The 144,179-nt window shown below is 36.6% G+C and overlaps 1 protein-coding gene and 1 pseudogene across 2 annotated transcripts; both read left to right on the plus strand.

Moving 5' to 3' along the window:
- Positions 1-2,920: 2,920 nt before the first annotated feature.
- LOC149807779 (3'-5' exoribonuclease HELZ2-like) lies at positions 2,921-86,798 on the plus strand (annotated as a pseudogene). Its single transcript, XR_016421417.1, has 11 exons — positions 2,921-2,987; positions 58,402-61,085; positions 62,290-62,375; positions 63,193-63,330; positions 63,925-64,050; positions 66,862-67,227; positions 67,848-68,107; positions 70,465-70,692; positions 72,474-72,630; positions 80,375-80,542; positions 83,736-86,798. The product of XR_016421417.1 is annotated as a 3'-5' exoribonuclease HELZ2-like (transcript).
- Positions 86,799-113,907: 27,109 nt separating this feature from the next.
- LOC149807780 (3'-5' exoribonuclease HELZ2-like) lies at positions 113,908-138,057 on the plus strand. The gene is made up of 10 exons (XM_089970538.1): positions 113,908-117,208; positions 118,219-118,304; positions 125,678-125,815; positions 126,393-126,518; positions 127,250-127,615; positions 128,230-128,489; positions 130,120-130,347; positions 131,776-131,932; positions 133,636-133,803; positions 135,726-138,057. Exons 1-10 carry the CDS (start codon positions 113,931-113,933, stop codon positions 135,857-135,859), a joined length of 4,941 nt encoding a protein of 1,646 aa, XP_089826664.1. The 5' UTR covers positions 113,908-113,930; the 3' UTR covers positions 135,860-138,057.
- The last annotated feature ends 6,122 nt before the right edge of the window (positions 138,058-144,179 follow it).

Here is a 144,179-nt window from a genome sequence, read left to right on the forward strand (position 1 = left end):
ATATTTGACAGAACCTTCCCGCTACTTCCAGATGATTCACAACAAAACCAAATACATGAAACACGTGGACGTCGTTCGAGAGAATTTGATCTTGGTCAATTACGAAGAAGATCTGGACTTTGTACAAGACGACCCTTTTGGAAATGTCATCATTGCGGCTTACGTGACAGCTCATGCTCGCTTAAAATTGTACGAAGCTTTAGAACTGTTAGGGGATCGCGTCCTGTACTTTGACACGGACAGCTGCATCTACATCGATCGACCGGGTCAGCAACACCCTAACATCGAAGGAGACCGTTTAGGAGCCTGGACAGACGAACATCCTGACGACAAGATTCTAAGTTTCGCGAGTGGCGGTCCTAAAAATTACGGCTACGAATACCGGGACAAACAAGGAGAAGTGCACACAGAGTGTAAAGCGAAAGGATTGACTCTGAATTATCGTACCAGTCGTGTGGTCAACTTTGGCGTATTGAAAGAAGCATTGCAGTCTGGAGAGGATGCAAACTTTAAAGTGACCACCTACCAGCCGAACAAGATTGTACGTTTACCCACTCACCACATCGTCAGTCGACCCTTGGAAAAACTCTATCAAATCGTGTACCAGAAGCGAGTGCGACTTCCCAACCACTTTACTTTGCCGTACGGTCACATCAATATTGGTCAGCATATAAAAAAGGACAACGTCCAAGACCAACAGTTCATTGTCACTACTAAGACCAATTGAGAAAAAATGAATCCCTTCAAACAGCAAGTATAGAGCGTAAGACTCAAGTCCAACGAGAAACTCAGGTGTGATTCTTTGCCTCACTATCACATCACCAATGCAGTAACACATCTTAGTTATTTATGTACTAACGCCATGACGAACTACGTGCAGCTAGTGAAACTTCCAGACCACAAAACTTTACCTTATGGACATACTGATATCACCCAGTATAAAAAGGGACGACTTCCAAGAACGACACTTCATTGCGAGGACAAGCAACGAGAAAGATGAATCACTCTACGCAGATGAAAAAAGAAAAGGAACAAACATCACTGACCTCTTTCACTACCATACCGTCACAGCAAAGTGCGTCCAAGAAGGGAAAGGATTCAGTAGACCTACAGGAGTATTTTAGCATCCAAATGACTCAGACAGCGACCTCAAGAAAATTTAGAACGACAACTTACACCTACACGGTGAAATTTAGAGACTTCGCGTCTGACATTTCAGCCGAGGAAGTAGCAGGTTTCATTACGGACCTACTTGACTCACTGTTAGAGGAACTCAAATGTCATTGCCAAGTCAAAGATCGAGGTCGTTTGAGCCTATCTATGTATCGCGACAGTTTGAACTCACCTGTATGTCTCGGATTTAGCACACCTGCAGAAATAACTTCGTCCAAACTTTTTAGGGCTATTGAAGACGTGCAGTCGATGAGAGGAAAATTTGACATCAACGAAGGAAAAGTAACCATTCATATGGTATACATTGTACCTCCATGGGAAGAAGACGATGACTGCACTTGATCTGCTTACTGATAAGTGTACCTAGCACGATGGATATAACAGCCGATTTATGAATGAAACGGATTAAGTGATGGGAAATATCTACGCTGGGACACAAGTGCTAGCTGACCAGATTTTTAACAACGTGTGAGACGAATAGAGAGAGAGAAACATGAACTTTGTCCTATTTGATTGCATGTTACTTGTTTTGTGTTAGCTTTTTCTTATAAATGAACATTAAATGTAAACAGGTTTACTAGAGCCAAGAACTAAATAACTAGTAAATAGGTTTGTTTGATGTAGAAATGTTTATGTATTAAATGGATAGTGCTTAGACCAAAGCACAGGCCAGAGAGCCCATGTATATACTTGAATAAATGTTTTGAACCCATACAATAGACTTTTCTTTTTTGAGCCATTATTCTCTCTGTGAGGTTTGTTTTAGAACATTTCTGTCGTCTTTTCTGTGTGTTTAAATGTGTATTTGTATGTTTGTCCCTATCTACACTTTGTCCTTACAAATACATTAAAATCCCTATAAAATGTTTTGACCCTATAAACCTCATGACGTCACCCAAAGTTCAATTCCCATTGACATCCAGGTGACATTCCCATGTTCAATTTCCATTTACGACAAAGTGCAAACCCCATATTTTAACGTTAAAGTCCCATTGACGTTAAAGTACTGGTCCTGTTCAATTTCCATGTTCAATTCCCCTTGACGCTCTACAGTTCCATCCATGTTAAAATTTCCCATGTTAAATTCCCCTTGACGCCAGAGTGAATCGACTGTTTTTGCATGGTAAGTCCACTTGACGCTAGGGTGACCCCATATACTACTAGCGTACTGGTAAGGATTCGGTGATGTCGAAGAAGGTGTCAATATGTTTAATATCATAAATCTACAGAAAATAGGTTTCAAAACACGCTCCAACACGCCCATCAAGGGCTACGCATGCCAAGCACTCTATTCGTATGTTCACAGACTCTTGCATTTTCTGTTTTGGTCGATTACTGTGATATAGAAGAAGGTATCTTTTCTAAATTTAACTCTACTTCTACAGTTACTGAGATGGGCGATAGAGGGCCCAACATATCCCAAACGACGAAAGGTTGTTGCTGAAGGCGCTTTGCCAAATACCATGTCATTGTTTCCGAGGGTAGTACATTTGCTTTACATCATAGTTCCACCCCAATCTAAACAGGTACATGTGAACCCAAAGGTGGCACAGATATTCCCGCATCAGTAGTTTGCATTCCTTGTCATGTACGTTTTGTGCGAACTGCATCTCAGTATTATCCGTTCTCTTTGTCTGAATTGGCAGAAATGGATTCGTATTCCTTGTTTATATATGCTCGCTCTCCAGTGACTTTTATTTTACCTTTAAGCTAAGAATAGCACATGTTCTAATTGCGACAGTTGAAGATGGTTAGAGTGGCTGAGAGTCCAGACGCTTGTGGGTTGACCCTCACACCGGATGGTGTCTTCAGCGGCAAGTATTGACACCAAAGTAGTAGTAAGTCTTTCGTTTGAGAAATCATTGACATACTGACTACTGCTGTCATTTTGTGTCCATACGACTTTGTTTATACGGACTGGAAACATTCCATACATTCCGTTACCACGATTCCCGTGTAGGTTAATGAAGTAAAATCTGGCACCTAAAAGCCGAGGGTAATGACACCAGCGTTTTGAATGTTTTGCGTTGAATCCAACCGATAGTAACCAAACGTAACTATGCTGACTGTAGTGATGTTGTCAGCAGGCTAAGTACAAGACCTTAAAGACAGCACCAGTGCCTGCGCGTGCCGTGATAGCACTGCCGACACTTGTCTGATAGTTTTAGCATCTAGGGCGACATTTAACGGAAGCGCTGGCCCGAAGGCGGCTTCAGCATAACTAGTAAAATAACCAGAATAACATAGACTAGTATAGTTGTTCCAACGGGCACAAGCGAGTCTCTTTAATTTCAATGGCGATATTATACGCCCCCATATTAATAGGTGCTCTTTTTTAGCTAAAATACGCGTCGAGAGTACATGGATGCTGCCTTTACATAGTATGCCCCAATGTGGATTTTCACAGAAGACAGTACGTGTTTCCCCGTAGGACTCACTACCAACAGAAATGACGTGTAGCAGGATACCTTTTTTCTATCAAGAATATTTCAGTTATGTTTATCTGATCGAGATGGATTCAAAGCCGTGGGCCCCTTGATAAATACCGGTATATTTGTGCCAGCTTCATATAATTCTGGTAATTATAATCTAAATATGGGTCACTTTGGGTTATACCAACCTGCCCAGTTGATATGTTGTACGTTCCTGGCTTGAACGAAATCTCTTAAAGTCCTATACAGGATGACAGGTGCGTATCACTTGTTTTTGTGGCCTACCGGTCCAACTTGAGGACTTGTTAACATGACATAAAATATCAGAAAATAAGTCATTTCTGTGGGCAGCAGTCGCCGCCAAAATTACATTAATCAAATGATCTAGTATGAAATCAAATGATTTAACCTAGCAAATGAAATGATCAATCCAGATTCCAAATGATGTGGTGTCACATGAAATGATTTAACGAACAAAACCGAATGATGCATTTAGATTTCAAATGACGTGGTATTAAATGAAATGATGTAGAGTGAAATGAAATTATTTAACCCATCAAACGGAATGATGAATTCAGATTCCAAATGATGTTGTGTGATATGAAATGATGTAGCATGAAATGAAATGATTGAACCCCAAAAATGAAATAATGAATTCAGATTTCAAATGATGTGGCGTTAAATGAAATGATCTGGCATTAAATAAAATGATTTAAAGAACAAAACGGAATGATTATATCTGCTTCCAAATGACGTGCTATTAAATGAAATGATGTAGTCTAAAATGAAATAATTTAACTCAACAAATGAAATCAAGATTTTAAATTCCAAATGATCTGGTATTAAATAAAATGATTTAAAGAACAAAACGGATTGATGAAATCTGCTTCCAAATGACTTATTATTAAATGAAATTACGTAGTATGAAATGAAATGATTTAACTCATCAAATAAAATGATGAATTCAGATTCCAAATAATGTGGTATTAAATTAAATGATTTAAAGAACAAAACGGATTGATGAAATCTGCTTCCAAATGACGTAGTATTAAATTAAATTATTTAGACTAGAATTAAATGATTTAACCAAAAAAAAATAAAAATAAAATGATGTATTCAGATTCCAAACGATCTGGCATTAGTTGAAATGGTCTGAAGAACAGAATGGAATGATCAGCTCATATTCCAAATGATGTGGTATTAAATGGAATGCATGGAAAGTAAACGGTCTGATCAAAATGTAAACCAGCTAGCGTAAATCCAAACAAATACAGGGGGGCGCTTTTAGCCAGGCTCACAATCAACAGGCGTATTTACAGAATTCGGCTGAGATTTTTACAGACGACATTTAACAGCTAAGGTTAGTGATTTTATCTACATTAATGAATGTGCGTGTACTTTATTTTCAAGTTCTGCCCTGTACTGCGCGAGTTTCTTAAGCTTCAACAAAGCGAGATCTATAAACTAAAGAGATTAAATCTTGATTTTATTTGATCAATATTAATTGCCATGTTTAATGACCTTACACATTAAGCCAACAATGTCTTTCCCGTCACTTTTGGCATAATTTACATTACCGGCCCTACGTGCATTCATCTAAGTTCTATATGTTATCAATTCTTTTTTCCGCCATTGAATCCAGTTTGCAGCGACATATTAGTACTTTTTTCTTCTTTTATATTTCCTCTTTGATATCGAATATAATTTTTTTCACGGCTCTTAGTGTACTTCAAACATCCTACTCTCCTTTCCAAACGTATTGAAAATTGGGGGGGGGGGGGTTAGGGAACTTAGTCATATATTTTGAAAGAATAATACGTGAACAATAAACAGTTACCTCCTTTGGAGTGTTTTATGGCGAAGAAGAAGCACAGATCATGTTTGAATAAACCCAAAATTTAGCAAATGATGTATGAAAATAACAAGGAAAGGCTATGGATTTTATCAGAATTATTAAAAAAAAACAGCATCAGCGATTTGTAAGTGATACCACGTAGCCCTTGGGGTAAAAGCGTTCTCTCTCTCTCTCTCTCTCTCTCTCTCTCTGCCATAGAACGGTCGAAGCTTAAACTTTCTGCGTTCTGCTGACTGCTGGACCAATGTTAGATTTTACCTGATATCCATCGATTTAAGTACTGTCTATTTGGTACTTATTTGTATCTAGCTCAATTGCCTGTTTCAACATAATTTTTTTCTCTCAAAAAGTAAACAACAAAAAATGAATAATAATGGGATAAACAAAGTTTTGTATTAAAAAGTCTGAATTTTAAAAATATAAAAGAGGTGTTTAAAAAATTGCGACCTCTTGTTTGGCAGCCTGACACAGAAAGATAAATGTGGGTATCAATATAAAAAGGCGATACATTTTCAAGATAAAAATGTTATAAAAGTAAAATTGGGATGAGCGAATTTGAAAGAAATTTTGTACATAAAAATGCCAAGAAAGGTATTTACAAAAAGTTGTGATGCCGCCGCGAGTTTCGAACTTCCGACATCTTGTTTTACAGAAGCCAGGCATAATTTATCACTTTTCTACTTTGATGTCATTGGCAGTGCCAACAAGAACAAAATATCAAAATTAATAATAATAATAATAATAATAATAATAATCATGATAATAACAATAATTATATATCATGTCAAAAGTAACAAATTGTCATTGCCACAAGAGCAATGTTTGTTTTAAAGCATGGATACATTCTAACTTTGCAAGCAAGCAGTGGCGTACTAAAGGCAAACGGTGTCGGGACTACGATGATAGCCCAAGAGGGTTTTGGCGCTACAACACCTCTGGCGCCCATCCTTGGTTTTGGAGTCCCAATGCCACTAGCGTCCGTACCCCACCCTCCTTTACAACACTATTGCATGCAAGTTTATATTATCAACTTCCTTCTTCTGACATCATAGACCTAAAATCAAGGTTTCTTAATCGTATGCTTCCAAATACAAGTCAAGCCTTATAGCTCAGTGGAGTCTCCCCCCCCCCAGGTTTGATCTCCTTGTCATGCCACTTAATATCAGATATTAGTTTATTACTAAAATAGTCCATTTTAGTCATAAAAGATTCAGACTTTGAACTAAAGTAGGACATTATCATCCTTAGGTATTCCGAGACGATGAAACATAAGGTAGCTAGGGTAAATCACCCTTAGCTGATGATGTGATAATCTGTGGAAGTGATAAAAAATAATTGACACGTTTGTGTAATTGTGTCACAGACACACAAATATAAAAACCAGTTCCACAAAAGCACTGTACCTCTTTATCAAATATTTAAGTCCAATTTTCATCCCAAAAGTGTTTTAGCAGAAGAGTTTTTTTTAGGTGATCACAAATATAAAAAATCGGGTTAAAAATAATATATACAGCAGGTTAAAAATAATGTTCAAGCAAAACATAAGCAACCTCCAGCTCATCATCATCACCATTAGCAGCACTATCATCATTGTTGTCATCACCATACCATTATGTCAGCTTAGAAATTCATTTCTTCTTGTTCTTGCTTTTCTTTTTCTTCTTCTTATAATAATAATAGAAAGAAGAATAAATATATTTATTTATTTATTTATTTATTTATTTATTTATTGTCATGGTAGCTTATAACTTTTCAGTACTGACTAATTTTAAGATCAACCAATAACAGCGTTCTCTCCAAAACTGTATAATCCTGTCACTTGTACAGGCTTCCACATATCAAGAAACTCGGTGTATATGTTGCTTTATTTCTTATATATTAGTAGTGAATAGGGATATCGTAGCGTCAATGGGACTTACCATTAAAAACACCCCTGGGACAATATAGCGTCTATGGAAATTTAACATTAACCACCCTGGGACAATATAGCGTCTATGTAAATTTAACATGGACGAAAAACCCTGGGACAATATAGCGTCAAGGGGAATTGAACAATCCAATTCACAACAGAGCACTTTAAAAGGTTCAAACTTCTTCTGTCTCATTTTCTCACTCTCTCTGTTTTTTGAATTTCTTCACCGTGACACTCTTTTCCTCCTCTTCCTCCTCACTTTCTTCCCTTCTTCTTTTCTTCTCCTGTTTCTTTTTCTTCACCTGTCTGCTTTCTTCCTCCTCTTCTTCCTCCTCGTCTTCTTCCTCTGAAGAATCCCTCTCTTCTGACTCCTCTTGTTTCTTTTTTGGGCAATCTGGAGACCAATGTCCTTTTTCTTGACAATGATAACAGATATCTTGACTTTTGTCTCTTTTACCCCCTGTTTTTCTTTTTTGACGGTCTGGACACTCTGAAGACCAATGCCCTTTCTTCTGACAGATATAGCAAGTATCTTCACTTTTATCTCGCAAGGAAGGAGAGTAGTCCGTCGGCTGGTCTGAAGAGAATGTTCGGATGACTTCTCGCAAAGCTCTGATGAAACGTTCGATCTGTCTAGTCTCTTCCATCGTTGTGCTCGGTTTGAGAGTGAAATGAATAGTGAAAGGACAAGTCTTGGCACAAATTCATGCCAGTGATTTTGAAGAGGACATGAGTGAACCAGAATCCAAACCCTCTAAACAAAGTTCACCACCCTTAGTTAACCCTGAAAAATACTATTCCATTCGAGAGACAGAAAAGAGCTCCTCTAGAAAATTTAGAACTACGGCTTACAAAAACACGGTGAAGTTTAAAGATTTCAAGTCCGAAGTACCGTTAGAGAAAGCAGAAGGGTTCATCACCGGGGTGTGGGATTCTTTGCTTACCACACTCAAGCGACAATGTCAACCCAAAGAAGACGATCGCTTGAGACTTTCCACACAACACGACGGTTTGAAATCCCCTGTTTGGATCGAGTTTAGCACCCCTGCAGAATTGACCGCTTCCAAAGTCATGGACAAAATTCAACACGTACAACAATCCAATGACCAGTTTGACATCACCGATGGAAAAGCCACACTGGACATGACCCAGGTCTCTCCTCCTCAAGGGACTGGACGCAAAAAGATGTTATTGGTGAACGAGCTTCGCAGCATTAAGCGTAGCCTCGTCCAAATTGACAACCCTCAAGACCAGATGTGCTTAGCCCGAGCCATCGTGGTGGGACTAACCTATGCCAACAAGAACGACACGGCAGAATGGAAAAGAGCCTGGAAAACTATTCAACAATCGGATCGAGCCAAACAACGAAACGAAGCAGAACTCCTGTTACAACAAGCCGGACTGTCCAAAGACAAACCCTGTGGCATTCCTGAGATGCAAAAATTGCAAGATGTCCTAGCTCCACGCTACACCTTGAAAGTGCACCCTCAAGAAGTGCGCGGACCTCTGTTGTTTCGAGGCCAAGACTTTAAGGACGGAAAATACATTCACCTCTATCATCACGGTGACCATTTCAATACCATTACCGGTATCACCGGATTCCTGGGATACGATTATTACTGTGAGAAATGTGACTATGGCTATAACAATCGAGAGCAACACAAGCATTGTGAATCGAAATGCTCAGGATGTTTGGCCTCTCCACCCTGTCTGGGCGAAGGGCAAGAACCAGTGCATTGTCCTGCTTGTCTGCGCACGTTTGTCAGCCCTGCCTGTTACCAACAACATTTGAAAACACAAGGTTCACAGAAGAAATGCGCTTGTCAACTGCTGAGATTGTGCCCCGCGTGTGGACAAGGCATACGTACCAACAGTACCAAGGCACACGTATGTTCAGGAAAGAAAAAATGTCACATTTGTCACCACATCGTGGACTTGGAACACCAATGTTACGTGCAAAAATACCAACCCCAACCAGAGATAGAAGATGGTCACAAGAAGAAAGGCAATTTCATCTTTTTCGATTTCGAATGCATGCAAGAGACCGGCATTCACATTCCTAATTTCTGCGTGGCTCATCGTGCGTGCGAGAAGTGCATTCAAGAACATATCGTGAGTCATTGCCCTCACTGCAGCAAGATTCCTGGAGGACGTGAAAAAATCTTTCGGGGACCGAACACGCTAGCCGATTTCGCACAATGGGTCTTAGACCCCATCGACAAGACGTGGAGCCAAGAGGACATCGAACGTTACGGAGATTGTCATCGTCATGCCACGGTGATGGCTCACAATTTCTCCGGATACGATGGACAGTTTCTTTTGAGGTACTATACAGAACATGGCACCGAACGTCCTAAAGTGACTTTGAACGGAGCCAAAATCATTTTCATGCAAGAGGGACAAGTACAGTTTAAAGATTCGATGAGTTACTTGGCCATGCCTTTGAGGCGAATGCCTAAAACGTTTGGAATGACAGAAATGGCTAAAGGGTACTTTCCTCACTTTTTCAATACGGAAGCCAATCAACACACCGTTCTACCCCATTTGCCTGAGGCTCACTATTACGACCCTGACAACATGCGTACCGAACAACGAGACGCTTTCTACGCTTGGTGCCAGGCTCACGCCTCGGACCCTTTCGACTTTCAGGAAGAAATGCTAAAGTATTGTCGTTCCGACGTGGACATTTTACGGCGTTGCTGTGGAAAATTTCGAGAACTGTTCATGGAACACGGAGGGGTCGATCCTTTGAAAGAAGCTTGCACCATTGCCGAAGCGTTTTCCTTAGTATACCGCCAACGATTCATACCTGAAAAGACCGTGGCTGTCATCAGTCCTCAAACGACCAACTATGTCAAACGTCAATACTCGGTCAAAGCCCTACGCTGGTTACATTACTTCTGCAACAAGGAAGACAAGTGGATTCAGCATGCCCGCAACGGAGGGGGCGAAAAGACCATCGGAACGCATTCGGTCGATGGTTGGGACTTAGAAAACCCCAAGATCGTGTACGAGTTTAACGGTTGCTTATTTCACGGATGTCCCGTCTGTTACCCTGACCGCGGGACTAAAAATCAGTTTTTACAAGGAACCATGGAAGACTTGTACCAGGCCACTTGTCAGCGACGCCTAAAGTTAGAAAAGGAAGGATACCAAGTGGTGGAAATGTGGGAACACGAGTACGATCACCGTTTGAAAACCGATCCCGAGTTTAAACGCCTCGTGGAAAGCTACTAGTTCATGGACCCCCTGAACCCGAGGGATAGTTTGTACGGAGGAAGGACCAATGCCACCTGTTTGCTGTACCAAGCCGACGAAGAGAAAGGAGAAGAAATCAGATACTTGGACGTGTGTTCGCTGTATCCATACGTGTGCAAATATTGTCGCTTTCCTGCAGGGCACCCACAATTGTTAACGGAACACATCGACCTGAAAAACATTCGTCGATACGAAGGCTTGTTCAAGTGCAAAGTTTTGCCTCCCACGAACCTGTACCATCCCGTCTTACCTCACCATTGTCATGGCAAACTGATGTTTCCTTTGTGCCGTACTTGTGCCGAAACGTGCAACCAAGACCAGCCTTGTCAGCACACGCAGGAAGAACGGGCCTTGACGGGGACGTGGGTCAGCGTAGAATTGTTCAAAGCTCTGGACATGGGATACCAACTGTTAGAAGTGTACGAACTTTACCACTTTCCCAAGACAGAACAATGCCACAAGGGTGACCCCACTTAGAAAGGCATTTTCGCAGACTACGTGGATGCCTTTTTGAAACTGAAGCAAGAAGCCAGTGGCTATCCTTCCTGGTGTCACACTCCCGAAGACCAAATAAAATTCAAAGAGAAATACTGGGCACAAGAAGGCATTACTTTAGATCACATCGAGAAAAACGAAGGCAGGCGATCGTTTGCCAAAGTGATGTTAAATTGCTTGTGGGGTAAAATGGCACAACGACCGTGTTTACCCAAGACGGAGTATTTGACAGAACCTTCCCGCTACTTCCAGATGATTCACGACAAAACCAAATTCATCAAACACGTGGACGTCGTTCGCGAGGATTTGATTTTGGTCATTTACGAAGAAGATCTGGACTTTGTACAAGACGACCCCTTTGGAAATGTCATCATTGCGGCTTACGTGACAGCTCATGCTCGCTTAAAATTGTACGAAGCTTTAGAACTGTTAGGGGAACGTGTCCTGTACTTTGACACGGACAGTTGCATTTACATCGATCACCCGAGTCAACAGCACCCTGACATCGAAGGAGACCGTTTAGGAGCCTGGACAGACGAGCACCCCGACGACAAGATTCTAAGTTTCGTCAGTGGCGGTCCTAAAAATTACGGCTACGAATACCGGGACAAACAAGGAGAAGTGCACACGAAGTGTAAAGTGAAAGGATTGACTCTGAATTATCGTACCAGTCGAGTGGTGAACTTTGGCATATTGAAAGAAGCTTTGCAGTCTAGAGAAGATGAACACTTTAAAGTGACCACCTATCAACCCAACAAGATTGTACGTTTACCCACTCACCACATCGTCAGTCGACCCTTGGAAAAAGTCTATCAAATCGTGTACCAGAAGCGAGTGCGACTTCCCAATCATTTCACCTTACCGTATGGACACGTCGGTATTGGTCTGTATATAAAAAGGAACCCTAGGCAAGATCGATAGTTCATTGTGACTACCAAGACCAAGCGAACAAGATGAATACTTTCAGAGAAACACGAAACAAGTTCAGAAAGGCACAATTCAAGTTTGGGGCTTATGAAGTGGAATGCGATTGTGAGCCTTGCGATGGGAATGCGATGCCGTAAAGCATCATGGGAACTTTGTTCTCACTGCCCCTATCATGGAAAGTGATGCTGTGCGTGTGAAACCTGAGGGATGCGAAAGCGATGCCGCTCGTCCTCTTGGACACTTTACTGGGTTTCGTTTTAAAGGTGAATGCCCACCTTCACGTCTACCTTCCTACGGATGTCATCCAGCCCTGAGCAAACTCCTGTCCATGTCACCCAGCCCTCATCGAAACGAACCTGTTAAAGACGAATATTCGTTCCCTGTGCGTTTGTCGGAATACTGTAACTTTGAAAATCGTTTTCAATCGTTCAAAGGAAAATGGCCTAAGTATCTAGGAGGACCGACCCCCGAAGAATTAGCCAGAGCCGCATTTTTCTACTTGGGCGAAGGGGATAAAGTCAAGTGCTTCAGTTGCGGTGTGTCACTTCACCACTGGGAACCGCAAGATTCAGCCTACCTGGAACATGCTCGATGGTCTCCCAGTTGTCATTACTTACCCTTAGTAGGACAATATATTTAAATAGATACTTTACAAGAGAACATTCGTGCTTTGCCTGTGGAGTTGAGAGAACGCATTTACCGAGAGCTGGTCAAAATACAAGTCAAACGTAAAGAACAATTGCATCCGTTACGTCACCAATTTTTAAATCACTGGTACCTGAATGTTATACAAGGACTGATACAGTTGAAAGTGTTCCATTGGACGGACATTAATCAACGATCCCCTAGTTTTAAAAAGGATTGGTTTGCTATTGATGATTCTGTCTACTACATTGTAAACTTACTGCATCGAATTCCAGAGGAAGAGTTAACGAATTACCAACATCTTTTACGCAATGTCAACTTAGTGAAAGAGGAAACTTCTGAACGAATTGTAATGTGTAAATTAGTGACTAAACGATTTAAATTCTACACTGAAGTAAAACCATGTCTGTGCAAACGGTACATTTCTTGTGTCAGAAAGAGGATTTAGTATGACCTATTCATGAATACTTTAGAAGAGAACATTCGTGCATTGCCTGTGGAGTTGAGAGAACGCATTTACCGAGAGCTGGTCAAAACACAAGTCAAACGTAAAGAACAATTGCATCCGTTACGTCACCAGATCTTTAACCACTGGTACCTAAATGGTATAAGAGGACTGATTCGTCAGAAATTGTTTCAGTGGTCAGACCTTGTTCATCACTTTCAGTTAGCGAATGAACTAAATGTTCGTAATTTTGGCTACTTCGAGATTCACCTAGAGCAACGTATTGAGGAAGACGAGTTAAAGGATTACCAACATATTTTACGTGGAATCTGCTTAGCGGAAGACGAAACATCTAGACAAACTCTGAAGTGTAGGTTACAGTATGCAAGATTTAGATTCCCTACTGGAGAACGAAGATGTCTAGTTAGAAAGTACCTTTATTGCTTCCGAAATAAAGAGACTATAAAATCAGGAATCCATGCCACGGCTTATGTCACAAGTGATTGAACAGATTCCGTGGAAGGAACTCAATGACCATATTCAAACCGTGGATCATTACCATCAATTATTACAAGAACTGTATCCATTCAATTTGGGACGACGCATAGTGTGTGTCTTAGTGACTTGTTTTCTGGGATTTCGTTTACCAGCCGATTCCTTGTTGACTCTTTACGAACAGTACTTACCACCCCAATGGCCTTAAATGGTCACGAAAGACTCCTTTTGCTCAAAGCCTTGCGTTTTCATCTGGATACTTCTCGACCTCAACAGGAAAAAAAGATTCGTCAACTTTTAGCTACCGAAGACGTGTATGACGATGTGTGTGTAGCTTGTGACTTACACCCTCATTGGACAGATGTTCGTGACTGGAAAAAGGGGGGTTTTGAGGCTTGGACCCAAGAAGTGGCCCAGTATGCACAAGAGTTGTTCAAGGAAAAAAGTTACTTTTCAACCTGTGTTAGTGACAGTGCCAGAAGAACCCCTCACCGAGAACAACCACTCGCTTCAGGACAGGACTGTCATGGACATTCCTGAAAGGTCATTCCGGGAGGACACTTGTGTGACAATACCTCATATAGAGACTGTAAGAACATTACACACTGTCCCTAGGACATCTTGGTTACCCAAAGCATGTTGTACAGAGACTTGTTTATATTCCACTTTGATCGTTTTGATGTGTTTTTTATTCCTGTACATAACTATTTGGCTTTTATGTATTTTTGTCTTTCGTGCTGTTCATATTTGAAACATTCAATAAACGTGTCCTGAAAAAAGTATATAAACTCTCGTCTTGTTTGTTTTCGTGTCACAAGTGACATTCCTAACACTATGGCTACCTCTGCTGTCTCTGCTCCCTCTTCCTCTACTGTCAAAGTCATCGACGAACACTTACATCGTGCCAGTTGGGAGGCTTTGTGTCTTCGCCATCCCTTTAACATGCTCATTGCTGGACCTAGCGGTTCAGGCAAAACCGAATTCGACAAACGTTTTATCGAACATAAACATCATTTGATCGATCGACCACCTCATCGCATCGTTTGGTGTTACAAAGAGTGGCAATCGGCGTACAGCCTCTTGCGAGAAAGTTAAGGCGATTCCATCGTGTTTGTGGAAGGCATTCCTAAAGAAGACGACGGCATCGTCTCTGACTCCCGTCAAACCCATTTAGTCATTTTCGACGACATGTTTGGAGAAGACGAAGAAGAAATTAAACTGGTTCACGCGCAAAGGACATGTCCGTAATGCCAGTGTCGTTTACATCACCCAAAATTTGTTTCAACAAAGTAAAGCCCATCGCACCATCAGTCTCAATGCGCATTACGATTGTCTTGTTTAAAACCCCTCGAGATAAATCGCAAGTGCAAGTCTTAGCCAAACAGTTAGGAACGCCTTGGCTGACTCAGGCGTACGACGATGCCACTCAAACTATTTGCTCGTCGATTTGAAACCTACGACCCCCGATGATTTGCGATTTCGTACCCGCTTGTATCACCACTGGGGCCAAGACGGAGGGCCTGTCCTGTACACGTCTCCGTCCTCGACTTAACTTCACTCAACAAAAAAATCTATAAAAACCTCAGACCCTTTTCGTCTGTCTCACACAGCGTCAACATGACGTCCTTTCAGTCGCATCTTCCCGTCAAATTGATTCGTGCCTTGTATGGCATCAGTCGAGAAAAAATCCACAAATACGGGCTCGTGTGTTAGAAGCTAGTCTCAAAGAAGTCTTACGATGGTTCACGGTGACGGCACGTCAATTACTCCAAGGGATCATTCAGATTCCTCATCAAACCAAACGCTATTTTGATCGAAACAAAGTCGCTTTGACCCAACTGGCCGATCCTCGCATCGACACTCAAACCAAAAAACAAATCATTTTGAAACCTGGAGGGAGCGGTACTCTAGGAGGGGTCATCATTCACTCTCTCTTAAGATGGGATCCTAATGCTCCCAAAGTTCTCCCCAAGAAAAAAGTCAAACGAAGCTCCAAGAAGAAAAAGAGCCACGGTGTCAAGACCAAGTTCCCAAGGAGACCCGTGTCTCCAAGAACTTCTCCAGTGGCGGGACCCTCCTCTAACCAGACACCACCCCGGAAAAAGAAAAGAAGCCCCCAGAAAAAGAAACAGAGAAAAAGTCCCCAGAAAAAGAAAAGTCCAAAGAAGAAAACTAGTCGCAAGAGAGGCACTTCGGCCAGGACGCAACCTTACACTCGCAAAGCACGACCTGCAAAGGCAGCGACCACGTCTCAGGTAGCCTCAGGTTCATCCACTTCCCCGTTGATGTCACCAAGAACTGAAGAGTACTTGGAGACGTTAATCACACCAAGAACTTCTCCGTTGATAATCCCAAGAACTTCCCCAGTGGCAGGACCCTCCAATTTAGCGGTAGTGGCCGCTGCTCACAAAGTACCTTCTCCCAAAATCAAAGTCCAAGAAGGATCGGGCATGTTACAAAGTTTACTGGATTTGTCCAAGCAAGAACTGGCTCGATTTAGTCAGTTGCGTACCCGTGCACGACGTGTCATGCCTGTCCTCAAGTTGATACGACGTAAAGACAATCAGTGGCGACGCGTTCCAGTATAAAATAGGCCTGTGACTAAGTAGGTGTATCAGTGTTTTTGGTGCTGAAGATTCAAAGATGTCACCCTCCAGAAAACATCCCTCTTCTAAACAACCCCAAGGAAAGAAAAGGAAAGGACTGCCTCCTCGTTTAGTAAAACATGGGGACATGTTATCTGTCCTGTCCAAAGCGTCTCCACCCATACGAAAAAAACTCATTCAATCAGCCTCCAAAGAGGTCATCGATACCGTGTGCGAATGTTGTTTGAACGTCTTGAAAAGCACGATCCCTTTGTCCAAACACCAGAAACAATGCTTAGGTAAACATCGTCACGTTCTTCGCCAAATGGTTCAAAAGAAAATTCCCATTCGTCAAAAGAAGAAGATGTTGGTCCAACGTGGAGGCATTTTACCCCTCTTGTTAGGTCCATTGCTGAAAGGAGTCTTGGGAACCATGTTGGGAGGACTGGTGGGGGCAAGATAAAAAGGCCTTCTGAAGTCCCAAGATCTCAGAATCGACCCCTGACAAACCCATGGAAGGACGAAAACTAGCTTTAGTGCCTTACAAACGATGGATGAAATATCATCGTTGGCAAGAACAATGCACCCCGCATTTACCTCCCAATCCCAATTTGAGCGAGATGTCCCAGTTACAACACGAATTGCAGTCCTTGATGGATCGCCAAGATTTGTCCGAAACACAAAAATCGCAAAAGTACGGTCAACTCTTGCAACGACTGCAACTCTTTCACCAGAAAGCTTTAGACGAAACAGCTCTATCCACTCTGAAAAATTTTAAGACCTCGATGAAAAGTCCAGCACTATCATCACTACCACCACCACTACTACCATCCCCAGGGGTCACCAGAGATGCTACCCCACGAAGACCTGAGGAAGAAGAGATGCGAGAAGTGTTTCAAATACCGTCAGCAGCTCCCATTTCAAGTAAGATTGCAGCATCCTTGTTGACCCCGTCCCCCACACCCCAACGAGAAGAAATGAAAGCTTGGGTTAAAAAAATGATGTCCACTCCTCCTTCGACAGAAGTGAAAAAGAAAGAAGGGAAACCAGAAGTGAAAAAAGAAAAGAAGACCAAAGCCATTCCATTGCCACCTCCACCACTACCTTCGACTTCTACTTCCGTAGCCCATCGGACACGTAAATCCGTTTCTAAACCACCCTTTCGTCCCACCAAAAGTAGCATCACCGAAGAGTGGGTGACTTATTAACACACCACAAAAAAAAATGGAGAAGGTGTTAGCCAGCATTTACTACGATCCCTCCCATCCTGCAGGTTATGCAGGAGTTCAAAAATTGTATCGTGCTGCCAAAATTCGACTGAAAAGTCTCCGTTTACCTCAAGTGCAACGATGGTTACAAGAACAAGCTACCTACACTTTACACAAACCGATTCGAGATTGGGTGCGCATTGGCAAAACCAAACGCACTTTCGACAAAGGTTATTTACCTAACTGGACGATCGAATTGGACGAGTGCATGGCCGTCATCCTGCCGTCTATAAATTGGAAGACATGAACGGAGAAGTGCTTAAAATACGTTTTACTCACCCGAGTTACAACGTATGACCAAAAAAGAAGACGACGTGTACGACATCGAAAGCATTCTCGAACGCAGAACCCGTAAAGTGGGCAAACGGCGTGTCAAAGAAGTCAAAGTAAGTTGGAAAAGATATCCACCCAGTTTTGATTCTTGGATCGACGCTTCGCAAGTCATCGACTATAAAAAGAAGTGACCATCATGCCCTTTCACACAGACGCAGCTGCTACTGCTACCACTCCTTCACCCAGTTCTTCTCTGCAAGATTTACAAAAACAACCCTTGTGGGTATGGTGTGGAGAACGTGTGCCTAAAAAGCAAATCGTCTTTTTCTGCCAAATCTTCGTGGTGTATTGTGTCATCGGGGCAGCCATTGCCAATTTGAGTTTGCAACAAGGGGACAAACAAGTGTGGACCATTTTATTGAGCAGTTGCATCGGTTACCTGCTTCCCAATCCCTCCCTGAAATTCTCTTCGAACGGGAACAACGGGAACCTTGTGTCCAGTGCCAGTGTCAGTCACCACTCCAACAACAACAACAACCCTATTTTGGGCGGAGACACGCATCTGACGTCCAGTATCCCCTCGGACAGCCACAGAACTCTGGAATTATGAGTCACCAAAACCAATTTTACTTAACCTTACCCAGTGACAGTTCCATGGGGGTGTTTCCCCACAACACGTTGTGCTGTTACACGGCCAAATTACCTCAGGCCATCCAATTAGATCACGAAGCCCATTGGGAAGTGGCTTTAGTGGAAATGATTCACCCAACACAAATCAAAAACATCACTGAAACTCAAAACACTTTTGAGGTCGAAATCATGAACCAACAATTGCATGAAGCCATGATTGACATCGGGTTTTCAAGGGACACAAGACCATCCAACAATTCACCCTTCAATATCTACACCTTGAAAATAAATTCCGTCAGGGTTTTATTTTAGAGGCCAACATTTGGTGGATACCATTGCTTCCAGGTTCGAGTTAGCCTTTGGCAAAGCCCTGAACAGAATCAAAAAAGTGTCACCCTGGAGTACCATAAAGTGGCTCGTCGCTTACTGATGAAATTTCAGGATACCCAATCGTTGTCCATCAGTTTTAATCGTGACTTGTTTGATATTTTAGGTGGAGACACAAAAAATGGTTCCAAATTTTAAACCGAAGACCAACAGCAATACGGAATTTTACAAGGTTTTTCGATTCCCGGTAGAACTGAACCAAGGACTGAATTTGATCTTTGTGTATTCCGATGTTGTGGAGTATAACGTGGTGGGACACACCTTCGTGCCGTTACTGCGTGTCATTCCTTTCAAAGTGGATAGTACCACAACCAGTGACCAGGAAGGTGGAAACACCTATCACGTACACCGGGAATTTGTACATCCTCACTATTTGCCTGTCAATAAGTCATATTTGGACACGGTCAACATTGCTATAAAAGGAGATCTGGGACAAAATATTCCATTCACCAAAGGGAAAGTCACGGTGAAACTTCATTTTAGAAAACGGTTCTCTCACGATTCGTAAGTCATGTATCCAGCGTACCGAGGGGTTGCTCTACAGCAAGGACACGGTTTAGGAGATATGCTAAAATCGGCCTTTCGTTCGGTGGCCCCAGTCTTGAAACCGGTGGTGACACGCGGATTGCACGCCTTGAAAGATGCCGCATTGACGCAAGGCAAAGAATTTCTCCAAAATGTCATCATCGACAAACAAAATCCCAAAGAAGCCTTCATGAGGGCAGACAAAAATGTCTTGCTGCAAACGGGCAAAGACCTTTTGGGCCGACGAGAAACACCTATAAATGCCCCGCACGCTACCGAGTCAGGCATTCAGCAAGGACAAGGCAGAAAGAGACGACGAAGAAAACACCCTTTCACCAGACTTCACACGTCTAAAGCTAGAAAGACAAAGAAAAGAAGAACCGTTCGAGACTTAGACGTTTTCGATTATTGAGAAAGAGAAAGAGAAAAAAATGATGCACCGAGAGTCTTGCGCCTGTTCCAAGTCGGAACTGGATCTGTTTGCCATGCCACCCACCATGATGACCATGCAAGAATCCCAATGGGTGCAATTTCATCCCGTCTCCTCATTGACCGATTCCGCTCCCATCGAGTTTGAAATCAAAGGACAGCCCGAAGATTACATCGATCTGAATAGCAGTTACTTGTACCTGAAAGTCAAAGTTCTAGATAAGACAGGAGGTGATATAGACACTGAAGCAGTAGCTCCCGTCAACAATTTCATGCATTCCTTGTTTAGTGGAGTGGACTTGTACTTGAATAACAAACTAGTCAGTAGCAGCATGGATACTTACCCTTATCGTGCGTACCTGGATAATCTCTTGACGTACGGAATAGACGCCAAGAACACTCATCTCAATGCCTGTGTGGTATGGGAAGCTGACGAAGCTAACGAGTTTGAAACATTCGAAACTGATACAAAGGATAAAAATAAATCAACAAATCAGGGATTTCTAGAATGAAGAAACAGAATCATGGGAGTCGACACAAGTTTAGAACTGATGGATCGTTAGCATTTGGACATGTGGTTGCAAGAAAAGTATTTGCTGAACGGGGTGGATGTCCGCCTGAGACTGAATCGTAGCAGTACCGCTTTCCATTTAATGGCTGATAGTGACGGTTGCAAAACCAAAATCCAAGAAGCCAGACTCTTCGTGTGGAAATTCAGTTTGCAAAACGAGACCCTGATGAAACGGTGAACGTCATCCTATATGCAGAATTTGATAATACGATAGAAATCAACAGTTTGAGAGAAGTCATTCTAGATTACACTGGACAACAAATTTTTACAAAAGTCATGTTACTGAAATAAAATTAGTCAATTCTTATCAATTTTTATGTGCTGAACACGAATATGACAGTCAAATTGCAAAATTGGCTCTAGTTTTTTTGTAATCTGCAAGAAATTAATGTTTACATAACGAAATGCATTCCAATAGTAAAAGGTCAACTGTAATAGCCTACCTATAAAAAATCAAGTCATTGACTACATCTTAGATTTCTTCACCTGTCTCTTGTACAGCTGTTCGGGAGCATCTCTGAGGAGTGTCCAGCAGTAGTCAGCCAGCATTGTAGTGGACCATTTTCCCTGGTATCTTTGTTCCATTGTTGCGATATCTTGATGAAAACGTTCGCCGTGTTCATCACTAACAATACCACAGTTGCTAGGAAAGAAATCCAAATGGGAATGAAGGAAGTGAATCTTTAGAGACATATTGCAGCCAAGTTTCTTATACTTCATCAACATGTCTTCTACTAGTTCCTTATAGTTTTCTGCCCTAACATTTCCGAGGAAGTTTGTAGAAACTAGGCGAAAAGCATTCCATGCTTGTTTCGCGTCACCTTCCAGCAAGTTGTTGAACCGGTCATCTTTGAAAAGCTCTCGAATCTGAGGACCCACAAAAACTCCCTCTTTAATCTTTGCTTCGCTGAGTCGAGGGAATTTTTCATGCAGGTATCGGAATGCTGGCAAAGTCCGGTCAATGGCTTTCACGAAGTTCTTCATCAAACCTAGTTTGATGTGAAGGGGTGGTAGCAAGATTTTCTGAGCCTCAACCAGAGCTGGGTGTTGGATATTCTTCTCTCCAATGGCTACATTCTGCCTGTGAGTCCATTCCTTCCTCATGTAGTGCATTTCCCTTGCTCGGCTATCCCACTCGCATAAGAAACACATGTATTTTGTATATCCTTGCTGCAGTCCCATTAAAAGGGCAACTACCTTCAAATCACCACAGAGGTGCCAGCTGTACTTGTTATACTCAATGGAATTCAGTAGCTGCCTTAAGTTATCGTATGTCTCTTTCATGTGGACAGCATACGCTACTGGAATAGATGGAAGAATGTTTCCATTGTGCAAAAGCACAGCCTTGAGACTCAGTTTCGAAGAGTCCACAAATAGTCTCCATTCTTGTGGGTCATGAGTGATTTTTAAAGCATTCATGAGGCCCTCAATATCGGAACAGAATATCAGATTACTTTCCTTTCTGAAGAAAGGCTCCAATTGCTGGTGGCGCTTTCGACATGCAGTAATTGTGACATCTTCTTCTAGAAGATTCCATTGTTGGAGTCTTGATCCTAGCAATTCTGCCTTGTTCTTTGATAAGTCCAAATCACGAATCAGGTCATTTAGTTCTTCCTGTGTTATTCTGTGTGGGGTTGATGATGCACCACAGTGAAAATCTGGATCACTGCATGCTGATGGACCAGGAGAAGAACAGGTCGACTCACCTTTGTCTTCGTCAGATGAATCAAGAGAATATTCTGCTGGAGGTTCTGGAATAGGAAGTCCCTCACCATGTGGAACTGGTCTCAATGCAGACGGAATGTTTGGGTAGACTATTCTCGACTTCTTTCGCTTCGTTATTCCGCCGGAAAGAGGAGGAACCAAGCAGAAGTAACAGTCATTTAGGTGGTTGCTTGGCTCTCTCCACACCATTGGGACTGCAAACGGCATTGATGACCTTTTGCAATTCAACCACTGTGAAAGCTGTGTTGTACATGTAGCACAGCATATATGCGGAGCCCAAGGCTTGTCTTGGTCACCAACCTTGCATCCGAAGTAAAGATGATATGCCTTCTTCACTTGAGAATTGATACTTTTCTTCTGGTTGGCAAATGTCACTTCCCCACAAATATAGCAAAAATTGTCCGCGGTATTAACACACTTTCGAGGCATTACTGTTCTTTATTGTACGTAAATGGATAAAATAATAAGTTTTATGTAACAGTAGCTTGAACTGTCTCGCACAACGTCTAAAATATTTTAAATGCTGAACCTATCTGATTGGGCTTTATATAGTACACTGCTTACGTCAGCTTCAGCAGCCGCCTGGCATTAGTATAATAGGCCTACACATGTATAGTACACTGCTGACGTCAACTTACTTCAGCAGCCGCATGGCATTAGTATTGCATTGCATCAGAAAATGATGCAATCAACTGTGGATGATGTGAGCATGATGGTATTATGCAATGTTACATCATTATTCCGGATGTTGCTGCAGTCCTACTGGAGAAATTTACACAGTGAAACATAGAAAATGAGGTATATGAATATCTTCAAAACGAGAGCCAATACAAATTTTTCACGGTTATATTCGTGTTCGGCACACCAAAATACTACAGATTAGGGCCTTTTCAAGTCAGTAATGATTTCACTGTTGACCAGTGTTATTAGAAACCATGGAAGACTGTTATCCCTCTTTACCTAGTGGAAAAACTTTGGACATGGAATGTGAGGAGACTGTGAAAGAAGAAGTTATCATAATGAAGTCAAGATGGCCAGAACAAGAAACCCATTTAGTCTCCTGTTTTGCCAAACACTTGTCGAAAAAATGACGGAATTGATCAAGAAAGATTGCTATGGATGTCAAAACGATCATCCCAGTCAAATTCAACACGATAAATGCCTGATGCTGAGTCAAGAAGAAAAATTGGACGAGTATCTGGACGAAGCTTGGAGTCTCATCTCGGACGAAGTCGTGTTGCATCAGTGGTATAAAGACTTGCGTGAACATTCTTGTCCACCATTAACCACTCAAGAGATCCATCGTATCGAAGCTCTCCTGAATCAGAGTGGGAAGACGAAGCGAAGAAACGGTTATTTGTCAGACATTTTCAAGCAAAATGTCAGGATCGAATTGATGATTTATTATTACCTGTGAAGAAGGAAAAAACCACACAAAACATGGATACCTGGGAACTTTATTACCTTTTGAACCACAGTTCGTATACTGCTTCTTGGAATCCTGTCGTCTGTGCTAAAGATGAACTCCCTCATCGCAAACCTCAAGACCATCAAGCTTATGTGATCAACACTGACGACAGTCATCTTCCAGGAACCCACTGGGTAGCCGTCTACTTTCCTCAATAATGATGTGTGGAATATTTCGATTCGTATGGATTGCCCCCTTTGGAAGACGATATCATTGACTTTATGAGAAGAAATGCTCAGACCACCCGATTCAATAATGTGAAATTACAAGGCACATATTCCTTGGTGTGTGGACAATATTTTGTGTATTTTCTGCATCATCGCAGCCTGGGCTATTCCTTGGAACATTTAGTGACTCATTTTGATCCTCGTTCTTCTTCTAGAAATGATGTGAAAGTAGATCAATGGTTTTGTGACCATTATGCTTATCTTTTGTCTCTAGCTAGGAAACGTAGTGTCCATCAATGGCCTAATGACTTCCAACAGTGGAAATCACATATTCATTCACAACGTTGTCAGCCCTGTCCAAAAGAAAGTGTTAGTTAAAAAATGTTTGTAATTTCAAAAAAATGTTTGATGTTATATTGTTGGATTATTGTTAAAAATGTTAGAGTTGTTTGTTAGTGTTAAGTGATTCTGAATAAAAAATGCTTAGAGTTGTTTGTTAGTGTTAAGTGATTCTGAATAAAAAAATGTTGTGTTTTGAAAACAAAATGCCTTTGTCTTTTGTTTGGCTATAGGAATCTTGATTCATGCTCTTTGACTTCTCTCTATCCCTCTCATGACACTCATTGAACGGTCCGACTCGAAAACCGTGTGGGGATGTTTTCCTTCACGTCCGCGCTTTGACTTTAAAGCCGGGGGCAGCCTCCAGTCTAACCATCCATTGTCGACTCATCCTCCTAAACGAAGCCTACGTAAATTTGCATAGGGTCAGACACAGTCTGATACCGAAGCCAGAAGAGATAGAGAATGTGAGAATGTTAAAAGTCACTGAAGACCTGATAGAAGAGCTCTTCAGAGAAGAAGTGAACAGGGAGAAAGAAGAATGGACAGAGAAGTACAGACTTCAGAAACAGCAGAGAGAGCAGCAACAGCAGCAGGAACCTGAACCTGACAGAGGCTTTGTCGATTGTCGTATCGACACCAAAGAGTTCTTCTTCTCTTTCCGAAGAAGCAGACCTATCGTCAGAAAGTCTATCGTCAGAGGACGTCGCATTCTTAGAAACTAAAAAATCGCCACAGCAAAAAAAAAAAAAAAAAAAAAAAACCAGCCCTTTTCAGGGCTACCCAATACTCTAGAAAAGAAATAACAATCGATTTGCCAATGTGTGTATGTAGAGTAGTTTGAATATAAACAATGACTCTTTTGTTGTTGTTGTTGTGGGGTTTAACGCCATTTTTCAGCACGATAGGCTATACAGGGCGGCCAGTATTAATGGTGGAGGAAGAACCCGGAAAACCCCGGAAAGAACCACCGACCCACGAGAAGCTACTGGCAAGCTTTCTCACATGCCCACATTGGCTGAATCTTAGGCTCGAACCTACGCAGACAGAGGTGAGATGGCAGTGATCCGTAACGAAGAGCGCTTTAGACCACTCGGCCACTCGGGGACCCGACTCTTTTGTGGTGTGAGTGTATGTGTTTGTGATTGTAAGAGATCAAATACGTTTGTGTGGATAATGTTCATGTTTTGTTTTTTTTGCTGTTTGACGTGAGTGGAGAGTAGATTTGGGATTTGATTGCTTTGCGTGTGGGGATAGTAAATAATTTTTTTTAAAATGAAAATTTTTAAATTAGTAATGGATAGCATAAAAAGTGAGTGAGTGTTTCTTTTAGGTCCGCGCGTTATTTGGTCATGATCTAGGTAATATAACTTTTGTTTTAGGGGATGTTTTCCTTCACGTCCGCGCTTTCACTATAAATTGAAAATCGCTTGGCAGTCTAGCTACCCTGTTCATTCGTTAAGAAGACAATGAATACCAGAATAAGCAAACTTCTTGAACTCCAGATACATCTGGAATATGTCAGGCGCCTGTTAAATGAACTGGCAGCGGAGGCCATAGTAGAAGAGGGAAGAATAAAGAAGGAAGAAGTGGAGAGAAGACAGAGGGAAGAGGAGGAAAAGAAAATAGGAGAGAGGATGGCTTACAAGATACCAGAGACAGAGGATTGGGGTGCTGAAGCCAATCATCCCGCCTCTGCACTCCCAAGAAAAAAAGTAAAAGGAGACTGGGGAAGAAGATGTGTGTGTGATGCCAGGCCTGGAAGGTGCCATCATTAACCAGGTGTCACTGGAGTTCAAAAACAAACAGCCCTTTTCAGGGCTAACCAAACCTTTAGAAAAGAAATAACAATCGATTTGCCAATGTGTGTATGTAGAGTAGTGTGAATATCAACACTTACTCTTTTTTCCGTGTGTGTGTGTGTGTGTGTGTGTGTTTTTTGTAAGCGCTAGCATAGGTTAGTGTGGATAGTAGATTATTGGGATTTGATTTTAATGCTTTGCGTGTGTGAATAGTAGATTTGGGGTTTGTTTATTGCTGGTTCACGTATGTGGATAGTAGATAATATGAAATGAGAAAAGTAGGGGATGTTTTCCTTCACGTCCGCGCGTTTTAAGTAATGATCTAGGTAATATAAATTTTGTGTCTTAGGGGGATGTTTTCCTTCGCGTCCGCGCTTTAACTATAAGAATCCACAAAGTTCGTCGTTCGCACCATTCTAAGGAATAAAAAAAGAAGATGGAAGTGTCCCAACTGTTTAATGATTTAAGGAATGTTTATTTCTGGATGGTGAATGGTGAATATGGAGTTGAAAGGATTGAAAGAGATTGGAGGTTAAGAACAAGTCTGCACTACGTGAAGGAACTAAAATTAGCCAGGGAGATGATAGAGGGATTAATTGAAGAAGAAGTGAAGAGATTGAGAGGGCTGATAAATCCCCCTTATGTCAGAGTAGGGACAATAAAAGAGGCCATGGAGAAGGTAAAAGAAGTAAGAAGGTTCTTGGAAGAGATAGAACAAAGGTCAGAGTGGCCCTTTGTCAAAAGGAGTGTTGAACAATTGAAAAAAGGGGAAGAAAAGATGAGAAAGGTGATAGATGAAGAAGTGGAGAAAATCAAGGACAGGTGGGCAAAAGATAGAAAAGAAGAAGAAAATAGAAAGAAAAAGGAAGAAATAGAGAAACTGAACGCTAACTGGATGAAAATCCAACAGAAGTTCCGAGCCATGGGTCACCCGGACTGGATACCGGAAACAGAAAAGAAGAAGAAGAAAGGAATGATGGAAAAAATAAGGGGATGGATAAAGAAGTTAAGGAGTTAGAAGAAGAAGAAGAAACCCAAAGGCCCTTTTCAGGGCCACTCCAATCTCTCGAAAAGAGATAGACTTTCAATTGCCTACCACATTTTTTTAATTTTTTTTATTTTTTTTAAAAAAACAAAAAAATAGAGACCCTATTTTAATAGAGTCCCGACCCTGTTCCATTTCGCCTTGACGCTCAACAGTCCCATATTCCCATGTTCAATTCCCCTTGACGCTATATTGTCCCAGGGTTTTTCGTCCATGATAAATTTACATAGACGCTATATTGTCCCAGGGTGGTTAATGTTAAATTTCCATAGACGCTATATTGTCCCAGGGGTGTTTTTAATGGTAAGTCCCATTGACGCTACGGTATCCCCATTCACTACTTATATTGGTCACTATAAAGAGGGATGTACTTTAGGCATGACATTGTTTTTTGACTATATTTTAAATGTATTACCAGTAAACGGTAATAATACATGGCTATATGTATATTAGAAGTAACACTGAAGAAACTATGGCCATTAAAATATTAAAATATTAAATTAAAATAAATGATTTAAAATAAAAATAAAAATTAAATTAAAATAAAGTTTTTGAAATGATATTAACATGGAAGTTTGTAAAAGTTTATGATTAAAATTTACACGAACCTTGTGCATGCAACATTTGTGCAACAAGTTTTATCAATCTGCATAATAATTAAATAGTTATTCTTTTGTAGTTTCTATTTCTGTCCACATTTCATCTATTTTCATAAGCCAAACGTTTAGTCTTTTATCTTCCAATTTATATTAAACCTAGTACCAAAATAATAACTTTGTATTTTATAAGAATATCTAGTTTGAATGAATTATTAATAATTCTTAAACACATGGCAAAACAAAAGCTAATGAAACTTAGCCAAAAAAATTTCTTTATCATGCCTACAAAGAAACAAACCAAAATATCATCTTGTCTCCGGAAAGCCATCTTAGGTGGCTAGTAAAATTACACCAGAGACTCTTTTGATCTGCATATTTTACATCACGTCGGTCAATTTCAATCCCATCACAGGGCAAAAGCAACCGAAGCTTGCTATCTAAATAGAACCCACATGATTTGATGTAATTAATAACAATGTCATCGTGGCCACTTTGGCTCATGCATAACTTCATACCAAACAAAATATTTGAAAAATGGAAAATCAGGAGCAGGACTCCCCGAAAGTGAGAGTCTTGCAACTGTAATACAATAAAAGAAAATAAATGGTGAAATATAGAAATAAAGAAATAAAACAATTTGTGACATAATAGTAAACGGAAGCAGGATTCTACAGTGAACAAGCCACTCAGAAGTGGCACGCCAATGAGATTTTATGAAAGATTTCTGCAACCGTCCAGTTGAGAACTAATGACAATAAATAAACAAAAAATGACATCGCTTCGCCTAGAAGATCTCAATATGGACATGACGACAGACTGATGACAATGTCCACTTTAACAAACATTTTTTCCATCACGTCACTTGATGGAAAATTTCAATCCCTTTTCGGAGTGAAAGCAACGAAAGCAACGAACGTTTTGATATCTAATAGAACACACATATGACGATTTATTAACGTTGATGTATTACTAATATGTAAATCTAAAAAATTGGAAATATAGAAATATGGAACAAAAGTTAGCAGAAAGCCCAAGCTTAGTACCGTTCTATGTCACAGAGAGAGAGAGAGAGAGAGAGAGAGAGAGAGAGAGAGAGAGAGAGTTTTTACCCTAAGGGTATCACTTACAAATCGGTGATGCTGTTTTTTTAATTAAACAATTTGATAGAATCCATCGTCTTTCGTTGTTATTTTCATACATCATTAGCTAAATTTTGGGTTTATTCAAGCATGATCTGTGCTTCTTTGCCATAAAACACTCCAAGAAGGCAACTGTTTATTGTTCACGTATTATTCTTTCAAAATGTTTGACTAAGCCAACCCCAACCCCAATTTTCAATACGTTTGGAAAGGAGTGTGGTGTTTCAAATGCACTAAGAGTCGCGAATCACGATTTCTAATAAAATTATATTCGATCTCCCAGAGGAAAACTAAAAGGAAAAAAAAAAACAACAACAACAGCAGTAATATGTTAATGCAAACTAGATTAAATGGAGGAAAAAGAAGAATTCTTACATACAGAACTGAGACGAATAATGGCTATGTACATATGACCGGTAACATGAGACCAACAAAAAGTGCGGGCAACAAATTGTTGGTTTAGTGCGTATGCTACGTTAGGTCATTAAACATGGTAATTACTATTGATCAAATAAGATGAAGATTTAATCTCCTTAGCTGATAGATCTAGCTCAGATGAAGCCTTGAAAACTCGTGCATTATAAGGCAGATTTTAAAATAAAACACACACATACATTCATTAATGTGGATAGTCACTTTATCCTGATTGGAAAACATAGTTTTTGTTTACATCAAATGAGAAGAAACACTAACCTTAGCTGTTAAATGTCGTCTGCAAAAATCTCAGCCGAATTCTGTAAATACGCCTGTCGATTTTAAGTCTGGCTAACAGCGCCCCCTGTGTTTGTTTGGATTTACGCTAGCTGATTTACATTTTGATCAGACCGTTTACTTTCCATACATTTCATTTAATACCACATCATTTGGAATATGAGCTGACCATTCCATTCTGTTCTTCAGACCATTTCAACTAATGCCAGATCATTTGGAATATGAATACATTTCATTTTTTGGGTTAAATCTTTTAATTCTAGACTACATAATTTAATTTAATACTACGTCATTTGGAAGCATATTTCATCAATCAGTTTTGTTCTTTAAATCATTTAATTTAATACCACATCATTTGGAATCTGAATTCATCATTTCATTTGTAGAGTTAAATCATTTAATTCTAGACTACATAATTTCATTTAATAATACGTTATTTGGAAGCAGATTTTATCAATCCGTTTTGTTCTTTAAATCAATTTATTTAATATCAGATCATTTGGAATTTAATGATTTCATTTGTTGAGATAGATCATTTCATTTTAGACTACATCATTTTATGTAATAGCACGTCATTTGGAAGCAGATATCATCATTCCGTTTTGTTCTTTAAATCATTTTATTTAATACCAGATCATTTCATTTAATGCCACATCATTTGAAATCTGGATTCATTGTTTTATTTTTGGGGTTCAGTCATTTCATTTTATGCTACATCATTTCATATGACACAACATCATTTGGAATTTGAATTCATCATTCCGTTTGGTGGGTTAAATCATTTCATTTCACTCTATATCATTTCATTTAATACCACGTCATTTGAAATCCAAATGCATCATTCGGTTTTGTTTGTTAAATCATTTCATGTGACACCACATCATTTGGAATCTGGATTTATCATTTCATTTGCTAGGTTAAAGCATTTGATTTCATACTAGATTATTTGATTAATGTAATTTTGGCGGCGACGGCTGCCCATATACTGGAGCTGATGTGACTGTAATTTCTGAGAAGGATTTACGAAAAATCGGAGACCAAAATCTATGAAAGTCTGATTGAAAACTGTATGGACCTGGAAACTCTGAACTGAAAGTGTTGGGAACATTTACATGTGGACTGGAATCAAACAATGCCTTCAGTGTACAAGATATATTTGTTGTAAAGGGACTGAATCAGGCACTCTTGGGCAGGCCTGCGATTCAGGCTGTCATGATTATTGAACAGGTAAATATATTCTCAGCAAATGCCTCAAATAAAGCTCACAAAATGCAAGCCATACATTTAGATAAGGATTATCGCGAGAAATATCCAAATTTGTTTAAAGGTCTAGGGGAAACAAGATGGTTCTACAACATAACTCTGGACAAAAATGCCAAACCTTATGCCTTATCTACCCCAAGAAAGGTTCCTATCCCCTTATTGAATAAAGTTCAAGAGGAGTTGGATAGAATGGAAATAATGGGTGTTATTTCAAAAGTAAATGAGACCACTGAGTGGTGCGCGGCAATGGTTGTTGTTCAGAAACCAAACGGTACGGCCAGAATTTGCGTGAATCTAACTAAATTAAATGAATCGGTTAAAAGAGAAAACCACCCACTACCATCAGTTGGAGAATCCTTTGCAAAACTAGCAGGTGCAAAGTTTTTCACCAAACTTGATGCAAACTCAGGTTTTTGGCAGATAAACCTGTCAGAAGATTCACACCGCCTTACAACTTTCATTACTCCTTTTGGTAGGTTTTCTTTTAATCACCTTCCATTCGGAATCAGTTCTGCGCCTGAATTGTTTCAGACAAGGATGTCAGAAACTCTGGAGCAACGTGACGGAACACTCTGTCACATGAACGATGTTCTTGTTTTGGGGTAAACGCAGAAACAGCATGACGAAAGACTAGAAATGGTCATGAAATCAATTTAAAAGGCAGGCGTCACTTTGAACGTTGAAAGTGTGAATTTTTGAGACCATCCATAAGGTTTCTTGGTCATGTTGTTGACGAAAATGGTTGCCGACCTGATCCAGAAAAAGTCAAAGCTATAACTGAAATGGAAACACCGAAATGCGTAACAGATGTATGACGATTTCTCGGCATAGCAAATCAGCTTGGCAAATTTAGTCAAAATTTAGCAGAAAATCAAAACCATTACGTGAGCTTTTGAAATGTAAAAACTCGTGGACTTGGGGTCCAGATCAAGAACAAGCTTTTAGAGATATCAAGCAAGAAATGATATCTTCACCAACTTAAGCACATTATGATCCAAATAGAGAAACAGTTGTATCTGCAGATGCATCTTCATTTGGACTAGGTGCTGTGCTACGGCAGAAACACGGTAGCACTCTGAGACCGGTGGCGTTCGCATCACGAGGTATGTCAGAATCTGAGCAACGATATGCTCAAATAGAGAAAGAGGCCCTTGCAGTCACTTAGACTTGTGAACGCTTCAGTAGCTATATAATTGGGTCACAATTTAAACCTGACACTGACCACAAGCCATTAGTACCACTAATGAGCACATAAATCTTGGGAGATTTACCCCCTAGAATTCAACGCTTTAGAATGCGTTTGATGAGATCAACTTTTGTATTGTTCATGTTGCTGGCAAAAATGTATTACCTGCTGATGCTCTATCCAGAGCACCTTTAACTTGTTACTCTAAGAGTGACAGAGAATTTCAGGCTGAAACTAACGCCTATGTTGATTTCGTAGTTAGTAATTTGCCTGCATCAGATACTCGACTTGAACAAATAAAGTCTGAATATCAAAATGATTCGGTTTGCAAACAACTTGTACAATTCTGTGAAACGGGGTGGCCAGTGAAATCCGCTATTAACGGAAAACTTCAATCGTACTGGGCAGATAGAGATGAATTTACAATTCAAAATGGTCTTTTAATGAAAGGTACACGCCTAGTCGTACCAGAATCACTTCAAAGAGAAATCCTAGAGAGAATTCACGATGGTCACCAAAGCATTGTTAAATGCCGAGAACGCGCCAAAACGTCAGTTTGGTGTAAAGGACTAAGTACTCAGCTTGCATACTTGGTAAAACCTTGCCAAAATTGCATCGAAAACCCAAGAGATCAAGCTGAACCAATGATACCAAATGAATTTCCAAGTCGATCTTGGCAAAGAGTTGCTTCATACTTGTTTGAACTGAATGGTCAAACATATCTCTTGGTGATTGATTATTTCTCACGATACATCGAAATAACAAAATTGCAAGACACAGGTTCAAAAGCAATTGTAATCATCTCAAATCAATCTTTGCGCGACACGGTATACCAGAAGTTTTAGGACACACGGTACTAATTATACGAAAGAACTGTGAACCAGTCTAGAAATGGGTGAAGAAATAATATAGTATTTACAGGTTTGGTGGTCCATAATTGGTTAATAATGAAAATTAAAATTTTAGGAAAAATATCTTTTGAGAGCTTATCCTATATGTAATGTAAAAAAAATATTGACAAATTTCTACTGATGCAATTTTAGCATTTTTACAGTCTTGACTCAGAAGTACTCAATACTGAAAGTAGCACCTGATTCATTTGGTGCAGAATCAATAACACGTGTTTCATGCACATGTATGTAAACAAATTGCCGCGGGTCATATGGTGTTCTCCACACATAAGCTTGCACCAAGGTTAGATGTGCACGAAAAATTATAGGTGTCATTAACAGCACCCATAAATTTTAAGTTATTGAATTTAGTTTCATATAATGGTCCGCAATACACATCCGCAATACTCAAAGATTTTGCGATAAGTTATGGATTCAGCCATATTACAAGTAGTCCAAAATATCAACAGAGCAATGGTCTCGCGGAAAGCTCTGTTCAAACAACTAAAAGAATGCTTAAAAAAGTAAACGATCCTTACATAGCTCTTTTGACATTTGGCGCAACACCATTACCAAATGGATACAGCCCTGCCGAATTATTGATGGGAAGAAATTACAAACTACTTTGCCAATGGCACCAAACAACATGGAGCCGAAATGGCCAGATTTAATGAAACTAAAGAGATCAGAAAACTATCAAAAGCAAACTCAAAAGAAAAATTATGATCGTCGACATATGAAAAAACTTCAGGTAGGGAATAAAGTATGGATTAAAGATCATTATTTTATCAGGGATAATTAAATCTGAGGCATCTACACCTCGTTCATACATGGTAGCAACTGACGAGGGAGAGATACGGCGTAATAGGAGAAATTTAATTCCCATGCCTAACACATTATCGGAGCCTCTCAGAGTGACTGCTTCAGACCCTGATACTTTGACTGACTTAGATAAAAGTAAAGCAGTGCCAACCAGTCAAAACGGATATTTCACACGTTTGGGAAGATTGTCAAAACCACCTAAAAGACTGAACTTTAAAAAAAGAAGCTGGTGTAGCTTGTTTAGAAATGCGGTCATCAGATCACGTTTCGTGTCATTGTAAACTTCTCAGGAAGGGAGATGTAGTGTAAGCCTTAATCTAATTAGCTTTGAAATATCACGTGACAGTAAAAGTAATCAGATATTCCACATTGGATTAGAACTGATACACACCAACAGCTGGTTTATAATACATTCATTAGGGTTTAAGTTCCATGGGAAATATACTCTCAGGGCAGACTGTACTCCCCTTCCAAGCTGTATTGATGTCTTGCATTTAATAAATACTATAGAACGCCTTCTGCAGTTATTCTTCAATAACAAATAACATTACAGCAGTGACGGTGTATATAACTACATTAATGAGAAAAGAGCACAAATACGGAAACGTTTAATCAATAGAAAAGTGCTTTTGAATGAAAACGCTTGTTTTCAAACTAATTTCTTTGACACCAAAAAATGTAGCGCATACCAAGTGACGCCTTCTCTTCGTTAAAGTTCTTCTAGTGGCGATAATGGAAATACATTCTAGCTGTTGGTATCGCGAAAGACATGAGTAAGTCTCATTCATGGTAACTTTTGACAAATCCAGAAAAATGACTATTTCTGATTTAAAAAGAAAGATTTTCATCAGGATCAACCATGACTACTACCATTTTTGCTGTATATGTTGTAAGACGACCAGCTTCTAAACCTCTAGTGTATACGGAAAATTAAAAACTAGTACCAGACAAGATCACCTAGCCCAAACTTATGAATATTCATACAGCTTTCGGGTCCTGGTCCTTGTTGTTGCCATTCCTTGCCGTTTAGTGTCTACCAGAGTTTAAAAGAAGCACACAGTCGAAGGTACTTTACTAATAATGACATTATTATAGACATCAAGCTACTGTTTTATAAGAAAAAGACAACTTTTGTATTGTTGTTGTTGCTATTTTACTTTGATCCCATCCATCTATTTACATTATACATTGCGTTCAAATAAAGCATACCTTTACTAGTCTATTCACGTTGTGGCTCCATTCTTGACAGCGAGGAATTTCAATGTATATATATGATGCGCAGCTGACACAAGGTTTCAGAACAGTGTTGGAATATGTAACCTTTATCGTTAGTTGCATTATGATAGTTATATAATACATTAGACAAAAGGTTCCATGTTAGCTATAAGAAATGTAGCCTTTATTGTTAGTGATGTTGTTATAGGTATGTAATACATTTGACAAAAGGTTCCAGATCAGCTATAAGAAACGTAGCCTTTATTGTTAGTGATGTTGTTATAGGTATGTAATACATTTGACAAAAGGTTCCAGATCAGCTATAAGAAACGTAGCCTTTATTGTTAGTGGTGTTGTTATAGGTATGTCATACATTTGACAAAATGTTCCGGATCAGCCTTAAGGAATGTAGCCTTTATCGTTAGTTGTACTGTGATAGGCGTATAACACATTTGACAAAATGTTCCAGTTCAGCCTTGGGAAATATAGCCTTTATCGTTAGTTGTGTTATTATAAGTATATTATAACATATTTAAGAAAACACTAACAATTGTTATATATCGCACTTGCGTACGTTTCGCTAAACATTTGAACTGTTTTGCAAAAATTTAGGTTTTCAAAAATCTTTTACACTTGATCAGTAAAATTTAATTCATTAAAAATGAACATTCAGTTGCATTAATGATAAAAAACAGTACAAATACATTAAATTGTCCTAATTCATGAGCAAATATTGAAGATTTCTTGGGGGAATCATCAACTTTTTCTTTAAGAAATAAGAGTTCAATTGTACAATGTAAAAGCTAAAGAGAAACGTTTTATCTGAGCTTTCACCTCTGCCGCTAACAAGAATGAAATCTTTTATAGATGTATCAAAAGCAAGATAACGTAAAGTCTACATTTGATGAGAAATGTAAAACAAGGTAGTGACAGACAGGGCTAGACGTGCAACCAATAATTGAGGAGAAATTGAGAAAATTAATGAAAACAGTTCCTGATGAAAGTTTTGAGTATTCCTATTGATTACTCACGAGTAAGATTTTTTAATTTCTTTGATGCATGTTGTCGAAAGTATCTGCCCTTTATCTTTAAGCACATCAGCGTCAGCCAGAACTTCTATCGCTTTTGCTCAGATTCTTCATTTGCTAGCTGTATGCATAAAAAAAATTACAAATTATTATGACAGCTTTTTCACTGAAGCCAGCCCGTTTCTTTTAAATTTTCGCTTGACTCAGTTTTGAACATTCAAGGGATTCCTGGAATTTGTCTATCAATTAAAGACACATGTCTCTAGTGGCTACAATTTTCACGTCAATTGAAGAGTCGAAAGAGAATTTATCTAGAAAGATAGTCAATTATTTCCTTGTCTATGGTAATGCATGGTGAATATTTTCCTCGTCTCCTTCATAATGTTACTCTAGGTTTTAATTTTGTGGTGTACTCGTCGAGTTTCACATATTTTTAAGTCGGTAGTTTTTGCAGACATTTTGGTTTTGGACCTCTGGCGGCCGAGTGGTCTAAGACTTTCGCCTTTACCGATCAGAGTCATATCATCTATGTCCGCATTGGTTCGAGTCTCGGGCTCGGCCATTGTTGGTATGTGAGAAAGTGAGAAAGCTACCAGTAGCTTCGCGTGAGTCAGAGGTTGATAACAGGGGTTTCCCCGAGTTCTTCCTGCATGAGTTATACTATCTGCCACGTATCTTGCACTTAAAAATAGCGGTACACCCGCCCCCATATCAACAAAATTTACTTTCTTGACCTCTAAGCCAACTCAATGACAATAAATCCATATATATATATATATATATATATATATATATATATATATATATATATATATATATATATATATATATATATATATATATATATATTGTGAAGATAGGAAAGGAGATGTAGGTAAGGAGGAAGAGAGTTTGGGGACGTCCATTAATTATGTCAACAATTTTTAGGCAATTCCCCCCCCCCTTGTCAACAACTGTCAAACTTTCAGTGACCCCCAAATAAAATTTTACCCCCCCCCCCCAAACAAACTAACAATATTTTATACGGCTGGCTTTTATGCTAAAAATATGCTAAAAATAAAATTATGGAAATTTAAAGGTCTACAAATAAATTTTAATACATTTTTTAAAATTGTTTAACAGATTTCAAATTAACTATAACACTTTGAATTCATGAAACAATCGAGAGTTTATATTCTAGCTTCTATCATCTTCCCATAGGGAAGCCAAATGTTCCTCAGTTGTTATAATGGGCATAGTGGCTGATTTTTTTGTAAAAAATAGCATTGTTGACGTCAATTTATCTTGAACTCCCCCCTCCCCCTTGTCAACAATTGTCAAACTTCTTCAATCCCCCCCCATTTTGTTGACATAATTAATTGACGACCTCTTTAGCACGCAAGTTGGTAGATAAATGGAGTGGTGGATATAATAATGCATGAATAAAATTCTCAATCCATCAGGGTCCGTTCCTGTGTTTATCAGCCACTAATCACCGCAACCATTCGTCATACTGCCCCCACCCCCTCAACCCAGCTACCTAGGTCTTAGGGGTCAGGCAGAATTCTCCAAATCTTTGTGCACACGGTATTTAAATGATTTAAGTGTGTGACTCAAACAAAATGAAAAGAGTTAAATGAAAGGAGTTGCGTACTAATGCACGATGAAAGACGCTCGATAACCTCGAACAAAATGAATACACATACAAGTTTGAACTTTATTATTCTTTACTGATTGTAGATAACATGAGACAAGAATTGTATCCCAGATATTTTGAAAACCTGTGAATGTTGCACGCGATAGCACAATATCAATTCTGCAGACATTGGTAATCAGATATAATCTACAGGTAAACAACTCATATGATGTTATCGCAGCGCTTTACACGACGTTAGAGATTAACAACAATTCCGTCGACACAATGACATAAGGACAACGCGACTGCGGATGTCTAGTTATACAAACTGCACAAGTCGTAGTTGTACAAACTGCAGAAAGTGCAGTTGTATAAAGAAAATGTTTGATTGACGTAGGATATGACATTTAGGATTGATCCATATATTCTTCGTACAACAGCGGATTGTTACCAAGCAGCAGATTATTCAGAAATTTTGCAACCTTAAGAATTACTCGCCAAGACTGTGAGGTAAGAATTGATTAGAATTCTTGCTTGTACACACACGCAATAAATTGACAACAGCTCAAAACCAGCTACTAGCCTGAGCGCTTTCGATTCTAAAGGGGCCGGCCGTTTAGTACGTACGCATGGAAGGGGTTGGGGGTTAACCCAAATGCATACGCTTGTGTATGGAGGGGTCTACTGATAATGTACGCACTTATAGGAAACGGGGTGGGGGTGAAACCTCGATAATAATTTGTCTACATTGGTCTTCAAACGAGCCACAGCTACGCTAAGTAGCGTGTCTGACACAGCCTAACGGCCTGCCCCATGCAATACACATCCTTCAATCTGGCCTCACTGCGGACTGCCGCTGGCTCAAGAATTTAGCTGCCGCGGTGCTCAAGCGTACGTACGCAGGTGGTGGTGGTGGTGTAAAAAAGTACGCATGTGTTCAGGGAGGGGGAGGGGTCACGCTTTGTCAGATTTTTGCGTACGTACTAAATGGATGGCCCCAAATTAGACTTAGATTTACTAGTGGTAGTGGTTAGTGCTTGGCGTTAGCTTCGCCCTGACTAGGATGTCTTTAATGTTTTTTGTCTCCGATAGACTTCTTCAGATTAGTTCGAAAATAATAACTTTATTGGTCAACAAGATCTCTGTCTATGCAGTGAATCGATAAAACATAGTTTGAGCAAGGCGGAAACTAACAGGATGATGTAATGGGGAGTGTATGCGTCGGAGACGAGGAGTGATAGCACGGCAGCTACAAAACAGCCACAACCATACCTCCAGAAGAGAATGATTTTAATTGGGATTTAGTCGATTTTCTCTCTTGTTCGCAAGAATGTTTACTGACACCAGTATCTTCACCGCCTTCTTCTTCCTTATCATGGGTAGAGGATTTTAGAGATAGAGAGGAGGAGGAACGAAATAAATTTTGACAACAACAGAAAGAAGCAGAGCAAGCCTCTGTCATTCAACAGCAACATCAAGTAGATGAAAAATAAAAGAGGGTGACCAGAAGATATTGTGTGAAGGAAAGAAGGAGGATGATGAAATTCAAACGTTTACGGTGATACTATACATTTTGGCAGAGTTAAGATATAAGAGACAAATGTTTCAGACTTCTTTAACTCAAACCAAGAGAAAAAGACCTTCTAGTGCCAAACATTCTAACCCAGCCATCACTACCTCTACACTCACTACCACTGATAGACCATCATCAGCTACAACTGCCAAATCATCCACACTAACAGGTGAAGAAGTAGCACGTGCCCGCGGCAATGGTATAGGCAGTTAAAACTCATCGTGTCCAGTCCCTGAGCATGTTAAGAAAAACACCTAACGGTTCTTTTTTTGGTCACCCACCACTCTAGTAAAATGATAATACTCAAATATTGCCAAATAAAGTAAAACTAAACCCTAATAATCAAATATTGCCAAATAAAGTAAAACTTAACCCCTTTTCCCATGATTTTTGAATGATGTACGTTTGTGAGTGCGTGCTTATAAGCCCAGCTTATACAAATTAAGAACAATAGTTACTTAACCTTTCTTTGGTATATTCTCTTCATTCGAAAGCTTAATACAGTAACAATGACGCACTACTTCTCCTCTTGATAAAAGTCAAGATGCTTGCTATATCTGTAAGAAGAAAGGACATTTGGCTCCATGATGCCCGCAACGTCCAAGTAAAGGATCGACAGGAGAAAACAGGGACATAAATCAAAATACACGTTATCATTGTCAGAAAAACGGACACCGGTCTTCATAGTGTCTTAAGAAAAAGAGAAACGACCAAAGAAACAAGAAGAGAAAGAGGAGAGGTCTTCCGAAAATGAAGAACTCATACCTATCCAGAAAGACAAGAAAAGACGGCAAGAAGAAAGTGACGATGTGGAAGAATCAGTGCCTTTGGAGAAATTCAAATGGTAAAAGAGAGTGAAAGAAGACTAAAATGGACTTTTGGTGATGTGTTGTGAAATGTCATTGTGATTTTCAAAGCAATATATCAAGTTAGAATTTCCGCCAGACTAAATATTAATCGTTGGGATTTTGAAAAATCATCTTCCACTCTTTTCCATAATGAATCTTCTTGATTTTTGTCATTGAAATTCATATATTGTAGAAGAGCACATTCAATTCTTCTTATGGGTGCAAAAAACTGGAGTAGATTTCTCGAACGATTTAGGTAAGGAATATACATTCAGAAAACAACCCTCTTATGTTATAAGTACCTGAAATGTATATAAACTATTCCAAATATACAGACATAAAATATTGATTATGTTTGGGGCTGTTTTTTCAGTTAGTAAAGTTTTTTAAGGGTCGTTACGATCTTTATCTAGCTTGGGGAAAGGGGGCAAGAGACAATAAGACTGAGAACCTAATGTAACTCCTTAATGGATTCCTTTCCTCATCGGTTAGTTCCGTAATGTTATTGTCCTTCTTGTGCTCTTTTCATAACTCTGAATGTTTTCCTGGTGTGTGGCAGTACTAATTTCATACATTGGCATTGTTGTAATGTTGACTATTTTAATGTGCTTTCTCTTGGGCATGTCGAAATTTCTTGTCACGGCGTCTTTTCGTTAATTTAACATGTTGAGACGACGTTCAGGGTATCAACTGTACCCGCCTTAAGAAGTAATACTCTTTGTTGCATGGAATCCTTATATCTTAGATTTATATATAGGTAATTTAATACCAGTGTAACTGTATTTTGTAATCGTCTCTAAAGACCTTTTATATCCCCTGGTATGAGTCAGGAATGACAGAAAATCGATATGACAAAATCTATGCCTGAAGTACGATTCAACGTTATAATTCACGTCTGATGGTTTTCGTTTTGACCTAATGTCATGTAATAAACCAAGAACATACGAATATGTTGTCTTTAGTAACATCTATATACTTAATATTGATTACTGAAGTACATGAAAGCAAGACGATTTTACGTATTAGTTGAAACGCATATGCACACGATACCAACGCGTACGTACATGAGAGCAATACCCGGTAATTAGAGGCTTCGTATGCGAAAATAAATTTGCTCTCGTGGCACTAATTACGTATCTATACAGAAGAGTTAAAAAGACAAGGAAGATAAAGCCTGACGTTAGTAGCAGTGATTTTGACTGAGCGAAGCGAATATATCAGAATTAAGTACAACAAATTGCCTATGCTTTATTTTTTTAATTATAAGCCTTACATGTTCTTTTGCATGAGTATGAATAATTTAAGTCGGGTAATAGGTTTATTATTTCCCATTCAATATGCATCCAATTTTCCAGATCGCCCACGATTACAAAGAACATAACTTGCCGGGTCAGGAAGTCCTGATGTAAACACTAATGGGAATAATAGAATAATACGTCAATCATCTTACCTTTCTCTCTCTCTCTCTCTCTCTCTCTCTCTCTCTCTCTCTCTATATATATATATATATATATATATATATATGAGGGATTTGGAAGAAAAAGATAATCGTGCTGTACTACCATTGTGTTTTAAAACAACGTGTTTACATAAATAGGTGAACAGGACCAAAAGGCAGGCTTGAAATTAGTGCTCAGTAGTGAAGTGGGATACTATAGGGTCTATGGGACTTATCATTAAAAACACCCCTGGGACAATATAGGGTCTATGTAAATTTAACATGGAGAAAAATCGTGGGACAATATAGGGTCTATGGGAATTAACATGGCCAAAAACCCATGGGACTGTATAGGGTCTATGTAAATTTAACATGGCCAAAAACCCTTGGGACTGTATAGGGTCTATCTAAAATTGAAACAGGGAGGGTCTCTATTTTAAAAAAAAAATAAAAAAATAAAAATAAAAAATAAAAAAAAAAAATAAAAGAAAAAAAAGGGGGTAGGCAATGGAAAGGCTATCTCTTTTCGAGATATATGGCTGGCCCTGAAAAGGGCCTTTGGGTTTTCTTCTTCTTCTAATTTCTTCTTTTCCTCCACCAACTTCTTATTTTATCTCCAACACTCTTTCTCTTCTTTTTTTTCTCCTCCTCTTCTTTCTTCTCTTCCTCCTCTTCTTTCTTCCTCTTCTCATTTTCTTCTTCTTTTTCAATTTTTTCGTTCCATGTTCTTATTCTTATCTTTTCCTCTTCATCCTCCTTCTCCTCCTTTATTTCCTTCATCACACCACTAATCTTGTCCTTTGCTTTTCTTAAGTTGTTAATTTCCATCTTTACACGATGGGGACTATAGGAATAATGGTCTTCAACGAGTCTTATTAGCATCTGTTCTATTATTCCTAAGTTGTCTAAAACGTCTTGTAAGGTTTGTATTTTGTCCATTTGGTTTGACGCCATCTTCTTTTTATTCTTTGCAGAATGGTTTGAACAACTAACACTGTGGGTTCTTATAGTGAAAGCGCGAACGTGAAGGAAAACATCCCCTAAAAACATAAAATTGATCTTACCTAGATCATGACCCAACTACGCGCGGACGTGAAGGAAAACATCCCCCTACTTTCTCATTTCATATAATAAAACCCTAACTATACTCTTCACATACGCTAAGAAACCCATAATCTACTATTCACACAAACATACCTGAGCTCTTACAAACACAAACACACAAACACACAAACACATACCCTCACATTTTTTTAATAAAGAGTTAGTGTTTATTTTCACACTACTCTACCTACACACATTGGCAAATCGATCGTTATTTCTTTTCTAGAGTATTGGGTAGCCCTGAAAAGGGCTGTTTTTTTTTGGAACTTCAGAGGCACCTGGCTAATGGTGGCACCTTCCAGGTCTTGCGCCGCATACACATCTTGCCCCCCAGTTACTTTTTACCTTTTGGGGGGAGAGAGCAGAGGCAGGATATGTCGCTTCAGAATCCCAATTTTCGCTCTCTGGGATTCTGAAATTTTTTCTTCTTCTCTCCTTTTCCTCCTCTTCTTTGTATCTTCTCTCCTCCTCTTTGTATCTTCTTTCCTCTTCTTCTTTATATCTTCTCTCCTCCTCTTCTTTATTTCTTCTTTCCTCCTCCTCTCTTATCCTTCCCTCCTCCACAATGGCTTCCGCGGCCAGTTCATTTAATATGCGCCTGGCATATTCCAGATGCACATGAAGTTCCAACAGTTTCTCCAGTCTCGTGTTCATTTTTGGTGTTGATCAATCAACAAGGGTAGCTAGACTGCCCAGCGAGTTTCAATTTATAGTGAAAGCGCGGACGTGAAGGAAAACATCCCCCTAATAACATAAAATTCATCTTACCTAGATCATGACCAAAAAAAACAACAACGCGCGGACCTAAAAGAAACACTCACTCACTTTTTTATGCTACCCATCACTATTGTAAAATTTTTTATAAATCACTTCAATAGACTATCCACATAAGCAAAGCAATCCAATCTAACCCCAAATATACACCTCAAACACCAAAAAAGACATAATTTTAATCTACTATCCACACCAACCTACTTTATCACTTACAAACACAAACACACAAACACATACCCTCACATTTTTTATAAAAGAGTTAGTGTTTATTTTCACACTACTCTACCTACACACATTGGCAAATCGATCGTTATTTCTTTTCTAGAGTATTGGGTAGCCCTGAAAAGGGCTGTTTTTTTGTTTTGCTATGGCATTCTTTTTTTAGTTTCTAAGAATGCGATGTCCTCTGAGGATTGACTTTCTGGCGATAGGTCTGCTTCTTCGGAAAGAGAAGAAGAACTCTTTAGTGTCGATACGACAATCGACAAAGCCTCTGTCAGGTTCAGGTTGCTGCTGCTGCTGCTGCTGCTGCTGTTGCTGTTGTTGCTGCTGTTGCTGCTGTCTCTGAAGTCTGTACTTCTCTGTCCATTCTTCTTTTTCCCTGTTCATTTCTTCTCTGAAGAGCTCTTCTATCAGGTCTTCAGTGATTTTTAACATTCTCACATTCTCTATTTCTTCTGGCTTCGGTATCAGACTGTGTCTGACCCTATGCAAATTCACGTAGGCTTCGTTGAGCTTAGCTAGTTTGGAGAACATCTTCGTAGGAGGATGAGTCGACAATGGATGGTTAGACTGGAAACAACCCCGGTTCTTAAAGTCAAAGCGCGGACGTGAAGGAAAACATCCCCCACACGGTTTTCGAGCCGCAACGTTCAGTGAGTGTCATGAGAGGGATAGTAAGAAATGAAAGAGCATCAATCCAACATTCTTCTAGCTAAACAAAAGACAAAGACATTTTTTCAAAACACATTTTTTATTCAAAAATCACTTAACACTAAACAACAACTCTAACATTTTTTAACAATAATCCAATACTATAACATGAAACAATTTTTTTTCAAATCACAAACATTTTTTCTCAATAGACAATCTACTTTGAACAGGGCTGACAACGTTGTGAATGAAATTGTGATTTCCACTGTTGGAAATCATTAGGCCATTGATGGACACTACGTTTCCTAGCTTGAGACAAAAGATAAGCATAATGGTCACAAAACCATCGATCTACTTTCACATCGTTTCTAGCAGAAGAACGAGGATCAAAATGAGTCACTAAATGTTCTAAGGAATAGCCCAGGCTGCGATGATGCAGAAAATACACACAGTACTGTCCACACACCAAGGAATCTGTGCCTTGTAATTTCACGTTATTGAATCGGGTAGTTTGAGCATTTCTTCTCATAAAGTCGATGATATCGTCTTCCAAAGGGGGCAATCCGTACGAATCGAAATATTCCACACATCCTCCTTGAGGAAAGTAGACGGCTACCCAGTGGGTTCCTGGGAGATGACTGTCGTCCGTGTTGATTACGTAAGCTAGATGGTCTTTAGGTTTGCGATGAGGGAGTTCATCTTTAGCACAGACGACAGGATTCCAAGAAGCCGTATACGAACTGTGGTTCAAAAGGTAATAAAGTTCCCAGGTATCCATTGATTTGTTTTCTTCTTCACAGGTAATAATAAGTCGTCAATTCGATCCTGACTTTTTGCTTGAAAATGTCTGACGAATAAACGGTTATTCGTTCTGTTTCCTCACTCTGATTCAGGAGAGCTTCGATACGATGGATCTCTTGAGTGGTTAATGGTGGACAAGAATGTTCACGCAAGTCTTTATACCACTGGTGCAACACGTCTTTGTTCGAGATGAGACTCCAAGCCTCGTCCAGATACTCGTCCAATTTTTCTTCTTGACTCAACATCAGGCATTTATCGTGTTGAATTTGACTGGGATGATCGTTTTGACATCCGTAACAATTTTTTTTGATCAATTCTGTCATTTTGTCGACCAAGTGTTTGGCAAAACAGGAGACTAAATGGGCTTCTTGTTCTGGCCATCTCGACTTCATCATGATCACTTCTTCTTTTTCCATGGTCTCCTCACATTCCATCTCCAAAGTTTCTCCACTAGGTAAAGAGGGACAACAGTCTTCCATGGTTTCTAGTAATCTAGAATGACTTCTCTCAAACTGTTGATTTCTATCGTATTATCGAATTCTGCATACAGGATGACGTTTACTGTCTCTGGCAGAGGATTTGCAAACTGAAGTTCCACACGAATCTGGCCGGATTTTATAGGGTGGAAATGTCCCTCGTCGCTGCCTTGGTCTGGAGTGAAATCGAAAGCCCACAAAGCATAGCCTCCGTCATAATCGTCGTACGTAATGCCGTGACTGGTGTTGGTTCCTAACTGGCCTGTGGCTTCGTACAGGGACAAGTACGATCTCAAGTAATTTTTCTTGGCAAAGTCAGGTTCGAAAGGTCGGGTACACAAGGTCTTGCCATCGCGACTGACTTCGATTTTCTTCACGTTGAAGTGTTGAAAGTTGAAAGGATTTTCAGGGAAGGCTCCGTTGAAGGCTGAATTCTCGACCATACCAAGGATTAAACGTTTCGGTAACTGTCCTTGAAACAGATGATCTTCGATCATGGAATGATGTCCAACGGGAATGGTGAACGTTTTCACTTCCACACGTCGTATGGGATACTTGGCGGTCGTTCTGCTCAACGTCTGACTGATGTCGTTTCCCACTTTGGGTAACACTTCCACGCGTCGTACGTAAAGTTTGGCCTCCTCGATTTGGCTTTTAGGATTGCCAGCAGCAGTATCAGCCAACAAATGGAAAGCGGCACTGCTACGATTCAGTCTCAAGCGGACATTGACCCCGTTCAGCAAATATTTCTCTTGCAACCACATGTCCAAATGCAAACGATCCATCAGTTCTAAACTCTGTCCATCTTTGATTATGTTTCTTCGTTCTACAAATCCCTCATTGGTGGTTGTTTTTAATTTGGGGTCAGCTTCAAGACCTGTTTCATTAAATTCGCCCGCTTCGTCAGGTTGCCACAGCACACAGGCATTGAGATGAGAATCCTTGGCATCTATTCCGTACGTCAAGAGATTTTCCAGGTAGGCACGGTAAGGGTAAGTATCCATGCTGCTGCTAACCAGTTTGTTATTCAAGTACAAGTCCACTGAGCTGAACAAGGAATGCATGAAATTGTTGATGGGAGCTACTTTCTCTTCGTCGCTTATAGTATCTCCTCCCTTATCTAGAACCTTGACTTTCAAGTACAAGTAACTGCTATTCAGATCGATGTAATCTTCGGGCTGTCCTTTGATTTCGAACTCGATGGGAGCGGAATCGGTCAATGAGGAGACGGGATGAAATTCCACCCACTGGGATTCTTGCATCGTCATCATCGTGGGGGGCATGGCAAACAGATCCAGTTCCGTCTTGGAACAAGCGCAAGATTCTCGGTGCATCATTTTTTTCTCTTTCTCAATAATCGAAAACGTCTAAGTCTCGAACGGTTCTTCTTTTCTTGGCCTTTCTCGCTTGAAGTCTGGTGAAAGGGTGTTTTCTTCGTCGTCTCTTTCTGCCTTGTCCTTGCTGAATGCCTGACTCGGTAGCGTGCAGGGCATTTATAGGTGTGTCTCGTCGGCCCAAAATGTCTTTACCCGTTTGCAGCAAGACATTTTTGCCTGCCCTCATGAAGGCTTCTTTAGGGTTTTGTTTGTCGATGATGACATTTTGGAGAAATTCTTTGCCTTGCGTCAGTGCCGCATCTTTCAAGGCGTGCAATCCGCGTGTCACCATCGGTTTCAACACCGGGGCCACCGAACGAAAGGCCGATTTTAACATATCTCCTAAACCGTGTCCTCGCTGTCGAGCAACTCCTCGGAACACTGGATACATGACTTACTTACGAGTCGTGAGAGAACCGTTTTCGAAAATGGAGTTTCACCGTGACTTTTCCTTTGGTGAATGAAATATTTTGTCCCAAATCTCCTTTTATAGTAATGTTGACCGTGTCCAAATACGACTTGCTGACCGGCAAATAGTGAGGATGGACAAATTCGCGGTGGACGTGGTAAGTGTTTCCACCTTCCTCGTCAGCGTTTGCGGCAGAATCCACTTTGAAAGGAATGACACGCAGTAACGGTACGGAGGTGTGTCCCACCACGTTGTACTCCACCACATCGGAGTACACGAACATCAAATTCAGTCCTTGGTTCAGTTCTACCGGGAAACGAAAATACTTGGCAAAATTCTCGTTGTCAGAAATGACTAGTAATTCGCCTTTTCTTTTTCTACTTTCTTCCTCATCTCCATGTCACCGCCCAACATGTCAAACAATTCAGGACAAAATAAGAAAGATATTATTTTAGACCCCTCAGGAAATTTCATCAGGAAGCGACGAGCTGTTTTGTGGTACTCTAGGGTGACACTTTTTTTGGTACTTTCCAAAGCTTTCAGAAACACACCATTAAACCTGGTGGCTATGGTGTTGACCAAATGTTGACCACTAAAATAATAACCTGGGGGAATGAACAACTGATAGTCGGTCCACTTTGGATTTTCTTTATTAGGTTTTTTATGGGGATATTTGCTATGGGTATCCATCCACTGTTGCACTTGCTCGTCATGAACTTGCACCGTAAAAAAATTTTGATTGGCAATGACATTGTGGACTTGGGTCGGGTGAATCATTTCTACCAAAGCCACTTCCCAATGGGCTTCGTGATCTAAGGGGATGGCTTGAGGCAATTTGGCCGTGTAACAGCACAATGTGTTATTGGGAAACACCTCCATGGAACTGTCACTGGGTAAGGTCAAGTAAAATTGGTTTTGGTGACTCATAATTCCAGAGTTCTGTGGCTGTCCGAGGGGATATTACTGGACGTCAGAGGCGTGTCTCCGCCCAAAATGGGGTTCTGATTGTGGTTGGACTGGTGACTGACACTGGCACTGGACACAAGGTTCCCGTTCGAGGAGAATTTCAGGGAGGGATTAGGAAGCAGGTAACCGATGCAACTGCTCAATAAAATGGTCCACAATTGTTTGTCTCCTTGTTGCAAACTCAAATTGGCGATGGCTGCCCCGATGACACAATACACCACGAAGATTTGGCAGAAAAAGACGATTTGCGTTTTAGGCACACGTTCTCCACACCACACCCACAAGGGTTGTTTTTGTAAATCTTGCACAGAAGAACTAGGGGAAGAAGGAGTGGTCGACGTAGCTGCGTCTGCTGTGTGAAAGGGCATGATGGTCACTTCTTCTTTTTATAGTCGATGACTTGCGAAGCGTCGATCCAAGAATCGAAACTGGGTGGATATCCTTTCCAACGTACTTTGACTTCTTTGACACGTCGTTTGCCCACTTTACGGGTTCTGCGTTCGAGAATGCTTTCGATGTCGTACACGTCGTCTTCTTTTTTGGTGACACGTTGTAACTCGGGCAAATAAAACGTTCCTTTGAGTACTTCTCCGTTCATGTCTTCCAATTTATAGACGGTAGGATGACGGCCATGCACTCGTCCAGTGACGCGAAACAATTCGGTCGTCCAGTTAGGTAAGTAACCTTTGTCGAAAGTGCGTTTGGTTTTGTCAATGCGCACCCAATCTCCTACGGCCAACTCTCCACTTTTCTTGGGGACAGCCCTCGTCGGGGACGTACCAAACAGGCGCTCAAACACCAACACTTCGTTGTCGGGAGTCACGTCTTGCGGGGCACGTCCGATGCTTCGATGGTAAGATTGGTTGTACGCTTGCACCAGGTGCGGTAAGATGTCGATGTACTTCAGAGTGTGGTGATGCGTAAAATATTTCCACATGCGTTCTTTCAAAGTGCGTTGAAAACGTTCCACGATGCTGGCTTTGGTTTCGGGATTCTCGGTGGTAAAAAAATGAATGTCACGTTTCTTTAATTCTTTTTGGAAAGCTTGGTTCAGAAATTCGGTGCCTTTGTCCGTTTGCCATCGAAGAGGGTGACGACCGCTTTGTTTCAACACCCGTTGCAGGGCTCGCACTAACTCGCTGTTGGATTTGGAAGTCAAGGGCACGACCCAGGCAAATTTGGAAAAGACGTCGATGACACAAAACAAATATTTGTAGCCGCGATTGTAGCTGGCCAAATGAGAGACATCGGCTAAATCGGCTTGCCATTGATGATCGATGCCTTCCACTCGGGTGCGACTTCTGGCAAACTTGCGTCGAATGGGTTTGTGTAAAGTGTAGGTAGCTTGTTCTTGTAACCATCGTTGCACTTGAGGTAAACGGAGACTTTTCAGTCGACTTTTGGCAGCACGATACAATTTTTGAACTCCTGCGTAACCTGCAGGATGGGAGGGATCGTAGTAAATGCTGGCTAAGACTTTTTCCATTTTTTTTTGTGTTGGTTGGTGTGTTAATAAGTCACCCACTCTTCGGTGATGCTACTTTGGGTGGGTCGAAAGGGTGGTTTGGAAACGGATTTACGTGTCCGATGGGCTACGGGAGTAGAAGTCGAAGGTAGTGGTGGTGGAGGTGGCAATGCAATGGCTTTGGTTTTCTTTTCTTTTTTCACTTCTGGTTTCCCTTCTTTCTTTTTCACTTCTGTCGAAGGAGGCGTGGACATCATCTTTTTAACCCAAGCTTTCATTTCTTCTCGTTGGGGTGTGGGGGACGGGGTCAACAAGGATGCTGCAATCTTACTCGAAATGGGAGCTGCTGACGGTGTTTGAAACACTTCGCGCATCTCTTCTTCCTCAGGCCTTTGTGGGGTAGCATCTCTGGTGACACTTGGGGATGGTAGTGGTGGTGGTAATGATGATGATGGTGCTGGACTTTTCATCAAGGTCTTAAAATCTTTCAGAGTGGGTAGAGCTGTTTCGTCTAAAGCTTTCTGGTGAAAGAGTTGCAGTCTTTGCAAGAGTTGACCGTACTTTTGCGATTTTTCTGTTTCGGACAAATCTTGGCGATCCATCAAGGATTGCAATTCGTGTTGTAACTGGGACATCTCGCTCAAATTGGGATTGGGAGGTAAATGCGGGGTGCGTTGTTCTTGCCACCGATGGTATTCCATCCATCGTTTGTAAGGCACTAAAGCTAGTTTTCGTCCTTCCATGGGGTTGTCAGGGGTGAATTCTGAGATCTTGGGACTTCCGAGGGCCTTTTTATCTTGCTCCCACCAGTCCTCCCAACATGGTTCCCAAGACTCCTTTCAGTATGGGGCCTAACAAGAGAGGTAAAATGCCTCCACGTTGGACCAACATCTTCTTTTTTTGACGAATGGGAATTTTCTTTTGAACCATTTTCCGAAGAACGTGACGATGTTTGCCTAAGCATTGTTTCTGGTGTTTGGACAAAGGGATCGTGCCTTTCAAAACGTTCAAACAACATTCGCACACGGTATCGATGACCTCTTTGGAGGCTGTTTGAATGAGTTTTTTTCGTATGGGTGGAGAAGCTTTGGACAGGACAGATAACATGTCCCCATGTTTGGCTAAACGTGGTGGCAGTCCTTTCCTTTTCTTTCCTTGGGGTTTTCTGGAGGGTGACATCTTTGAGTCTTCAGGAGCACCAAAAAAACACTGATATCCTACTCGGTCACAGGCCTTTTTTATACTGGAACGCGTCGCCACTGATTGTCTTTACGTTTTATCAGTTTGAGGACAGGCATGACACGTCGTGCAGGGGTACGCAACGGACTAAATCGAGCCAGTTCTTGCTTGGACAAATCCAGTAAACTTTGTAACATGCCCGATCTTTCATGGACTTTGATTTTGGGAGAAGGTACTTTGTGAGCAGCAGCCACTGCCGATAAATTGGAAGGTCCTGCCACTGGGGAAGTTCTTTTGGGGTCATCAACGGAGAAGTTCTTGGTGTGATCAACGTCTCCAAGTACTCTTCAGTTCCTGGTGACATCAACGGAGAAGTGGACAAACGTGAGGATGCAGGAGACGCAGTCACTGCCGTGGCAGGTCGTGGTTTGCGAGTGTAAGGTTGCGTCCTGGCCGAGGTGCCTCTCTTGCGACTAGTTTTCTTCTGTGGACTTTTCTTTTTCTGGGGACTTTTTCTCTGTTTCTTTTTCTGGGGGCTTCTTTTCTTTTTCCGGGGTGGTGTCTGGTAAGAGGAGGGTCCTGCCACTGGAGAAGTTATTCTTCTTGGGGACCTGGTCTTTTTCTTTTTCTTCTTGGGGCTTCGTTGGACTTTTGTCTTGGGGATAACTTTGGGGGCATTAGGATCCCATCTTAAGAGAGAGCGAATGATGACCCATCCTAGAGTACCGCTCCCTCCAGGTTTCAAAATGATTTGTTTTTTGGTTTGAGTGACATGGGTAGGAGTTTGCTCAGGGCTGGATGACATCCGTAAGGGGGTAGACGTGAAGGTGAACATTCCCCTTTAAAACGAAACCCAGTAAAATGTCCAAGAGGACGAGCAGCATCGCTTTCGCATCCCACAGGTTTGACACGCACAGCATCCCTTTCCATGATAGGGGTAGGGGCACTAAAGTTCCCATGATGCTTTACGGCATCGCTCAGGTCACAAGGTACAGCATCGTATCCATCGCAAGGCTCACAATCGCACTCGTCTGCAAACTCCGTTACGCAATTACAATGGTAACCACATGGACAATCGCAGTTTCCTTCCGGACATTTTCCGTCGCAATGTCTGGGTCTTATCCATCCAATATTAGTCACACTAGAGGAAGATACAACTTTTTTACAATCCCCAAACTGGAACGCTGTCTCTTTCAAAGTATTCATCTTGTTCGCTCGGTCTTGGTAGTCACAATGAACTATCGATCTTGCCTAGGGTTCCTTTTTTATATACAGACCAATACCGACGTGACCGTACGGTAAGGTGAAATGATTGGGAAGTCGAACTCGCTTCTGGTATACAATTTGATAGACTTTTTCCAAGGGTCGACTGACGATGTGGTGAGTGGGTAAACGTACAATTTTGTTTGGTTGGTAGGTGGTCACTTTAAAGTTTCCATCCTCTCCCGATTGCAAGGCTTCTTTCAATACCCCAAAGTTGACCACTCGACTGGTACGATAATTCAGAGTCAGTCCTTTCACTTTGCACGTCGTGTGCACTTCTCCTTGTTTGTCACGGTATTCGTAGCCGTAATTTTTGGGACCGCCACTGACAAAACTTAGAATCTTGTCGTCGGGATGCTCATCTGTCCAGGCTCCTAAACGGTCTCCTTCGATGTCAGGGTGATGTTGAATCGGGTGATGGATGTAAATGCAACTGTCCGTGTCAAAGTACAGGACGCGTTCCCCTAACAGTTCTAAAGCTTCGTACAATTTTAAGCGAGCATGAGCTGTCACGTAAGCCGCAATGATGACATTTCCAAAAGGGTCGTCTTGTACAAAGTCCAGATCTTCTTCGTAATTGACCAAGATCAAATTCTCTCGAACGACGTCCACGTGTTTCATGTATTTGGTTTTGTCGTGAATCATCTGGAAGTAGCGGGAAGGTTCTGTCAAATATTCCGTCTTGGGTAAACACGGTCGTTGTGCCATTTTACCCCACAAGCAATTTAACATCACTTTGGCAAACGATCGCCTGCCTTCGTTTTTCTCGATGTGGTCTAAAGTGATGCCTTCTTGTTCGTAGTATTTCTCTTTGAATTGTATTTGCTCTTCGGGAGTGTGACACCAGGAAGGATAGCCGCTGGCTTCTTGCTTCAGTTTCAAAAAGGCATCCACGTAGTCGGCGAAAATGCCTTTCTGACTGGGGTCACCCTTGTGGTATTGTTGTGTCTTGGGAAAGTGACAAATTTCGTACACTTCTAACAGTTGGTATCCCATGTCCAAAGCTTTGAACAATTCTACGCTGACCCAGGTTCCCGTCAAGGCCCGTTCTTCCTGGCTGTGCTGACAAGCTTGGTCTTGGTTGCACGTTTCGGCACAAGTACGGCACAAGGGAAACATCAGTTTGCCTTGACAATGGTGAGGTAAGACGGGATGGTAGAGGTTCGTGGGAGGCAAAACTTTACACTTGATCAAGCCTTCGTATTGTCGAATGTTTTTCAGGTCGATGTGTTCCGTCAGCAATTGTGGGTGCCCTACGGGAAAGCGACAATATTTGCACACGTAGGGATACAGCGAACACACGTCCAAGTATTTGATTTCTTCTCCTTTCTCTTCGTCGGCTTGGTACAGCAAACAGGTGGCATTGGTCCTTCCTCCGTACAAACTATCCCTCGGGTTCAGTGGGTCCATGAACTGGTAACTTTCCACGAGGCGTTTAAACTCGGGATCGGTTTTCATACGGTGATCGTACTCGTGTTCCCACATTTCCACCACTTGGTATCCTTCCTGTTCTAACTTTAGGCGCCGCTGACAAGTGTCCTGGTACAAGTCTTCCATGGTTCGTTGTAAAAACTGATTTTTAGTACCACGGTAAGGGTAACAGACGGGACATCCGTGAAATAAGCAACCGTTAAACTCGTACACGATCTTGGGGTTTTCTAAGTCCCAGCCATCGACCGAATACGTTCCGATGGTCTTTTCACCCCCTCCGTTGCGGGCATGCTGAATCCATTTGTCTTCCTTGTCGCACAAGTAATGTAACCAACGTAGGGCTTTGACCGAGTATTGACGCTTGACAAAGTGAGTCGTTTGAGGGCTGATGACAGCCACGGTGTTTTCAGGCATGAATCGTTGTCGATACACTAAGGAACACGCTTTGGCAATGGTGCAAGCTTCTTTCAAAGGATCGACCCCTCCGTGTTCCATGAACAGTTCTCGAAATTTTCCACAGCAACGCCGTAAAATGTCCACGTCGGAACGACAATACTTTAACATTTCTTCCTGAAAGTCGAAAGGGTCCGAGGCGTGAATCTGGTACCAAGCGTAGAAAGCTTCTCGTTGTTCGGTACGCATGTTTTCGGGGTCGTAATAGTGAGCCTCAGGCAAATGGGGTAGAACGGCATGTTGATTGGCTTCCGTATTGAAAAAGTGTGGAAAGTACCCTTTAGCCATTTCTGTCATTCCAAACGTTTTAGGCATTCGCCTCAAAGGCATGGCCAAGTAACTCATCGAATCTTTAAACTGCACTTGTCCCACTTGCATGAAAATGATTTTGGCTCCGTTCAAAGTCACTTTAGGACGCTCGGTGCCATGTTCCGTATAGTATCTCAAAAGAAACTGTCCATCGTATCCGGAGAAATTGTGAGCCATCACCGTGGCATGACGATGACAATCTCCGTAACGTTCGATGTCCTCTTGGCTCCACGTCTTGTCGACGGGGTCTAAGACCCATTGGGCAAAATCAGCTAGCGTGTTTGGTCCCCGATTTTTTCACGTCCTCCGGGAATCTTGCTGCAGTGAGGGCAATGACTGAAGATAGGTTCTTGAATGCACTTCTCGCACGCTCGATGAGCCACGCAGAAATTAGGGATGTGAATGCTGGTCTCTTGCATGCATTCGAAATCGAAAAAGATGAAATTGCCTTTCTTCTTGTGACCGTCCTCTTTCTCTGGTGGGGGTTGGTATTTTTCCACGTAGCATTGGTGTTCCAAGTCCACGATGTGGTGACAAATGTGACATTTTTTCTTTCCTCGACATACGTGTGCCTTGGCATTGTTGGTAAGTATGCCTTGTCCACAGGTAGGGCACAATCTCAAGAGTTGACAAGCACATTTCTGCTGTGAACCTTGCGTCTTCAGATGTTGCTGGTAACAGGCAGGGCTGACAAACGTACGCAGACAAGTCGAACAAGGCACTGGTTCTTCGCTCAGACAGGGTGAAGAGGCCAAACATCCTGGGCATTTCGATCCACAATGCTTGTGTTGCTCTGTATTGTTATAACCATAATCACATTTCTCACAATAATAACCGTATCCTAGGAATCCAGTGATACTGGTAATGGTATCGAAATGTTCATCGTGATGATAAACATGAATGTATTTTCCGTCCTTAAAGTCTTGCCCTCGAAACAACAAAGACCCGCGCACTTCTTGAGGGTGCACTTTCAAGGTGTAGCGTGGAGCTAGGGCATCTTCCAATTTTTGCATCTCAGGAATGCCACAGGGTGTGTCTTTGGACAGGCCAGCTTGTCGTAACAGGAGTTCTGCTTCACTTCGTTGTTTGGCTCGGTCCGATTGTCGAATGTTCTCCCAGTCTCTTTTCCATTCTACCGTGTCGTTCTTGTTGGCATAGGTTCGTCCCACCACGATTGTCGAATGTTCTCCCAGTCTCTTTTCCATTCTACCGTGTCGTTCTTGTTGGCATAGGTTCGTCCCACCACGATGGCACGGGCTAAACACATCTGGTCATGAGGATTGTGAATTTGGACAAGGCTACGCTTAATGCTGCGAAGGTCGTTCACCAATAACATCTTTTTGCGTCCTGTCCCTTGAGGAGGAGAGACGTGGGTCATGTCCAATGTGGCTTTTCCATCGGTGATGTCAAACTGGTCATTAGATTGTTGCACGTGTTGAATCTTGTCCATGACTTTGGAAGCGGTCAATTCTGCAGGGGTGCTAAACTCGATCGAAACAGGGGATTTCAAACCATCGTGTTGTATGGAAAGTCTCAAGCGATCGTCTTCTTTGGGTTGACATTGTCGCTTGAGTGCAGTGAGCAGAGAATCCCACACTCCGGTGATGAACCCTTCTGCTTTCTCTAACGGTACTTCGGACTTGAAATCTTTAAACTTCACCGTGTATTTGTAAGCCGTGGTTCTAAATTTTCTAGAGGAGCGCTTTTCCGTCTCTCGAATGGAATAGTATTTTTCAGGGTTGACTAAGGGTGGTGAACTTGGTTTAGAGGTTTCAAATTCTGGTTCACTCATGTCCTCTTCAAAATCACTGGCATGAATTTGTGCCAAGATTTCAGCCCTGGTTCGAGGCGATAGATCACGTTTCTGCCTCTTACTTTCTTCTTCTTTCTTCTCGAATGAATTAGATCGTTTCATCTTGAAAGCAAAAAGTCAAATGACTGAAGTTCAAACACCATGAGCTACTTTATAGTCATAGCAGACCAGCGTATATAAAAGGGTGTGTGTCTTATCCTTTCACTATTCATTTCACTCTCAAGCCGAGCACAACGATGGAAGAGACTAACCAGATGGAACGTTTCGTCAGAGCTTTGCGAGGGGTCATTAGAAAATTCTCTTCAGACCAGCCTACGGACTACTCTCCTTCCTTTCGAGATAAAAGTCAAGATACTTGCTATATCTGTCAGAAGAAAGGGCATTGGTCTTCAGAGTGTCCAGACCGTCAAAAAAGAACAAAAACAGGGACTAAAAAAGACAAAAGTCAAGATACCTGTTATTATTGTAAAGAAAAAGGACATTGGTCTCCAGATTGCCCAAAAAAGAAACAAGAGGAGTCAGAAGAAAAGAGGGATTCTTCAGAAGAAGAGAGGGATTCTTCGGAAGAAGAGAGGGATTCTTCAGAGGAAGAAGAGGAAGAAAAAAGACAATTCTATTTACAAGAGGCAAAGAAACAGGAGAAGAAGAAAAGAAGAAGGGAAGAAAATGAGGAAAAGACGGTGAAGAAATTCAAAAAACAGAGAGACTAAACAAGGAGAAAGAAGAAGTCAATGAACTTTTTATTAAAGTGTTGTGTTGTGAATTGTGAATTGGATTGTAAAAAATGGATAAAAGAATAAATTAATGATATAAGGGAAGAGTCTTTTAGTTCTGATTTTAAAATAAGAACGTACACTCACGCACTCATACGCAGACACGTACTATAAGGGTAAAATGGGTGGGGTTTATTTTTGAGTTATTGGCAAATTGAAATTGTATTTCTTTTCGAGAAATGTGGGTGGCCCTGAAAAGGGCCTTTTTCTCTTTATGATGTAGGGGTGAGTTTAAGCAATCAACTTTAACTGCCTTATGCCTTTGCCACGGCCAAGGCCTACTTCTGGACTGCGTAATGCTGATGATGATAATGATTTTGTTGAAATCACTAAGGGTGGTACGGTAGGCTTAGTCACAGGGTTGACGTGTTTAGCTCGGGAAGGTCGTATTCTCTTCGGTCGTGATAAAGAAGTCTGATACATTTGTTTCAGACTTCTTAACTCCGCTAAAATGTCCAACAGTACCGTGACCGTTTGATTTTCACCCTCTTGTTTCTTTGCTGCTACTTCTTCTTGCTGTTGTTGCTGTTGTTTTTTTCTTACCTCTTCTTCTTGTTGCTGTTGCTGTAGGAGAAAAGCCTGTTCCGCTTCCTTTTGTCGTTGTATAAATTTCTCCAATTCTTCTTTCTGTCTCTGTCTAAAATTCTCCACTTGCGGTAATGAAGAAGGTAACGAAGGTTCAGGAACAAATTCTTGCGAGGAGAGAAAATCCACAAAATCCCAATTCACCTCTTCTGAAAGTAAGTCCGGGTTCCCTTGGGCGGTCTCCCCTGCTGGTGCACCCCATTGGATCGTTTTCTGAGTTTCCGTCATGTTGAATCACTGTCGCATAGATTGACTGCACACAAGCGCTAGCGAATCTATATAGACTACGTGACGTCACAGACTGCTCTCTTCGGATTGGATGCGGGCTGACTGAATTCTGTAACGCGTGTTCGGATTGGTGAATGAACTCAATCCGTTTCAATCCTACCTCTGCCTATAAATAAGCGCAGTTCAGTGCATTGATTCACCTGTTCTCGTCGCTTCAAGATGTGGACCACAGTTGAGTCATCCACCCTTGTGTCTTCCATGATGTTTAGGACAGACATGCTCATGTATGTCCGATCCAAGTGGACCGTTGTCCACAGGACAAACACCAGCCTGTGGATACGTAGGATCTACGTTGAAAGACAAGGATGCCTGAAAAGAGTGCTAATTTACGGGCCAAGAGTGAGAAGCAGCCTAAGGACAAGAAGAAGACCAATGCGGTGCCCTTTATGTTAATGAATACATTAACATAAACCCAGGGCCAGCCATATTTCTCGAAAAGAGATAGCCTTTCCATTGCCTACCCCCTTTTTTTTTTTTTTTTTTTTTTTTTAAAATAGAGACCCTCCCTGTTTCAATTTTAGATAGACCCTATACAGTCCCAAGGGTTTTTGGCCATGTTAAATTTACATAGACCCTATACAGTCCCATGGGTTTTTGGCCATGTTAATTCCCATAGACCCTATATTGTCCCACGATTTTTCTCCATGTTAAATTTACATAGACCCTATATTGTCCCAGGGGTGTTTTTAATGATAAGTCCCATAGACCCTATAGTATCCCACTTCACTACTGTGCTCAGATTTGAAAGTTATTAAATCTGTACTCTGCTATTTACCACCTGGGTCCTACAGGTAAGTTGGTATTCAAATACTGTATAACCGGTTCAGATAAGCAGTGTTTAATGACGTATCGATACTAACTCTAAGCATCTTTACCGAAATTCAGTATATGGTCCTACGCGTTTCATAACGTGGAGCAGACGACATATTTACCCTCTTGGAGCAGTGATTGACGTTTTGTCATCAGGATCTCGAGGCATCAGTGCGAGTTTGAGAGTACTTGATGCAATGTACAGTGTTCCCTATTTATATCGAAAACAGACAGTCGAACATGTAAACTGTATTCTTTCAAAGTCTGAGGAAAACCAACAAACCTTAACGGATGGTCGAAGAGTTAATCTGACCAATCTCCGCGCTTTTACGATTGACCCGGATCATGCAACAGCTTTAGACGATGCACTGAGCATTGAGACTCGAGAAGAAGGCTATAGAGTAGGTGTTCACATCACGGATGTAACGATATTCATAAAGAAAAATGACCCGATAGATCAGGAGGCTAGAGAAAGACTTGAAACGTTCTATTCAAATATACAAAAGCCACGAAGATTGCTTCCAGAGCCTCTAAGCGAAAATTTGTGCAGCTTATTACCTAGTACAGAACGGCAGTGCTTGTCAGTGTTCTTTGACTTTGACAGTAATGGCGAATATATTATACAGCTACAGCCAATCATCAACTCAACAATTATACAGTCTCATCTAAAGCTCTCATATCCTAATGTACAAAAGATTTTGGAAGGTGAAACGACTGACGTTGATCATATAACAGCTACTGATTTGCGTCAACTGTTTGCACTTGCAACACAACTTAGAAAGAGACGGCTCGGCAACGCAATGTATGCCTCACGTTTGAAAGATTTTGATGAATTTGAAGCACGCTATTTAGTAGAAGAATTTATGGTTCTTGCAAACAAGTGTGTGACTGAAATGCTTCTTGAGGTATATCCTAATCAGGTTCCTTTGATTTGCCAGGATCCGCCATCAAAATCGAACACAGAAACGTGGTGGGACGAACATCAAAGTGTGGTGCACGTATTACTATCATTACAAGACAGATATCTGATGGAAGAGAAAACACCTTCATTGAAAGAAGCTTTAGATGATCAAGATGGGCAAGTTATTCATGTTTCTGAGGAGTTTTTACGTATCATAATTGTACATGATGAAATAGACCTTAGACAAGCTCGTAAAATGTTGAAATTGGACGAGGTGCATCCCTTACAATCCATTGCCTTACATGAATGGTATTCGATGCAGAATAAGACAATCTACAAATGTTCATCTCAACTGGGAAAAAGGTCTGTGGATGGAAACTGCTTTCACATAAATGGGTGTCCATATACCAACTTCACATCCCCCTTAAGACGTTATTTTGATATGGTTGTGCATCGCCTAGTACACTGCATGATTGAAAACGATGAATGTTGCTATGCACAAGAAGAAATAGAACAAATGTGTTCTTACTTAAACGAACAAGCAGGCAGAGCTGGTCTATATGAGGAAAAATGCAGAATTTTAATCATTGCTAAAAGTTTGAGACCGTGCCCTAAACTCTACGCATGCATAATCGTGGATATATCAGACGAGGGTATTAGCTTTGTCGCGCCAGCTATAGACGAAATTCAAACACTTTTTCTGTCATTCAAGCTTTTAGTTTTGATTGCAAAGCCAGAAGTTACACAAAACACGAAACACAAAAAAACTGTGACAACAAAATGGAAAAGGAGACTTTATGCTCGCAAATACTCTGAACCTAGTTTGCCTTATACAGACTACAAAACAATGAGAAATATCGATCCTTACAAAGAACTTGGCTTTGTCCCCGTCAAAGATTGGGCAAATGCTCTGACTAAATTGGTTCACAACCAGCAGGACGAGGAAATGGCACAAGCGCTCAAAGATATGGTCGACGTTGTTTCGCATAAGTATGTAGCTGGACGAGAAAATGCCGTAAACGACGTTAGCACAGAAGATTTTTATGACAATGACACTGAAGAAGTGGCACCTTACGTTTTGGTCGGTATGGACGTTAGCACAGACGATTCTTACGACAATGACACTGAAGAAGTGGCACCTTACGTTTCGGTCAGTATGGACGTTAGCACAGACGACTTTTACGACAAGGACAAAGAACATACAATTTTGCTTACAGCACACAGATGATCCCATAAAGTGGCTGTACCGTTACTCAACACTGCGTACCATCTCGACGTATAGAGACGAGAATGATTATCAAAGACGGTGGATTCCTCTTGTAAAGATGGAAGCAGCTCTTGATGCAGTGAACAACGAAGAGTCCTACGTAATCAATAATCTTCCTGTTCAATTTGATGGGAAATGCGGCCAGTTTTCGCTGCCAGTCAGATATTGTCAGATAAGAAATATTCTATTAAATAACATGGATCATGAAAACAATGATGATGATGATGATGATGTGCAAAGTGGCAAACAGACGAAGTCCATAGTGAATCTGGCTCATGACTGGTTATGCGTCCGTTCCAAGATGGTTTCTTCTACCGGCAAGATCAACGACAACGGCACTGATCATCCAAATTATTGCTACTGGATTGCTCATGGTAAGATCACATCAGTAGGAATCAGAAGAAGGGAAGAGAAGAGAAAAGGACAAACCACTCGACGAACCTATGCTACTATACATGAAGGGAAAGAGAAGGCTAGGGTGACTGTTGACTTTCAACTCCATGGAAGAGCCCCATCCATACCATCGAACATAGGAGAGATGTGCCGCATAAAATGTAATATTGAAATACTGACAAAATCTACTGTTGATCGGTAAGTTGAAGGCATTTACTTTAATAAATTATAAAAGGCATAAGATCATACCTTAGGAAAGTTCATATACTTACCTTGATTTAATGTATGTTCGGGTACATTAATCTATCAAGAGCTTTTCTAATTGCGCTATATTTGTGTCGGAAATAAAGATTGATATAATGATACCTGAATACAAAATAGATATGAACTCTTCTTTATATCAGATAAGTCATTAAAAACTTATTTTTAAATGAATATTATGCATTTAAGTGAGACTCAAGTGTTATACCCAGTGAGTAGATTGGTCTATATTTGTATTTGCACATAGGTCATATACTATAAGTATTTTTTCATTAGTCATATACTATACGTATTTGTCCATTAGTCATGTGATATAAGTATTTGTCCATTAGTCATATGATATAAGTATTTGTTCATTAGTCATATGATATAAGTATTTGTCCATTAGTCATATGATATAAGTATTTGTCCATTAGTCATATGATATAAGTATTTGTCCATTAGTCATATGATATAAGTATTTGTCCATTAGTCATATGATATAAGTATTTGTTCATTAGTCATATGAAATAAGTATTTGTCCATTAGTCATGTGATATAAGTATTTGTCCATTAGTCATATGATATAAGTATTTGTCCATTAGTCATATGATATAAGTATTTGTCCATTAGTCATATGATATAAGTATTTGTCCATTAGTCATATGATATAAGTATTTGTCCATTAGTCATATGATATAAGTATTTGTTCATTAGTCATATGATATAAGTATTTGTCCATTAGTCATGTGATATAAGTATTTGTCCATTAGTCATATGATATAAGTATTTGTCCATTAGTCATATGATATAAGTATTTGTCCATTAGTCATATGATATAAGTATTTGTCCATTAGTCATATGATATAAGTATTTGTCCATTAGTCATATGATATAAGTATTTGTCCATTAGTCATATGATATAAGTATTTGTCCATTAGTCATATGATATAAGTATTTGTCCATTAGTCATATGATATAAGTATTTGTCCATTAGTCATGTGATATAAGTATTTGTCCATTAGTCATATGATATAAGTATTTGTCCATTAGTCATATGATATAAGTATTTGTCCATTAGTCATATGATATAAGTATTTGTCCATTAGTCATATGATATAAGTATTTGTCCAATAGTCATATGATACAAGTATTTCCATAGGAGAACAGAGTCTTATCTAAAGATTTTAAACGGTGCCAGCATACTCGCAAAGGCGATTGCCCTGGGCAGGTCGATTCCAAGATTAGGTATGTATATATGTATCTGTGAATGTTAACTATATTATCCTGACCTCCAGGTGTCTCGCATATAATGTAAAACTGCGATCACATTGCTTATTCCGGTTTTATGGATCTGCCATCAATTGCGATTCCGTTTGAGGAAGTTACTGAAGATTTGAAAATCTATCATGCATGAAATGTACAACATTTCTGAGTTCTGTATTGACAATCAAATGCTTGGTCGGTGTTAGTGATATACTGAGAGACAGAAACTATCAATAGATTATTTTCAGTTGAAGAAAGTCTTTTTTTTTGTTTTGGCAGAGAGAAATGTCTTCCAATTTTAATGCAGTGCCTAATATGATTAATTCTTGCAACAGATGTATTTTTTTATATTTAGTGAATGTTACATTGTATGATAGGTTCATGAGAAATAAGACATGATTTCTACAGTCTTAAATTCAGGTACCTGACAGAGATAAAATGGTTTCCTAAATAGAAAAACACGTGTCCACAAAGAAGAATTTTATTCAAAGAATACAATTATTTTGTTTCTTTGAATTGTCAATATCTTTTTGTTTGGTTACCGATACGTATCTTCTTTACGTCAAATATTTTGTTCAAGAAAGCTGCTTCAAGTGCACTTAAATAAACTATGTTATCCTGTCTTAAATGATAGAACTACACAACACTAATGACATTCTACAAACAGTATATATATATATATATATATATATATATATATATATATATATATATATATATATATATATATATATATATATATATATATATATATGAAAAGTGAACATGTTAGTGTGTTCATCATATATACATTGACTAGATCAGAAACATCTAAGAGCTTCGGTTCTGAGCGAAAGGGAAGTGCTTTCAGTACCATTGCAACCAAACAACCAGAGTCAAAGAGATGCAATTGACAGAACTCTTGAATCAGCATTTTCACTAATACAGGGACCACCAGGTAAGCGTCTACTGCAATTAGATTTTGAAACGCAAGACAAAATCTGAATTTTTTTAGGAAATAATATGCATACATGAATAGAGACAGGATGAGTTTGAGAAAAATATTGTCATGAGTTTAATAACGAACTATCTATTTTTCGACGTCCAGTATTTTACTAGGTCATATGTACTTGTTGCTTATGTAAAAACAAAAAAAATGTAATTTTGTTTCTGAACATTTTATATTCATCCCAAAGTTTGTTCTAAAACTTGCTGAGAAAAATATCATTAATATATCAACCATTTCCCCCATGGCAATAGCATGAAATATTGAGCTCTATTATAAAATATTCAAGGAAATATAGCAATGACGGTTATTAGTTGTGTTGACTTGAGTCTTTAAACAATATTATGTGACAACCCTTTATTCTCACCTCTGCGTCTGAATCGACCTTTACAGACTATTTTTGTGTGTATCAAATCAATGTCTTTCTTCCTGAGATTAACAGTGTGAAGTAATAGCCTTAAATAATAACTAACGTTTTTGCATTATTTTTAAAATTCAAATGCCAAACGTTTTAAAATGTATTAGCATTTAAGAATGTCTTTTTAGGTTCAGGGAAGTCTTACACTGCCATCAAGTTGTTATGCCTGTTTAGCAAGATAAACTCCGAAATAAAGCAAGGGGAGCAAGTTCTTTTTTGTGGACCATCGAACAAGTCAGTGGATAATGTTGCAAGTATGCATTATAAATCCAACGCCAAGTAATCATTTAATCATCACTTTTGGTTAGTTCTCGTCATGGTATCTGATCACGGTTTTCTGGTCAAAATATTTGGGCGACATATTGAAAATATGTCTTGCATGTATGTAACCATAACTGTATCGAAACCATTAAGAAATACTCAGTAATTTGGTAATTATTTTGACGGCTTTTACGATTCAAAGTCAACAGTGAGCATGTAGACAAAACTACGTATGTGTCTGGTTCCAAGTGGGCGGAAAGAGCGAATTTGAATATCCTACGCAGTCTCAAACGAGTTATTTCCCCCTACTTGCTACAAAACATTTATGTGGTTTTGTGTTTATTACATATCCCTTTCCTAATCATACATTCTTTTCAAATGTTTTGGTTGCATCTTTAAAAAATGAATTTAGGATTAGTCGTTTTATGAAAAAAATATTTTACAACCCTCACCATGTACATGTATGTAACTGCTAGGCCTAACTTTATAATAAGCAGTCGCGTCATTGGTCTGTCTGAATTGCTGATATGGATTTGCTCGCGAGCTTTGCATTTTAAACATGTTGTATGGGACATATGAATGGATTTAATATGCAGTCTGTGACAGGCAAGTACTTCTTAAATGGAACAAAGGTTTTGGACCAGTAAGTGACCCTTTTTTAACACTCTCCTTAGCGGATAGACACTCTACTTCCAAGCAAATTTGAGTGCACAACGTACAAACTAACAGTAATTAAGCACACTCAAGTCTATAAAGAAAGCTCATTAATTTACAGTAATTAAAACGCACTATTTTTTCTTCACTTAATAAAAGAAATAATTAATGCGTTAACATCATAATTTAAGCATATATTTTAAGAAATCAAACATTCGTTCTCTTTCCAATATGCGGACAAATTTTTTTATATTCATTTGGATATATTTTAACAAGAACATTCTAAACAATATTGCAGTATTTTTCTGTGTTCTTTCTTTATTTTCCACTTGGACAGTCGCAATAATTTAAAATGTAAACATACAGTTCCATTTATATGCTCAAGTGTTGAAAAAATCGTGCCTACATTACAACATTAAGTAATGTTTCAAAGTAAGCACCACAATCAAAACAGGTGCTGTTGTCTGTGATACGTCTACTTTTATGTTGTAAATGTTTGTCAGTTTTATCCTCAGAGTTACACAATAAATTCAATTCCCCGGTAGATTTAGTAGATAAATTTCAAATCCCTCCACTTAAACTTGCTCTTTAAAAATATAATTCCACAAACTATGTTTGAAGCTGAAGCTTAAATGGATTTTAGCTACATTTGGTATTTTAGATGGTTAACATTGTGAAATTCTCTTGGGAATTAAATATAGGGTGAAGTTTATTCAAACGTGGGCCATTTTTGACCGTGCCTTGAATCTTGACACAGCTCTCTTTATCTTACTTTTTTTTGTCTGGATATTTTTAGGGATTTCAATAGTAGATTTCAGCGGCTAGGTATTTGTTCATCAAACATTATGCTGTCCACCTGATTAGCTCTAATTTTGCGGCCTATATACCGTGAAATGCACATAAACTGCTCATATTATAATACCATCCCATTATCCCAAGCATCAAAAACGGTCATTTTCACCTTGTATGAATGCATTTCATAAAATAACAAACGTAATACTTTTGAATAATGTAAAATGTATAGCAATGCATTATTTCCAAAACTTTATAAGTGCACTATTATTTAATATTTCAAGTTGGAGACGTTGTTATAGCCTGGGTGTGAGATTGGGAAATCTTAGGTGTGCAATACCAAATTTCCGACATGGAACCACAGATTGAACATCTGTATCGAACGCCATATCAGTCGTGTTATATTAAAGGGATATGTAATAAAAGCCACAATAGAATAACTATTTCATGATTAGACACAAACATTGAGACTTAGAGGAAAAGTTAAATGTTTCATAATAAATAATAATAAACACTTTTAAAAATACTTTCTCACATAGTATTATCTACTCTTTCAATATATAAATCGTGCCATCTGACTTTAAGGGTTAGGAATAAAACATTTTACGAAACATAAAGCGTTATGTTGCTGCCCGAAGTAGATTTGTTACTATTATTGTTGTTGTTGCTATCTGGCATTTTAAAGTAAATAAATGTTTACATGTTACAAATCAAACTTACTTCAGAATCTGTTTTGTTTAGTAGATAAGCCATTTATTAATAGCCACCTAAAAAGTCTAGGTCATTGATAACTTGATTACACGACTCGGCATATTAAGCTGAGAGATTCATAGAAAAAACCTGCACCATTCCATTGGAAAGGATCCGCATGCGTAGTGACCTCATTTTAGCGTTGAAGAGATTTTAAAACAATTATTATATACATACTACAGTTATAGTATTAATGCCCCTTAAAATCATAATTCATCACAGGGGATAGGTATTATCTCCCGTTTAGATCTTTCTTCAGACTGAAGGGGTATCTTTGGCCTCGAGACAATAAGTATTTTTGGTTTAATTTAATTTACAATAGGTTATGAAACTGATTGCGGTTGTTTACTGTGTGATATTCAGTTACTGATTTCCACTGTAAGATACACCTTTTATTGTAAAGAACCTAATAAAAGCGGCTGAGATTTCTTACATCTGATCATACGAATGACGAAAGTAAAATCATGTAGATTTAAAGCATTTTGTTTCTGTTGCATGTGACAACGTATCTCTGCTTAAGGTAAGTGATGGTCGTGGCAAATGGAAATCAGGTAGCTTTATTGTATTGACTTTATATCATTGAACTGATCCTAATTTATTTTGCTCAGGATGGGCAAAGAAGCTGAAAGATAAATGCCCTAAAATAGTCAGACTATACGGTCGTTCAATAGAAACCTTGGATTACCCAATTCCTGGGTCTGAATTTACAAACAAACGATCGATGAGATATCTGAAGGCAGACGAGAACCTGCATGATATATCTGTCCACCATTTGATCAGACAAATTGGAAAACCCTTTGCTCAACAGATCCGAGAGTTTGATCACAGATTCGGCAATGAAGAGTATATACCTACCTTCGATGAAGTTTCCAAATATATGTCTCTAATCGGCCAAGCAACAGTGGAAGAGCTTCAACATTATGAGGTTATCATGTGCACGACAGGTGTTGCTACGAGCCCAAAATTGCTGAAAGGTAACTTAAAGAGCTTACATGTGGAATTTTCCTAAACCTGAAACAGTATTTTATACGACACATGTAGCTGTATGACCTTTACTTTCAAAATTATGTCTAGTCGTTCTATTGAAACCTAGGTTCTGCGTTTATTCATGGGCTGATTAATTTTGGAGCCTTTAACTGAATAAGATACAGGTACACAAATGTAAGAGTTTGATTAATGTTATTTAATTACTGTAAATTATATTGATCGAGATTCAAAATATTGTTTAAAGAAAAGCAAAACACTGAGTCCACTTATAAGTTTTGTAAAACAATGTTTCTGAATAAAAACTCTTTGAATGTAACAGAAAACTTTAATGCGGCACGGCTTTCCTACCTAACATATTCTTATGCTGTTCTTTTATAACTAATCCCAATTTTATGGACAGAGTGAAGCCTATTAACGTAATTAATCGCCTCACCAAATTATTCATCAGTCTAGCCCACAATTTCGATCCATGAAATGCAGTTTTACAAGTAACAATTTAAATCTTTCGTTTATGATTTGCTTATATTATCAGCGTAATTTTCGCATCTGGTCTGGGAAACAGGTATAGTCGTAATATGTTTAATTGTTCTACATTCTCTGAATACAGGTACAAATATTTGCCAGCTGATAATTGATGAGGCTGGAATGTGTCCCGAGCCTCAGTGTATAGCTCCTATAATTGCGAACAACGTCAAGCAGGTGATTTTAATTGGAGATCACAAACAGCTTCGGCCAATCATCAAATGCAAATCGGCAGCAACTTTGGGGTTGAGCAAGTCCGTCTTTGAACGATATGCAGAGGATCTAAAATCCACCAATCACAGACAAAACGTAAAATACTCGTTTTTGAACCTGCAATATAGAATGGTTAGTAAATGTTCTTAACTTTGGTAATTTCTTCGTCCAATCAATGCATTGTTTCTTAGTTTATCCTTCAAGAGAATGAAAAAATCGAACTCAGAAGATCAAATGTTTTCAACCAATAACGGCACGCCAGTAGTGTACTTAGTGACATTTAGAAATAAATTGTCCAATTCTGTAAGAGATTTTCCTTAGACTGTTGCAGTTGTTTTCCTTTGCTTATCGATAAAACCATTGAATAATAGTTACCAAGCCTAAAAATGAACCCTACGTTGCGCAATGAATTTTAAGATGGTTAATCATATTTTCAGACAATTCTCGGGTATTCGTGCATGACAACATATTATCATGAAAGTAGTGTCATTTAAAGAAGTATTTACTGCGAGCCACTGGATATCGTACGAAAACAACCGCCTTATGTTTTAACAATTGCCAAAATGTTCCATTCCAAGGTATTTCACGATTTCATTGAATAGAGTATTGCTGTACATGCATAATAAATATCACGTTTCCATAATCTTTGCAATTATACCAATATTTTCTCACTCTGCTGTAGTAAAAATCTGTTCGAAACATATCGCGTATAAAGTTGCGAAGACGTTTTACGGATTATTATTCCATTTTCAACAATTTTCGTAACATTCAGTAGAAAAAATATTGAGCAATTCAAATACCTACAACTATTGTATTTATTACTTCATAAACATGACCAAGTAGCTTAGATTTGTTTTGGAACATCATAGATCAAAAGTTGTGTTCATGAGTGGTTTAAAGTATACTCGAGAAATGTCGGTTAGTGCATATTCTGTAATTTGGTGTATGAAACAACCATATAACGTCCAGTGCTAATTTGATATCAAGGGAATCGAAGCATTTGCGAAGAAATCAATTATAATTTGCTTTAAACGTATTTCAACTAAATCTGATAAATTTATGAAATATCTATTTTCATTTGCATATAGATATGCGGGCACCCTGAAAGTAAAGAGGAAATATTATTGAGTACATAAGATATTGTTTATATTTGCCAGTGCTGATTGTCCGATCTGGAATAATTGTGTCCTGACATATGGCTAAATATTATATTACTCTGCAATATGCCTCCAGCAGTCGTCTTCTGCTAATCATTGTGGTACTGTCACCAATGTTTATTCGAGTAAGATTTTGTCGATTCGTTTCGCTTCTCCATCGTACAAGGTTGTAGCAAGATTTTGTTTTCTTAGTGATCGTTAGTGGCAAATCAGTTATTACGGATGCTTAATTCAGATGAGCTTCGACCACATTATCTTGCTTTTAATCTCTTTTTTAGGAGTAATATCGTTTCTGCACCTTTTTCACCTTTTATATTGTGTATTTGTTTAGAATGGAGACCAGAAGATAAATTTGCGCATAATTTGGACAGGAATGATATATTTAATCTATAATACACCAATTCATAAACTGCTTGTAGATCAGGGCATCGTAAAATATAAATAATATCTCCTTGACGACCAGTTGTTATCAATGGAAATTCTTAGAATCTCTAGGTACCACTGTCCTTATTAAATCTGGTTGAATCCTTAGGCATTATCACATAAACTGTTCCGCATCAGCAAATAAATAGGAAACGTCACAATAACGGTTTGAAATTCACCAGCAACATCATATAAATCAGCGATGCCAGGTCCACCTTTACCTCTTTTTATTATCATAGCTCCTTCAGTTACCCTTATTCTGCCACCCAAAATTATGTGGATTGGATGCAAAACAAAAGCAGTCTACAGCATCTATAAATAGGGACATTTGTTTTATGCTAAGATGTGAATCACTGGATTTTCTGAGATAAATAGTTTTGACATTTCACTGGAGTGAAATGATATCATAATTTTTCACTTGACAACAATAGATGCGGATAATATTATGACCAAGAAATTTGAAGTTATTATTAGACTCTTACATAATCGGTTGGTAAGTATCGCCGGCTCCCTTTAACGAATCCTACGATTGGAAAGGAGAATAATGTTACTGTTTATGATTATTCACAAAACGTAACAGAACATACATGGTAAATTGCTTTCATTGCGCGGGAGCCAGTAAGAAAGTTGCTTTTTCAGTCATTTATACATCTTCAATGTGTTTGAGCATATAATTAAAAATAATGCTTGATAGGAGCGAATACAAGTGATAATATATTTCATTTCGTTGGTGAAGAACTCAGTTGTTCACTCACTCGATGAAATTTATCCGTTATTCACCTATTTCAAGCAAATATCATCTTTTTATTTACTTAAAAATGTGCAATTTTCGGCATCTTATTCTGGACAGAAACAAATGCAGCCAACATACCTAAGCATGCAGCATATATTTCTCTTTTTAAACGCTAGCATCCAGAACTGTGCCAATTCCCTTCGAAACAATTCTACAACGGTGAACTGCAAACATCACCGAAAGTATTTGAGCGAGAAAAGGAAAATTCGCCTCTGAAGTTGTGGCCGGTCCCACAGAGACCTCATGTCCTTTGTCACGTTGACGGGTCAGAGGAAATTCTGACTGTAAGTACGGAAGAGGGAAATGAAAAATCCAGAAGTAACCCTGAAGAAGTTAAACAAGTGGTATGTACGTATATGAATAAGAATAGTTGTTAAGTAATAAAAGCATATTAAGACGACCGAGTTATAAAAGTAAAATGATAACTTTTGTTTTATCAGTCTTGCTCTAGTCTGGAAAAGTTCATTTGTCTTGGCAAATCTTTGATCGACTCGGTGTGTTAATGCATCATTCATCCACTTATTGAATTACATCCATGTAATTATCTTTCTTGCTTTCCAGAAAGTTAATGTACAGTTTCTAGAGGTTCCAGATTATTGATAAACTCAACAAGTTTACCACAGATTGTTGAACACGGGTATAATTTTTCTTCTTAGATGGGCATAAGATGGAAAAAAAACCAACGAGCAGGATCGATTTTATTTAGATGGTTCTGCCTCTTCACTTAAGTTAGCCTGCAAAACAAATATTTTCATCCATTTTGCTCTGTTGGGGCGGCCAAAGCCTAGGCTGGTAAATTGTAATTACAATTTGCAAGGTGCCAAGGGTCATATACGCATATTATGGACAGGGTAGTCATACTCAGATAAGGTTTCTGAAACAAAGCAAATTGCGATCTATATAACTAATTTCTTTGTTATCATAGTGTAGCTAACCAGTTCATTTACTGTCATGACACTGTTCACCGGCGCTTGGTCGGCGCAAGTCCAATCCATTAATTAATCATATAACGTATATTATCCTCTTCCAATTCATAGGTCAACTCGTATATGTAGAGACGGTATTGTTTTTCCTACGTTAATGCCGGATAGATTTCATCTTGTGGTACAAAATACGATATTTTTAAATGAGTGGGAAAGCCACGAATTAAAATTAATCGTTTTTGGTAGCGTATATACCAAACTTGATCAAGAATCGAAGTTTAGAAGTTTAAACTCACTCTTCGGCACAACACCCTAATCTCCCTCTGTTTTTATAAATTCATATCACTTTCATAGGCAGATCATACAGACATACGTGACTGTCACAGTAAATTACATTTTTGACATTTTAAAAACTATTTGACCCTGTACGATAACAAAGCAAGTCCGATTCAAAAATGCACCACAGCGGATTTAACGTTGATGTCAAGGAAATAAGGGGAAAAGTCATCAAAGATTAATTTCGAAGTTTGAAATGTAAGGCAGTATCTATTCATATGTTCTAGGTCACAAAGTACTAATTTTTTTTTTTGCTGCAGGTACAACTTTTGTACTCACACCCAATCGAGCATCACATGACATGGTGGGTAATCTGATAAAATGATATATTTTTCACATGTGGAAATATAGGAATAAAACAATATGAGAATACTTTCGCCAATTGGTATCTATAATTCCCAATTAAGTATATAATAAAATCTGTTATTTAGCCCACCCATTAAGTAGCTCTTAGCTGAGACACAGAATTAAATCATCAGCATCAAGGCATACAAATTTCCCTCCCACTGACTCTTAAAATCCCATTAGTACTACAAGATAATGTTTGATCTGAATGATCGTATGTTATGATTATCATTATAACTGTCATTTTTTATTTCTTTATATGCAGAAGAACTTAACAATTTACATATGTTAACCGTATGAAGGTCAAAGTACAGGAAATCACATTACCAAAGATTCTTAACCTAAACTGCACCACGATGTGGTCCTTGTGTCCTTTTGGGTGTACAGAACAAAATTACAACGACTGCGTATTAAAGGCAGTGTTGTTTATTTTATTAGGGGCTGGGCTAGAGTTATGTATTTGTTGATGGCGTGAAACATTTGCATTCATATATTTGTTTTAGATACATCTTTACTTTAAGGTGAAGATCTTCAAACATATGGTCGAAGTGGAAATGGTTGATGTAAAGGACATAAATGTTATATCTCAGTACAACGCACAATGCCATGCTTTGCGGAAGGCTTTGGACAAGGAAAGCTACAAGGATTTTAACGTCAACACTGTTGTTGCTAGTCAAGGTACACGATTACACCGCATTTGCTCTATACAAGCGCACGTACTGAAAACAGCGTATGTAGGTTTATACAATTTTTTATGCTTGCAGTTCGGTTAAATATGACATCTTTATTTGCACCAAATAAGCTCTCAATCAGAATTTTGCATTTTATATTGACCTATCATTTCAAGAAACACGGTGAAGTTATTTTGATCACTCTCTTGTCCACATAATAACTCACTGAGATTTAAATGTGATTGCTCGACATGAGTAGAAAGGCTGGGCAACTTTTATTTAGTTCTCGAAGGACATACAGCAGAAGAAGAAGAAAACAAGAAGAAATTTTAGCGACCACTGCTTAAATTGCTTTGACTCTAATTTATGACGGGACTAATTTGATCCATATTTATTAAGATCTGCATGATAATTAAAGTACAATACTCCTACTTGATTCATGTTAACGCATGATTAAACTGTTCATGACTATTCAGTGCAGTATTCCTAATAACGCTTGCGGTGGAGTAATTGAGACGTGGCAGAAATTGTAAACCGATGCAAAAGAAGAAACAACCAAAAATCTACGAAGAGTACAGCAAAAACCGGTGTATAAAGAACCTCTTGGAGGTTTCAAAATTACTTCATTATATTCATAATTTCGCTATATCCCTAGTAAAGCCCCAATGCCGCTGTTACGTGCAAAATTTCGTATATGCCAAATAATTTTAATAATACAGAATCTTGTAAGATACTGGTACTATACATCGCTGGGTTCCATAAAAACCAGATAACATAGACTTCTCATCACATTATGAGCCATGTAATTTCTCCCTCGAACTGAGAAACCCTGTCATTTCTCACATGTGTACGAATTAAACCGATGTTGATCGGCGACGTCCGTGGTTAAACCGATATCAGTTGAAAGCTGAAACACAAAATTTCATGATAACACCGTTTTAAATATTGAAGTCAACATGACGTTATATCAGATTCTCTTCAGCCCAAGTTCGCGCTTCAAAGTGATACAGCTGAGTAGCAATATTCATCCAAGTCTTATTTTTTCTAAGCACGCCTTTTCTCCTCATATCCTCTTAGAAAAGCGGGTTTGCCACTCTTTATTCCCTCTCGAATCAATTTGTGCACCACGTGCGAATGTTGTTATTAGATTAATCACTAATGCAAATTTTTGAATGCATCACATCATTAGTTTTGGAACACTTCCGAAGAAAAAAATGGAGCAACGAGAGACTTCGTTGACTCAGTTAAGAGATGGCACCTCTTATTTCTAAGCTGAATATTTGAACATCGTTTAAACCCAACATCGTCGTTACTTAAAAGAACAGATTATATCAGCTAGCGTTTCTAACAAACCATTTCCATCCTTCCAAATTTTAGTTATATTGGAAGAATGGTGAGATTTATGATAAACGGCTGTATTGAGGCTTATAGATATGTTTTATGCTTCACGGAAATGCAAATTAACTTGGTACTAAATATGAATTCGAATATATTCGCGTTAGTACTAACCGTCTGCATATTTTGTGTGAGTGTGAAGGTGCAATATTTTGTAGATATCTTGGTAGGACTTTCTGTCTCGGTCAGCCTGACAAGCAACCATTACTATTGACCTATTGACTAGGCTGGCTTGGCCAGTATAACGGTCCGATAGACATATTAACGTAGGGTAAATTGGAGGTAATGACAAAGTGGAGACAAGCCAGCGACACTCTCTTTTGAAATCTTGGCCCTTTTTAAATAGGTGTCATAAAATGATATTTTCCAGAATAGTTTTTAATAAAGACAAACTAGAGAAAATTATTCTGACTTCCATGGAGGTGTTACAATTATTAGGGTTAAATAAAGTTATTCCTGATTGACTAAGCTAAACGAGGGTTGTCTTTCCTAGACCAAATTCAAAGTTTTAAGGACTTTCATTAAGAAAGTGAGCAGTCCAGCTTTTCTGCCCAAAGGGATGTCTGACGGACTCCGACGAAATTAAGAAGTAATATCTCTCGTTAAATAAATCGTTCAAGGAACTGGAGGCTGGAAAGTTGAGGACCCGGAAAGTGAGATTCAGCTTAATATAAAAGGGAGCTAGTCTCGGAAAAGAAAGAGGTATTTTCTCAATCACATACAATATGCTCATTGATAAGTTTGTAATTATTTGTTGAATTGTTTTTCCTTTTAACTTCATATATCAATTTTCCTTAAGTTCGGAAGCTAATGATTTGCATTATTCGAATTGATATCAGTTTGTTTGAATTACCTCTTTCGTATGTACAACAAATCACGTATTGTATAAATTGCAAGCATTACTCTGATACTATTAGTGAGAAATAATTTATCTGTTTTAAATTATATGTAGCATGTATGCTAAGAATTGATTTACTATTTCTATGTCAATAAAGAGATATTAAGCAAGTAATAAAGTGAAAACAAAGCATGAGGTCTATTATTTTACTTGTGTAGTTAAGTTTAAAATTCTCCTGATCGAGGAAAACTGACGTGTGTCGACCGACATCGTTCTTTTAGTCATTTACATCTCACAGCAGCGTAGTACTATTTACCAAAGGTTAAATTATATCGTGGTTCCAGTAGGAATGTGGCTGTCAGGTAAGGGAAAAGACATTAATTTCTGTTAATAGTATTGTGTATCATTATCAGGTTGTGAAATTACCATATCTTTGTTCTGTTTAGTTACGATAAGATGATATATGACATAAGTAGAATGAAAATATTGTTCGACGCAAGAAAGAAAAACCTGACAAATATTTAGGTTGGGTTTTATATATTTGAAGGAAAACTAGCTCTATACATGTGCTAAACAGCGGAAGGAGTGCAGACAGCCAAGCTACGGTTGAGGAACCAAAGAGGCTGGAGAGAGAGAGAGAGAGAGAGAGAGAGAGAGAGAGAGAGAGAGAGAGAGAGTGAAGACAAAAATACAGCAACGCTGACACTCTCACCAACAGTGATTTGGAAAGGACCGGAAACAACTAGGTTATGCTGACATGCCGGCAATTTGAATTAGATCAGTCACTCGATTGTATGATGAAATTTGTTTTGTTGGTATAACAGAACGGATTATTGCCTTTTTAAAAATCAAATTTGTAATTATATTTCTAAGAGAACGCGTATGATTCAAATGTCATGTTAAATTTAATTTTATTGATGTAATTGATTAAATTGTTATATTTTACATACGGGGTCTCGAGTTGTTCCAGTCTATTTCTTTTTTCAGATCTCTATTATTCCATCTATTAATTTCATATTTGATGTTATTAATTGCTCGATCCGGGTAATAACACCATGGTAGATCATCTCCTAGATAATGATAACAAAAGCATCATAACATGTGGGGGATTACACATCCTGATGCCGTAACAGTGAGGATTGCGCCAAAATAAGTCTCTGCGAATGTTCCCATTTTATAAAACCACCAACTTTGGGCACATGAGATATAAAGCGCTACAGTTCATTATTCCTAGCATCGTCAAGGTGTTCCCTAGCTTGTAGGCATGACTCCGATTACTCGTAACATAATATATATATATATATATATATATATATATATATATATATATATATATATATATATATATATATATATATATATATATATATATATATATAGCTAAAATGTGCGGCAACATGAGATGAAAATGAGTGATCGATGTAATTTTTTATATCTGATCTATGTTGGTTCATACGTTTAGATATTTGTTGACTGGTTTGTCCAACATCTTGGATGCCACATTTTTGCATGTTATTAAATAAATAACATTTGATGTTGCACAATTAATATTACAACACATATTAAAAGTTTCTTTCGTATTATTACTATTGAAAGAAGTATTTTCATTAATAAATGAACAGTGTGAACATCTAGGTCTATTACATTTAGTTGATGATCCTATTTTATATGATGGTTTTTCTAATTTGGAATTAGTTGGAAATCTTTAAGATTTTTAGTCCTTTTATAAGCAAGCGTGGGTTTGCTTTCGTGTAGCGATTTAACACTTGCTTTACATGATAAGTTTAATAAATCCCAATATTTATTGATAATCTTACCTATATAGGCAAACTTGGATTATATTCAATAACAAAAGGAATGATATCTTCATTTCTACTTTTGATTTTATATTGTAAAGATTCAAGCTGTGTAAGAGAAGATACTTTTTGGAAAGCAGTATTAATGATGTCAATAGGGTAATTTCTATTTAAAAAATGCTGACCTAGCTCTGTCAAAGATGATTTAAAAACAGCGTCATCCGAAATAATTCTTATGTATCTTTTTGCTTGACTATATGGTATCCCATTTTTACATGATTTAGGATGGCAAGAAGAATATTCAACATATTGATGAATATTCGTGTTTTTAACATGAACCATGGTAGTAATGTCATTATTTTCATTTTTCACGACATCTACGTCCAAAAATGAAACTTTAGTTTTAGAGACATTGAATGTAAATTTTATTGTTGGATGTAATTTGTTTAAATTGTCTATAAAGTAATAAAGGTCTTCTAATGAATAACTCTAAATCATAAAGATATCGTCTAAAAACCTTAACCATACATCCGGTTTTAAGAGACATTTATTTAGAAAATCGTTCTAATTTTCCCATAAATAAAGATGCATAAGCAGGTGCCATAGGACTACCCATTGATGTTCCCATTTTTTGAGATAGTTTATATTACCAAATTGAAAAAGGTTATTTTCGAGCACAAGTTTTATCAAATCACAAATATGTTCTTTTGATAGTTTATATGTATATTCGTTTTCTTCAAGATAATATTTACACGCGTCGATACCATCATTGTGTGGTATATTCGTGTGGAGTGAAACCACATCAAGTGTAACAAGGAATGAATTTTCAATTAGTTTCGGTAAAGATTTCAATTTGGTAATGAAATCAAAAGTATCTTTGACGTATGAAGGTTGTGATTTCGTTAGTAGTTGTAAAATGTGATCGATATATTGCGATGCATTATTTGTAATTGAGTTGTATGTATAAATAATGGGTCTACCTGGATATCCTAAAGGTAGTAACTTATCAACCGTTTTATGTATTTTTGGTAAAATATAAAACTGAGGTGTGCGTATTTTATTTGGAAAGATATCTAGTCCATCATATATGGAACAATTGTGTACAAAGATTTGATTAATACATTGGCTTATTTTTTCTTTCGTTTCTTCAGAAGGATTATAGGAAATTTTTGTGTAATAGTCGTCATCAGTTAATTGTCTTTCTACTTCTTTAATATAATCCTCCTTATTCATTATTACTATGGTGCTAGACTTATCCGCTTTTTTAATAATAATACTTTCATCATGCGATAAGCTACGTAAAGAATTTAGTTCTTCTTTAGATATGTTTGTAAAAGGTTTTCTTTTAGGACTGCTATTTAAAATTTCTTGTCTAGTTGCTTCAATATAAAAATCAAGATAAATATCTCGTGCACTAGAAGGTGTAAATGTTGATTCCTTTTTATTGTAAAAGGGCTTATTTTGTAGATGAAAGCTATTTTCATATTGTGAAGATGTACATGATTGTGAGAAAAATTCTTTTAATTTTAACGATCTTGTGTATTTGAAAAATGCTTCTGCTAAATTAAGATTATCATGCACTTTGGTTCTCGGACACTATGATAATCCCTTACCTAGAAGAACGTAATCACTATTAGTTAGAATTCGTTTAGAAAGGTTTAACACAGTTTCTTTTCCTCTTTCGATTTCCTTTTTTCTTTTCTTTTCTTTCCTCCATCTGTTCTTGTTTTGTATTCTAATGAATCTCCTATTCTTTCTTCTGTTTGTGTAGTTTTCAACAGATCCTTGAGGGTTTTCATTAGACTTTGTATTGTTGCTATAACGGTTCTGCTGGATTCTTGTGTAGTTTTCTTCGCCCCATTTTTTACTGCATCTGCATAGGTCGCCTTTTGTGTGCCTGGGGCTTGTTCATTTCCTTTTCATGTCTTGGTTGTTGGTTATTCCGTGTGTGATTTTTAGTTACTTTACGTTTCTTTTTTACATTGATGAAGTCAATTTCATCTGCTGATTTATTTGGTTGTTGATTATCTCTTTCTGATTTTCCCCTAGTCATTTTCGATACCGATGTTTCTCTTTGCCCAGGAATATATATATATATATATATATATATATATATATATATATATCTGAGTTATTCCGACCTTTCAAATTTCCTGGCCATCTCAGTTCTTTCTGACTTTTTCTTGTTCTGTACGTGCCACATGAGCGTCCCTTAGTACTGCAATGTCTATAATGTAGGTCAAGTTCTTCATTCTCAAACTGACCGCCTTTAATGTATTCTGTAATAGATCTTGATGTTGAAATCACACAAGACTTTCATTTTGCTGTTCTCAGCCACGTTAATACCTTATAATTCTAGCAGCTTGACTGTGCAATCATGCCGGTTACTAATTAACAGCTACTATGGTAGTTTATCGTGATGAGTTTTCTGGAGTGCTGCACTCACTGATCAAGTGATTGACTGCTTCGCTCTTACTTATACACATTCTGTACAGTGGTGATACACCCTTTGTAGATGTGTGTTCGGGCGCTGTCATTATCATCTCTTCTGTTTCATTGTGTTGTTCTCCAAGTTGGTACTATCTCCTGGTGCCTTTATCAACCTTTTTTAGTTTCACTTGCTAACTGTTTATATAATGCCTTTTCCCTCCATCATTCTTAATTTCGGTTTTCCTGAGAAGTATCCTTGCTGAACGAAGGCTGGAAATAAATTCATCATCATTTTCCCGGAGTTACTCTCCCAGGCAACTTTTCTGCCTAAGTACATTCCTAGGTAACTTCTTTTGCCAAATTACAATCTTCTCTGCTCATCGTGCCGCTGTACGGTATTTTCCAATCCGTTTTTTTTCACTGCAGGCTCAGATTAGCTTTCTGGTTATTCTATTCGCCTCCTCCAATTATTTTCTTTTTCCACTCTTTTCCACGATGTCGGTTGAGTTGATGATAGAGACATATCAGATATTGTCGGCTTTAACTGTGCTACATCCAATCGGCAGTTATTATTATTATTATTATTATTAGTAGTAGTAGTAGTAGCAGTAACAGAATCTAACAAATTCATCGTTTGTCTGAACATTGTTCACATTGCCCTACCTAAGTCTGATAGCTGAGGACGGTAAATATCAACACAGAACCTCTTGAGGCTTTATCTTAAATCAATACCTAAACTTTGAATAATTGTCAATAGTCGTGCATGTTAAATATTTTGCTTTTATTCAACTAACGTTTGTGCTCACAATAATAATGGTACCCAGTTAATATGTTAACAACCATTCAAATGTACAAGTTAAATCAAAATTCATGTCTCAATGTAATATTTATTGTCCAGTTAGTACACTTTTTTCTGATGCTGATTTATTTCACCGGTACAGAGATTTACCACTGTTGTAATTATTAACGTCAACAGTTTACCTCGAAGTCACTTACAGGACTTTCGACGAAAATTGTAAACCCTTTAGGTCAACCTCACTTTAGTTCATTGCATCCAGTAACCCTAGTATCTAGCATACCAGTGGTGTAATCAACGATTGTAAACCCAATTTATCGCATCTAGGACGTCAGTGATGTACGTGTATTTTAAGGAACATCAGCGGTGAACTATGAGCTTTATTCTGCTCCCAGCGTCGATAAGAAGCTAAGGAAATGGGATCTAACATTATAGTTGATCGCTTTAAAATGTTAGATGAGCCAAATATTTTCTAAAATACATGCATTTCCTTTAGGTGGAGAGTGGGACTACGTCATCTTTAGTACTGTCAGATCGCTGTCTGTTCATCAGATTGAACCATCGCCTACATTGGGATGGTGTACCAATAATCTTGGCTTCATAACAGACCATCATCAGATAAATGTTGCCCTGACAAGGGCTAAAAGAGGGCTTATTATTGTTGGTAAGGCCAAATAATTTCTTTTCTTCCCATCTTTAAAAGTTTAAACTTTTATCACTGGTTTTGAACGCTACTTATACTCCAGCTGGGAGATATTGATTTGCTTCCGCCTGGAAGTATGACACTGTGTGTATGTCGCATACTAGATCTTAAGCTATTAAATCAGAAAGAATTTCACAAACAGGATTTAAACTTGTGCATATTGTGATGTTCTTATGTAGATCATGATCAGACTTTCACGTTTTAGTGCGAGTTTTGACTCATCTGTGACTGATTTATATTATATAAAATTTCTTGTTTCATTTTAGCGTCTAACCTTCTAAGCTGCAAAATTTACACATTAATTGAATACTAAATTTGTCTTGACACGAATATTCCATTGGTTAGTGCCAATTTCGACGCATTTATGTCCGTTTGTTATTACAATTTGGTAATTGAAAGTTTCTGCACAATTACAACATAGTCGTGACACGTTGTCAGTGATACAATGGAGGAAATTTCTATAAAACGTCATTGTACAAAGTACTTATATAAAACAAAATATCTATCCAGATAATTGTGGTTAACTGCCCATGATCTGACTAGTTCGTCACACGTGTGCTGTCAATTTTAATGTCATTACTGGATGAAGACTTGTGCATGTCGATTTAGAATGTGTCTAAGCAATAGATGAACATACAATGCAGAAAAGAGAAATAATAGATGCAAGAACCTTCAGAAATATCAAAGACATTGGCCAAAATATTCACGAGAAACTCATCATAAGAGAACTGTGAAAACCTTCTCCGTGTCAAAAGCCTTGCTTAAATGATTCCTCTAAATTTAAAATTTCCTAACAGAGAACGACGAGATGCTCTTGATTGGGCCAATGATACTTCAGCAGAGACAGGTGATATCCAGAATCACCTGTAGAAACACTTTCCTCATGCAACTCCTTGTACACTTCCAAAGATTTTCAGGAAAATTGGGAACTGGTGACTTCCAGTTATATTGGAGGAAGCAAAGTTGATATACCAGTGTATCAACCTAGAAAGGTCCATACCGGTTTTTAAAAAAAACTAACGACCTTTATAAATAACATGCTGTCTTTGCAAACCATGAAACGGACGATAAATGATGGACTGCTCTGGAATATTGAAACCAGTACATTAATATCAGAAGTTCAGTGTGGCTTCAGCCGCTAGAGAAGCACAGCATTTATAAGAGCAGCTTTCATAAATAAAGAATACCCATTTGTCATCCTTTTCGACTTTGAGAAACATGATGACACTGCATGAAAATACTGCATAATGAATAATTTATTCAACATAGATCTAGCTGTATATCCAATTGTTTTAAAGAAAAATAGTTTCGAGTTACAATGTTCACCACCCTATCTGAAAGCTGCCTCAGGTTAGAATGGATAACGGGCAGTATTTTGTCAGTCAGATTATTCCGCATCAAATTTAACAGCATTGTCCCGGAACTGTTTGCTCATTGTATGTTGATCTGCTCTAGATCAAAGAGTATGCACACTATTAAACATCTTCTACAGATAAGCTTAAATAGAGATCAGAAGTGGGCAGAGGAAAACAAGCTGAAATTTAGGTTAATCGAAACCTTTTTAAGATGTTAATGCTCTCATTACCACATATAGTGTTTGCAGAATATAGTTTCATTTGAGTCATTCGGGTTATGGCTATGATTTGTATTCTAACACTATAGAATGCACTTAACACCTGATGTCACGCCGCATGTTTAGAGTACATGTACAATACGTTGTACTATTTCTATTCATAAATCATGGTCGAATGACCAAGTTTACGTCAACTCTATATTTTGGTCTAAATAGGCCACGCTTGGGTTGAATGGAGGTCAGGAAACCATCATGTGACTAACAAAGTATTTCACAATATAAAATAATTTTAAATTAGCTCTCTTGTTTTCTAGTAATTTCGAATTGTTTATCTGCTGAATATATAGTGATTATCTAAAGGGACTACATACGTAGCATTCTCATTCTACATTTATCAGTCTTGAAGAGTCATGACAGGAATTTCGATTTATTTTTTTATTTATTGTTCGTTGAAATTGTAGAGCTGAGCCGTTTATTCTAAACAGAGAGTGCCTTACTATATTATTGTGAAATTATTCAAGGACTTGGATATTTATTAATTTCATTATAGTACTGTTAAACATTCAAGGACATTTGTGACATCCAAATTTGATGGGATTTACTTGGACCGAGTAAAATATTTGGATATTACAACTTTCATTCGGAATACTTTAGGAGCGTTTACGGATTACTGTGAAATTGATATTACATTTAGGAAGGTTTAGGAAATCATATCATACTGTTAGTTATTTTTAACTATTTCCCTTTGTCTGACATTTTTTTTAAGGGAAAATAACGTTATATTTATGATTATAGAATACCTGTTGGTTTTTGTTTTTCTTGTTACGTAGTTTAATCCCTATGTCGTGGAAAAAAGCACTTCGGTCAGTTACTTCCCAATTCATATTGAGAATACATGTTTTTTTTTTTTTTTGTTACGTAGTTTAATGTCCTAGGTCGTAACAAAGCTGTTCTGTCAGTTACATCGAATTCACATTGACTTGAAACACTAACTTAATGGTTATCCTGTTGTGGAGCAAACTAAACTACGCCGTAATTTTGGCCGTAAAAGAAATTTGCTTTCACACTTTAGATTCGTTAGTGAGAGATGTGAAAATGTTTCTTTATTGAATGCGAGTCGTAGTAAACATAGATTGGGAAACAGATAGGAAGGTTGTGCTCGGGTTATAAATGCCGTTGGTAAGATTACACTTGACAATGGCTCAGTAACGTACGAACCATCTTGGAAATGCTATCTGAAGATGATTAAGGCGATGTACACTCAGTGACAGTTCTTATCTGTGTACATTTGGAACTTAACAATATGAAAGCCGCAGTGCTCAGGCAAATGAAGTTTTGCTTTATCTCAGACAAACAAAAATGACTTTATAATACATAGTCTTAGCAAATATCAAATTTGATTCTGCATCGCATATAAATATATTGTTTCAACAGTAAGCTGCATTGTAAAGTTTTATTAAGAAGTAGGACTGAATAGAAAAAATTGCATAGAGGTAATTCATTACAATGTGCAATAAATCTCACATTTTACAAGCAAAATGAAACAATCAACATACATTCACACTTTTTCATTATAATTAGGCAATAAGACGTTGCTGATGTGTGATGAGGTGTGGAGAAGCTTCGTGAAACAGTATGAGGCCTCGAGATGTGTTGTGACATCACGGGAATTCCCACCAGGGTCTGCAGCCACAGACGATGTCGTACCGACTTGATGGCAATCAGAAGCAATGCACGATGTTTTTTCTCTGGCTATTCGCATGATATTCTTATAGCCAGATTCATTTATGACAAAGCCTACATGCAAAGTTTATTGGGTATACATATCCATTATATTCATGGATCACTGATTTTTATTTGTTTTGGAAAGATATAGAAGGTCTCGCATATAAATAATATGGCGTCACATAAAATTTGTCCTTATATGCTACTGATGTACATCTGGTCTTCTATTTCTTTTCTTTAAAAAAATAACTTATGAATGCACGATTATGTAATGTGCCTATTCAAAGTTATTCTTTTAGCAAGTTGGAGACAAAGATTTGGTGCTGGGAGTATTTGATGGTTCATACAGATATTTAGCTCTGACGCATTAGAATGAATCTTGCACAATCTTTGTAACCGATACAATATGACTAGCTTGTTTTGGATTAATCGTCCAGAATAAACTAAATTAGTGAGTATTCTATTGAAATAAAGAGGCTGTAAATTGTAAGGTAATGTTGGAATTACATTTAAGGTAGCAGGAGCTTGAACTAAATAGGGGCAATATCTTGATCCTTACTCTTTCATGCACAATTAGTTTATTTTAACAAAAACAAGGTCGCGGTCAAAGAATTGGTTTTCAATGCAGTCTGGAGTAGAAGACACTTGTTTCTTTATTTAAACGGTGTCGATATACTCTATACAAATGCCCAGTCTTTACAAAGTAATTAATGGTCTGAGCGGTGGATCATTAGGTGCTTTATACCTCCTCAGGATATTACTTTGGGTGATTTGAGTCTTTCCTACGACCGTTCATAAGTGTATGTTGTGGTGACGCTTGTAAATCTTACAGTTTAGATGATTATATTCAAATAATACTTATATAATAATTGTGTTAATTGTAGTCATGTGCTCATTAAAATGTAAGTCAATAATTCTACCCCAACTTGTAACATTACACTGTGCATTGTTTCACGTTATGCAATGCAATATATGGATTTGTAAAGAAGCATATTCTATCTATTGCTTCATGCATAATCCTTACTTTGATGTTGAATGTCTCAACCGTTTGAAAATTTCGAACCGCAACATATTACGTGGTACGCTCTGAAAATTACCTCTACCTTTTGAGATCGCAGTAATTGGAGGGCGCTTGTGTGCAATACTACAGCTATTTACAAGGGTTAATCTAAATATGAGTGCGCTCTGCAATACAGTTCTTTATTAGTGATTAGTACGCCAGTGCACCCACTCAAAGTACTCTCCACAAACCTCTACGCATTGATTATTCAGTCATTAGACACCATTTTGTATTTACTTTGTGCTACGTTGTTTATACACTAGATGGCGGCACTTTCAGCAGGTCTGTACTCTTTTTTTTATACTGATTTCGACTATAATGTTTGATATTTAACCGGGTTCAAAAACTGAATGACAATATCACCCAAACATCTCTGGTCACTCTTTTCATTTTTGGCTAGTAGCCGTTTGGCTATTTCAAGTCCAGTCTGGTTTTCACCATCCATCAACAAATGCGGAACTTTCTTGTACATAAACCTGTTAGAGCTTCAAGGAATTGACAACAGCTGTATAATTAGCACATGTTACGATATAACTATTTTCGACTGTGTATCGAGCTTTTTGATTAATTGCCCTACTCATAACAGTCACTGCCCGCTCACCAATCACGTACAACGTTCTTCTATAACGTTGGTCATCTTCCATGAATTCGCGACCATCTTTAAAACGAGGAAACCACCGCTAGACTGTAGAGAATGACAAATAATTGGATTGTAAGATTTGTTTAAGTCTACCATGATATCATTTTGAGATGATGTTACGAAAGTCCCAGATTTTAGAGTCTGCTCCCTGCTCAGTAGTGAATTCTTCTTTTTCTCCGACATATTGAGGCCACTGTCATTTAGCTATGTTATTCCACACGTATATATGCGCAGGTGTTTGGCGTCCTGCACGTGTTCATGCCATTTTAAAGGATGTTATTTTGTGAATCGATTGGCAATACATTTGCTGAAAAAGAAAGACAATTTTATAACAAAATAATCAGAAATTTCAAATACCCTTGATAAAATAAAATTATACAACTTCACCCAATAGCAGAGATGAATTGTATATCTTCAAGAGCATGTATTTGGATGGTTACGTCCATGTTCGTAAATCTAAAATTAACATCAAATTATTAACAAATGGTTCTTACATAATAAATAAGTAATAATGTTAGATAATGTCATGTGCTTGTTAGATAATGTGTATCGATCACTCTACCCACATGTTAACCACTAAAATTATGTATTTAGCGTAGTACGTAACTAGTTACATGGCGTTGAAAACTAGCATTTTCAGTTTACTGCATTATGCCAATTTATTACTAGGGCATATCTCATACGTTGGACAATTTATATTTCCTCCAGTTTCAGTGATAAACTTTTAATGTTATCTCCGCTTTTCAGATTATTAGGAATATATTGGTAAACGTTTGTAAATAATCACACATATATTTACAACTTCTGTTTTCCACAGTATTAGCTCTTATGCAAGTATATATGAAAGATATTTATTCGATTGTATTTCAGGAAGTTCTTGCAAGGCTTACATTTATCCCCGTCAATCTTTGTACGTTCATTTTATTTGCAAGTCTTGATTTCAGTTTAAACACATTTGTCTTTCGTATGCATTTTGTTTAATCATTCATTTACGAAAGACATTATGACGCATGTGATTGAATTACTTTCAATTGTAATCAATTCAACTGAAATTTAGTTTGATAATTTTAATTGCAATTAATTTCATTCCTTTTCAGCCGAGTTAATCATTATATGAGATTATGTTTTACAATGTAATCAGTGTCATTGTTATCACTTTCGAATATATTTCTGTTTTATGATAAACATTTTCCTGTGTATTACAAAAATATAAATATTATACTGATTTCTTCATAACTGTGTTATCCAAAAGGTTGGAAGGTGCTGTAAATGTAAACTTGTAATTCCAGTTTTTGTAAATATTCACACACACATAAACACACTCACATGCACTCACGCACACACATTAATATATACGTGTGTTGATTTGTATTTCTAATGAATCATTAACAATTTCAGTCATATCTGTACAATGCCTGTATTTTGGCAGTTTATAGTGATGTCTAGAACTGACGCATCATGCCTCAGAGATGTAGCATCATGTTCCACCCAATCATATTATCTTGACACCAGGCCGACCAGAAAAAAGAGGAACCTCTTAATGCTGAGCGTCAAGCGACGCAACTGTTGGTACCATTTTTATAGGTCGTTGGTATGACTCGCCCGGGATGAGAACCCGCGTCCTCGTGCATCTGAGGCGGACGCTCTAACCACTTAGGCCACCGGAACCGTCTTTACATTCAGTACACAATCTTGTGAACACTACTAATCTCTAATTTGTTGTTTAATAGCCATGGAACTTGGTATATACGATGGTCATCACCGAAGATCTGCATATTATGTGATCACCTTTGGTTATTGACGCTGTGCTGGATGCATTGTCTTTTATGCATTTTAGCAATGTAAGGTACAATGTCATTAACGTAACTAGTCCTGTTGTTGTTTAGAGACTGCCATGAAACCTAGTAAATGTTATGGTGATCACCATAAGATGTTATATCAAAGAATCGATTTGCCCATACAATTTTGTTACCGTTATTATTTTTTGGTATGAAATGTGGTAAATATTATGTTCATCACACAGCGTCAAAACACTGTGTTCCTACACTTTTGTTTTGTTGTCTTTTTCGGATAGCAGCTGAAATGAAGTATAGAACAAAATGCAACTATTATTACATGTTTCTTTGGATTGTCGTGAAATTTGGAACGTATTCTGACCATCGTCCAAAGTTGAGTATTGTATTGTGATTATTTATGTTCTTGTGATTTGATTTCGAGTCATAACCTTTATTCACTTGGATCATGGTAATATCTTGTGAACATGTCCAGAGTCACACTTTTTGGTGATTTAGATTGAAATGTTTGAGCAAGTTATGAATCAAGTTTACGAAAATCTCGTCAAAGAATCTGTCTTGCTTTTCAAAAATAATACATGTAATCCATCAACATATGCATGTATTGACAATTTTTGTGCTTCCATTATTTTGTTATGGGTTATTGTTTGTGGTGGATAACGACTGGATACAGTGTGTTATAACTGTGTGAATGCAACTACTCTTGCAGTGTTCAGCGGATTTCTTTCAAACTTAGCTTGTATAAAGCTCATCATCAAAAGATTGCATGTTGACAGTCATTTTATTGCCACTATTTGCAGAAGGGTTATGTACTTTTATATTTTTACTCTGGACTCTTATCCACCATGAGGTAGTTGAAAAATGCAGGCGAGGCAGTAGTATATTTAGGTGTTAAGATTGTTCACCATTCCTCAAGGTGTAACCATCAGTGTTTCGCAGCCCTTTAACATAATCCAATACTGTTCAGTTGACGAACAAAATTGTATCTGATTCTTTTAGTAATTGTCGTCTTAATTATATTTCCAATCGAATTAAAGCTCATCGTGCTATTGAATCAATGTTGGGTCTTTACAATTGCAGTTTTGAACCCTAATCGGATGAAGAAATATCCAATATGGGGTGGGTGATTGTTTAAATGTGCTTCCTAGCAAGTGACAGGATGAAGTTGACTTTGTTTACAAAAGCCTCTTTAAACACATCCTTACTTGACCCTATGTCTAATAGCAATTTCTCTGAAACTTATGGAAAATTCCAAAATATTTTCAACACGTTTGCTGTTTGCTTCCAGAACAGAACTCGTAAACAAGGGTCGGCTTTGGGCTGTATTTTAGTACATGCCATGAAAACATGACAAAAGACAGATAGGCTAAAACTCTACCACAAATCACGGACAAAGTTCAAACACACAATATAACTTAAATATACATAACACACCATCTGATAAAGAAAAAGAAAGATGTATGCGATGAAGCTTTCTTTAAAATATTAGTCAAATCGAAGTATGATACTATATCTATTAAAATTATATTGGAAGATGTCTTATGGATGACACAAAATATATACAAAATAAAGCAATGTAAGACTTCTATGCATGTGAAAGTGCATTTGCAATAACAATTATCTTTTCTTTTGATGTGCCCAATGTCAATGCTGTATTCCTTCATTATTAAACTCAATCTTAATCATATCTGATATTTTATATGATTTTGTTAATGTAAGTGAAGTGGTTATGATCACTGAATACAATAATTAGAGAAGGAGCTGCATATCATACATTTGAACATGTTGTGAAACCAATATCCTTCTCGATTGTTGAATAACATATCTGATACTTATTTAGTTTTATGAAACATAACACTGGGTGATTCACATCATATTTATCTTCTTCAATCAATACTCCAACAATCTCTAAATTACATGCGTCAGCAGACATATTAAATTATTGATCGAAAGTTGTAACTGAAAAGAACTGGTGCGCCCTTAAGTATGGCGTTTAATTTGTCAAAAGATTCTGAAACGTTTCAGGCTAATAAACTTGATTTTATTACTCAGCATATCTGCGCCAGAGGCTCGTTGTAAAATGATGAAGTCATCGATATAAGCGTCACAATTATCTATATCAGATGATATCATATTCATTAAGCGCTGGAATTCTGAAAGGAATTATTCATGCCAAATGGCGTTACTTTTATATTGATACGGTCCGTTTGGAGTTGCCAGTGCCAACATTTATTTTACTTCTTCTACGATTGGAATTTACCAGTCATCGATTCTTGACATTAAAAATTAATCAGTTTTGGAGACATTGGTAACTTTTCTGTAGTCAGTACGCACACGGAATGTATTCTCTGGTTTCGGCAGACTTAGGTGTGTTTGACCCAACTAATGCATTGCTTTCAGTACAAGACCGGCAGACTGGGGTTGGTTTGACCCAACCCATGCATTGCTTTCAATAAAAGACCGTGACCATGGCCTGTTAGAAATTAGAGCATTTGGAATGCTCTGTATTTATTATGTTGCTTATTTTTCAAGATAATTTAAAACAAGAGTTCTCCACTTTAGATGAATTTTTTAAAGTTTGTTGGTTTCACTAAAGTTTTCTGAAAATATATGACATTAGAATCTTTATCTGGGACAATGAAGATTCTGAAAAAACTCAATTTAAATTTTTTGAGACAAGTTGTTAATATTTCTGAAATGTTTTAAAGAAATTCAGATCCCAGACAAGCCTCTAATTTCTGTTACGACCCTTTTATCTTAAACTAAGTATAAAAAACCGAACCCATCAAGTATATTAAAATTAGCAAGTAATTTTATTTTTCTGAGTCATAAATTAAATCATCAAGAGAAACTGACAATATTGTGAGTTAAATCCCAAATAACCCAAAATGTTCTATAAGTAGCCCAAAGGTATAGTGTTCTAAATTAATTCCAATATTAAACGTACTGATGTACCAATATTCTTGAATAGGTTGATGTATCAATACTCTAGATGTGTCACAATGATATCATCTAGAATTTCTTTGAATAATAGGCCATTCACATTTTCTTGTACAAGTTTGAAAACTTATTAATTATGAAAATACATAAAAATTAGTTTTACGCAGACCTTTTACAAGGAAACATAATAAAATGAAGACATAAATTATACAGCTGTTTGCTTCAAGCTGAAAGTGCAATTAAGAGGAAAAGTTCAGTTTCGGAAAGTGTAAAAGTTCCGGTTAATATTGCATTTTTCAGCGTTCAACCACCATTTCGTCACCTGACGACATGACGTGTGCCTGTGTGTAGAACGTGATAGGGTTCCATTTTGAAGATCTATTGGTACTGTAGTATTTTTATAGGAATAAACTAGAAATACAAATATATTTTTAAAAACAGGTTTAATGTCCATTTAGAAGGTAAAGGAGCTTAGCCCTTTAACGAAAACAAATATAGTAGCTCATACCAAGTTGCGTTTTCTTGTCAGGAAAGTACTTCGAGCGGCGATAACATGGTAACTTCTGATAAATCCAGAAAAATTGACTATTTGTTTTTTATATAAGTAGACTTTTTACAAGGATTCATCATGACTATCGCTTGTAACCAGAACATCTGAAGTTTCTAAGCCTCTAGTGTAAGTTGATGTATACGGAAAAGTAAACACTAGTGTGCCAGTCAAGATCACTCAGCTCAAACGTATGAATATGCATACATATTTCAGGTCTTTGTCCTTGTAAACCTATCGTCAGTCCTTGCTATTTAGTGTCTATCCGAATTGAAGGACATCGGATCTCGCGTCCTGCAAAGTCAAGCATAATCCGATGTCGTCCCGATATAGAAAGACGCAAATGAAATTACTATACTGATGATGTATTTATTATATACCTTAATGTGCTTATTTTTATAAGAAAACAACAACTATTATTTTGTTGTTGCTGATATTTTACTTTGATTCCATGCATCTATTCACATTATACATTATGCCCAAATATAGCGTAACTGTAGTAGTCCACTCAAGCGGAGACTCTATTCTTAACAAGGAATACAAATCTGTATCTGATACGCATCTGATAAAAGGTTTCAGATCAGCTTTGGAAAATAAAGCCTTTATCGTTAGTTGTATTTTGATAGATATAAAATATATTGGTTTTTTAAAAAAGAAGGAAATAATAATTGTTGGACTGTACATCGTACTTGGGTAAGTTTTGCTACACGTCTCAAATATTTGTAAACATTGAAGTTTTGAAAACACTGTGTTATACTTAGTCGGCAACAGCTGATTCTTTAAATGAACTTTCTGTAGCCATCAATGTACAGTATGAATATATTTAATTCTGCTAGAAGGATACTTCTTTCACCCGTATTTATAAGGAAATGCTGCAGATTCCTTAAGATTTAGGGAATTTTCAACTCCTTCTTGATGAAGATCATTGAGTTCAAATTGTACAATATATAAACTAAAGAGATAGATGTATTGTTGTTTCCATCTTTGCCGTTAACAAAAATCAAATCACGTGTAGACGTATCAAAAGCAAGATAATGTAAAATCTACATTTGATGAGAAATGTAAAACAATTTAGTATCAGGCAGGGTTAGACGAACAACCTAAATTTGAGGAGAAACTGAGAAAGTTAATGTAATAAGGACATCATGAGAGTTTTGAGTATTCCTATACTTATTTATTTTATATATGTGCTCGAAAGTATTTGACATTTTTCTAAGTGCATCGGCGTCATCCAGGGCTTATATCGCTTTCTCTCAAATTCTTTCTTTTTATTGCGAGATGTATGCATAACGGAAATTTATAAAACGTATTAAGGCAGAGTTTTGAAAAAGCCAGCCGGTTACTTTGAAATATTCGCTCATTCAGTTTAGAACATTCAGAGGATTCCTATATATACATTGCTAGTAGCTACATTTTTCACGTTGATCTGAGTGTTCAAAGAGAATTTATGTCTGAAAAGATCTTGCTTTCTCGTCCTTGGTAACGCTCGGTTAGATTTTCTTAGTCTTCTTGATAATGTTATTCTATGTTTACATTCTGTGGGTTAGTCATCGAGTTTAACATATTTTCAAGTCGGAAGTTTTTGCAGATACTTTATTTTCATGCCTCCAGTGGCCGAGTGGTCTAAAGCGCTCACCTTTACCGATCTTTGCCATCTCATATCTGTCTGCGTAGGTTCCAGTCTCAGGCTCGGCCAATGTGGGTATTTGAGAAAGCTGTCAATAGCTTCCCGTGGGTCGGTCGTTCTGACCAAAGTTTCGGCTGGTTCTTCCTCCACAAGTATATTGTGGCCGCCATGTATAGTTTTTCTAGCTATGAGAAATGTCGTTAAACCCCAAGACGGCAACAACTTTGTTTTCTTCTGATAAAAGCTCACCCTACAACATAAACTGTATATTGATGCGTGCAGATGTAGGTAAGGAGGAACATAGGTTGGCTCGCAAGTCGATAAACAGGTCGGCAAGTGGATATATAAATGCATCAATAAATACATTTCTCAAGCAAACACTATACCTTCTATCTTTGCTAGCCAAAGTTCCGATAACCCTATCTAAACCTTGACATATCGAGCAGATGTTTATATGCTACGGGTCTGTGAATTTCATTGGATGCGGCAGCTAGCCACCGCATCCAATCATAATTAAGGTGTTCAAATTTGAACACTGTGAACAGACTGATAAATAAGCGATTTTCCGGTGCCGATCCGTGTTTACACAAATATATTTCACTCAAACACACTTGTAATGGCTTCCCTCTTGTACATAGTCATACTTTCGATGTCATACGTACAAAGTATCTATTTTAAGTCAATTGGCACCACCGGTTTCAGCAGATGTAAAATGCACCAATCCACTGGGTAGCTGGAATTACATACTAAGGGATGTAAAACATGAACTCCATGAGATGTTGCTAGGACAAAGCACCATTATAGATATTCGATCCGCCAAGGTGTGGATAGGGTTATCAGAACATTGGCTAGCGAAGATGTATACCTTCTAGTATTTATCAGTCACCCGTCTTCACCAACAGCCGTCCTACTATTGTCTCCCCCAACCCACCTTGTCTAGGTCTTATGGTTTAGACAGAGTTCTCCAAAGCGTGATACGGATTTTATATCGATGTTTTAAGTGTGTAACTCGATCAAAATGGGAGGAGTTACGCACTAATGTGTGAAGAAAGACGGATGATCGGTGTCATGGAAAATATTCGTAAGTACAGGAATAAATAAACTAATTTTTATCTTTATTATTGATTATAATTTGCATGCATAAATAATTCTCTTTACCGACTAAATATGACCGTAAGATACCATGAGATAAGAACTGCATCAAACATTATTTAGGAAAATCTGCGGACGGTGCGCGTCGTAGCGCAATTCGACTTTGCTGTCCTGTCAAAGAACCGATAACCTACATGTGAATAGCACATATGGTCTTATCACAGAACATGACGCTAGAGACGGACAACAATTCCAACAATCGATGACATAAGGACACTGCAGCTGCAGAAAGCTCAGTTGAACAAAGATAATGCTGAACTGACGTAGGTGATATCAACTAGGGTTGATCCAAATATCTTTCATGTAACAGCGGATTGCCTCTAAGAAACAGATTATTTACAAATTTTGCAACTTTGAGGGTAACTCGCCAAGACAGTGAGGCAAGAATTTATTATAGTTCTTTTTTTGTATGTATATATCATGTATATATCCACCTTTGAATGTGTGTGTGTATGTATAGAGACATAACAAATGTACTGTAGATTTTCTGCTCTCTCTCTCTCTCTCTCTCTCTGGTGGCTAGTATATATGGTGAAAGATGAACCCTGGGAAGAACCACCGAAGCTACTGGCAACCTATCGAAAATATCCACATTGGCCGAGCAGAGACTGAAACACACGCGGACGGAGATGAATCTTGAGAGTGATCTTTTAAAGCGATCGCCTTTGACCACGTAGCTAACCGGTGCCCCAGTGAGAGAGAGAGAGAGAGAGAGAGAGAGGTAGCGATGGCTGTAACATAAGCATACTAAACGTTTATAACTTTGCTTTTCTCTTACAGTCAGATGTACGAGACGAAAATTAATATATTGTACTTCAGTCTTTCGAAATTAGTTGATCATTACACACTACCGTTACTTTCAGAGGCCATAGTATAGTAATTTCGTTTTCTCCAAGATATATACCCCCCCCCCCTTCGCTCAGCAAACTCGGTTTGCTTTTATGTACATGTAGATGGGTGGATACGGGTTTAGTGTTTGTTTGAGGTCCACAGCAGTTAAAGGTGGCTGCACATAAACTGTTCAAAATAGAGAAAAACGTTAAATTTAGACTTTCAAAACAAAATATCAAGACCAAATGAGTACAATCGAGATCGAGTGGTAGTAATTAACGTCGAGGCAGAGGAATTGATATCAGGTGGAGGTAATGAAGGATATCGAGATCGGATTGGAGTCATTGAGATTGAGCTCTGTAATTGGAGTCGATTTTGAGTGGGATGATCGATATCAGGTGAAAAATGTTTCATTTAATTGTCAATTTCAGTTTCTCATTCTCTTTCTCTATTTTTTTTTCTTTTCCATTAACTTGTCCTGTGAACTAAACCTCGACTATTCGCTTACCATATAATGTATCCCCTCTCGATTTCTAGTTCTTAGTTTCACGGATTCGAACAGATTTGGTTTCCATACCCGTTGACAACCATTGCAGTGATCTCCTCTTTATCGTGTAATGGTTTCGTACAGTAGCACATTCCTATCTATGAACATACTGTTTGGACTAAACCCTTCGGTATTTTGATAGGTGGAGCAATTTAATCTGTAGTATTAATATTAGAGCGACTTAGCGGGGACAACACTCTGTCGAGGAAGCCTGGTTATAGACGAATCAGTTGAAAAAATTTTCACTTCTAACGGCACAATTGGCTAAAATTTCACTTTCGTATTGAAAACAGTCCAGATCGTTTATTCAGTACATTACGCCTCCGGACCATAATGCAAAACATATCAAATACAGTTTAGCCTGCAGTGCACCACAAACAATATTGTAAAATACAACTGTTAAGGTATTGATACTGATGCTCATTGAACATTTGATTTATAAATGTATCTATTCAAGTCTTAATACAACACGTTTAGACAGATATTTCCATTTTAAATCATGTTTAGAAGATCGAAAAGGAACAGGTGTATTTCAGAAAGATACATCTAACGGTAAATATTTCTCAAACTACAGTTGCGACTTGTAATGACTATAATACACATTTCTTGTAGAATCACTTACCTTACTTGACTAGATCTGCAATGAAGAATGAAATATATGTTGTCTGAACATAGTTATAAAAGTATTTTCGACATTAATTTCTTGCGCTCTCCATGCACAGCCAAAACCACGAGAAAACATTAAAAAAATAATATTACTGGCCCATGAGCTTTCGTGAACACCATACAGTTTAATTACAATAATGTAACGTTGCAAAGGATATCCACTTGTCGGCATCTGTATAATGTTAGTCTAGTAATTTAATTCTAAGTTCTACTTAGAGGGTATCGTCCATATTTCACGAGTCTCACATAATTATTTATAGAAGTTGGTACGTTAAGAGCTTTTACAAAATGTTTGCTGAATCGTTTATATTTCCAACGAATATTCATACCCCTATATTACTGAACCGTAGCATAAGATAACATAACATTGGTTTTACTATAGCATCAAATATTCTCCATAGATCCTTTCCATGTAATCTTCCAATATTTGTTGATATCCAAATCTTCTAGATGCTGATTTCGAAACTTGGCATGCCAGCATATTTTTGGCATTTGTCCAGCACAGTCTCTATTTGAAAAACGACCCTATATATGTATACAATGACACTGTTGCAAGAGATTTTCTCACATAATACCAATGCTTATAATTTTGCGGAGAGCGACAATTTTATAAAGACAATTTGACTGTTTTTGCTAGATTCTTTTCCATTCCGTTTCAATATAAAATTCTTCATTCGTTGATCTACAGTTTTAGTACAATTAGCCACATAATTCGCGTAACCAAAATATATCAAAGCAAATATCTCTGAAATATTATATGTAATGCAAAGCACCGTATCACAGTTAGTTCGTAACGTTTGGACTAAATAATCAATAAAGAGAGAATAAAAAGGAATTTAGGTTAAAATATCCTTGTCTTGTTGCCATATTGTAATTAAAATGTCTGGTTAGTCGATCTTGTTTACGTACACATATATTCAAACAAGAGTACATGTTCTTTATAACCTGTAAAATGTTTCATCAATGTCAAGAGAAAACCATAGTTTATTATAACAATCGGAAGCTTTTCAAAGATCAACAAATACACAGTAAAATCTACTACCAGATTTACGTATATACTTCTAAACAAGTGCATGTAAACTGAATGCTATCACACTGTAGGGTTTTCTAAAACCAGTCCGAGACTAATCTATTAAATTATTGCTTTCTGTCCATCTATACAACCGTGTGCTTAGAATTGATCAGAATATTTTGCATAGTGTATTTATTAGAGAAATTCCCCTGTAATTGCTAAGGTCATTCAAATTCCATTCATAAATATCGGACTTATTATATTTTTGACCACTCATTTGGAAGTTCATCCGTTTCAAAGATTGTATTAATAGCATATTAAGAAATAATACAACGGTGGACAAAGTCCACGGGTAACAAATGACCGGAATCCTGTCTGGTCCCGGAATTGTATTTTTCGAAACAGTGAACATTATCAATTATTTTTTGATTTTCAATTAGTTTTTTCACAATAAAAGTATCATTTCTTGCAGTACCCTCATCGTAATTATTCAATTCGTCTCTTGTAGGCATTATGAAGGAACGGGAACCAGTCATTATTTGTTGGATTCACTTACATTTTCCCTGTTCTTGTTTTTCCTTTTTAACACTTGCTAGACGGGTTTAGTGTGTCGATTCTAAAAGTTTATATCTCCTTGCCTTTGCATATAATGCCTTTTTCCGCTGACACAGTCTTTTAAAAGAGTTTTTACTGGGTACGCATGCGTCTAGATGCATAATATTGTTTGTAACTCTATATTTTCTTAAGAGTTGAAGTTTCTCTTGTTAAGCATCATCACATTTTTGATCCAACAGTGGAAGCTGTAATCTGTGCAGTATGACTGGACTCTTCAGTGGATGAATTTAAGCTCAATGTTTTTATAAAGACCCAAACCTTGTTACACAATTGTTCATATTTAAATATTGTAAACCGGTTATGTCTTGAACATGTTCAATACATTTCTGCTCGAAATGTTGGAAAAAAGATTACCCATTAGTGTCTTTCAATCGTAACAATTGCCCAACATTACTGTCATTATCATCAACATTGTCCCTGAAGTCGTCCTTAACGCCATCTTCGACGACATAAACATTATATATATATATATATATATATATATATATATATATATATATATATATATATGGCAGTATTCATCCGTCGTCAATGCTAGTTTGATAACAAGGGAAACAGCTCAGCAGGCAACAATATAATCCACAATTCTGATACCATTATTTGCAATGCATATTATATTTCTATCCATATGGTTGAAAAGGCTAATATTATAATTTGGACATTTCTCCTAAAGCCAAAACAAATTTGTTTTCCACACGTTTTGTTTTACGTGGCAGAGAAAAATCAACGATGACATTGTCATCTACTTTTAAAATATTTTTCAAAGTATCGTCTGGTCTAGACAATCTTTTATACGAGCATTAAAATTTCCCTCAAAGACCAAACCAGTTTGTTGATATATATATTTTATTCTAATTTATATATGCCATTTTATTTAGGCCGTCATGAATTGGCGATCTCTCCGATGATATATTTACAGACATAAAAATTATCTCACTCACAGTATTCTGTGAAATAGAAGAAAAATACAACATAAGCCAATCTTAAATATCTCTTCAGGTTCTCTACATTATACCATCTTCTACTAGACTTGTCCTGACAAATACGGTTACACCATTGGAGTTCCAACCGAGTTGTTTTCTTTATACGCACCAAGCTAAATGCTTGATATTCTTCAAAGAAATTCAGAAAATCTTCGTCTGACATACCCTCAAACCTACTTTTTCGAAACGTATACAACCAGAGGCAAATTCAAATGTATCTTTATATTTGTAAAGCCTTCGATATTCAAACTCTAGAAAGAAATGTATTTACTACACAAACATTGTCATTAATTAAATTATAGTGACATTATCCGGTTCCCTAATCTTGTTCCCACTGGTTACATTAAATGCATCTATACCTCGTCTGGAGTGTTGATCGTACGCCCAGTGTTCTGCGTAAAGTTTCTTCTCTCCCGTATTCGATCTGTACCAACGGAACAAATCTGCTAATCAGTCCCGTCTCCTATACGCTGAGTGTACTTTTCCTACGTACTGTATCCGCTCTGTTTGTTTCGAGCGCTTTTCATGCCGCTTGCAGGGTACGGTTTTTGTGCTTATGAAAGGTAGACTTGGCTATGATAGGCGATCGGTTCGTGCACTGCGGTGCCTTGTTATTCGTATGTCACTCTCTGTGCCCTGTTGATTGGGATTGTTCGCGCATCGTGTTTATGAATGATGTTCTGTAGCAAATGTTTTGACTTTCTTCACATACATCCCATCCTTTGCTAGAAGTGCCATATAAACCATGAAATATAAGACATTGTTTCTAGATTTTGCGTGCACTTTTTTGATCTATGTTTCCATCTGAGACACCCTATTCCCCAGTTTCAAATTTTGATCATGAAGGTCCTTAGTCTCTTACCTTAGATCATGGGAAGGATAACCAACTTTCTGTTTGAGTTCAGTGTACCTTTGGTTTATGGTTTTCAGTTCTGCTAAACTACTTGTCAGAACATGGATAATGTCCACTGATGAAGTTGGATGATGTATGACTGAAGTAATATCCACCTTGATTGTCACGGAATTTGTTCTACTGAGCTCGCGGCTAGGGTTTCGCTCTACTGAACCGCACACCACCAGCAACAACCCATTGGAAGCGTAAGCTTTGAAATAGCAAAACAGCCATTCTTCTTACCTTTAACATATGCATCATCGCTTTTCCTTTCTTGGCTTCACAAACACTCCAACACTTGCCCACCTTAGTTCGATATCTGAACTCATCTTTTCAATCATTCTGAGAGAGATCTCAGTAACATTCCAATCTCTAAATATGCGTATACGATCACATTCAAAGGAAGATATTAGGATTAAATTATTCAAATCACAGTAGCAATTAATGATATCATAATGTGTAGCGGTCTGCAAATCCGTGACCTCTGGTAACAGAAAGCCAGTGTTGCAACCTCTAGGTCATCATTTATTCCGTCAAAACTATCGAGAAAAGATGATAATAAGACGATGGTGATGATGATAGCGACAACGACAACTGTGATACTGATGATGACGTCGTAATACCATATGAAAGAAGTAGTATAGTCTGGATAGATCTACAGTGGTTAATGATAATGGGGACGATTTCATCCAAATAATAAATTTGAGATATTTTAATGAACGATAATATTCCATTGAAAGATTCAAAATGCATGAAAGGTAAAAACGCAGAGCAGATACAAGTCATCAGAGTGCTGCTGAATATTTGCAACATACATACATACATACATACATTCATTCATTCATTCATACATGCATACATATATACATACATTCATACGTACGTACGCGCGTGCGTGCGTGCGTACATACATTCATACATACATACATACATTACATACATACATACATAGGAAAGTATTTAGTTAGGTTAGCAGGTAGTTAGGTAAGTAGACATACGTTGCAGTATTTGATTTCCAGACGGTACTTAAGTATAGATTCTCTTTAACTTAGTCGAAATAGGTATAATCACTACGTAAGATATTGCTCTCTGACTCTACCGCCACTCCGTGCTCCTATCCACCGCAAGCAAGTACTGACAATTCACATGTAAGTAGAGACTGCTGATAAGACCTAATTAATTAAACCTACAAGCCTTATAGGAGGAAGTGAAAATTACGTCACGCGGCCATGGGACTGGTCATTCTCTGCTTAAAACGTGGGCTGAAACACAAAGAAAAGTGTCGACTACCTATTTAATTACAAAACTACTCTTTTTTGTCGAACATAATAAATCACGTGAGGCTTTATCTGACACAAACAATGGGTTTAGTTAAAAATCTGTGGTGAAGATCGTTATTTTCATTATTTGCATAATGTATGGCCATTCTTCATTATCATTATTGTTATAGACTTTGTAATGTGCCCGTCGGTAACGTGGAACAGCATGGGCGTTGTAAGCTCATTTATGTGCAGGCACGATTATTCTTATAATTTGACAACTTACCATCATTCACTAGAATTTTAAAGTAACTTAGAACATCAAAATATAAAATAATAAAGAAGCGGATGTTATTAATGTTAGGGCTGAAATTAAATGTTATGATCATATTTTAAAGTGTCATTAACAAATATGAACAAATAAAAGAGTGAGTGTGCAAATGAAGTAGGGGGAGTAAAAGATAATCTAAGCAGGGTCTTCATGGAAGGTCGTATTAAAAAACTGCGTCTCTGTCCCTTTCTTTCATTCTTTATTATTCAGCAATTATTGAGTCGTATGGTGTCACAAAATTGTAGTTCAAGGTCAATTATTATGGCGATGAAATTAGTTAAAGAAAGGTGGTAATATTTGCATTTTAATGGTAATGCCAAGAGGAAAACACGAAGAAAATGTCGCCATTTTGTTTTCACGTCAGAGGTTAGGTTCAATATTGTACATGACATCAACACAAATCACATAAATAGCACAGTTAAATGCATGTGTTTGTCAAGGCTAGTTTTAATTGATTATGCAGTTTGATATTAACTTAAACATGCCTAAATAATTGCGCTTTTGATTTATATGCAGGCATTTTAACGAAGCCATTTTAAAAGTGTTGATTTATGGGTCATTTAAAAGAAGAGCAGTTTCTTTTAAATATCTGTTTTGAAAACAAACACACACACACACACACACACACATCTCTCTCTCTCTCTCTCTCTCTCTCTCTCTCTCTCTCTCTCTATATATATATATATATATATATATATATATATATATATATATATATATATATATATATATATATATATATATATATTACGCGTCCTCGGCGCACTTTGCGTTAATTATCAGGATCTGGTTGCTGTGGTACAGATATTAATAAGCAGTTATGTGCATGGATGCGCACAAAATTATGAGAGGAAAATTCATGAAGACCAATACTTACTTTGCAATTGGACAAGGCCCTCCAGAAATTTTGCAATGTGAGGTATTCTTGTAAAACAAAACATGCGTAATCATCATCGGTTTCAGCAACTGTTTTGCAAGAAGTTTAACAGCTAACACAAACAGATTGATTTCTTTCTGGAGATGACACATCTAGCATTTGAACTGGTCGTATTTTAACTTACAGACCACTTACGTTAATTTTCATTTGTTTTGAGACGGCGTGTGTGCAAATACATAGCTCTGTTTTCGTATGTAAGTACAGGTTTGAACAAGTCAGCTAGAGAAGGTCATCATCTTACTACTGATAAGCAGATATATATATATATATATATATATATATATATATATATATATATATATATATATATATATATATATATATAACTTAGTACAAATATACAGATATACGAATACTTTTTCTATAAGGCTGCAATATTTGCGGGTGTTTTTTTCTCAGTTATTACTGTATGGTTTCTTAAAGTTTCTTAAAGGTCTAAGTGGTTGGTGTGGGGGAAGAGAAGCGGATTTCGACTGAGAACCAAGTTTAACTCCCTAGTGGATCCATTCCTCAGTGCTTTATTGCTATATTGTACTTTCTTCATATTTTTGAGTGTTTTCCTGGTGTGCTGCAGCACTGATTTCATACACTGGCATTGTTTTAAAGTTTACTATTTTCTTTATTTATCTTTTTGCGCGGCTGCGGGCTTCATTTGCTGTCTTCGAAGGCAAGATCATTCAACGTAAGTCGAACAGTTAACAAGTTATCAAGAATATAAACTGCTGTCAGATGTTATTGAAAAATGTGATGTCCTTTCCTTTTGGCATGACGAAAGTTCTTGGCACCACGTATCTTCATTAATTTAACCTCTTGAGAAGATTTTTTTTAAAGGATCAAGTGTATCCTCTGAATGAAACTATACACTTGGGCATCCTTATATCTTATCCTTTTGTAAATGAATCATTTAATGCTAGCGTACCCGTCCCATGTCTTTAATACTCTCTTAAGACTTTCTATATCCTCTCAGTGTGAATCAGGAATGACAGAATATCGATGTGACCCTATCCATGCTAGAAGTAAAATTCAACCATGTCATTCAGGTCTGACGGTTTTCTTTTGGATCTAATGTCGTGTAATAAATCAAGGACATACAAATATGTTGCCAATAGTAACATCTAGATGCGTACTATTGATTACCGAAGTACACGAAAACAAGACGATTTGACGCGGTAGCTCAAACTTTCACATGTTCATGCTGTTAACATGTACGTACAGAAGAGCAATAGTCGATAATTTGAGCCTTCGAATGTGGTATTAATTTTGTTTGCTCTCGTGGCAGTAATACTTCTCTATACAGAACAGTTTAAAAATGATACAAGACTTTACGGCAGTAAGTAAAGACGGGGAAGAATATATCAGATTTAACTAAAACAAAATGCTTAAGTTTTATTCAATTTTAATCAAAACTTACGAACATATTTGAATGAGCATGAGTAATGTATGCCGATAAATACTGTTTCCTTTACACAGTGAGTCAAACTATACTGCTTATCATTTTCTTCATTTGCCATCGGATTATGTGGTTGCTGAAATGAACAAACAGAAAAGAATATATTATAAATTATATAAAATTATGTTCCTCTCAGACAAAGATAGTAGCAGTTATACATTACCTGAGGGTGACTAATACATCATGTACAATTCAATACAAAATTTCAAATAATTATTTTACAAAGTAAGTGCTAAAAGACCAAATACGATTATATCGTTTAAAAAGTAATAAATAGGCAGTGGATGAAAATTGGAAATTTTCCTCAATGTTTGCACACGATATCATATTGCCATCTCTTCAGGAAGACGTCATTTACAATTATTATGATAAGAGGGCAAATTACCTACACATCTATTGTAAATATGAAAAAACATAATTCGATTATATCTCTGAAAATGTCGCCTATGGTGGCATATTACCGACAGTAAGGAAAAAATAGTTTCGTTATCTTGTGGAAAGCGAAAGTTTTCGTCATTTCTTAAAGGATGTTTGGGGAATGAAAAAATAACCATTTTCGTTATTTCAGAAAGATCGTTGAAAAATAACGTATACACTACTTATTCATGTGGATAAATATACAAATATGCATAATGCTAAATATACAATACACTCTGAAAAACAGATTTGCTTGCAAATCAATATTCTGTCAGAATGTCTAAACATTGATCAGTATTTGGAAACGGTTATCGCCCTAATTTGACTGAAGAAATATTTAAATATTTAAATTGATGCAAGTAACTTTGGTTGATATGCGAGTTTACAATCTGGAATACCTCAGTGTGACAGGATATATATGGCATGTTTAACGAAGAATAGTTATTTTCATACAACAAATAAGATGACACGCAAAGTTGAACAAATTTTGAAGACCAACAAAAATGAACAGCAAACTATATTTACTTATGACATAGAAACGATATGATGAAGCGCTTACACTCGTTACTTAAAATACGTTTCATTGGTATCGTGGTATTCGAAGTTTACGGTATTTTTGTATAGCGCCACCTATCTTATCTTATATACAGTACATGACAGTAAGTTACTAGTTCTGCACCGCCAGTTGATTTCTGGAAAATATACTGTGATTGCTGACGAGTGCACGATTGTAAAAATGCACACATGTTCTCATTTAAAACAAAATCCATGTCGATGAAGCACAAAAGTCCATCTGATCAGAAAGCCTACAACCGATTGCCGATCGTGAAAATGACACGGTGTACCTTGTCCTTTTCATCGTGAATGATTAAATTGAAAAGATTTAATTTTGATTTTGACACTATCATTGTCGCTCCTATGAATTCGCATGAATGACAGTTAAATTGTCCGTTTAGATATCTGGAGTTAGTCACTAGTTCAATTTCAACCATATAATAGCGTTTTTTGCTCAATGGGAACGACTGTCAATTCCTGCCAGAGTTATGATGTTGCGTCAGGCGTTGCTTGTTCTCATAGTAAATAGTCGTACACTTTATATCAGGAGTGCACAGCCCCCGGCCCAAGGATCCGGCCTGCGAACGTGTTCTGTCCGGCCCTCAGGGCAAATCAAAACAACACATAAATCTGGCCCGTGAACAGTAATTATATTAATACAGTTAGTGTTTGCGGCCCTCGAGTGGTCTTGAAAAATGCAATCTGGCCCTTGACCGAAAAAGGTTGTGCTCCCCTGCTGTATATAAATCATGTTCCAAACAATTTTTCTCTTTGCCTTTTTAATGCAATGAGCACCTTAAAACTGTCAATTCTTAACAAAAACCCACCAAAAAAGCTAGCAAACATGACGATAAATATTACCAATTTGTTATTGTCTGCAAATCGGGAAGCTAAAATATGAAAGAGATATGTCAACATTTAATTCGAATTAGCAAAATATTAATAAAATTATTTTATTTTCTTAACATTTAATTTGCAACCAGTTATACAATCTTAGATAGACAAGGCTGGATGGACAGTAACTGTTGTGTGGTGGAAAGACAATAACAGTTAGCTGTTTAATGAATCTTATGAAATCCCACAATCAATAGAAGGAAGAAGATCAAATATATTTGTTTGCCTTAGTGTGTTAAATATTTGTCCACATATAATGACTTATCCATACACGACTTCCGATAATGTACAACCAGTCTCATTAATGGTTACACTAGTTACGTCAGGTAATCATTAAAATAAAGACTTACTGACACATAACCAAAATAAACTTCATCGACACCGATATTCAGCTACATGGCTGAATGGTCGACAACGACAAATGTCATTTTGTCGACATTATCCGATCGTCGAAAATGTTAAATGAATGCACACAAACTCTATATTGTTTTAACTTCATTTTTTTTCGTGTTAACATATCGCAATTACATGTTAAAATAGTCAGCATTATAACAGGAATGAATGCAGTGTTTTATTTTCATATTTAACATAATTATTTAAAGCATTATCGGTATTCTATTAAGTGTGTAATGTTATTCCACATTCAGTTTATTAAAATTTTTATTAAGATTCAGTTTATTAAAAAAAATCATTTATATGTTTTGGCCATTGCTTAGCTGCACTAGCCTCAACTTGTCGGTGATTTTCCTGCTAGGTTTGATTTGTTTGGTGTCTTAAGGCATGCCATGAACTCTATATTATGCCAAGGCAATATGAGTAAAGTGCATTGCCAAGCAGAGATTCTAACTCGCACCTTTCTGATCGCGTGTCAAATGAGTCACTGCGGTTCCTTGGTTCTGTCATAGACACTCCACGATGAATGAGAATACTTCGAGAATTCAACTTGCTGCATGTTTGTAAATTAATTTATTTATTGATTAAAAAGGTTGCATCTTCTCAAAGTACATTCTGCCGTGTATGTATTTTACAAATTAAACATGTTTAGCCTCTGCAACAAGGTATGATCCAATTATATTTGGAAATATTGATCCGGTACTAAGAAAAGCACAGTAACTGCGGTAATTAATGTTTGTGGCGTACTATCCTCAAAACCGTTTCGTGACAAGGTCCCGTGAAGCTCAAAAATGTTGACAAAATATGTTGACCAAGTGACCTTTGGATGAAGCTGTACATTAGCAAAGTTTTTTGTATTTTAGGTAGATGAATGGTCAGGAAGGCCCGGTCTGATCAATCGATTCAAAGAAAAATCTTTATGATGATTTACCAAACGAGAAATTCTTGAACTTTTGAGAGAATGTGCCTCATATAAGAAATTGTAACCATATATTTTAAGGTTTTTATATTTGTTTATCCCGATATTGTATTTCGTACAATTTCACATGTAACATCTTTACCTGTACACTTTATCTTGTAATAAGTCTAATTGTTATGAATCGACTAAAATTTCTGCGATCTGACTGGATATAAACGGTCACGTGATTCTGATCAGGATTTTTGTAATACATTAGTACATTTTGCGGACTACTTTTGGTTCCCGGTTTCCAGTTAATTTCATGTTAAGCTTTATCTGTACCAACGTGATACACTAAAATAATAACAAGCTAACCACCTCCGTGATTTCCGACCACAATTTGCAATCCCCTGATTCAAATAGCCCATTAAAAGTTTAAACAATAGAATTGCAGACATTCCTGAACTCCATCACTAACCCATTTTGCCGAAAAAGATATATAGGCTAATTTTTTAAAATTATTGCATTTTGTTTCACCAGTTATTATTAAAAGTTAGGTTCAAATGTTGAGCAAGGGATCTCGCAAAAAATGGACACGAGTATGTTTTTGAAAGAACGAAGTACGTAGAAAGCAAGAACAACGAATGCTATCACAACATGTGTCATACGCAAACGTATTATTAAAAAGGATAACAGTAGTTTCAGCCAATATTTTTAAAGTTAAAATAATGATCATGTCAAGCTTCTTAGATTACCGGCATCACCAGATTTGACACTCTACGCATGCTGTATTGCTATATAAAGAATTTACGACTCTTGACCAACAAAGATGTGGCTATGTATTCTGTCGCAGTTAAGAAACTAATGACAGAAAACTTCTAGCTGCCTAAACGTGAATGCTTTTTTGCTGAAATCTGCTGATATGATGACAGAAAGGAAGTAAATTGGAATTATAGGATTAAATAATCATGGCTGGGTATTTACCGATGTGTAAATTTTACCTAATCACTCACAACATTAGCATAAAGTCCGTTGAGCTTCATTTACTTTGTGAGTGATTAGGTAAAATTTACACATCCACAAATACCCAACCATGATCATTTCATCGTATAGAGCTTCATGTTTGCGTCTATTAAGGATGGTTTATATTCCTAAAGCGTATTTTTTCTCAAGGGAAAATTGCACACGTTGGATTTTGGCAAAAGTAAACTCAAGACAAATGTACATAATGACTCTATCAGGCACCAGAACTAATACCTCACTTGCATTTTGCCAATGCTTCATATCATTTCAAATATATAAGCTTGTACAGAATGACAGTTTCCATAAACTTTGAAAGCCACTTGGTACAACAATCTAATTATGGGATAGGTCTCTGCATATAATATCCCCATGCATTTTGTTTGCGTTTTCGTAGACAATTTTTTAATATCTTATTTCACTTCTCATATATTTTTTTTGGCTTGATATACGTCTTGATATTGGTAATTATTTCCTGTATCGTTTGCTCTGCATGTTACTGGATATTAAAAACCTCTAATATCAATTAGTGTCTGGCATGGGACATTTTCAAAATAGATTTGTATATAGTTTTGACTTGGAAATAAGATTTTAAATAAGTAGTAATGTAAATGGGTATGTATGTCTTTCTGTATGCATGATTTTCATTTTATTCTCTTTAAAAGAGATTGCATTCAGTCATTTTCAGTCTTACACAAGAGAAAAAATACAACTTTGGATCAATTTTATTTCTGGAGTTTTGTTTTTATTCTTAAAATATTCTGAGACAAACTGGAAGATATATTCTATGAAATGTTTTCAATCAAGCTATTAGGTTTTTCCATAGATCCAATGCATCGACTGCAATCATGACAGATGAAGATATAGAAATTAACAAATTAGTTACCATGAATAACATATTTATATGATTCATTTTAGGAAATGAATAAACAGTCAAATATAAATATATTACATTCACACCTAATGTTTCATTTTTTCTCTTTAGGAAAGTGGAGAAAATATTGAAATTATGTTGCGAACATTTTATGTGATTCATTTTAGGAAATGAATAAACAGTCAAATATAAATATATTATATTCACACCTAATGTTCCATTTTTCTCTTTAGGAAAGTGGAGAAAATTTTAAAATTATGTTGCGAAACATTTTAATCCCTTGCATTGATTAACAATAAAATTTGCTTTTTTGCTTTATTTTCTTCTGTATAAGGTGCCACACTTTACTGAAAATTAAAAAAAAATGGTTAAAATAAATTGCTTTCTTTTCACTTGTTTTGCTCAAGTAACAAAGTCAATCAAATTTACCACGTATCAAAGTTCTTTACAGTGAAAAAGAAACATAATTTTGCTTAATAAATATAAATATAAAAGATCGTAAACTGATTATGACAAGTTTCTAAAATTTAACATTGCAGTGACTATGAAAATGTATCTAGCATTAAATTTTGGCCCTGGTATTTGTCTTAAGGCCATACATCTGCTATTTATTCTTTGCTTGCATTGCCGTGTCACCATATTGTCATGCGTTCGCCATGTGACTGATAGAACCTTCACCTGCGATATTTTGCTTTAAATACCTTTTTGCATTACTTGCAACCCTGTTTTTATTCTTTTAATTATTATTAACTTAATATTGGATATTGTTTGCATGCAATGTGATTTGTAATAGTATTTGCTTGCTATCCTTGCTGCAGAGTGTTTATGACAGCGTTTTTCTTTTATTGTGATTGTATTTAAGTATTCTTGCTATGCGATATGAATAATCTACTGTTTTGCTTTCTTTGTCGCTAAATAATTTTACGTAATTGTCGTAGCGTATGTAGAAATATAATTATATTATAAATATTTAAATTTCTAACTAATAGCCTCTCTTTTAATGAGAGGAAGGTAAAACATTTTATGCAAATAGCAAATAAGAACACAATATCCTTAAATATTTAGGGTCCAAACATGGACTGTCCTAATTTTTTATCAACAGTTAATACTGAGTTAACTACTGTCGTGTTAACTTGATCATTATAGGAGGCGATTTTAATTAACTTATGAATCAATAATATACATATAATTATGTCAGATTGAAAAACCCTCGATCAAGAGAGAAACTGATAGAGATTACAAATGAATTACATTGACATCTGGAGAGAAACTCATGGAGAAAAGAAATCATACACCTGGGGGGTAGAAACAAAAGTCTTGACTTTTTTCCCCTGATTTCAGAGAACTTGATATCGAAGCTGCGTATGCTGTACCAGGGTATATTCTCTTTTAAACAATACTGTATAAAATAGGGAACTTCAAGAAGGGAAAATCGTTTTGGAATTCAATAACTCACTAAATAAAGACAAGACATAATTGAAAATATAACAGAATAATTACAAACGTTACCTTACAATATTTGTCTAATATATATGTCCAAAAAGCTATCAGTGATATTCCAAATGATGACATATACTTTAAGATAAATGACCAATTATTTTTTGAATTTCTTGTAATGGAGATTAGAGCAAAATAATATCTTATTCTTCTATTAAGGAATGACAAAGAGAGACTAGAGAGAAAGACTGACTTAAAGAGATTAATAATTTATCAAATGATAATGAAATAATTAATACCCATTTGATAGATGATAAACAAAGTGAATTGCAAGAATTGACTCAAGATAAACTTAAGGGTCATACTATTAGGTGTAGAGTTAGATTGATTGAAAAGGTTGAGAACATGACAAAATATGTTTGCAGCATCGAGAACTGGAAATATCTCAGCAAATATATGCAAGGTATCATAATAAGTTACAACGCTATCATTATCAAAGAATAGTAAATACTTGAAGACACAAAGTAGTATAGGGATAGTCCATATGCCTAAAAAAATGTTGATCTCATATATATATTTATTTATTTATTGCAGACAACGTGTTCTCCTTTAACCTTATTTGTTTTTACCCTGTGCAGAGATACTGTCAATAATGATTAAGAAGAATAAAGATATCGAAGTATTTATATTGATGGAAGTGATTTTCTAATATCTCAGTATGCAGACGAGAAAACATTGTTCTTCGATTAAAAGCTCATAAAAATATAATGCACAGATGAAAATGATATGTAATGACCTCCGGCCTTAATGTAAACATTGCGAAAACAAGATTAATATGTATAGGAAGCATGCAAAACAGCAACAGCCGTGAGGGTATGGAGTATACTCTAAGCTGGAGACATGATACTTTCACAGTATTATGCATTAGCTTCTCTAAAGATAAATCTGTATTATGATAGTGAATTACTATCGCCTCAGTGGTCAAAGAGAATTATTACCTCCAATTGGAAAATTATTGTCAAGAAATCACTTGCTTTATCAAAATGAAATCACATACTAATTTGTTTACCAAATCCTCTACGATTGGTTCTTTAAACAAATAAATAGCTTAATCTACAAGTACTCAAAGATGGGGTCAGTTAATAAGATAGAAAGAAAAGTGATAAATAAAAGTTATGAAGAAGGGGGATTTTCAATGATTGGCTTAAATAATTTTCATTTGTTCTCTCAGAATATCCTTAGCCAGAAGAATATTCAATAGAAGTACAAAATGGAGGAAACTCTTGTTTAACTGTTTAACATTTTTTAAGGAATTTAAAAAAAAACCCATTGGTATAAGTTATATAGACAGAAGCATAGAAGATGTCGATAATATAGTTTGGAAGGATATCTCGTTTTCTTATAACATACTCTAAAATGTTTATTCGGAAGACTTTTTCAGATTTTCTTAATGAAGCCCTAATTATAATGAAACTATTATGGTCGGAGGGTCTTTATGTTTTAAGCTATAAATGTCTTGAAAATGAATACTATTTATAAAGAACATAGTCCAGAGTAATGGAAAATTCCTTTTAATGCAAAAAGCAAACGAAATATAATGTTGGCACTAACGTTCTACGAGTTGCAGGAGCCCTTAGTTGCGTGAAAGTATATATGATTAGATTATCTATCGAATCCCAAACAGAAACTTTGGAAAGACCTGGATGTCAAGAATGACCTACCTTGTCCTTGAAACTAAGAAATGGTACATACAACGTATAGTACCTTGCTGAAACACACAGAAATATTACAAACTAAAGCACTAATTAAATAGAAAACGCAATTTAATCTACCAAACCAATTGGATTGGACGAGACATTTTGCTTTAAACTGCAAAATTACAAAAGATTCTAATCAATTTTATTTACAGTATAAATTACTTCACATAGTTCTTGCAACAACGATTTTTCTAGAAACAATTGGAATAGAAAATAATAATAACTGTCCTTTTGTATGGATTCACATGAAACATGAGCTCAAAGCTTTTGAGACTGTGAAGTTGTAAAACAATTTGTGAATGATTTAACCCAGTGGATTAGAAACAACACTAATCTCCTGCATGCCTTTTTACTTACAGGAATAATTGTCGGTAGGTTAGATCAGGCAATATAACCAATTTATATTGCTGATATCTGAAAGATACATATATAATATGCACCATGAAATAAAACCTCCATCCTTACCTTTGTTGAATTTGTTTTTTTTTAATTTAAAAAAACCTACATCTGTTAGATATAATAGACCAAAAGAAACAATAAACTGAAATGTTTTGGAACTGAATGGTAAACATTATTACTTTAATAGTATAGACGAGTTAGTTTCTTTCTGCTGTTTGAAATGTTGTAGATATTTTAATGAAAATCAGTTAATGCATCCAAAATCTTCAATTATCTCTTGATTTGTTTGATACATATCATCTTAAACCAGTTTTATAAGATGCATATGTATACCTACTATATACTTTTACTCTTCCAATAGTCCTGTTACTTAATCTTTTCTGATCTAGTCTTCTTTTTCTCGTCGTCTTTCTTGCATTTTATAAATCTGTTTTCTTTCTTCAGGCTATCTTCTTTTCTTCTTGTGCTTTTCCCTGCAGATGTAACTCTTTGAAGCATTTATGTAGAAGGTAAAACATAGAAGGAAAAAGGAATTGAAAGGTAGTCTACGGGATGGTTCCCCGACCCTTGGCTGCCTATGTATGGGGAACATAAAAATTTCCCCTTTATATATATATATATATATATATATATATATATATATATATATATATATATATATATATATATATATATATATATATATATATATATTTATTGTTGATTATATATTATTATTTTACAAATTTGTGTGTGAGAGATGAGGGGGAGATAAATGTATATCGGACTGGTAAAAGAGTTATTAATTGTTTCATCGTGAACAAAAAACTTATTGCCTGCTTTATATATTGTACTTTTTATATTTGCTGGCTGATTAAAAACATCCATTTTTCCAGACTTACTCTTGGCCACTATGTCAAAGACTATCATCGCCAGTAGTGGCAGGAAGACTTGATATGAACACTGATGAGAATAATATCTCGATTTGCCACACCTTTGTACAAGGCTGGTCACCCAATATTTTATTATGTTGACGTTCAGGAAGGTTGTAAATATATTTGTATGTCATCCATATTATCCAATTTACTAGCGATATGTTAAGAGTTTGGTGCGTATGAAACTGTGTGTATGCCTTTAATTCCTCACTCACTCAGAGTGTACAAAAATAAAGTTCAGACATTGTGAATCAGATAATTTTTTGGTTAATGTGGTTACGAAAGCTCAAAGGCTTGAGCGATAGCTACAGTAGGGATCCAAATATCCAAAGATGAATAGTGGAACAGGTTTTGATGCATCGAAAGAAGGTTGTGAAGCTAATTTGGACCAGATAGGTGGTGGAAATATTTCAAGTACTGAAGTTTCCAACTTTGAAGAAAGACCAGATGTCCTCAAGTTTCAAATTTCATTCAGTGGTAAAAGCGTGGAAAATCTCAGGCCAGAAAGAACCAAGGAAGACGACAGAATGAATATGACAATATATATGGAAGGCTATGATCAAAATAAAGATGGATCAACAAACATAATAGTTAATGAAATACTACCTGATGGATCACAATCATTCAAATACTGCAAGAAAAACCTTGCACAAGAGTCATCTAATTCTGCAGAGGCATTTGGCATATCACCTATAGCAGATTTATTCGATTTACAGGGTTCATATAATTCATCATCCACACTTTCATGGTCAGATGTTGTTAGGGGAGATTGCCAACTGAGAGAAAATCAAACGGAAAGTATTCAAGTTAAACAACAGAGTGGTAAAATGTTTGATTTTTGCGGAAAGAATGACGATTGCAAACAGAATTTGCTAAAAGAAGAACATATAACGATTGCAGGTGTCACATACATTAAGAACCAATCTGTTTCTTCACGCCAGGGGAAGAATAGTTATAATGACAGAGATACACACAAAAGGGATGTACAATCAAAAAACCGAAACTCCACTGGAAATTTACCAGAATGTTTCGACGAGTCTTCTGATTCTGAACGGGAATGGGAATCAATATCATATAATGTACAATTACAGAGTACGAAATACACTGCTTTTGACATGGAAGAAGCAGAAAGTGACGAAGATGACTCATTACCTGGGAGTGATGAAGGAATTTCCTTTTTTGAGAAAAGTCAACGTTTCCACGACAACAAGATGACCAGCACAGGAATCGATGAAAGTTTTGATTATCAATTAATCTTGAATAAAGGTCTTGACTTAAGTTCAGATTACATAGACAAATTTCGTGACAGGGACCCAAAAGTGTTAGGCAGAGAACCATTTTATTCGAAAGAGTGTAGTGAAAAAGAAATGTATAGCAAATTAAAAGCAAGTCCAAACATATACATGATATGTTCCATATACATTGAAACTCCACACCGTGCTTACTGTGTTCCGGTGCAATCGAATAAGAAAGCAAAGAAGATTGAAATATCTGGGAGATCCAAAGCAGGCCAGTGTTTCACAGAAGATGAAGTTCTAGTGCAAATACTGAATGCGGAAAACACCAAACATGGTCACGAAACAAAATACGGAAAGGTTTTGAAACGGGTGAGACAGCATCGTTTCAGAGATGAGAAGCATCCTGTATTTGTTTGCGTTCTAGACGATCGGGCTGGGAACCTCATGATTCCCTTGTGTAAGACCCTCCCTAAAATTCACATTCTTGAGTCATGCGCAAAACAGACTTATCCAGAACATAGAAAGTATTATGTTGATATTTATAAATACAATACAGAGGATAATGCTCTTCATTTTAGCAACACGCGGATAATTTCAGATGATTGCAGGGAAAGTTTTGTTTTTATTGTGGTTCTTTTAACGTGGAGCAGACGACATATTTACCCCCTTGGAGCAGTTATTAAAGTTTTGTCAAAAGGATCCAGAAGGATCGATGCAAGTTTGAGAGTACTCGATGCAATGTACCGTGTTCCCTACGTATATGGAAAACAGACAGTCGAGCATATAAAATGCATTCTTTCAAAATGTGAGAAAAAGCAGCAAAACTTAATGAATGATCAAAGGGATAATTTGACACATCTCCGGACTTTTACTATTGATCCGGATGGGGCAAGAGCTTTAGAGGATGCACTGAGTATTGAGGCTCATAAAGAATCTTATAGAGTGGGTGTTCATATCACGGATGTAACGATGTTCATAAATCAAAATGACGCCACAGACCAGGAGGCTAGAGAAAGAATCGAAACGTTCTATTCAAAAATACGAAGACCAAGACGATTGCTTCCCGAACCACTGAGCGAAGATTTGTGCAGTTTATTGCCCTATGCAGAGCGGAAATGCCTGTCAGTATTCTTTGACTTTGACAGTGGTGGCGAAATTATTAGACCACCAAGCGTCAAATCAACAATTATCCAGTCTCATCTAAAGCTCTCATATCCTAATGTACAAAAGATTTTGGAAGGTGAAACGACTGACGTTGATCATATAACAGCTACTGATTTGCGTCAACTGTTTGCACTTGCAACAAAACTTAGAAAGGGAAGGCTCGGCAACGCAATGTATGCCTCACGTTTGAAAGATTTTGATGAATTTGAAGCACGCTATTTAGTAGAAGAATTTATGGTTCTTGCAAACAAGTGTGTGACTGAAAGGCTTCTTAAGGTATATCCTAACCAGGTTCCTTTGATTTGCCAGGATCCGCCATCAAAATCGAACATAGAAACGTGGTGGGACGAACATCAAAGTGTGGTGCACGTATTACTATCATTACAAGACAGATATCTGACGGACGAGAAAACACCTTCATTGAAAAAAGCTTTAGATGATCAAGATGGGCAAGTTATTCATGTTTCTGAGGAGTTTTTACGTATCATAAGTGTACATGATGAAATAGACCTTAGACAAGTTCGTAAAATGTTGAAATTGGACGAGTTGCATCCCTTACAATCCATTGCCTTACACGAATGGTATTCGGTGCAGAATAAGACAATCTACCAATGTTCATCTCAAGCGAAAGAAAGGCTTGTGAATGGAAACTGCTTTCACATAAATGGGTGTCCATATACCAACTTCACATCCCCATTAAGACGTTATTTTGACATGGTTGTGCATCGCCTAGTCCACTGCATGATTCAAAACAAGAACTGTTGCTATACACAAAAAGAAATAGAAGATCTATGTTCTTACTTAAATGAACGAGCCTTCAGACCTGGTCTATATAAGGAAAAATGCAGAGCTTTAATATCTGCATCCAGTTTGAGACCATACCCTAAACTACGCACGTGCTTAATAGTAGATATTACAGACGAGGGTATTTCAGTTGTCGCGCCAGCAATGGATGAAACCCTAAGACTATGTCTGCCATTCAAGCTCTTAGGTGTGATATCAAAGCCAGAAATCACACAAGAAATGGAGACCAAAACAATAGTGACAATAAAATGGAGAAAGCGACTTTATTCTACAACCACTGAACTTAGTTTGCCTTATACAGACTACGATAAAGAGAGAAAAATTGATCCTTACAAAGAACATGGATTTGTACCAGTCAAATATTGGGCAACTGCGTTGATTAAACTAGTTCGCAACAGCCAGAATGAGGAAATGACACAAACGTTAAAAGATATGGCTAACGTTTCTTGTAAGTGTGGATCCGGATGTGCAAATACCGTTAGAGACGTGAGCACAGAAGACTTTTGCGACAAGGACAAGAAAGCAGTGGCACCGTACGCTTCATTCAGCATGTCTTTCTTTTGTGGTCAGACAGTAAATGTACAGGTATCATCAGTTCTTCAGGGAGGCATTCTGACAACTTATCCCCAACTCTTTGAATTGACAAAGAACATACAATTTTGCTTACAGCACACAGATGATCCCATAAAGTGGTTGTACCGTTATTCAACATTGCTTACCGTTTCGACTTATACAGACGAGAATGATTATCAAAGACGGTGGATTCCTCTTGTAAAGATGGAAGCAGCTGTTTATGCAGTGAACAATGAAGAATCCTACGTAATCAATAATCTTTCTGTTAAATTCTCTGAGAATAAAGGACAGTTTTCACTGCCAGCAAGATATTGTCAAATAAGAAATATATTATTCAATAAATTGGTTCGGGAAAGCAATGAGGATTATATGCCCAGTGGCAAACAGAAAAAACCCATAGTGAATCTGGCCCATGATTGGATATGTGTCCGTTCTAAGATGGTTACCTCTAACGACAATACCAGTGCGAATGACTTCCATCATCACAGTTATTGGTACTGGATCGCTCATGGTAAGATCACATCAGTAGAGATCAGAAGTAGAAGGAGGCCAGAAAGACACTCCTCCCAAAGAACCTACGAAACCATGCAGGAAGGGAACGAAAGCGCAAATGTGACAGTTGACTTTCGACTTCATCGACCAGTCCCATCCATACTATCGAACAGGGTGAAATGCAACATAGAAATGCTAATAAAATCTACTGTTGATCGGTGAGTTGAAGGTATATATTTTCGTAAGTCATATAGAGCACAAGAACGTGTCTTAGTGAAGCTTTTAAGTTTAACTTGATTTTGTATCCTAGGCGTGCGCCATTCTATCTACATCTGTCATTTTTACGGTTTTAATATTTCTCATCAATGGGACATTTAATGAAATAACGTTTCTTTAAAAATGTAAAAGAGCTAAATATAAAATACCAAACGTCTGCGATACGATTCAGCAACTTTTATAAAGATGAAGAGACGATACTCTTGCAATATGAATCCAGAAACATGATAAGAAAAGCATTGAGTACAGTTCTGATTTATGCAGAAGTATGTTAAAGGACTCGAACCCATACCGTACCAAACAGCATAACATCAGTTATCGCTTTGCTGTGGGATACTAATTTGAAAACTTTAATATAATACGTTTACATCTTTACAACGAAAGGATTTAAATGTATTATATATTGGTGAAAATAAAACAAAAACTGTAACAGAAAGAAAACAAACAACGAAAATAATAAAACCATAAAACAGCGATGATGATGCTGATGATGATCGGCACATTCACGATCATTATTGTCATTGTCTTCATTATTTCATTTTATCGCTCCAAGATGAATACAAAAGTAATGAACACATTTCTTTTTCGACGTCTTCCCAATCTCAACGTGTTAACAAAATTCGTGTTATTTATTTTCATGTTAATAATTATTAAAGTTCAAAAACTAGAGTGGCAATAAAAACGTTTTTGTTTAATTTTCTTAATTGTTGTTGCTCATCGATTTGCTCTATATTTGTGGCAGAAATAAAGGTTGAATTAATGATAACTTACACAAAATAATCTAAAAAGTTTCGTTTTTTTATGGAAGGCTAGTCATCTAAATATCATTTTGGAAATCACAGTTATGTATTTAAGTGAGACTCAAATGCTATATCTAGCATATTGTAAGGTCTTTTAGAAGAAACTAGGATTGTATTTGTTCATGAATCATATGTTACAATTATTTCCACAGGAGAACAGAGTCGTATCTAAAGGTTTTAGACAGCGCCAGTGTACTCGCAAAGGCGATTGCCTTAGGCAGGTCGATTCCAAGGTTAGGTATGTACATATCTGTTACAGTAAAATTGTCTCTCTGTCTGACCTCCAGGTGTCGTGCAAATTATGCATGGCTGTGACCTTTGTTTGTGCTGATTATTTCGCTATTTATGGATCTGCCATCAATTGTAATTCTCTTTGAAGAAGATTTTGAAACATACTCATGCATAAAATAATCGGCTTTTCTAAGTTCCGTTTATAATAAACTTCGTGGTCGCTCTTATGATTTACTGAGAGACAGGAACTATTGTTACGAGCCGATGCTTTAAAAAAAAGTAACAGAAAAGAGTGAAAGACAACAAACGTTGTAAAATTTAACAAATATAGTTATTTCCCTAGAATACAAAGTGAAATTGTGAAAACACTTACGGTATTGCGAATTAAATCCCAAAATAATCCAAGAATTACACACACACAAGTCCTAGTAATATAAAATCCTGAATAAAATTCAGTAAAAGTCCAGAAAAATCCTTAACCTGAAGTCGATGACGTGTCTGTTTTTTTGCATAAAATGAAATAAAAAAGTCAATCATATCAAGCAGAAATGAACTCAATTTTGGACAAGGTCACGTCCAGCATATAATGTTACATTACGATAGCATGTAATGAAACTGTATTATTTTATTAAAAACTAACAAATAAATAATTCAATTAAATATACATAACTCTTACCTTCATAAAAATGAAAAATTTACGCAATCAGGCTTTCTTTTTTGAAAAAATGTACATGTGGTGAAAACATAAGATAAAATGTTATGAATGACACAAAGTGTACATGAAACCAAATATTTCTATACACGTGAAAGTGCATCTGCCATCAAATTGTCTTTTCCTTTGATGTGCCTGATGTCAATATTATATTCCCGGAACAACAAAACTCTAATTTACTAATCTCTGATTTTTGGTTTTCATCTTGCCGATGAAAGTAAGGGGGTTGTAATCACTGAACATAAAAGTCGGAGAAGGAGCTGTACTAATTTAAATTTCTAAGTGCGGTAATGCCAGTATCAAAGCCAAACATTCATTCTCGATTGTGGAATAATTGCTCTGGTGCGTATCTAATTTTTGGAAAATAGCACACTTGATGATCCTATTTATATCTATGTAAATATCTTCATTTATGTCTTCTTGACTCAATACTGCTCCAGCCACAACATTACTAGCATTAACAGACAGTTTAAATGATTGGCTGAAATTTGGAGCTGTAAGACCTGGTGCACTCTTAAGTATGACCTTTAACTTATCACAAGCCTTCTGACATTTTTCAGTCCAATGAACTTTGTTTTTCTTTTTCAACTAGTTTGTCAGGGTTTCAGCAATTATAGAAAAATTCTAACGAAATTTCCGATAGCATCCATCGATACACAAAAATCGCATCAGCAGTTTTTTATTGATAGACGCATTGAATTCAGAGACAGCCTTGGCCATAGCATCTGTTGGTTTAACATGTTTATGTCCCACAATATGTCCTGGAAATGTTACCTAAGCACGGTAAAACTCACTTTTGGAAAAATTGTCAAATTTGCTTCAGTGATCCTATCAAAGAATTTCCGAATTGTCATTAAATGATCCTTCCAGGTGTCGTTGAAGACGATGACATAATCGATGTTAGCATCACAATCATCTGGAGCAGATGTAATCATGTGCATTAAACGTTGCAAATTCTACGCGAAACTTTCATCCCAAACGTTATCGTTTTATTTATTGATAAAGTCCATCTTGAGTCACGAATGCCGACATTTTATTTGTACTTTCGGTCAGTGGAATTTGCCAAAATCCTTTCGAGAAGATCAAATTTGGTGACACGCTTTGCATTTCTAATTTTATCTATGCAGAGATCGATTAGTGATAATGGAAATGAATCTGTTTTAGTCACACTGTTCACCTTTCTATAATCAGTGCACATGTGGAATGTATTATCTTCTTTTGGAACAAGTATACATGATGAACGCCAGTGACATTTACTCGGCTCTATGAAATCATTCTCCACCAAATATCGAATTTCTTTTTTCAAGTATTACCGTTTGAGAGGGTTCATCATGTACGGGTGTTTTTTCAGAGGTGTGGAATTTACAATTTCATCGTCATGGTAGATGTTATTTGTCCTTGTAGCAATATCTGGAAATAAGTGCTGATATTCAAGTAATAACTGCTTTAGTTCATTCTTTCCTTGTTGCTGTAAATGTGAAAGTTCTTGATCCAGATTATTCATAACTTCTGAATTCCGAAGATTTGTTACTGCAAAATCACTACAGTACGATTGAATTCCATCGTTTATATTCTCAGTGTGTAGGACAGGTACAACTAAATTAATTGCATGATTAACCTGGCTATCTCTCTCAACATACTCCTTTACTATGTTTATATGGTAAAGTTGTTTTTGTTTTCGCCTCCCAGGAGTATTAATGATATATAATGTAAATAATTTATGTTCTTTTCAACTGTTTCTTTTTACTCGGCCTGAAGAGGATTTGGTTGCACGGGCAAAAGAGACAGAACTATATCGACATGGTGAAAAAGCTCCTTCCTTTGTAGTTTTATCATACCTAAATTTTATCTTGACTGAGTAGAGTGAGGGTTAATTCTTGCAACCTCACAAACCTTTGACAACTTCTACCTAAAATTGAAAATATAATCGAGAAGATTAAAATCTGTATCTTCATTGGAAAGAAGTTTCTCTTTTAAAAACTGCAGTAGCCCAGTCCCAGTTTGTCCAAAAACTAGTTCAAAGAGACTGAATCCTAAACATTCTTGAACTAAGTCCCTAACAGCAAACAGTAGTAAATGAATGCCTCCATCCCAATCTTTACCGGTATGAAAACAGTATGACCGAATCAAATTTTTCGAAGATTGATGAAATCTTACTAAAACCCCCTGGTTCTTAGGTTGATAGACCAAAGACCAAAATTGCTGGATGCCTATTTCGTACATAACTTGATGGAAATTTCCAGGCATAAATTTGACCCATGATCAGATTGGACAGATTTGGGAAGGCCAAACTGATTAAAAAAGCTGTATACAAGCTATTACTATTGTTTTAGTTTTAATATTCCTCAAATGAATTGCCTCTGGCAATCCTGTTGATGCACACATTATGGTCAACAAGTATTGGCTACCTGAATTTGTCTTAGGTAAGGGACCAACACAATTGACTATTATTTTGTTACATGGTTCCTCAAATGCAGGAATAGGTTGCTGATGAGCCTTAGGTATTTTCTGATTTTGTTTTCCTATCATTTGACAAATGTGACAAGATATGCAGTATTCACAAACATCACTTTTAATTTTTGGCCAATAGAAGTGAGTCAAGATCTTGTGATAAGTCTTATTAATGACTAAATGGCCAACCAACGTAGTTTCATGGGCCAGGCTAAACATTTCCCGTATGTTCGAATTTGGAACTCCAATTTGATAGTTCACTGACCACTCACCACCATCAGGTACCTCAAGTGGTCTCTATTTTCTCATAAGAATGCTATTTTTAATGAAATAACAAACAGGTACTCATATGGCTTCGGATTCACTAATGATCTTTTGAAACAAACAGGAGCTCTCAGAATCTTTATTCTGTTTCATGACAAGTGATTGTCGTTTGTCACCATGATTAGATAAAAGAAAAAAGAGGATCACTGTGATTAAAACCATCTGATTGATCCAAACGAGAAGTAAAAGTGACCACATCAAAAGCCTGACCAAGACATGTTAGCTAAAAGAATACTTTCTTGATCAACATCGTTCTCAAGAGCTTACTTTGCCATATCTCTAGTAGCTGTACAAGCTGGGTATAAGTCAGCGAATTCTTTATCAGTAGGATTGACTTTCTGATCCAAACAAAGTTTGTCAGTTACAAGTGGCTTAACCGCAACCGTATCTCCCGCTAGGACATTGCCTAATGATAAATGAACCCACTCAATGGGTAAAGCAGACTCTGTTCGGACTGTCAAGGATCCTGCGGCTAAATCTGATGACAAAGTTGCACAGTGGAGAGAAACCTTAACAAAGCCGCACTCTACTTACTGAATAAGAACACTCTCATTAGAAGAAGATGTCTTAAAAAAATGCAAAGTACCTGACAATAAAAGACGCTGAGAAGTTCCTGTGTCCCTTAAAGTTTTAATAGGGATACGACTGGCCGAATAGCCCATGAATGGTGTAGAACCCTTCGACATGAATGGTTCATAATTCTCCATAATAAAATCAGACTGGGGTTTATTAAATCCAACAAATGTACTGCTTTCATATAAGACCGTGTTCTACACCTATTAAAAGCAAGAGCATTTTGAATATTTCTGTCTTACTTCTTATGCTTAATTTTTAATTTGTAGCAATCAGAAATAACGTGTACTTTTTTCGTGCAATAGGTACACGCAGGAAGAGATAAGGATTTATGATCAATCTTGTCAAAAACTTAATTTTCTGAAAGTTGTGATTGATTGATATTTGGAATGGCTTGTATTAGTCTGAAATATGTTTTACCAGACAACTCCTGAGTGGAAGGCTTACTGACAAAAAACTTTATGAGCCAAGGAATATTCGTCAGCAGTACAAGCAGCATTTTTAAAAGTTTCGACCTCATGCAGATCACGATACGTAGTAACGTCAGTATGGACACAATTCTGGAATTCTTCAAGTAAAACCAGTTGTTTTAGATTTTCGTAATCTTGATCAACTTTCTTGGCTAAGCACTACCTATCAAATAACTGATCTGGTTTTTCAAATTGGACGTGAGTTAGTCCAGTTCCTTTTTTATAGTTCTTGAATTTTTGTCTATAAATATCAGGTACTGACTCATTAAACTTTAAGATACATTCCTTAACCCGATTATAGTCTTCACTTTGCCGTACTTACTGGGAAGCATTGCAGTTTTGCGCTTTGCCCGAAATGTGCACTGTGTAATAAGAGGGTGGAATTTTCCGCAATTTTTTCAAAATAAGGAAAATATTTATCTACTTCTTTTTCTCTAAAACGGTACGCTATCCTAATATTCTTAGTAGCATCAAAATTAGAATTTGTATGTAAGTTGGGGTTGTGCTTTTCACTTTACAGCTCTAATTATTTTAATTTAAATTGAAATTCCCCTTCTTTCTTTTCTCTTTCGCACTGCAATTCTCTTTCTTCCTTTTGTCTTACATTTGCATTTGTTTCTCTCGCTCCTTGTTCTCCAAATGCATTTGTATTTCTTCCTCTCTGTCCTCTTTTTCCAATGGCATTTGTTTTTTTCTTCTGTAACTGCATTTGTTTTTCTTCCTTCTGTAACTGCAGTTGTCTTTCTCTGCTCTTTCTCCAATTGCATTTTCCTCTCTCTATTTCATCGTTATCTAATTACATTTGCATTTGGTTTGCCTCTTTCTCTTTCTATAGTTCAAGGTTTCTTAACTCTAACTCCATCTTATATTTTAATTTAAATTCCTTTACTATTATGTTAGAGTCTGATACAGACCTACCAATCATATCCAAAGCAATATTATCCAAAACACGTTTCCACCAAATATACTACCATCATATTTGTTTTATTTCTTGCTTCGTTAAAGAAGCTTTTGCCTCCGAAAGATCATATTTTCTGGCAAGGTGATGCAATTCATCTTTTTTTCAAGAAGCCTAACTGTTCCTGGGTAGGATTTGAAATAAAGATCTCCACTTTAGATGACATCGTAAGAAACTTGTTGATTTCACTAAAGATTTCAAAAATGTGACTAATAGCTGGGATTTTCAAAATTCCGAAACTAGGGAGATTAAAGTTTCAAAAACAAAGTTTTCTAAATTAATTTATCAAAATTCATATCCTAAGGACGAGCGCCCAGTTTAATGTTACGAGTCTATGGTCTTTAAATAAGTAACATAAAAGAGTGAAAGACATCAAAAGTTGTAAAATTTAACAAATTTAGTTATTTCCCTAGAATACAAAGTGAAATAAGAAGAAAAAAATGTACGGTACTGCAAATTAAATCCCAAACTAATTACAGAATCGCAGACACAAGTTATAGTAATTTAAAGTTTTCAATAAAATTTAGTAATAGTCTAGATAAAATCTTGAAACTGAACTCAATGACGTGCCTATGGTAGCTTATTGAGTGCTGATGTGTCAACAGTCCTTTCTTGAATCACAGTAACATAATTCCAGGTTTGAATTCAATATAAATGCCAGTGGATGCCTTTATCCAAGAATTTCATCAGACCACGTTTGTATTTCCAAAGAAATTAGTCACTTGAATTCAATAATTTGAACAAAAAATATTCGAATCCAAAATTCCTGGTCAAAACATATAATAAAACTTAAAAGTGCTACATGTTAAATCACAAATGACCAAGTCCTCCAATTACAAGATTATATATTTCTCTAATAGACCTCAGGTCACAATTAGCATTTTCTAAAAGCACATTACCTAATAGTAAATAACCTTCTATAATGATCCTGATGTTTGTAAAATCAAAACCATAACATGTAAAATTCACTTAGGAAAATCCCAAACCCTGACTCAAATAAGCATTTTGACTTCTTATAAAAATTTTGATATTAAGCTCATAAACTTAGAAAATAATGAAGCTATGTATTTGTTGTTTTATAAAATGAAATTTAAAAAAATGTCAATCAGGTCAAACAGAAATGGATTTTGGATTAGGTCAAGTCCATTATACAACGTTACATTACAATAGCATGGACGAGATAAAATTATTTTTTTCCAAATCTAACAATTTCGTATGCAGCTTGATCTTAAGGATAAGGTTTTTGCCTTCTTTGATTGTCATTGTTCTACCTATTAACAAACAAACAATTAATTAAATATACATAACACTATTGATTGTTCATGTTCATTTGCGGACAATCTAGGCTGTATGTTTTTGGAAGACAGTGCTGTGTTCAAATTTAAATACATCGTCTAAATTGGTTAACTCTAGTAACTAAAGTATACCATTTATTTGTATTAAATGCTAAACTCACTGATAGATTCATGGAAATAAGACAGTATTTCTACAGTCATAAATTCAGGTACATGACAGACTAAAGCTGTTTTCCAAAATTGAGGAATAGGTAGTCACAAAGAAGGGTTTCTTCAAAACAATAGGAATTGTTTGCTTATTTTGATTTTAATATTTTCGCTTTGTTTAATGATTTCTTTTCATTTGCTGAAAGTTCAAATTTGACCACGTTCTTGGTTAACTGTATTTATGGTAATTTTGTTTTGTTCTAGAAAGGTTTTTCGAGTGTATTATAGCTGAAGTTACATAACCAAATATCATGAATGGCATTCGACTAATGGTATATATTCACACACGCATATGCAGGTACGCATGTCAGTGCGCATGTTCATATAAAGAGATATGTTTTTTAAATTTAACAGAATGTCAGTTAAGTTAATCAGTTATATATTTGATAGATAAGAAACATGAAAATGCATCTGGTCTGAGCGAAAGGGAAGTGCCTTTAGTACCATTGCAAGCAAGCAACAAGAGTCAAAGAGATGCGATTGACAGAACTCTTGTTTCAGCCTTTTCATTAATACAGGGACCACCAGGTAAGCGAATATCGAAATTACAGTTTCGAATGCATGACCAAACTTAAAGTTTGTAAAATCATATACATACATTAATAGAGATAGGACGAGTTTGATCAAAATATTTGTAGAAGTTTATTAACAAAGAAACCATTTGGTGTCTTTACTATATCACACATACTTGTTGCTAGTGCGTATGCAACCTCATTCCATGTATAAAGACAAAAATTAAGTTTTGTTTCAGACAATTATCTATTCTTCCCATCCGAAGACGTGATAAACCATTTCACCACAACAATTTCATCAGATGTTGATTTCATTACCAATTTAGCCAGGAACGTAAAGCAATAAAGTGTCGTAATTGTGTCGACGAATTTTTAATGGAGTATATATTATGTGACAACCATTTATTATACGCTCTGCATTTTTCGTTCTTTGTGGCCTATTTTCATTTGTATCAGTTATGTATGAGATTACTAGTGTGAAATATTAACCATAAATAATAACTTAAGCTTCGGTGTTAGTTTTAAGATGGGAAATATCAAACCATTTAAACATTTGTTTTATTCATATATTAGCATTTGAGAATGTTTTCTAGGTTCAGGAAAGTCTTACATTGCCGTCAAGTTGATATACCTGTTTAGCAAGATAAATTCTAAGATAAAAAAGGGAGAACAAGTTCTTTTTTGTGGGCCATCGAACAAGTCGGTGGATAATGTTGCAAGTAAGTATCATAAATACATTGCCGAGTTGTATTTTAATCGTGCCTTTTAATAATTCTTGTTGGGGTGCCTGCTAATGGCTTCTGATCGAGAACGTTGGGTCATATATTAACACATAAGTTGCCTGTATGTAAACCATACTATTCTCGGAGTCATTTGAAATTTTTTGATAGATTTGATGTGTTTTTATGATCCTTCTTTTGGAGCGGAGTTCGTACTCTTAGAGATCTCGCATTCTCCGTGAACATATGATAAACAGTTATCATAAGCCTACTAAACCTATTATAATTATAATTAAAATTATAATTAGAATTCATAGCAGATGAAAGTTATTTGTTCTTATTTTGCTATAGTTCATTCAGAATGGGTCTATTGCACCTCGAGACATGAAACATGAATTAAGGTAGTTTGGGATAAATTTGATTTAAAGTAGGTTATGGCGATTGTTGTTGTTTTTCATGCGATATTTAATTATTGTTTTCCACGTTATTTTTTGTAAAGTAACTGTAGAATTTGAAATCACATTTGTAGCTTATAAGACTTTCATAAGCAAAACCATGTAGGTTTAAAAGTAAGTATTGTATATGTTGCATGTGACAAACTTGTCTAATCGTAGGGTAAGTTTTAGACGGTGCTTATGGACATGGCAATGTTAACAAATATTCATCTTGTAACTTTGTAGTATTCACGTTATATCACTCAGTTGATCTTGATTTACTTTGCTTTCGTGCAGACTGGATAAAGAAGCTGGGTGATAAGTGCCCTAGAATAGCCCGGCTATACGGTCGTTCAATTGAAGCAGTGGAATACCCTATTCCAGGGGCAGATTTTACATCCAGACGATCGATGAGATATCTGAGAGCAGACGACAACCTACGTGATATATCAGTCCACCGCTTGATCAGAAAAAGTAGAAAACCGTTCGCTGAACAGATCCGAGAATTTGATCGCAATTTCTCCAGACCAAATTATATACCTTGCTTCGAGGAAGTTTCAAATTATACATCGTTAATCAACAAAGCAACAGCAGCAGAACTTCGACATCACGAGGTCATCATGTGCACGACAGGAGTTGCTACGAGCCCTAAACTGCTCGAAGGTAAAATTAAGAGTTCACACGTGCTAAAGCAGGAAACAATCTTTTATAAGTTTTTATTTTATAATCACGCCTACTAGCTTAGTTTGGAGTAGTTTAAACCAATTCTTCCACGTTTAACATTTGTTTATGGAATGATTAATTGTTAACCTTTTAACAGAAAAAAGGTATGGGTGCAACACATGCAAGTGTTTTACTACCGAAGTTCCTTTAATGCAAGATGTATGAATCGAAACTCAAAATCAAGATGTTTTTTTAAGCAAAAAAGCCGAGTCACCTATAAGATTTATAACACATACAATGTTTGTGAATACAACTTCTATGAATGTAGCAGAAAGTGTATATGCGGCAAAGCTCTCTTTCCCAAATACTTAATCATCTATTGTTCTTGTATACCTAATCCGAATATCAACAAAGTGAAGTATATTAGTGTAATTAATAGCCTTATGGACAAAATCAAGCACACAATTTCTGTTCGTGAAATGTAGTATTACATGTAAGAAATGAAAGCTTTCATATGTGACTTGCTGCACGTTCTCGATATCATTTTCGCATCTGATTTGATAAATGGATATGTTCGGTAATATATTTAATTGTTCTACTTTCTCTGACTACAGGTGCAAATATTTATCAGCTTATTATTGATGAGGCTGGAATGTGTCCCGAGCCGCAATGCTTGGCTCCTATAATTGCGAACATCGCCAAGCAGGTGATTTTAATTGGGGATCATAAACAGCTTCGGCCAATCATCAAATGCAAATCGGCAGCAACTTTAGGGATGAACAAATCCCTGTTTGAACGATATGCAGAGGATCTGAGATACACAAATTACAGAAAAAATGCAAAATACTCATTTTTGAACAGACAGTATCGAATGGTTAGTAAACAGTCATAACCTTGGCAAGTTATACATTCAGTCGATACATTACGTTCTTTGTTTATTCTTCAACTAAATTAAACACAATTGAAATTAAATAATAAGTTGGGATAGCAGTAGCACACATAAAAACTTTTAAAGGATAATTGTACCTGTCATAAGAGATCTTTCGTTGACAATTAAATGGGTTTTCCGTTAGTTTTTTGACCGTTCTAGTTTTCCTGGTGGTTTGAGCATCAGCTTCTGAGGCGGCTGAATGCGGGTTCGAACCCCGGCCGAGTAATACCAAAGACTTATACAATAGTACTAATAGCTGCCTCGCTAAGCGTTCAGCATTAAGTGATTACTGTTAGGACTAGTCGGCCTGGTATCAGGATAATGTGACTGGGTTGGACATCATGCATCCTGTCTGCGGCATGATACCCCAGTGATAGATATCACGATAAACTGCCACACTGCAGACATTGTAGCGACATGACTGATTTTTTGTAAAGCTACGTTAAAAATTCAAATCACACACACACGGACACACACAATTTGTTTTCTAGAAAAAAATGAAATATAGTTACCAAACCTAAACATAAATGTGCATAATCTGTAAAATGATGAATGAAACAATTCTGTAATGTTTAGAGCTAATTTGATATAAACTGATTTTAAGTAACTGAAAGGATATCATGTATGTCTAGCTTTAAAAATGTATCAACTAAATCCGATCTATTTATCAGAGATCTAACTTCTGTTTCAAAGCGAAGAGGAAAATAAATTATTGAGTGCATAAGATATTGGTTACAATTGCTACTTCTGATTCGATTTAGAAAAATTGTGACTTGATATAAGACCAAATAGACGTATGACATGGCTCTGCATTATGGCTACAGCAATTGTCTTCTACAAATAGTGGTCCTTTCACCAAAATATATTCAAGCAAACTTTTGTTGAATTTGTGTAGCTTCTGCATCGCACAGGGTTTAGCAAGGTTTTATCTCTTTTGTGATGGTTAGTGGCAAATCAGAGTGACTGATATTTCCATTAAATGACCAGTACCAGCTAATTGAAACTAGTTTAGACCCATAATGCCGTAGTTTTGATCTCTTTTTTTAGCATTCATAGCATTGTTAAACCTTCCTCACCTTTAATCCGGTATATTAATTCCAAAACCGACCAGAAAAGGAATTTGTGCAATCATTTAATTTTATTTACATAGTTTTCCACCCACAGTTTTCACTGATCGGTATTATAATCTTTCTTGAATTGAATGGATGCCCGCTTTCGAATCCCCTTAGAGATTTTAGATGTCATTGGTTTTGTTAAACTCAAGCAATCCTTAGGTATTTTAACAATTACAGAAATTGTGTAGCGGCAATAAATAAACAAGAAACGTCACCCGAGCCATTTGGAAATCAGCAAAACATCAAAACATAAAAGATTAGCGAGGTCGTTTCACGTTTCTTCTATCATCCAAACTTGTATGCATTAGTTGCACAAGAAACACAGTCTATACATTCTGTCTGATAATATGGAATTATATCTTCTTAACGATGTGCAATATTTTATATCTTATTCTGGATGGAAACAAATGCAACCACCAATTTATCTAAGCATCCAACTTGTCTTTCTCGAATGCTAGCATCCAGAACTGTGTGAATTTCCTTCAAAAACATTCTACAATGGTGAACTGCAGACTGCACAACAAGTATTTATACGGGAGAATGAAAATCCGCCTCTGAAGTTGTGGCCGGTCCCACAGAAACCTCATGTCCTTTGTCATGTTGACGGGTCTGAGGAAATTCTGACTGTAAGTTCCGAAGAGGGAAATGAAATGTCCAGAAGTAACCCCGAAGAGGTTAAACAAGTGGTATGTACATATAAGACTATGAATGGTTGTTAAGTAATAAAACATGTTAAGAACTAAAACATGAAAGCAAAATTTTGCATGGTCTCAAGGTTTTTATGTTCAATTTATGATGTCAATGATTCTATATCCAATTTATGGTGGGCGCAAGTGAAATCCATATAATACACCGTATAACATGTTAATCTCGTCAAATTTAAACTTCAGCTTATATATGTGATCTGTTAATTAGCCTGCCCATTAAGTAGCTCTTAACCAGGACACTGGTTTAAGTCATCATTATCAATGCATACGAAAATTCCTTCGCATGGGTAATTGCAATAAGGTTAGTGCTGCAAGGATATTGTTTCGACTCTATAGTTTTCCACTATGTTAGACAAAGAAGAAGCACCAACAAGTTTAGTAAAATTCAAAAAATAATTTATTTCTCATGAATACAAAGTGAAAGTTTAAAACGAACTTACAGTGGTGTAATTATATCCTAGATAACACTAAATATTCAATCACAAATAAAGAAGCGTATAATGTACTGAATGAATCCCAATAATCTAGAATATCTTCGTGGACCAAGAATCTTGAATGTGCTGATGTACCAGTTGCTTTACTGTACAACAATCATTTAGTCATCCATATATTTGAATGAGTGATCAATAATCCGAAAATAGTGCTTTAGTCCAAAAATTAATGCAAACTGTAATTCCCGTGAATATTTGAAATAAAAAATTCCCTTCAGATTATATCAGTACTTATCTCAGTGTTTCCACAGACTGAACTTAAAACATGAATGAACAATACTTTACGTACTATTCTTTATAAACAAACTATCTCCTGACCTATCACAAAACGGAATGTCCTGAATGTAGATCATTTCCAATTGAAATTTTAATCATATCCGTATATAAGGTCAAGTCTGTTTACTAAACGTTTAGTAACAATATGACAAAAGGTGAGGTAGACAATATATTCCCCAGGGAATAATCCAGGTCTTGAACTTAAAACTAAGTAAACATTTTTAAAAAGAAGGCAAAAGTCAGGGAGGCCAAAACTCTACCGTCCGTCACGGACAAATTCCAAGCACGCAATACAAAATTAATTATACAAACAAATATGTTGGAGATGAACGATTATGCTTTACAAAATAATATTGTAACTTTTAGCGTTTTCTTTATTTGCAAAGGAACTAAATTTAAATATGACAACCGTACTAGCGTGAAAGTACAGGATATCATATTGCAATAAATTCATGACCTAATGTGTGCCAAGATGTGATCATTGTACTCTTTTAGGTGCGAATAACACTTATAAATACACTCTGTATTAAAGGCATATTTGCTTATCTTATACGAAGCTGGGCCACAATGTTACATGTATGCATGGCTTTAAATATTTATGTTCAAGGATTATTTTTTTTAGATGCATCCTTTCTTTTAGGTGAGCATCTTCAAATACATGGTCGAAGAGGAACTGGTTGAAATAAAGGACATAAATGTTATATCTCAGTACAACGCACAATGCCATGCTTTGCGACAGGCTTTGGATAATGAACATTACGAGAACTGCAACGTGAACACTGTTGTTACTAGTCAAGGTATTTAATAATGAGCGTACACCATTATACCGTATTTGCTCTATATAGCATGCACATAGCTGCAAACAGTGTACACATTATGAGACGGCATATGTAGGATATGCCGTATTCGGTTTCTTGTAAATATTAAAGTTCTAAAGTCATACAAACAAAATGATATCGGAAAATTAGACGCATGATTTTCTCTTCATCATTAGTACGATAACACATAAATAGCTCTCTGTCTCAACCTTTTTTAATGTTTAACTAAACTTTTGAACAAACACTGAAAAATTGGTTTTATCACTATCTTGTCCATATAACAACTCGCTGAGATTTCAAATATGATTACCAGACGTGAGTAGAAAGGGAGGACTTGGTTTATTTAAATCTCTGTACAACATACTGTGGAAGAAGGAAGAAACAAATTTTTACGGACCAGTACATGGCTTCTTTTAACTTTAATATGTCACGTTTAATGATTTAATCCATACTTATTAGCATCTGTATGACTGTTCGGTGGAGTACTCCTTCTTGATTCTTAATACCGCTAAGAGATGGGAAAACTGTGACTTTGTGGTAGATCTATTACAGACCGCAACAGAGTTAAAAACTGCCATGAGTACAGTAAACAGGCTGTTTATAACAAACCTCTTGGAGGCATCAAAATAATATCATTATTTTCACATATTTCTATATTCCTATTAAAATAATTGTTTATGCTTCACTGACATGCATATCAACTTCGTACTAACTGTAAATTCGTTTTATTTCTGTTCGTACTAAGTGTTTTAGCATATTTCCATATGTATAAAGAGCTTACGATATTTCGTGTGTGGTTGGCGCCAAAAATAGGTCCCTCCGTCCCAGTTTATAAAACGCACCGAAGATACACATTAGCTTTCTATGGTTGCTATTTCTTCTTACTATTTTTATCTTCATCGACACTGGTTGAGTTGATGATAGAGACAACTTAGACATTAAATACTTCAGCTGTTTTACATCCATTCGGACATTATTATTGTTATTATTATTATTATTATTATTATTATTATTATTATTATTATTAAATGTAACTGAATCTTTAAATTCATCGTTTAACCGAAAACTCTCCAAACATAACTCTACGTAAGCCTGACAGTTGAGAACAGTAAATCTCAATAGAGAAACCTTTGAACATAAGCAATACTTATACCAAATATTTGATAAGTGACAACTTCTGTGTATTTTGAATGTTTTGCTTTTGTTCAACTAATGAGTGTGCTCATAATAACAAGAATAACTATTTAATATGTTCAAAACCACTCAAATATACCTGTTACATAGAAATTAATGTTTCTGTGTTAATATTTTGTTCAATGAGTATATTATTTTCTAATCTTGATTTATTAATTTCGCAGGTACAGAGAATAAACACGGTTATAGTTATTAATGTTGACAGTTTAGCTCATGGTCACCAATACGATTTGATGAATTAGACCCACATTTGTTGTATGCACCCAGGAACTTCATGCATCCAGCTTACAGGTGGTAAACCTCATTTCGTTCATCCAGAATACCAGTTCTATACATGCACTTTAGGGAACATCAGAGGCGAAACAGGAACGTCGTGTGCAAAGCGCCGTTAGATAGATAGTGATCTAAAATTATAATTCAAAGTTTGTTGCTTGCAAAATATTAAATAAACCAAATATTAACTAAAACAAACATTGTATTTCCTTTAGGAGGAGAATGGGATTACATCATTTTCAGCACTGTCAGATCTGTTTCTGATCATCAGATGGAACTATCTCCGACATGGGGATGGTGTACCCAGAAACTTGGCTTCCTCACCGACCATCATCAAATAAATGTTGCCCTGACAAGGGCCAGAAGAGGGCTTATTATTGTTGGTAAGGCTCAATAATTGATCCCCATCTTTATAAGTTTAAACATTAATCACAATTTATTCAACGTTATTCATTTTTATGAGACTGTTGATCTCCCACATTCTGGATATTAAGCTATTACATCATGAAGTATTTCGCATATAGGATTTAAACTTACACATATTATGCAGAAATCTTGAATAACTGTTCACGTTTTCGTGCCAATTTTGACGCTTCTTTGTCTGATATATAAAATGTTTGTTATGTCTGCAACCTGATTTTTTAGAGCAATATACTAAACAAAACGTAGACAGTAATTACTTGTAGATGTCCTTAATATAGTTTTACGAACATATCTTAAAAATGTGAATGTAGACTTAAGCAATTTCATTTCCCAGCTTTGAGTCAGGTATAACTGTAATCTAATCAAGAGCCAGGTTCGCCATAAATCTTAAATTAAGTTCCGATCCAAGAGATTTACTGGTTGATATTAGACTCGACGTGAAGACATCCATATTTCTAGATTCTAGAATTAAGCTCATGTCCATGGTCATGTTATTTCAATGAAATCTCGTTCTAGTTTGCTGATTTTTATGTTTAAACTTACTTACTTTAAAGTTTGTTGTTACATACAGGCTGTTAGAAAGATGCCGCCAATAGAGAAGTAAAGGCTCTTCTTGCCACGTTTATACTGAATACTTCTTAGAAGAATTAAATCAAAGATGCTTCATGTAAAATCAGTTAAAAGGTACACACGAGATGGTTATTAAATGTATGTATTGTGAGAAGACTATTACCATGCATGATACCAATATTGACGCATCTATGTTACTTGTTATTACAATTTGGTACTTGAATTGATTTCGGCATAATTACAAGATAGTCTTGTTACGTTTGTAATGCTACAGTCTAGCGCAAATTTCTATAAATCTTTATTGTACAAAACTCTTATATAAAACATAAAATATATATTCAGATAATTATGGGTATCTGCCGATGATGGGATTAGTTTCTCACACTTGTTCTACTAATTTTGCATGTCAATCCAGAATGTGTCTGACAGCAGTTAAAGAGAACAAGGAAAAAATGAAATAATGGATGTAAAGACCTTTATAAATATCAAATACATTAGCCGAAACAGTCACGAAAAGCTTCTCACTAATACAGTGAAAACTTCCGCCGTGTCAAACGCCTTAAAGCAAGGGTTCGTCTAAATGTACAATTTGCTAGCAGAGAACATCAATATACTCTTGATATTTCAGCAGAGTCAGGTGATATCCAGCGCACTGCTAAGCATGTTCAGGAAAAATTGGGAACTGGCAGTTTCCCGCCATATTGACAAGAAGCAACAGTGATATCAGTATCTCAACGTAGAAAGGTTGATAAGGATCGTATTAACTAAAGTGTTAATATACAAAAATCGTACAGAAAATTGATTTGCTCATACAGTCTTGGAAACTGTATTCAATACTGTTGGCTGCCTAGCGACAGTGATATTTACGAGAAATGAAAATGTAGGTAGGGTATCCATAACATAGAACTCTTTATGATAAACATCCTTGTGTTTTTTGTTGTTCTAATAAACCTTATCCACAGTTCAATCAATGTCCATTTCAATATCGTACAGTATGCAATTTCAAAATCTTCAGAAACAATAAAAATATTATTACTTAGATGTATTGATGATATAGAAGACATACAATTTAACCAGATTAACAAATGTGTATTTCGAATTCACCTTAGTCTTAGAAAATCTAGGAATTAATTTTGTATCTCATATATATTATTGTTTAAGGCGTAGCGACATTGTAAAGATCTGTTAAGAAATAGGACTGAATAGAAGAAAAATTGCATAAAGGTAATTCATTAAAATATTCATTAAATCTCACATTTTACAAGCAAAATGAAACAATAAACATAAAGTCATACTTTTTCGTTACAATTAGGCAACAAGAACTTGCTGATGTGTGATGAGATGTGGAGAAGCCTGGTGAAACAGTATGAGGCCTCGAAATGTGTTGTGACATCACAGGAATTCCCACCAAGGTCTGCAACCACAGCCGATGTCGCACCGACCTGATGGCAGTCATAGGCATTGTCTGTTCGCATACTATTCTTATAGTCAAATTCATTAATTACACAATCAGATCCTGTACAGTCTTGGATCAATGAATTTAGTTCATTTGAAGAGTCATGGAAGGTCTCACACAGAAATCTTGTGAACTGAAATAAAATGAGTTCTTATATGCTGTCAATGTTCAACCAGTCTTCTATTTGGTTTTAAAAAAGAAAAACTTATGGTAGCACTATTATATAATGTGTCTTGCCAGAGTTGTACTTTTGACAAATAGGAGACGAAGATTTTGGTACTGAGAGTATTTGATGGTTACCGAAAGAAATTTTGCTGCGACTCATTAGAATGAGTCTTGCACAATCTTTGTAACCGACATTGGATGACTAGCTTAGTTTCGTTTAATCTGCAAACATGGGCTGAACACGTGTGTATTCTTTTGAAAGAACGAGGCTCTAAACTGTGCGGTTATTATGTTGGAATTACATTTAAGGTGGCAGAAGCTTGAAATAAATGGGTGAAATATCTTGATCCTTACATTTACATGCACGATGATTGTCTTGTACAGAGAACAAGCTCGCAGTCATAGATTGGGTTGTTAGGGCAATCTGGAGTAGTAGACAAATGTTTATTTATGCAAAAAGTGACAATCTACTCTGTTCGAATTCTCAGTACCTACAAAGTTACCAATGATCTCAGAGAGGTGTCATTATTTGATTCTAACAGCATAATGCTTTATGTGCTTTGAGTCTTTCCCACGTGCGTTAATAAGTGTATGCAATTGTGACGCTTGTAAATCGTACATTTTAGATGAGTACCTACAAATAATTCTTATATAATAATTGTTTTAATTGTTATCATGTGCTCATTAAAAAAATATATGACAATCATTCTATCCAATGGATATATGAGCCGGTGCGTAGTCATGTAATATATGGATACCTTTGGTACTGGTGCATGGACTTGTGCTTCGGACATCGTTTTACAACATTTTGGATGCATATAAATGTCCATTGACACTAGCGGTCAGATACAGATACCCGGATGATGATGCTTTTTGCATCGAGACATAATGCGCATACAACTATTATGGCACAACGACTACGACTTCGATATTTATACTTCGTTTTCTCTGATCTAGACTTAATATATTGTATTGAGCCGGGTTAAAAAAAATAGAACCATGTTTCTGTGACAATATCACTCAAACGACTCATTTTTGGCAAGTAGCTGCGTGGCTGTCTCAAGTCAAATCTACTTTTCATCATCCTTTAACAAATGCGGGACCATCTTGTACATAACCTTTCTGAGCTTCCATGGATTTGCTACCATCTTTAGAATGATGAAACTACCGCTAGATTGTAGGGTATGACAAAGAATTGGATCCGAAAGCATTCGCTCAAGTCAGTCATGATATCGTTTTGAGATTATGCCACGAAAGACCCAGATTTTAGAGTATGTTCTTTGCGCAGTAGTGAATTCTTATTCTTCTTCAACAACATATTTAGGTCACTCTCTTTTATCTATATTATGAGACACGCATATATGTGCAGGTGTCTGGTATACTGCACGTGTAACTGCATACCATTTTAAAGAAAGTTATTTTTATTTATCGATTGGGAGTACATTTGTTGACATTTTTCAAGAAACAACATTTATTAACTAAACATTCAGAATGTTTCAAATACTCTTCGTATAGTAAAATTCTATTGTCTTACCCATTAGCACATACGATATTTATATTTTCAAGAACATGTCTTTGGATGGTTACTTCCATGTTCGTAAATCTGACAATTAATATCAAATCATATAAAAATAGTTCATATATAATAAATAAATGATAATGTTAGTTAATTTCACGTGCTCGTTAGATGATGTGTATCTGTCACATTCCCAAGACGTTAACCACTAAATTATGTATTTTGCTCCTTACGTAATTAGTTAAATGGCGTTGAAAATAAACATTTTCAATTTACTGCATTATGCCGACTCCTTACTGTGACATGTCTAATGCGTTGGACACTTGCTAATTCCACCATTTGTAATGGTAAATTGTGTATGTTATATCTACTTTTCAAATTATCACTCAAACATTGGAGGTATTTTGTAAATAATCACAGATATTTACAAACTCTGATTTCGATTGCTAGTAATCAATTCAACTGAAATTTAGTTTGATACTTTTACTTACAATTAATTGCTTTCCTTTTCAGCAGAGTAAGTCATTATACGAGTTTGTTATTCACAATGTAATCAATTTCATTTTTATCACTTTCGATTATTTTTCTGTTTTATGATAAACATTTTACTGTGTATAATAAAATCGTGATAATTATATCTATTTATTCATAACTGTGCTATCTAAAAGTTTGTAAAGTGCTGTAACTGTAAAATATTTTATCTGTAAATACAGCTTTTGTAAATATTTACACACACACGCACACATCCACACACACACACACACACATATGTATATATATATATATATATATATATATATATATATATATATATAACAGTACAAGTATTATGTAATGACATACAATTGAATAGAAAAGATCAAAATAGCAGTTTCCCAAGTTATTGAACCTAAAAGGTCTTGAAACTGATTGCAGTTAGCAAAAGTATGCTCTAGTCACTAACATCATTATCCGCTTTTTCCTAATTAATGTTTTAGCAGAATGCAGGCCCAAAACAGCTTTCTTTGGATCAATTTCTAAACATGTTATTCCATTGGTTCAATCTGATAAACTATTGCAATATTGTTTGAAGAACTTGTCATAAACTGATGGATATCAGTAAATTACTCTGAATGTTCATGTGATTTAAAATATTTGCGTTTACTCCACACGATCTCAAAGATATAACTAATGTTTGTCTCGTTGTATCAATTACATCAGTGTTACCGGTTTATACCAGAGTATGGGGTGGGTAGAACTTTTGTTTTAAAGCCAGATTCGCCGTTCCTTTTTGAGAAGGTTTATTATTAACCCCTCTGTGATTCGACTCAATGCACAGCACTTCGAAGGACTGGACAGAGCGACCGATTGAGTTGAAATGGCTGACGAGTTTTGTGTTGATCTTGTCTCTAATGTAGCGTTTGAGTCTGTTCATTGATTTACTTAAGCCAGGTGGGTTACATGTCAGAATGTCAATGACGCTTTCACTGACACATCCTAAACTTTGATTAATACTAAAATTAACACCAAGTGATGAAATTTCAAAAATAGTTGTGTTGTGCATTGTTTTGTCAGTAAGACGATGTCTGTTTTTAAAACGGTATGTTCCTGTTTTCGTACTATGGGATTAGTTATATTAGGCACGCAAAACGTGGTCTTTTAAGTTTTTAGGACGTCATTACGCGACCAAAGTTTTCTCTTTCAGTACTTCTTTTTAGGTGTGCAGCGGAGTCATAAATATATCAGTGTACCTTATAGCTGGTGGCATATGGATGGTTTGTTGTTATGAATGGGATGGTTTGTTTGTTGTTATTGTTTTGCTCATGTTCCCTTCATTTGTTGGGTATTTCGAGTCCATTAAGTCGTTTGCTGGACATCTCTTCATTTAAACATATTGACAGAACAAAAGGTTTTTAATTGCATGTTTAGGATGACAGTTGGTTGATAGGAACTAATGACGGGAGTCTGTACATTTTCCATGCAGGTAAGTTTCTGATTTCATGTTGCTTTATGGATTGGGTATATGGGAATATATTAAACTTTCTCTGAACTAATTTCCCCACTAAACAAGATAACACGAACAATGATTCTGCCTCAAGATCATATAGCACGAATAAATAATTTCCCCAGTAAATAAGATTATTAAGTCCTATGCTTGACCTAGGCCACAATTAGCATTTTCTAAAACAAATAAATATTACCACCTGGAAACTTCCGTTCTATAAGATTCTGTTATTACAAGTATAATAAAGATCATGGTAAATACAATGTCCTTGCCTCAAACCAAGATAAATATGTATACTTCTATAGATAATGATGCTAATATTAAACCCACACTCATTTAGAACAAAAACGCTATATATTAGTTGTTTACAGGATTTTAAAAAATCAATGATGCTGGTCAGGTGCACAATGAACTTGATTTCGGACAAAGTAAGCTACCAAATTATTATCTAATAAATAATACAAAAACCTATTAAACAATGCAAATGAAATATAGATACCACTATTATATTAAATGTATAAAATATTGGTTAAATTGTTGAATATGTAAAGGTGTATATATATATATATATATATATATATATATATATATATATATATATATATATATATATATATATATATATATATATATATATATATATATATATATATATATATATATATATATATATATATATATATATATATATATATATATATATATATATATATATATATATATATATATATATATATATATATATATATATATATATATACATATATATATATATATCTACCTATATATATGTATATATATACATATATATGTATATATACATATATATATGTATATATATATATATATATATATATATATATATATATATATATATATATATATATATATATATATATATATATATATATATATATATGTATATATATATGTATATATATATGCATATATATATATGTAGATATATATATATGTAGATATATATATAGATATATACATATATATATATATATGTAGATATATATATATATATATATATATATATATATATATATATATATATATATATATATATATATATATATATATATATATATGTATATATATATATATATATATATATATATATATATATATATATATATGTATATATATATATATATATATATATATATATATATATATATATATATATATATATATATATATATATATATATATATATATATATATATATATATATACATACATGTGTATATATATATAATAGGAAATGATGATTGATGTTTAAGGCTTTGAATGATACTGAGAGGATAACTTGGACAATTTATATCAAGTCACCACTGTGTAAATATGGGTATGGTTTTGTGTGGAAATCACATAGTATTTGTAGTGCTGATTATTTATTTTGCAATTTAGAAAATGGTTAGTCGATTGTAACTTGGAAGAATGGCACGAGAAAGGAATTGGTGGATCAACCCGTGTAAAGAGAAAACAAGAATTATGACAATAGTGTACACTGTGAAGAACAACGAAATGAGAGGACTGTACACCGTCTTTAGATTAGGCGAACTTCATATTAATATATTTCCAGGCAGACAAAAGAAATGTGGATCCGGAATATATATTATGTGGAAAAATTGAAGATGAATTGAACGTTTGTTAACAAGCAAAACAATCAGATACACAATCAATATTTTGCACGAAAACTATACGCAGAAGTTTGCTTCCTTGACTGCTGAATGTTTAATTGTATGTAGTTACCATTCTATAATTTCTTCGAAATGTGTTTGAAAATTTAGCAATATATATAACTATTAGTGTTGTCACTGTTAGTTTGAAAGTTATTTGTATTGCTATTCAAACATGTTTTGTTTCTATTAAACTGCATCAAGTTTGTATTTAAGTATGCATGCCTTCAGAAATTTAGTTCGCAATGCTTTTGGAATGTCATGGGCCTAGAACATTACTTAATAATTTATACCCATGATCATCAATTTATTTTTAATTAAAATAATATTGATTTTATTGTTTCCTATCATTTTGACAATGCCTGTGTGTGAATACATATCTAACCAAACATTGTGTCAAATGAAATTTGAATTTAAATCACTATGTCATTCAGGAGTTGGTGTACGGTAACTAGGTCTTTGGAATATTTGTGTACAGTAAGTGATTATGAATACAGTTTCGTGTAAACTGTTGACCTTGAATTGTTTCATTCTGTTTAATAGCAACTTTTAGGCACAGTTTAATGGTAACATTTTCTTTTTCTTTTGGGGGGGGGATGAGGAGGACATAACCACCGTTATCACATCTATGGTACGATGTAGAATGTTTATGAAAAAAATCATTAAATCAAAATTAAAAATTATGGTTCAGTGATTGCTAATTCTGTGAATGGATATACTCTCTAGCTTTGATGAAATCTTTATGTGATTACTGTTATCTTTTCAACACCATGCTTAACATATATCATACACACATTTAATATAAGCAAACATAATTCGTGTTAAATCACTATAGAGTTCCTTTGCCTTTTGACGCACTTTCATACTTAGCGGAAAACCCTGGGTGACGGAAGATCGATGTTAGTAAGCAATGTTTACAAAACTTTTAGAACAAACAATTTAAGTAGCAATAATCGAGGTTGGCCAGAAAACAACGTCAACAGAGATTATACGTTCGTTACATGTGTATTTTTGTCTGCAAGGACAAGGGACATTCTACATGTTAAGAAGCAATTGTTCTGTTTCTTGTTTTGCCAATTCTGAAATTATTTAGAATGGCTCATTTTGTCTGAGTTGCATTTGTTAGTGTTTTGCGCTATAAAGATTATTACAGATATTCATACGCTTGCCACATTGCTTTATGCAGTCACACGCATACGTTTGAAGTCGTTATGTTATTCGCTTGCCACGTTGCTTTATGCAGTCACGTGCATACGTTTGAATTGCGTGTGTATACGCTTACCACATTGCGTTATGCAGTTAAGCGCATATGTTTGAAGTGCTTATTGCTTTATGAAGTCATGAAAATATGTTTGAAGTGCTAATGAATCACTCATGCCACATTGATGTATGCAACCATATAAATACGATTGAAGTGCTTATGTTCCGCGTGGGCACTTTCCTTTATGAAATCTCAGAAATATATTTGAAGTGCTAATAAACAACGCATGCCACGTTTATTTCTGAAGTCATAGACATACATTTGAAGCACGTATGTAACACAGTAGCCACATTACTTTATGAAGTTATATACACAATCTTAAGTTCCAATAAACTACGCATGGCGCTTCCCTTAATGTAATCACAGACGTACGTTTGACTGACTTATGCTCTACATATGCCACATTGCTTTATACAGCCGGAGACATACTTTTAATGAACGTATGTTCCACTATAGTCACTTTGCTTTATAAAGTTCCAATAAACAACGCATGCCTTATCCTTTTATGAAATCATAGACATACGTTTGAAGGACTAATGCTTTTCGCATGCCACATTGCTTTATACAACCAGAGACATACTTTTAAATGACGTATGTTGTTAAACGCTGCCGAATTGGTCGATGTAGTAGATATTAGTGCATGATATACCAGCCTTTAAATAATCACCGTTCTGGACTAGAATGCGGAATTTGAAGCATGTAGGTAATGGCTGAATTTTAATTGCAATACACTGCTAAGTGTTTTATCGTACTTCTGAGGTATTTTAAATTCACCATTTACGGCAAAATTTTACAACACTACCATTATTTTCCAGTTTGCATGCAAAAGTGGTGGTAGGGGCGGACATTCGAAAGATGATCACAGTGAAACTATAAATTGAAAGATTATTGATAACTGTTTTAGGTTCCAGTACACAATGTTGGGGATGGCTGCTAAATTAAAGCTAATGATTTTTTAAAGTGTTCTGCCATTTCTTAAAGTGTTCTGCCATCGTTTTCATTTATGGAAGATATATGGATATCAACATTGTTTGACAACCACTGTATTGTGTATTTTTATACATGCTTATTGACTATTTTTTAATTTATGTTTAAAATAATTGTAACCTATTGCAGAATTAAAGTACTATATATTTGTCGCATTACACCGTGTTTTCAAGGGCTATTATACAGAAATAAAAAGTTAAAGTTCCTTTATAGAAGATATCTTTGTAATTCTACCACAAGTCCCCCACCAAAACATACATACATACATGCATGCATGCATACATACATACATACATACATACATACATACATACATACATACATACATACATACATACATACATGCATGCATGCATGCATGCATGCATGCATACATTCATGCATACATACATACATACATACATACATACATACATACATACATACATACATACATACACACGCCCAAACCTAGAAGTTTTGCAAAACTCAACATATAATTCATTTTGCTAAAATACAAAGTGAAATTTTGAAAGGACTTTATAGTATTATGAATTAAATCACAATGATCTTTAAAGCGTTATTACAACTCAAAAAGTATATGGTGTTCCGAATGAAATCAAGTGGTGTTCCGAATATATTTAAATCTTGAATGTGCCAATAATCTTAAATATGCTTGTATACCAATATTCTTGCTATTTCACAATGATATAACCCAGATTGGCTT

Source organism: Sinohyriopsis cumingii, chromosome 1, assembly GCF_028554795.1.
Source record: "Sinohyriopsis cumingii isolate HCF-2022 chromosome 1, ASM2855479v2, whole genome shotgun sequence".
Lineage (NCBI taxonomy): Eukaryota > Metazoa > Mollusca > Bivalvia > Unionida > Unionidae > Sinohyriopsis > Sinohyriopsis cumingii.

Excerpts from the sequence above, each read along its gene's own strand:
- LOC149807780 (XM_089970538.1), top strand. The coding sequence starts at position 113,931 with ATGACCAGCACAGGAATCGATGAAAGTTTTGATTATCAATTAATCTTG. Across the intron at positions 118,305-125,677 it reads CAGGTCGATTCCAAGGTTAG|ATAAGAAACATGAAAATGCA; the intron begins GTATGTACATAT and ends TATATTTGATAG. Across the intron at positions 133,804-135,725 it reads AAGAGGGCTTATTATTGTTG|GCAACAAGAACTTGCTGATG; the intron begins GTAAGGCTCAAT and ends CGTTACAATTAG.